Below are 135,000 nucleotides of genomic sequence, written 5' to 3'. Positions count from 1 at the left end.
CTTCATTCTCACGCCTGTGTGTCACTGAGCCGTCTCACCTTTCCGAAGTCTCTGACGTCAAACAGGTCGAAGGCCTCGAACAGCTCGCTCCTCCTCATGCAGAACACGTCGCTGCACGCCGCCAGGAACGTTCTGATGTTCTTCAGACACAGGAACTGTTAGAGGACAGAAAGGTTGGTCTGTGAGCGAGTAGCACTGATAGCATGTTATGATCTCATCATTCTGTCAGAGCTGCAGGTTACTCTGAGCGTTCAGATTCAGCAGCCGTGTGATCAGAGCGTGCAGCAGACAGGAGCACAGGTACAGGCCCCATCGTGTCATTAATATGATGCGTCTCCTGCTCAGACGGAGCCGTGGAGTGCAGCGTCATTAGAGGGAGCTGATTTCCTCCCGCTGAGACCGTCTGCTGCAAACACAACAAAATGAAAATGATGGATTTTCATACAAAACCTTCTTTTAAAGATCTGATCGTTTATCATTTTCTCCAGCTGTGATCTTCTTAGAGCAGAAACTATTAATCAGTTATTTATTAACTGTTAGATCCATCACCTACTGCTTTAGATTCATTCATCTATTTGAGTAGTTATTAACAGTTATCTTCCTCCCGTGTGTTTAACGTGACACTTTCAGGTTTCAGGAAAGATTCATCCATATTGTTCCATCATTTTCTGATATTTAATAAACCAAACAGCTTCTATGAATGTGATTAATCAAATCTAACAGTTCTTTGATGATTTCTCTCTTCTATGTTCAGCAGGACAAAGTTTCTTTGTTCTAATGAACATGAAGTCTGTGACCAAATGACAGAACGTCCTCTCTTATCTTTAACCTGATCGGTGCTGCACGGAGAAGCAGGTGATGCTCTCTCGTTACTTCATGGCTGCTTCCCAAGTCTCTTATTTGATAGCTCCTCGCTCCTCGCTCCTCGCCCGAACCGGAAATAGTTCGGGAGCAACCATATTGAGGACCGTCTCAAAGCTCTTATCGCTGCTCGGAGGAGCGAGGAACGAGGAGAGAGGAGGGAGTTCCGAGGAGCGATAAGCGAGGATACACGAGAGCAGCCTCCACGGGAGTCTTTTACTGGCCGACACGCCCCCTTATTAGAGAACAGTTAGTGATTGGACGCTGCAGCAGATCGGACTGATGAGAAACTTCACAACATCACCGGAGTTTCATATCGCAGAGAGGAAGAAGTGGACCTTAAAACAGACTTTACAGGGCGCCTTGAAACCGACTATAAACAACGTCGGTATAATGAGTTGGTATCTGACAAGCTGTGATCGTTTAGAACGAAATATTGATCATAACTTGTCGTAAAATATATAAAATGCAGTGAATAACTATAAATTATAAATAAACTGCAGATTTGATTTGTTTTCTGAGTCAACATCTGAGTAAAAATAATAAAAATCAAAAGCAGCAAAAACAGATTAATTTCTATTAAACGTAATCTAAAGAAATACCTCTCGTCATGATCAGTTATTCCCCTGCTAACTTTTATTACAGATGAATGAATGAATTCAGAGGGAGCAGGAGAGTCTCTCTGTCAGCAGGTAACACTACGTGTGAGCGTGATCATCAGTGAGGTCGGGTTTGATCAGCGTGACGTGATTTCTATTTATCCTGAAACTTTGAGCCTAATCAATAATGTTCATAGTTCATGAACAGACAGTGTTTGTTACACAGGTAACAGGATACAGAGAGGAAACACTGTTGCTGTGTGTTTTATTAGAATGAATACAGAGCACATGTGTGCAGACTGACAGCTGTTAAAGCAGACTGACAGCTGATCCAGCGGTGATCAGCTGACGCGATCATCACAAACGGACGTCGCAGCACGTGACGCTTCATCGGAAAGGACGTCTCATGTCTCTTAAAAAACATTCCCTCGTTTCCTCTCTCCTCTCCTGGTTTCCTCACGTCTCTCCATGCATCTCTGGTGGGAGGGACTAAGACGCAAGCGAACGACGCAAGTGAAGGACGCAAGTGAAGGAAACATGGATGCAATTTAAGAGACTTGGGAAGCAGCCCATTTGTTTCATTCATTCAGCTCTTCAGTCTTCATTTCCTGTTTTATTTTTGTGACTCACCTCTCGTCTCCTTTCACTTCCTGTCCCCGTGTGTTTGTTGTCTGATTGTTTGGCCGCTCTGATTGTTTTCACCTGGTTTACCTCTCAGTGTTTTTATTGAGCGTGTTTCTGTTCCTCTGTGCTGCGACTTTGTCTTCATGTCAAGTCTCCTGACTTCACTCGTGACAGCGTTCCTGCTTCATTTCTGTCTCCTGCAGGTTGTTACATTTGAGATTTCTACACTTTTAATCAACCAGCTAATTTAAGACTTTATATTTTGTATGTTCTGTTTCTGTAGGCGTGAGTCCCTTTTTGTCCTTTTTGTCACTTAAGCATGTTTTCTATTCATGTTAGCGGTTAGCTTAAAGCATCACGTGCCCAATTCCAATGTGCACCCTGAAGCCTGAGCTCTGGACCCTCACAGATATACTGACATCAGGTGTGCAGTGTGTGAGTGTGTGAGTCTGACACACGATCACGGCATCACACAGAATGCACCATTCAACACTAAGAAAACAGGCGACCTCCAGTATGTAACAGTGTCTCATAGAGTTCAAAGGTTTAATCCAAAAGAACACTGGGCTTTGGTTGAAGTACATCACAATGTTTATACGTGTGTGAGTCTGTGAGCGTGGAGATGGGGACGGGGCCATCGTGGACAAACTCACAGAGCTGTTAGCTCCAAAGTATATACAGCATACAGCACATCTCCGCAGCCCACGTTGTTGTTATCAGGACGCACTGAAAACATGTTGAATATTCAGCAGAGATTATTTTTAATGAGGGTCACTGTGTGATTAAAACAGCTCTGTTATAAAGAGCTCCGAGACGTTTGCTTGATCCCAACGACGTTCCAACAACACAACACTTTACTGTTTTTAAGGTGACATAAGATTTATGATGATCATACAATTTAAATGTGAATCATATTGAAGTGATTTTTTCCACTTTGAACATCAAGATTAAGTTTTTATTCCAAACAGACTGAGACAGAGAAACACATCACACCTGATCACATCAGGAAGAACTAATGAGAATAAATAAAAGGTAAATATTGTGACTGAATGCTTCCTGGCTGTTCAATCTGAGTCTCATGAACTCATTACCACAGTAATTAAACAGTATAATGATCTGTAAACTCTTCATCAGCTCATTTTATTCACTGTGAGTAATTAGAGCTGAGCGTGAACTCTGACCCCTGAACCCCCGATCACAATCAATGAGTCCCTCCTCTCATATATGAGGTCATAATGGTGTTTCTGCCCAACCTGCATCTAAAGTCTGTCACTAATGATGTTAATGAGGCTTCAACCACTAACGATTTATTCTAATTATACAGCAGTCAGCACAGAGAGATCTCTGAACCGCAGCCACTGTGTGTGTGTGTGTGTGTGTGTGTGTGTGTGTGTGTGTGTGTGTGTGTGTGTGTGTATGTGTGTGTGTGTGTGTGTGTGTGTGTCAGGGGGTGAAGGTGTCAACACACTGTAGTTAGCCAACATGCAGGCTGTGGCTAACATTAGCCTTCCTGTGGCTGCTGCAGGATGGAACAAAAGAGGGCGATGATGGAGGAGAAGTGCTGCTCGCGTGCACCACAGAGCTGGGATCAGATTTACCACATGGCCTCATCTCTGCAGAAACATTTTCTTGTCTTGCTGTATACATAATATTTGCAGCAGATCATCACACATGGGGAATGTGGCGCCTTGCACAGTGATGCTTGCGTGCACGAGATGCACATGGCAGCCATTTCCCTCCGACATCGCAGTCAGGGCGGGACGCTCAAAAGCTGTTCATGTAGTAATGCTGTTCAAGGTTACACATCCGGAGTGTTATCATTTCACACACACATTTCTCACATAAATCGTACATGGGACCATATTTCAGGTAAAACAACATTGAACATGAGCGACTGTATGAAAACAGGTGCTACATGTTCTTTGGGTCATGCAGTCAGTCATGAACATTTCACTGAGGCTGACAGCCGGACAGTTAGCTACATTAAGCCTGATCACATGTTTTTGTGTGGTGATATTACACTTCATTCCTTTTTAATTATATTATTTAACAGCGTGAAACCTTCATGTTAGCAAGGAAGTGGTTGAATGCTAACATTAGCATTGTTGTCTAACAGCAGCTATAGGTCGTTGTTGTTGGTTAATGTTAGTGATATTTCAGTCTCCTCCAAACTTTGTATGGAAGCCACTGCACAGCTTGGTAAACTCAGCTACTGAAAGGCAAGAGAGGCTACAGTCCTCGATGTGGCGGCCCCAGGTTCAACCCTTTGCCGCGTGTCATCACCACTCTCCTCCCATGTTTCCAACACTATCCACTGTCCTCTCAATAAAGGCATGAAAGGCCAAAAATATAACATAAAAAAAACGTAAAAATAAAAAAAACATGCAGGACACTAAGCTAACACAGGAACAAAGTGTGAATGTCAGTGAGGTGTTCGAGCTGCACCAGCATCTGAACTGAACTGCAGAACAAACAGCTGAGCGCTTCAATAAATCAAACAAGAGAAACCAGAGCTACAGTCCAGTTGGCAGCTTCACAGGGAAGTTAGCATAATATGAATGTCTGTCAGCGCTGAGTGTCAGAAACGTGTCACAATATCTGAATCATGAAAACATGTTGTTGCTTAGCAACACCGAAAGACAAATACAGCTGTTCCAAACATCATCATCATGTCCTCTTTACACCTCAAATCAATGTTCTGCATCCACAGCACCTGCTGCATGACTGTTTCTGATCCTCCAGAGATCACTTTCCACGAAACAACAAGCTTCATCATCACCATCATGTCCTTCTTCTTTTTCTTCTTGGCCAACAGCTAACAGGAAGTGAATTTCATAAGCCACTTCCTGTTTCTTAAAAGGAGCACATCCCTGTTAGAATGACCATTATCATGTTGTAGAGAATGACTCAGTTGTATTTTGAATAACAAGATTCAATGTGTGTTTTACACAGCACACCATCACCCTCTGACAAAGGGACATCGCATGTGTGTAAACAGCTCGTGTCTGTGCACTAACTATGACACGTCTCCTCTTCAGTTGAAGTCTTTACAGACGCTCTCAGAGAGTCGAGCCCTGAGCCTCGAGCTGCAGATAACAAGCAGCGAGCGAGCAGCTGCTGAATAATACTGTTTACACTTGTTCACATCACTTTGTTTTATCAGACGAGCACATCTTGTCAGCCCGGAGTCTGAGCTCAGTCCCACAGGACCTCCGAGTTTTATCAGAGGGAAGCAGAGAGTCTCTGCCACACGGAGCCGAACACTGCAGACGGGAATATTATTAACAAGAGTTACTGTTCCACTGACAGCTCCTGCTGCATGACAGAGTCTCTGAGGCACAGGAAATGTACAACACAATGTGCATGTGTGTATAAATATCTGTATCTGCATGCATGTGCTGCATGAATAACCCACTGTCATTATAATAAACTACACTGAAGTGCTTTTGCTGTTTCATTCATGCTCAGGGGTAATAAATAACAGACTGAATTTACCTCATAATCTTGGCATTTAAAGGCTTTTACAATATTAGCCTCCCAATTTACCTTCAATTATGGATGCATCATGCTAACCAAGCTAGCGTTATCGAAGGACTTAGCGTTTGCTAACCTCTCGCTCAGCTCAACCCTCTCGTCCAAATATGTGTTCGAAATCAGATATTATATACTACATACTACATACTGTATACTACATACTACATACTGTATACTGTATACTGTATACTACATACTGTATACTGCATACTGTATACTACATACTGTATACTGTATACTACATACTGTATACTGCATACTGTATACTACATACTGTATACTGCATACTGTATACTACATACTACATACTGTATACTGTATACTACATACTGTATACTACATACTGCATACTGTATACTACATACTGTATACTGTATACTACATACTGTATACTACATACTACATACTGAATACTACATACTACATACTGTATACTGTATACTGTATACTACATACTGTATACTGTATACTACATACTACATACTGTATACTGTATACTGTATACTACATACTGTATACTGCATACTGTATACTACATACTGTTTACTGCATACTGTATACTACATACTACATACTGTATACTGTATACTACATACTGTATACTACATACTGCATACTGTATACTACATGCTGTATACTACATACTACATACTGTATACTACATACTACATACTGTATACGGTATACTGTATACTACATTCTGTATACTGTATACTACATACTACATACTGTATACTGCATACTGTATACTACATACTACATACTGTATACTGTATACTACATACTGTATACTACATGCTGTATACTACATACTGTATACGGTATACTGTATACTACATTCTGTATACTGTATACTACATACTACATACTGTATACTGTATACTACATACTACATACTGTATACGGTATACTGTATACTGTATACTGTATACTACATACTGTATACTACATACTGCATACTGTATACTACATACTGTATACTACATACTACATACTGTATACTACATACTGCATACTGTATACTACATACTACATACTGTATACTGTATACTACATACTGCATACTGTATACTACATGCTGTATACTACATACTACATACTGTATACTGTATACTACATACTGTATACGGTATACTGTATACTACATTCTGTATACTGTATACTACATACTACATACTGTATACTGCATACTGTATACTACATACTGTATACTACATACTGTATACTACATACTGCATACTGTATACTACATACTGTATACTGTATACTACATACTGTATACTACATACTGCATACTGTATATTACATGCTGTATACTACATACTACATACTGTATACGGTATACTGTATACTACATTCTGTATACTGTATACTACATACTGTATACTGTATACTGTATACTACATACTGTATACGGTATACTGTATACTACATTCTGTATACTGTATACTACATACTACATACTGTATACTGTATACTACATGCTGTATACTACATACTACATACTGTATACTGTATACTGTATACTACATACTGTATACGGTATACTGTATACTACATTCTGTATACTGCATACTGTATACTGTATACTACATACTGTATACTGCATACTGTATACTGTATACTACATTCTGTATACTGCATACTGTATACTGTATACTACATACTGTATACTGTATACTACATACTGTATACTACATACTGCATACTGTATACTACATACTGTATACTGTATACGGTATACTGTATACTACATTCTGTATACTGTATACTACATACTGTATACTGCATACTGTATACTACATACTGTATACTGTATACTACATACTGTATACTACATACTGCATACTGTATACTACATACTGTATACTGTATACTACATACTGTATACTACATACTGCATACTGTATATTACATGCTGTATACTACATACTACATACTGTATACGGTATACTGTATACTACATTCTGTATACTGTATACTACATACTACATACTGTATACTGTATACTGTATACTACATACTGTATACAGTATACTGTATACTACATTCTGTATACTGTATACTACATAATACATACTGTATACTGTATACTACATACTGTATACTACATACTACATACTGTATACTGCATACTGTATACTACATAATACATACGGTATACTGTATACTACATACTGTATACTACATACTGCATACTGTATACTACATGCTGTATACTACATACTACATACTGTATACTGTATACTACATACTGCATACTGTATACTACATGCTGTATACTACATACTACATACTGTATACTGTATACTACATACTACATACTGTATACTGTATACTGTATACTACATACTGCATACTGTATACTACATACTGTATACTACGTACTACATACTGTATACTGTATACTACATACTGTATACTACATACTGCATACTGTATACTGTATACTACAAACTGCAAACTGTATACTACATACTGTATACTGTATACTAAATACTGCATACTGTATACTACATACTGCATACTACAAACTGCAAACTGTATACTGTATACTACATACTGTATACTGCATACTGTATACTACATACTACATACTGTATACTGTATAATAAATACTACATACTGTATACTGTATACTACATACGGTATACTGTATAATAAATACTGCATACTAAATACTGCATACTGTATACTACATACTGCATACTGTATACTGTATACTACATACTGTATACTGTATAATAAATACTGCATACTGTATACTACATACTGCATACTGTATACTACATAATGCATACTGCATACTGTATACTACATACTGCATACTGCATACTACATACTGCATACTGTATACTAAATACTACATACTGCATACTACATACTGCATACTGTATACTACATATTGCATACTGTATACTACATACTACATACTACATACTGCATACTGTATACTGTATACTACATACTGCATACTGTATACTGTATACTACATAATGCATACGGCATACTGTATACTACATACTGCATACTGTATACTGTATACTACATAATGCATACGGCATACTGTATACTACATACTGCATACTGTATACTGTATACTACATACTTTATACTGCATACTGCATACTGTATACTACATAATGCATACTGCATACTGTATACTACATACTGTATACTGTATACTACATACTGCATACTTCTTCTGCTTCTTTAGCTATAGCGCCCCCTTCTGCTGTTCTGCTGCTGTCCGTTATTTCCACTGCCGCCGTGACGTTCCAGCGCTTTGCATTGTGGGATACAGTAGGCGAGGTGGACTGGTCCGATGCATACTGGAGATCTTTTCCCAATCAGTACGACATCCAGGTATTACTGCACATTTTTCTTTGCATACTACATTTAGGCCACATGAGGACGTACTGCTGGTATAATGTGGCATTTCAACACAGCAATCGTCATTTCTGTACACAGAAATCCAAGATGGCGACTGCCAAAAGCCCAACTAGGAGGCTGAGAACAGTAGTCCACCAACCAATCAGAGACGTCAGGTTGGCTTAGTCCTACAGTCTATGGTCGAGAGTTAGATGAAATCATTCCTGTAGGGAAACTATAAAGCCACCGACAGCCAGTTAGCAGTTTGCTAAAAGTAAAACAATCCATCAACCAGCTTCTCTAAACCTCCTGATACTTTTGTGTTATGTGTTATTTTTTACAGACGAACTGTTTCTCTCAGATTTCACGCTCTGCTAAGCTAATGGCTGCTTGCCGTAGCTTCGTGTTTAGCTTACAACAGAATGGTAACAATTACCAGCTAAGTTTATAAACCATCCAAAAAAAAGTCCCTAATTAATTCTTGAAGGCTGAAATGAAAGTTCGTCATGTTGAGGATTAAACACGTCTGAACGGCCGGGTAAAGCTATAGTGACCTTAGTTAATGATTGCTCTTAGTTTGCTTTGCTGTGTGAAAGGTTGATGCTAGGGCTGCGCGGTATATGCGGTAGACAGTAGAAATGATATAAATTTGGCCTACGGTAGAGATTTGCGCTCTACCGTCCTATCGTCGATGACGTCATCGCACCTGCCTCAACATGACTGCAAGCACAGAGACAGCTGAGCAGGAGGAGTTGGTAAAAAAAAAACGGTGCTACGTCCGTGATTTGGACTTGGTTCGGATTTAAAAGATCGGATGTTGAAAAGAAAACAATACTTTGCAAGATGTGCCGAGTGACTGTGACGGCAAACAAAGCTAATACGAGCAATTTATTTTACCATCTGAAGACGAAGCATGTGCTCGAGTATGCAGAGAGGCAGAGGCTGCGCTCGGCTCAAACACCTGCTCCGTCAACCAACACGGGAGGAAGCAAAAAAGTTTCCCCCGTTACCCAGCAGCAGACCTCCATTGCGCAAGCTTTTTCAAAGAGTACGGCTTATGAGAGAAAGAGCAAGCGATGGAGTGACATAACAAGAGCTATCACAACGTACTTGTGCAAAGACATGGTCCCTTTCTACACAGTGGAGCGCAGCGGGTTTAAAGAGATGATTAAAACCATTGATCCACGTTACGAACCTCCGAACCGCAAGTTTTTTAACGACACAGAAATGCCCAAACTGTATGGCCAGCTCCGAGAGAAAGTTGAGAAAGACCTCCGTGAATTAAAATACTACGCAACTACTACGGACTTGTGGTCAAGTCGCACCCCGGAGCCTTATATCAGCCTCACCATTCATTACATTACTGATGAGTGGAAACTGGCCAGCAGGTGCTTGCAGACTTTGTATTTCCCTGATGACCATACGGGTGAGGCAATAGCAGAAGGATTAACTTTTGCACTATTTTGGATTACAGAACCTTTTCACTGTTTTTGCCATTTGCCTTTATAGAAAACTTCTCTTACTTGAAGTACTGTTTACAATATCCACTTTATTTTTATATTATTGAAGAATTGAGAAATTGTTTTTGTGTGTTGTTTTTTTGTTGAAACTATTTTGCGATATAGAAAACATTCTTTTGTACTTCTGTTATATGTTATTTGTGTTCGTTTGCACTATTTTGCACCATAAAGAGCTGGGTTTAATTTTGACATTATATCTTTGCTCTTTATTATAATTTTCAACCTTAAATTTATACCGCGATATACACCGTTACCGTGAAGGGATTCGATTTATACCGTGATATGAATTTTAGGTCATACCGCCCAGCCCTAGTTGATGCTATATGTGATATGTAAACACCTCTGCAGAATGAGTTCTGATATAGCAAACACTGAACTCACATGACTAATCACAGCAGTGGTCAGGTGACCCTTACTGGGTGCAGTACAATAATTACGTTAACGTATATTTGTCTGCAGACAGCATGAAACCTGACTGACAGGAAAAAAGCAACTTAAAGACGTCCTCAGGATCTCTGAGCGTTTCTCTTGTAGATGTGTTAGTCGGCCAAGGCCACAGCTTTTACTTCTTCTCCTCTGACTATGAGAATTATAAGTGAATAAGCTGTCAGCTCTGACTAAGCAGCACTTTGCAACAACCAAAGTATATTCACTGTGAACCAGCTGAAACCCTCCAGGTCACATTACTTTGTTTGATTAAGTTCCCCTGACAATCAAAAGGAAACACAACGAATGTCACCATCACCTCCTCAGTCCAGTCGTGTTTCCTGCTTGGTATCTTTATCACAGTTCTTCACCAGACAGATTCAGGTCGTCCTTATAGAACGAGCAGATTTATGTTCATGTAAAATGTTGTCAGACACCAACACTACTATCTGCTTCATAACACCGCGTTGGTTGGGCTCCAATCATAACCCTGGTATTCATCACTGTACCTTTGAAAGGGGACCACATCAAGGCAAATGTGAACCACAATGTTAGAATGACTAATTCTGAAATTCAATGAAACCTGCAAATAACCTGAGCGAGAAGAAAAAGGAATGAAAGATTACGCTGAAGGATCTCAGCAGGAAGCTGAACACATGGTTTATACACGCCGCTCATACAGACAGAGGAGGGCTTAAAATCCCACCAGAGCAGCCATGTGGAATATTCAGAGGAGAAATATTCCTGTAAGACAAACCCTCCCTCCGCCTGTGAGCCAGGTCGAGTCTGTGTCCACACTGTCTGCTTATGTATTCCTCACATTGACTCAGAGCTCCATAGCAACAAGCTGGAGCCTTTATGGCCCCCGTGTGTACAGAGGAGCGTAATGAAACCCTGTTCTGCTCCTCACAGAGACACACAGAGTGAGAACATCTTAAAGCCTGTCCAGCTGCATTAATGCCAATCACACAGTCCAGGCTCTGACAGAGATCGAACCCCTCCTGGATGACGTCGCTGAGATATCGTGTCCACAGAGAGTGACCTCATGAGCACATGATCTGCTGAAGTCACTACCAGTAAATGAAACATCACATCCAGAGATCAGGTCACTTCCATGTCACGTCGGAGCGCCTGTCAGCCGTGGAACCAGGAAATAAGAGGTGGAGCGGAGGCGGAGGTCATCACAGCAGACACCCATCAGCTCATCTATCTTACAGTCTTATACTGTCACATGTAATCCTGCAGGTTTTCATACTGCAGTTCCTCTCCGGTGTGTTGGTTCACAGACAGAGGAACACTGATGTGGCGCCCTGATGGTCTTTCCACTCACTTTTTCCTCTCACTGTCGTGACTGTGAATATCCTGCTCTAGTTAGTGACAGCGTCTTTATCACCTCTTTATCTCGTCACACTTCCTCTCAGGGACTGTGCTGTGTTTCAGGAGGCTGTGGTTCACTGCTCACCTGCCTCTGTAGGTGAGAGGAGACGGCACAAGAGGAGAGAGCTATGTGCTGCTAAAGCTAATCCTTTCGTTTAAAAAGACATGTGATCTTTGGAAGGTAAAATGTTTAAATGTTGATATGAAAAAGAATGACATGACAACCCCGCAGGTAGTCCTCAGTGAAGTCTGCAGCTCCTCTCACTCAGCTCGTTGTTACTCTGACAGACCACAGCTTCACTGGTCAGGTTTCACATCTTAAAGGAGCAGACTAAACTGTGTTTCCCTCCAGCAGCAAACAGCAGAGAAACTAGCTTGAACATGTTGTAGCATTTAGCAGCTAGCAGCTAGCAGCTAGCTTTGCTTCAGTAGTTTGTGGAAACCAAACCAGAGCTACAAGCAGAGGAGATGCTGGACCTACATCAGTCAGGTGACCAGAAACACGACTGCACACTAAAGTCAGTCACATCCATGAGGTGATGCACATGTTAAAGGCGTCCTGCATGTGTTTAAACTAAGAGAAGGTGTGTGTACATCCTGTGTTACTCACCACAACATGTGTGTGTCCTTCAGCTCTGACTAAATCATCTGCTCATTTACTCTGACTCTTGTTACCTGAGCACTGTCCATGTTCAACACTCTTCTTCTTCTCTGCCTTTTCTGGCACACTGAACACATCTCAGGACTGTTAGCGCCCCCTGTAGTCCAGACCGAGTGAAGCCACTGGCAGGTGTCTCTTTACCCACACACGACAAATAGGCGCTCCATAGTGATACTGCAGGTAGAAGAAATAATCCACAGGGAGTCTTTAATGTTGTGATGACAACCTGTTGCACTGCCTCCGAGCGACCAATAACAGCAGTTTAAATGTCTTCATTTCCTGAATGACTGCAGGTACGACTTTCTTTGTGTGTTCATCAAGACGGTAGAGTCGGCTGATCGTCTTCACAAAAGGAAAAAATCATTTCTACAACAACAACAAAAGTCACTATTACAATAATAAAAAACGGATAATAAAGGAAACTGAGACCAGTGAGCAGCCAACCAGCACAGACACAGGAAGTGACTGCTCACAGTCCAGAGACAGCCCATAGCTGTGTCTGCAGCCTTCGACGGAGGCGGTCCACGGAGGATGCTCCGGTCATCGCCTGCGTAGACGCGAAAGCCGAAGTGAAATGAGACGGTCTGGTCTACCCTTGCATCACCAAATGCCACTCCTGTCGCCTAGCAACAGGTAGTTAGCGGGCTAACTACATAGCATAACTAACATCGAGTAAGTTAACCTGTTATTTGAAAGATCATTTGTTTCATGGGCCCTTTGGTTTTCTTAAACATGTGTAACGCAGCTATTTGATTGAGTTGAAACCAAAAACATTTTAAAGTGTATTCCTCGGCCGCGTAAAAAGGCCACCATTTAGTTTGAATTGGTGCGCAATGCATCTTGGGATACGTTGGGCCGCGAAGGATGCTCCCAGTGGATCCTTCACAGCCCGGGAAACAGAGGACGCATCTGAAGGAGCCTTCGATTGGGACCGCCTTCGACGCGCCGCTGTGACACAATCGCCTTCACATACGGCCCTCTCAGGCTGCAGCCGCTGGGCTGGGACACAGCTCCTGTTAGACTGCAGCGTTCGTATGAATGAAACTGATGTGGCACCAGAGCCAGGTGAGCTGTTTCATGTCTTCATGCAAAGCTAAGCTAACCAGCTGCTAGCTGCACCTGCACTGTTACAGACATATCGACTCTCTCAGACTCAGAGTCCTGTCTTAAAGCTGAAATGAAGATAGACGTGACGCCTTCAGAATAAAGAAGAATCATGTTTCCCTGAAACTCACAGCAAATCCATTTGACTGAACCAGCTGATCACAAACATTCAAACATGTCCAGCCGCCTCCTCAACAATCACTGATATGTAACATGAAGCAGCTTCTCTAACATGTCGTCTATACTTTAAATGTAGTGTAGCCCTGGTTCTGCTGAGCAGCAAAGCTCCACTCCTCAGACAGAACATGAAGAACTGTTCTGGAGCCACGTCTGTGTTTGATACTCGTCCTGTTTGTTTCCTCACACTTGATCAGCAGCAGCAGCTGTGAACAGAAAGAGTGCCTGCTCGTGTTGTCTCGTCAGCGTGAAAACCTGCTGATTTGTGATGCAAAGAAAGTTATTTTCTCAAACGTCTTTTTAAAGTCTGCTGCAGACTCGGAGCTGCGTGCTGTGTGAGCTTATTTTAAAACATGACTGTACACGCCGACAGACACACAGGTGAACCACTAAACCGACACAGCCGGGTTACTGTAAACTCTCAAACCTCCTCTCTGTCACCTCCTCCTGCTCCTCCTGCTGCTCCTGCTGCTCCTCACTGATACTGTGTTTAAACAGAGACAAACACACCACGCAGGTGTCGTTGACGTGACTTTAATATTGACTGTGCTGCTGCTCTGAGCTGTTCTCAGTCATGTGCAGACACTACCATGAACAGTCAGGGTCAGAGGTGACGCTGACACCTGCCCTCCTGATGTTCCTGCTCCACAGATCACGAGCAGCTTCTCGTCCACACAGGAGCGTCTGCAGTCTGCACACGCACAGAGGCAGGTCCTCCCCACGCTGCTCCGCCTCCTTTATATTAATGACAATAAGGCAGTAAGGGGAACCAGCCCCCCCCTCCCCCACGTCAGCAGTAACAGTCTCTGGAGCCGTTTTCCATTAAAGCCTGGTTTTAACCCTCTGACCCCCCCACACGTACACACAGCTCCCTCCCCCACCTGATAGGGGAATTGAATCAGTGCCTGTGTGTGAGGTATGAACCCTGCAGTGGCTTCAGCTGTGTGTGTGCGTGTGTGTGTGTGTGTGTGTGTGCGTGTGTGCGCGTGTGCGTTTGTGCGTGTGTGCGTGTGTGCGTGTGTGCGTGTGTGTGTGCGTGTGTGCGTGTGTTTGTGCGTGCGTGCGTGTGTGCGTGTGTGTGTGTGTGTGTGCGTGTGTGCGTGTGTGCGTGTGTGTGTGCGTGTGTGCGTGTGTTTGTGCGTGCGTGCGTGTGTGCGTGTGTGTGTGTGTGTGTCAAAAAGGAGGTTTACACAGAGTCATGGTGGAGATGGAGAGAAAATATCATCTAAACTGTGAAACACAGTAAATGAAATGTACATGATGAACGCAGAAACACTGAGCAGACAGCAGCATCCTCCTCCTCCTCTCTGCTCCTACTCCTCCTCTCTGCTCCTCCTCCTCCTCCTCCTCCTCTCTGCTCCTACTCATCTCTGCTCCTCCTCCTCCTCCTCCTCCTCCTCCTCCTCTCTGCTCCTCCTCCTCCTGGATCTGTATCCAGGCTGATCTCTTAAAGATCTAAGCTGCTGAAATCTGTTCTTTTTTGAAGGATTGTACATCAGTCAAACTTGCACCACAGCTGTCTGTTTTAACATGTTGCATTAGTGATGTAAATATTGCTGCAGCTGCAAACAGAAATCACTGCACGTGCAACGCTGCATTTCCTAAACCCGACCTGTAACCGGATCATTCCAGATTTAAGGAGGATACAAATGTCCACTAACAGCTGCCGCCTGCTCTCCAGCCTGATCACTTGTGTCAGAGATCCTGGTGCACAGATGTTTCTCATGTCGGAGCCTATAACAGAAACTCTGTGCTGCTAATAAGAACAATAAAGACTCCGTGTGTAGAGCCCGTGTGTCATACATGTGCAGAGTCCTCCTCTGTTACTCTCCGTCCCTCTCTGTCTCCATCACACAAATAAGGACATTCTCATTTCCACAGACAGCAGTCATCCATCACCTCCACCCTGAGCCGCTCAGAGGACGCCCTGCTGGAAACACACATGGTTACAATCTGCAGCAGGAGTTTCTACTGTAAAGGTAAAACACACAGGTACATGCAGGTCTATTTATAGACTGTATAGGTTTAAGCTCGAGCTTGATGCAGCTGCATGGCTGCAGGTTTCCAGCACAGTGACCCTGACAGGAGGAGGTGGCAGACACATGCAGCAGGCTGTGAACACAGTCGGTATCTCCTGGAGATAAACCCACAATCCTTCCGTCTCACAGAACGTTACTATTTAAATGTTCATAATCACACTGTGAGCCTCAGAGAGCACTCAGTGATGATGTGTGCCAGTAAACACAAAGACAGTATTGACTTCCTGGATCTTTCCCAGCACTCGGCAGTGATTAACTGAGCCTGAGCGAGTAACATGATCAGCATTGATCGCAGGTACGCCCCCCCCCCCGCTGAATATCTGCTAATAAAATCACAATAAACATTAAACAGACTTTAATTCTAATGTGCACTAGAGCAGAGCTGCACTGGTCTGCTGCGGAGCAGGCTGGTTACCGTGGTGACGGGATAAAATGTCAGTCCACCCTGTGCACATGTGTGTGCACGTGTGAGCTGCAACATGATTCAGTCCAGAAATATGTGCGTCCATGTCAGAGCACATAGAGCAGAGCATACACGGCATGCCGCATCGCCACACGCCACATCGTGCTGCATCGCGCCGCCTCGTGCTGCATTGCGCCGCCTCACCCACATCGCGTTTCATCACGCCACATTGCGCTGCCTCGTGCTGCATCACGCCGCCTCGTGCTGCATCACCTCGTGCTGCATTGCGCCACATCACGCCGCCTCGTGCTGCATCACCTCGTGCTGCATTGCGCCACATCACGCCGCCTCGTGCTGCATCGCACCGCATCACACCGCATCGCGCTGCATTGCGCCGCCTCACGCCGCATCGCGCTGCATCACGCAGCCTTGCGCTGCATCACGCGTCATCACGCCACATTGCACTGCCTCACGCTGCCTCACGCCGCCGCGCCGCATCACTCGCATTTAGAAAGAACGCGAGCAGCAGAGCCTCAGTATCACATCAGTCCAAACACTCACTGCAGACCAATAACACACGTGCACATTAGTATGTAAATGTAGCAGGTTCATGGAGTGGCTGTGCTGATGAGATGAGAAGGTGGTCTCTGAAATTGGACCCATAACTCTTATGAAGCCTCGTTGTTCCCGTAGAAACAAGAGCGTCCTGTTCTGCACGAGATGAAGGACGTCAGAGGCACAACGCTCCAGTTCTCTTTACGAACATTTGTACTTCAGACACGCATCACGAGTACGTCTGAAATCCTCCAGGTGTGGAGAAGGTCACATCCTCGACTGCATGCAGAGAATGCTTCATGCTGCCATCACCTGATGAGCCAACAGTGTTTAGAGTGTTAGGTTCAGGGAACGCACGATGTGGTGGGTTAACACATTAAGTCAAACCTCAGTGTTCTGGGTCAAAGTCCTGACCCCTCTGACCCCTCCGTCTCCCCTGACAGCCACAAGAACACGTCATTAGAGTATGACACTGACAGCAGCTGAGTGTCTGATAGGGTCACGGGTTTATATTGTATCAGCAGGAAGTAAGTGGAAAGCCAAAAGTCTCAAGTCAGTGCGAGAGTGTTTCTGTGAGACGGTCAGAGCGTTCTACATCATCGAAAAGGACAGCATTAGAGCCACGCCCCCTTTTTCCAGGACACATGGCTGACCGTGAGCCAAGATGGAGGCTTACAGCACGATGTTATCTGTTCATCATGTAGTTAAAGGACATTATTTGAGGGCTAACTGGGATCAAATTAAATACATGATGTTGTATTACTTATAAAAACACATCGTCCGTCGCCGTAAGAAATAACGCGTTGAGTTCATGTTCTTTGTTGTGTCCTCAGAGCAGCTCCGTATGTGGCAACAGTTTGGAACCTCTTGTGTTACAGTCTGTGTTATGTAAGTGTACGTCCTAACTGCTGCTCTTTCCTCAGGTCTCCGTGTGCAGAAACAAAAAGCAGTGTTTCTGTGTGTCGCTGCGTTTCTCCCACGCTCTCTGTCTCTCTTTGTCTCTGAGAGGACTCTTTGAAGCCGCTGTACGAGGAGGGCTCAGCGTGTGGAGGCGACTTCTCTGCTCCTTGTTTCACATCACAGAAATGTAGTCACAGCTTGATGACATATACATCCATCCATTTATCATGTCTCGTAGTTTTCTCTGCTGCACGTGTTAAACATGTGCAGAGGTCTGCAGGAGTCACACTCCGGTCAGTGTCACGGCTCTGCTCTCATGTTTCACTCCTCGTTGAACATCATGTCTGATATACCATGATGAATCATGTCTGTATGCATACATGCTCTGAATATAACATCACTGTACGCTGCAGCTACTAACACAGCTGATTAAGATTTCATGGCTCTCTGCTTCAATCTGTTTTCTGTGTGAAACTCTTTGTAGTGTCGTTAAAATTAGACCCGACTCTCGCTCGCTCTCCGTCTGTCTCTCACTTTCACTTTGCAAACTGAAGACGAGGCCTTGAAGTCTTTGAACGCAGCACGATGAAGAGCAGAGTCGGAGCGAGGTATGAGGCAGCTCTTCTCCTCGCTGTGTCTGACATCTCATTTGTTCAGCGTGAGCTCAATCGAGGGCATGTTTCGTTTCACTTCCTTCCTCTATTCCTGACTTCCTGTTCATGTCTCACGGCCTGCCCGTGTGAGGCGCTCAGCTGCCTCACAGCAGCCTGTCAGTGTATAATCCTGTGTCACAGAAAACAAGACGAGTTCAGGCTGTCGGGCAGATTTATAATATCATGTTTGTGTGTTTATAATACAACCTCAGCTTTATGTAATGAAGCAGTTTGTGTGTTTGAACTGTCAGATTGTTACAGCCTGCTTCTGTTGTAGCCGCTCCTCTGCTAACAGCATCGCTCTCTGAAGGACAGCAGACTCCTGTCAGTGTCTGATTTCTGACAGTAAGTAAGACGACCTGAAGATGTCACTTTGTCACTTTGGGCTAGATATCATTGTCAGTCTCTTTGGCTCCCCCTGTGGTGATAAGCAGTAACTGCAGGGTTACAATCAGACAGAGGTTCAATCACAGTCACTGACACTTCTCACTGTTTGTCTTCGTCTGAACGGTGACTTTGTTTCTTCGTCTTTGGATTTCACTTTGTGTTTCAGTTTGATCGTCTGTCGATCTTTTCTCTGCGTCCACCACGTCTCCAAACAGAGCTTCACCAGAGGGCCACAGGCTCAAACAGCACCGTGTGAACTCACTCAGCAGAGACAGACACATTTATTGAACTTAAACTCATTCCATATTATGACTTTAACCATGCTAATAATGAAGCTAAGCTTTAGCTGCAGCCCTCCTCAGTAAAAACACGATTCAGTGAAACATGGACCCAAATGTTTGAGGGAGCACGAGGATGGAAAAGCAGCCTGCTGCATGTTTGACCACACGCTCGTTCTGTTTCCTCTTAAAGTTAGACTCTGGTTTTCACTGAGGGAGGCAGAAACAAGCAGTGATTATGATTCTCTGGTAGAGAGCAGAATGCAGCAGTGTGGTGGTGGAGCTGCGTCTAGACTGAGTAATAGGTTCATTACAGCCTGTAAAACAAGCATCAGAGAGGAGGGACCGTCCTGTTTCAGACGGTCTACAGCTCCATGCACAGAGAGCAGCACACAGACAGGGCACGGTTCCTCATGTTACACCAGGAGACGGGTCCCAGCTACGCTTCTTTAACAGCAGTTTACAGGCTCTTTGTGCCTCCCTGTGCAGCCAGATAAACACCAGAGCTGCTGAAGCATTGTGCCTTAATGACACAGCTAACACCGCAGCAGGTTAACCCTTTAGGCCCCGTTATGTCCTCAGAGAAGCGTCTGAGGAGGCCAGACAGGCTCGTTGTAGCCCCGCCCCCTCTCTCTCTTTGTCTCTCTGTCTCAGGGGTCCCGCGGGTGAGGCCACAGAGGCGTCCCGTGTGCCGTTACCGGCCAATGATAAAGTAGCTGCCACGCTGCTCATGCATTATGCAGGCTGAGGGAAGAAACACACCCTCAGTTATGTTAATGCAACTTTGAGGACGGGGGGGGAGTTCCTGGGGGGGTGTTGACATCCATTTTGAATGGAGCAGTGATGCATCACGGTGTGTGTGTGTGTGTGTGTGTGTGTGTGTGTGTGTGTGTGTGTGTCTTGATCTACTGACACACACATGAAGCAAAGTTGAACCTTTAACAGAATCCCTCTCGAACTCTTCACACATCTCAAGCAGCTCGTGTGTTCAGGCTGGAGGAGAAGTGTTTGCCACACTGTTCCTAAGATCCTCTGCTGAACAGGAAGTGATGCATTTACATCACAAGCAGCAGATGAACTACAGGCGCTGGTTTCATGAGCAGCTGGAGCCAACATGTCGCAGAGACTCAAACAGCAGCTCCACCAGGAACAAGGATCCACACAGACCCTGCGCTCCAGGACGTACACTCTTTGTTTGGCTGCAGAGTTTCAGTGATACTGAGTCGTATTGATTCTTTGGACACGATACGATATTTGTTCTGACATCACAAAACCTGCTATAATTGGTTGACCTGTGATCCATACAGGAGCATAAGGACCCGTTAAACACGATCAGTTAGATTAATATCAACTCACAAAAACACTTTGATTAACTTTTGAACATTTAAATGAAAAACAATGTGTTCTCTTTGGTCTTTGTATGTTTGTGCCTTTAAAGACGACGATACAGATTCACATTTTCACTCTGTGTTGAGGACATGTGAAGCTTGTTCATTGTACCAATGCATTGATCTGTATTGATGTATTGTCACTCCCCTCGTGTGCACTGCAGCTGCTCGAGCAAAGCACGTACTCTGCATGCAGTATCATGAGTTCAACATATTCTGTCATAACGTCATGCCTTGAACCTCGGCGCTCTTTCTTACACTTCTGTCCGTCTGCAGAGAAAAATCGGAATATTATTTGTAAAATTGTTGCATGAAGATCTAAAATGCTTTTCTCAGAGCTCGCCAGCGGCTGTGATGTTCTGGAGGATTGTGGGTCAGAATAAAGACAGCATGCTGGCTGCAGACTGCAAACTGTGACATGATGTAGGAGGACATCCTGCTATTTCGACATACATGTACTGAGACATGCTAATCATTTTCTGGCACACTACCTACTCTGTAAGGAGGTGTTTTGGAACGCAGCCTGTTTAATGTACAGATGAATTCTGGGACATGCAGTCCACAAAAAGTATTTCCTGCGTGTTCACGTCATGTTGCACCTGCGCTTTGGTTTGCACAGCTCTGTGACTAAACCTACTACCACTACTAACCCACTACTACCACGAGTTTCCTGTGAGCAGCTTCATCACAGCCCGGGTGTGAGTAAGACACTCGGCCATGCATAAAACAAACTGTGCCTATAAATAGACTCGCCCAGTCTGGACCAGGCCAGCCACTGAGCACACAGCCCCTCACACACACACGTCATTATGTCACTGACTGATCCATAGCTAATAATCAGTGAGTGTGTTTCAGCGTCTCCTCTCTCACGCACAGATCCTGCGTCGGGTTCAGTGATGACTTTATGAACCTGTAAGCCTGTAAGTTGAACAGCAGATATCAGAGTGTGAGGAACAGTAACTGCCTCATGCTGAGCGTCCTGCTGTGAGTTAGGAGAGTTTTCCTGCATGACATGAGCAGCAGGACGTCCACACACTCACACTGTGACCACCTGTGTTACAGCAGAGGAGAGCCTCATGATGGTGCCTGTTATATAGTCTGTGTTTTTACTGTGTACTCGTTCGACAGCAGGTCTGCAGGCTCGGTAGGTGAGTGTCTACCTCACTGCGTGCTGTCAGCGAGCCAGACGTCCAGATTCTCTGTTCTGAAGGAGAATATTAATCTGCTCTCCGGCTGTCTGGTTATTGAAGCAGATGGTATCTGACAAACAGGAGCCACATGGACACAGCTCTCTGTCTGTCTGTCTGTTCATCTATTTATACATATGAAAATATACATGCACTAAGTAAAACCTAAACAGTCAATCAGGACCCTGCATGTGTTTCTTATTGACAGGCAAATCAAATAAATAGCTCGCTTAAATTCTCAATAAGTGAATGATTATAATAAAAAGACTGTTATTAAAATCAGGTCATTCTCTCACTAGGATCCTCCACCACAACAAAGCCTCACCCCCCTTCACCTTTGTCCCCTGTGCACCTCCATCACCTACAGAGGGCAGACTGCGCAGCTCTGTGTACATAACGGTTCTCTGTCGGCCAACATAAAACAATCACAACGAGTCATTAATACCCCAAAGTGAAGTTAAACAATCCAAAGTTTTTGGCCACGGTATGACTTGGCACCAAGTTGGCCCCAAAATGGCCGCCAAATTCCATCCAAGTCTTCGGCGATTTAATGTTTTCTTGCTTACTGTCAAATAGACTGACATCATATATCAACAGTGAAGACATCCCCATAGTGGCATGGTTTACCTTTTATCTTCGGCCTATGTTCTACACACTAATCTAGAGCGGACTGGATAATATTCTGAGGGATAATATTTCTTTGCTTCCAAATGGTCAATTTTCCGCTTCCAGAATCAACTGTGGGGGCGGTATCGGGCGAAGTACGCAAGATTTTAAAAAGTAGAATTTTCCTTAAAACCAAGTTGCAACGTTTGCATTATATTATACCGAATTCGAAATAAAGGTATTCCCATTAAGAATAAGTCTCAATCATGTTCCGGCAGTGATTTGCTTTTTGCCAGACAGCAAGTAAAATTAAAACCAGCCATATTCTAATGAAGTCTGGTTACACTCTCACCAAGTTGTAGTTTGGCTGCGGAGCGGGGAGCAGACGTTTCTTACCTGTGACATCTGCGGTCGCAGGTTGATCTCCTTCAGGTTGATGGACTGGGGTCTCAGGTTGTTGAGCAGGTGGCAGAGGAGGACCCCATCCCGCAGCGTCTGCGCCAGGTCGAACACCTGAGCGGACTCCCATGTCACCCGGTGGTTCGCTGGAAGCACCTTGCAGTTAATCAGCCACAGCGCGCACTGCCTCCAGTACTCCATCATCATGGGGACTTCAGCCGGTCGATCTCTCAGAGAAATTATGTTACTAAGCGGGTAAAACAGCTGACGGCTCGGTGGTTCGGCTCACACCCGATCCATGTTACATCCGCGAGCTGTGAAACACGAAGAAGAGAGCGCGAGCTCAGGGGAGGAGCAGGGAGCCGCTCACAGGGTGACAGTCCGCGTACTGAGGCTGTGGATGGAGCACCCAGCGCTCTCTCGCTCTCTCTCTCTCTCTCTCTCTGTCTCATCCCTCCCCCTTGCACAGTTCCTCACCTCTTCCGCTTGCCACACACAGCTGACTGTCAGACAGTAGCGATAAAGACGCGCTTTAACCACACTGACTTTTATTACATCAGACTGACACAAACAGAAACGTCACTTTATTAAATCTTATTTATTAACTTTGACAGCTGATGTGATCACGAACACGTTCTAAAGTTTTTTATAAATGATTAATCAAAACAAATGAGTTCATCCACCTGAGACACTTCCGGCGGAGACCCTTCAGAAACACGTCTCTCATTATGACAGTATATATATATATATGACTTTCAGAACAGCGCTGAAGCCGTTACTCCTTCATGTGTGTCGTTTATGAGTTTATGTATTGAATCAAGTTAAAGTGATGCAGCAGCAATGTGAAGCCTGTTTCTAGTTAGAGGCTAAAACTTTACACCCTCTGGATGGTGAGCAGTGCTAACTTCAGTAACAATAACTTACATGTAATGTGACACAGCTTTATAGCACTTCTTGTGTCTGTATATGAGTGTATGGTCACTTGTTCTTGTGCAGCGAGGCATCTGTTGTCAGAACTCTGAACCTTCACTGAGTGACTCTTTCAGTTTGGGAGGAAACATCGAGCCTCCAGCAGAAGCAGATCTGTTATCTGCTTACTTTAAAATGTAACAGGGTGAATAAATGTTCACAGGATGAATTGTTTCTGCAGCTCAGCTCTGATGTTTAAAGGAGCAGGAGGAACTTTCTGTAGTGTTGATTTTGGCGCCCCCTGTGGACTAAAGCTGTTTGTTAACAAGAAAAACTCATTTTTAATTCGGTCTTTCTTTAGTCCACTCTGTTGTTTGCAGGATGCATGGTGATGAGGTAACGTGTCTGTTTCTGTGTTCTACGAGTTCGTGCGCCTCGTTTAGCGTCACTCTGAGCCGACGGTCTGTTAGTCCAACAAAGCGCACAGCTGACCGGGTCCACTCACACACTGAGTTCTGTCTGCCTGCTTCAGGTCACAGATACATTCAGACAAACTGCAGGTCTAACAGATTTAAAATGTTACTTATTTATGTTGTTTTGTGTTTTATGTATTTATTGTTGCACTAAAGGTGCATCTGCTGGCTGCACAGGAGTTTGCCTCTTGATAATAAAGATTTCTTCATCTGGAGCAAGACAGATTATTTGTCTGATATTTACATGAACAAATCTCCAAAAGCAGACAGCTAGCAGCTCCCAGCTGTCACTCAAAGAGGCCCCGCCCCTAATGCTGCATCACTTTAAGCCTTAATATAATGTAAACAGGTGAGCTGTATAAAGATTCTCCCCGTACAGTTGTCATGAAGAGAGAAATGAGCTATAGAGACCCAGACTGTTTTTTGTACCAGGCTGTAAACTGCTGTAAAGTTTAACATGGGGCTCTATGGGGACTGACTCACTGCTGGAGGCAGCCTCAAGTGGACACCAGAGGAACTGCAGGCTGTGGAGCTTTGTTTCTCAGAGGTTTCTGCTTCTTTATGAGTCCAAATGATTCCATGTTAACACTCGTCTGTCCAAAACTGTTGATGAGACAAAGAGTTTGTAGCTCGTCCTCTTTCTGCATCAGCTACGAGTGTTCTCACAAACACACTACATCATCTCTTTCTGCTGTCACTGACCCATCAGGTCTCTCTATATAAACACAGTTCCTGTTTCTAATCCCTGCCGCCGCCATGTCTTCCTCTGTGATGGAAACTTTAAATATGACTGCTTCTGTTTTTGTGTCACCGTGCTAACAGGCGTCACACGTGTAGCATGCTAACAGGCGTCACACGTGTAGCATGCTAACAGGCGTCACACGTGTAGCATGCTAAGTTTATTGTATGAAAAAGCTGAGTGTGTTAAAACAGACTTCTTTATTCAAAGCATTAACATTTCTTACATGTTCATCCTAAGATGTGGTGTGTCTCTCTCTCTCTCTCTCTCTCTCTCTCTCTCTCTCCCTCTCTCTCTCTCTCTCTCTCCCTCTCCCTCTCTCTCCCCCTCTCTCTCCCTCTCTCCCTCTCTCTCTCTCAGAGCCTGATTGGCGTGACTGAGCCCATAAACGTTGTGAGTGAAGCTGGTTTATCTTTTGTTGCTTCTGTGAGACTTAAATGTGGAAGCTCTTGTCTGACTCTGAAGGCTGCCGGCTCCTGTGAGCCTCACAGGCATCACATTACATCTTTAAACGACTCTAATGGGAACGAGAGGCTGCGGGGTATTACTGTGTGCAAGCTGCTCTTTCTTCATCTGTACAGGGCACTGCCATCCCTTACAGCTGGTTGACTGGATGTCTGTAACTGTCAGGTCGCTCTTGAATAAGACAATGAAACCTTGAGTGATCCAGTGAAGCTGCAAAGTGAGAGAAGGAGACTGCAGATCCTCCAGGCACGAAGGGAAGAAAGCGACTGCACCTGCAATACAAGTTTTATTGATCCCTGATGGGCTGTTAGCAGATTCCTCTGTAATAAACACTGCAGAGTAAATGGGATTAAATCAGGAGCTGAGTCGGGATGTGCAGAAAATGATGCAAGCTTCAAAGCAACAAAACATCACAGAGAGACAGAAGAAAAGCAGAGCGCTCTAAATATCAGAGAAATGTGCTGTTACATAACAAAGAGAGGAATGTAAGAGAAATCACAGGCTCTGCAGAAACGTGTCATCACTGTAACAAAGCTGCATGAGGTCGCTTTACAGAGGGAAGCTAGGACGAGAAGATCTGCACAGCATAGAGATCTCCTTTAAAGAAACAGACTCAGAGGATGAGACATTTACATACAATGACTGAACAATGAAGATTAGTCTGCAGCTTTATCAACACGCTGTGATGTACGGCTGCTCGCTCCGCGGCTCCTCTCCAGGCTTCTGCAGATTATTTAGAAGAACGTCTAAAGAGGAGAAGTGTTAACCCCTCATTGTATGTAAATGAGCTGTGCACATGCAGCTCCTCTCCTGGCTGCACGCTGCATGTCTGTCATAGCTCAGATGACAGGAGAGGTGCTGCAGGCCGGATGCTGGCGGACCGATCAGCACTCTTCTCCTGTTTCAGCGTCCTCTTAGAAAGAAGGACAGACACGATGCCAGACGATTACCAGCAGAACTCTGATTAAAGCTGCAGAGACGAGAGGATGTGCAACATAACACGACAATTACACCTTTAGAGAAACTGCGATCCACCGCCCCTTTAATCCAGCATCCCGACATATTACACTGTGGTCACATTCACATCAGCACCTGTTTTATCGCCTCGTATTTCCCACCAACACACAGATGAAATATCCGCCTGTCTGGTTAATATCACCTGGATTATGAGCAGAATTAGACGGTAATCATGAACCGCGAGAGCTTCCAGGAAACAGCATGATTAAATCTGAGCACATATGGCCGATCTGATGTGACTGCCAGGATTAGTTTCTCTGTCAGAGCTCATAATTAAAGAGCTCCATCCGTCTGATAAAGAGATGAGAGGCACTGATACATAAAGCATGAAGATGGGATGCGATAACTACATGATGTTAAATCATAATACATTTCACATAAGAGTTTATTAAACTGAAGTCTGAATGCTAACATGCTAAACACTTCAGTGCTAACGTGCAGATTTTAAGCAGATGAACCATCTTGGTTTGGTGTGTTATCATGCCTTTGCTAACAGCTCTCACACAGAGCACAGAGCATGGGGGGGGGCATTAGTTCTGCAGGTATTTGTTCATCCACTCACAAACTGTTAAACCTATGACAGCAGTGATGACAAGTTATGACAGCTCACTGTGAGGGGGAAATTAATATCTGCACCAAACATCCATCCATCCATTATCTACCGCTTATCCTGTTCAGGGTCGCGGGGGGCTGGAGCCTATCCCAGCTGTCATTGGGCGAAGGGCGGGGTTACACCCTGGACTGGTCGCCAGTCAATCACAGGGCTGCACCAAACATGTAATCAATCAAATAGCGATCAAAGAGTCATCTCTGCACCAGCTGACATGCAGACATTTTTATCTCTTTACCTTTAAGGTTAATATAAAGTTTTATAGCAGCATAAGAAGCAACAGATCAGCATCAGTGGATGAAAAAGCGCAAACACAACAAAACAAAAAGATGGATGACTACAGATACAACTTCAACAAGAAGTGAAAATCCAAAGAAGAAGAAACAAACTCGACGCTCAGATGAAGCAAACAGTCTGAAAAGGAAAGCGACCGTCAGCCAGGAAAATCAAGAGTTACAACCGGAGCCAACCGTGGACGTCTGGATATGTAGGAAGAGCACCTCTGACCTCTGCCAGAAGGAGCTGCCAAGGAGAATGAAACTGAAATCTAGGGGTCAAGGGTCAACAACTAGAATTTGATTAACTGTATTTGATATGCCCATTTTGCATGGACCACCCCAACATGTGGGGAAGGCGACACCCAGTGTGACAGCTCCTTCTGCTCCTAACAACACGAGTGTAGTGTAACCCTTGGATTGGCCCAACGGCTGAAAGGTTTAAACTTGTGCTCATGTCCGTGTGTTAGCATGATCCGTGTCCCTGTTAGAACTGTTCTCGAGTTGTCGGATGCTGTTTGACCAAGGCCCCAAAAAGAAGGGCAGCACATGAAGGGCAGATACACAGACTGTTTAAAAGAAGTGGGCGGAGCCTCTGTGTGAACACGCAAAGCAGACTGTCTTAAACCTGCATTCTCTCTAATGTCCAGCAGAGGGGCACTCCACTGGTTGATCCTATAGAAGTCTATGAGAACATGCTCCTCCTCCTCTCCTGATGTATTCCCTCAGTAAACATGTTCCTCATGACTTTATGGTCTCAGTCTCTAGTTTCTTCTTCAACACAGCATGATGTTCATTTAGTCACTGATGCTCCCATTGAGAGTCACACAGACCAGGAAGAGGGGAGAGGTTAGGGCGGGGCTACCTGTGATTGACAAGATGCTGCCATGATGACCTGTCAATCAAAATAAAGACGATGTGTAAACACTTCTTATATACAGTCTATGGAGATCCAAGTTTTACAGTGCAGGCTGAGACCCAGTGAGCTGCAGCCACACCGACATCTCTCCTTGTCACAGACTGTTACCCTGCACGTTTTGGCCTCAGCTAACAGCATCACATCCGCCTGCTCCGTGATCAAAGCCCCCAAATCTCTGCTCCCCCCCGAACATCCGCTCCCTGCCACATTGTCCGCACTCCGTCAATATCTCCTTGTAACTCTGCCGGGCTGTGATTCAGCGAGCTTCGCCCGGCTCATTCTGCTCATTGTGTCACTTGATCCGGTGACAGAGTCTGATCTATTTGTGCAGCTCTTTTATCCCCTCTGTGAAGGGCATGTCAGCTCCATGCAGGACACAGACATGCTCTACATATCCTGCTGATTAGCTGCATGAAGATTTATGTACCTGTGACTTAACACACTTATAAACTTCATGAAACATCCTCCATTCATCCCCCTTTTAGAAGGCGTTCAGTAGTTAGGTCTTGAGCAGATTTAAAGGCACACACCGGAAGTGTAAACACCCAGACATACCTTCACTGTGGTCCACAAACACAGCACAGAGCTGACACTGAAGGCATCATGGCAGCTTTTATTCACTGTGTGTTATCGACTGTCTGCTCGTCCCTCGCGCTCCATTTTGCTGGTTTAGGAGGCCAGCAGAGAAATCGATGGATCGCTGGCCTGGGAAACCCGTGAGAGGCCGGGGATAAGTGGAGGCGGGCCAGGCCGTGCAGGGTTTCATCAGAGCTGGAACAGAGCAGGGATCAGCTGTGAGGACGGAGGCGATGGAGTGGAAGAGATGCAGACAGATAGCATGATGAAAATCACAGAGAGACTCGGAGCGCTGTTTCTTTTGCTCTCGTCTTCATCAGGTGGAAATATACGGCTAAATGAAATGTTTGACCTTTAAAGAAGTAGAAGTTTAAATACAGACACACACACACACACACACACACACACACACACACTCTCCGTATGGCTGATGTTTCAGGCCCGGCAGGAGAGGAGAGTGACCCTCAGTGTCTGAAGCATCCAGCAGAGCAGAACTGTGAGCAGCTTTACTGAAGCATTTAAACTGTTCAGTCAGTAAAGATAAAACACAAGAGAACCCTGAAGCTGAGAGTTTGTTTTCTTTACTTTCAGCAGCTTCAGTTTTCTCTAATTTGATGGATAGTCATGAAATGTTGCAGATGCTCATGTTCCCCAGAGGAATGATTTTGATCACCAGCCAACAGCAGGTCAGGCTTTCTTTCTGTCACTCAGTGAAGCAACTTAAAATCTTCTGACAGATGGCAGACGTACTTTCATGTGTCTCATGATTTTAATGATCGCCTGACCTTCTTCCTAAAGAGTATTAGCTTTGTCAGTTTTAGCATGTTAGCATACTTATATGTACCTTTAAATGGTAAATGGTACTTATGTACAGTTTTCTAGTCTACACTACATGTCATATTCACTCATTCACACACTGATGGCAGAGGCCTCGTGCCGATCTCCAATCAGATCTAAGCACATACACAGTCTTACCTTTGGGCTCAATGTGTGGTTCAGTGTCATGTGACTGTAGCAGTGAGGGATCGAGCCACCAACCTTCTGATTGAGAGACGACCCACTCTACCACTGAGCCACAGCCGCCCATACAGCCTTACAGAGCTGCTCGCATGGCTGTGAATGTTAGATTCATTCTTATTGCCGCTCATATACACAACCTTATTATTGGACTGTCAGTAACTGTAGTGCAGGGCTCTCCCTCCATCTCATTGGCCTGCTCTTATCACTGTGCTGACGGTCCCCTCCCCTCCACACCGGACTGACATAAGACAGCATGTAGCCTCACTTCCAGTGAGTGTCTGTCTGAGTGACAGTGAAGAGGCTCTGGGGTGAGAATAAACTGTTTCTTATTAATTCAGTATTTCATTACGATGCACGCTGTTCTTTAGAGATACAGATAAACAGGTTAATATTCCAAACAGCAGAGTGTCAGACAGCGTGTCCGCTGTGAGGTTCATTAATGCAGGACAATAATCGCTCTCACACACGTTCTGTTATCTAATGTGTAGTTTCAGCTAACGTGTGTTTTTACATTCAAATAAATAGAGACCACAACAACACAAAAGGAACATCTGCACACTCTGAATGTTGTATTCATATATTGAACTGTACAAATGTTTAACTCACTGGATATAAAGAACATACCTGGTTGTATTGTGCGTTAGATTACAGTCATGTAAAGGTCATATTCACTGTGACTGTATTTCTTGTTGTTCTGTGTGCAATGGGAGCAGATGTCCCTGACTGTGGCAGACAGAGCCGTTGGGGCTGTTATCGGGGCAGCAGTGGCAGATGCAGCAGGTGAGATAAACTCTGTGATGATCAGGCTGAGCACAAACTGAGACAAACACACTCACTCTGCTTCCTGCAGTTTACTCCGTCAGGCCTTCTGCTGATCGTTTCATTAACAGGTTCATACGGTCTGATTCAAACATGTCACGGTTCCACTATTCACCACCCGTCTAGAGTCAGTAATGCTATGCTACATGCTAACACATGAGGTTTCAAACAGAGCTGCACAGAAGCTTTATCAGTGTCCATCAGCAACATCTGAACATGCTGATAGGTACAGGGAGGTTCCTTTAACTTGTGTAAGTCACGCCTGCTTCGTCAGCTGATCGTCCAACTGTTCATTTTAAACATGAATCCACCGTCATCACATACAGCTCTGACTTTCACTACACATCATTTATTGTTGGCCCTCCAGAGTTTGTCATCAAACATCATTGATCATGTTAGCTGCTGAAGTCAGCAAACTCGCCAAGTAACATATCATATAGTAACACTAACCAGCAGGCAAGCTATAGTTAGCCAGCTAGCTCTTACTTAGCTGTTCTGCATGGATCACTGTAGTTTGCTTCCTAACGTTAGCTGATAAGAACATTTGTAAACATCAAGCTAGCTCCAGGAGTCTGGATCAATAATCTGACTTTATCCACTCAAAACAGGATTAGCTAGCTAGTTAGCTAGTTAGCAATTTGTCTTCATTAGTGTCAAAGCTAACGTTAGCAAACCCACTAGAAAGTCCATCCATGAATGTAATAACGGCTTCACTAGCTCAAACTCTCTGTGCTTTGTGTTGGACTCTTTGTTGTGGTGGGTGTCTGTCGCTTGTTTACATAAGTGGACTCCATTTTCAGCTTTGCTCACTGCTGAAGAGAGGAGAGGCCATCAGGAGTGCACGTAGATGTCAGTGTTATATCTGACCATAAAAACCATCGTGAGTCTTTAACATAGAAATCAGGAATCAGACTGTAGACGACAAAGAAAGACGGGAAGTCTTATTTTATAAGTTGAGTTAGAATCCGTTCACACACCAGCAATACAAAGTGAATAATGTCCTGTTTGAAGAGATTTACATGGAATAAAACTCAACACACCTTTAACTGTTTTCAAACTCGTGTTTAGATTCAGAGTTCTTGCTCTCCGGTGTAACTCACGTTTACTTTCCTTTCCATCCTGTCAGCTATCAACACACTGTTTATATAGTGGCTCATGTCACACACAAAAACAAATCTACTGAATGTTCCACTGTTTTTCTCCCTCTTTCCTGTGTGTGTGTGTGTGTGTGTGTGTGTGTGTGTGTGTGTGTGTCCCACCCTCTCAGCCCAGCCCATGCACTGGATCTATAACCCTGAGCGGCTCAAAGAGGTCCTCTCTGATCTGGAGCCGTGTCCTGAGTTTCGTCCTCAGTCGGCGAATCCTTTCTACCTCAGGACGACGGGCGAGCAGACGTGTTACGGAGACCAGGCGTTCGTCCTGCTCGAGTCTCTGAGCCAGTGTGGAGGTAACAAAAACAACCATGTGTCTGCCAACAAGGAGACAGGAGCGTGGTTTAATCACTGACACCCTCATCAAAGACCACGAGCGATCAACATGGTGATTTTGTTACTGTGGTGTGTTTACAGATGTGGATGTGGAGGACTTGACCAAACGTACCTACAAGTTCTTTGGCCCGGGAACCGTGTACGAGCTGCCTATCAACGACCCGTACAGGAAGAAAGGAGGTCTGTACCTCACTGATCAGCTTTAATATCTTTAATAAAACACCAACAGGTCATATCTTTATTATGATGTCCATCAATCATAAACCAGCAGGATGAGAGAGCGCCTGTGTCTGTCTGATAGAATCACTGAACGTCATGTTTCCTACCTGCTGAGGGAGAGGCCCTCTTTGTGACTTCCTGTTCTGGTGTGGATGTGATGAACACACAGAGCTGCTGTAAATCACCTGAACAGAGCACCTCAGGGTGACATAGACTGCACACGTCTTTATGTCTTTATGAGACCGAGCAGCTCCACCTGCACAAACACTGCAGGAAGAGATGATTGTTTCTGTCCCTCAGGCGTCTCTGATTCTATCGACATCATAATTATTCTTTATTAATGAGGACGAGGCTGTGAAATAATGAGGTTTATATCTATCAGGCCCTAAAGCCGTCCTCCCCATCGGCGGCCCGTGGAGAAACGGGAGCCTGAAAGCTTTCATCAGAAACGTGGACGCAGGCAAAGAAGAAACAGGTAAAGACCACAGAGAGCATTACGACCTCCCTAGGCTGGGTCAGACTGTTTGACCTCTCTCCCTCTGTGTGCAGGCTGTGATGTGGACTGTCAGATGGACGGAGTCACTAAGCTGGCCCCGGTGGTGGCCATGTTTGCAGGCCGACCTGACATGTTGGAGAAAGTAGAGAAAGCCGTCAGAGTGACCCAGAACAACGACATGTGTGTGGCTGTGACGCTGGCTGCTGCGAGGTGGACTCTTCGGTCAATCACAGGTCATGAAGTCATTCAGAGGGAGTGAAGAGAAATATTTAATGTTTGTCTGTGTAGGTTTCTGGAGCATTTCATCCTGAACGGTGCTGATCCGGACGCTCTGGATAAAGTTCTGGCTCAGCTGAACGACCCAAAAAGGCAGAACCCCCAGGAGCTGGACCGAGCTGTCATCGGTGAGGACACACGGCTTTAAGGCTTCATTACTGTGAAGATTTAACATGTTGGTTAACGTGAAAACCGCCGTCTCACCGCGCTGAGCGACAGAGCGGCGAGAAGGGATGCTGGCTGACGATGAGGAGAGGAGACGTGTTGAACTGTTGACCTTTAAACACCACAGTTACTGTACGTTTGAGACGGTGGTGACTCTGCCAGGTGTCTGCCTGTCTGTGTTGCATCAGGCTGATTCTGTCCAGCCTGGGAGTTGCTTAGCTTAGCTTAGCATAAAGACTGGAAGCAGGGGGAACAGAAAACTCTCCTCAGGAGAATTAAGATTTTATTTCCAGAATGTTTTCGCTAACTTTCATCACAATGAGAAGTCCGAAGAATGATCCGGTGAAGCTGACTCCATGTTTAAAGAGATCGGTGTCAGTGTGATGATCTAACTAAAAGGTGAATACATGTGACTCTTATTTATTGTGGTGTCATATCTGCGAGCACAAAGTTGCTGTAATCTGCCTTCGTGCTGCCTTCACAGCGTTCCACCAAGAGGGGCTTGGTCTGAAATCTGTTCTTCTTGATGTTTCAGTTGGAGGATTTGCAGAAGTAAAGAAGGAACTGTTTTATTTTTCTCTTTTCCTTCCTCAAAACGAGCAGAGCAGGAGGGAGACAAAAACAGAACAGAAACAGGAGTGACGGGAAATCCAGACCTCAAAATCACAACATAATATGGCACCAAAGATGGATCCCACACATAGAGTGAGTTTGTGCTCTAACGGTCCCTCTGTCTTCCTGTGTCCCTGCTGCAGCTCACATCCACCAGGTGAAGGAGAACCTGACAAAGAGCAGCCCTCAGCTGATCCCTGCTGTGTTCACTAACACCTGAGGTGAGTCGCTCTGGAGCAGTGGGCTCCAGGTCTGTTCACTCGGCATGTTTCACGTGCCCTCCCCGTCCTGTAGAGGATGCTCAGTCTTTGATCTCCCGACTAATGGCCTCCCTCCTCCTTCCCTCTCATTTCCACTTCCTGCTGAGCGGAGCGTCTCAGGTTTAACGGGCTGAAAGCTTGAGATGCTTAACGTGCTCCTCAGATCTGTTCATGGCCTGCTCTAACTGTGAATTAATCTGATTGTTAAAGCAAATCAAATCATACTAAGTGAATCATACGCTGAGATTTAAACCCATCGATTCACTTGTCTCAATCTGTCTCTGTGTCTCCTGCAGCTCTGCCCGGTGCGTTCCAGGGAGCGCTGCATGCCGTCCTGACGCTGAACCAGCTGGATGAGGCCGTCAGGGACACGATGCGCTGCGGGGGATGCACCGCCAGCCGAGCCTCCTTCATAGGAGCCTGCTTCGGAGCTCAGGTATACTGCAGGATACTGCGGGATACTGCAGGAATACTGCAGGAATACTGCAGGAATACTGCTCTCAGGGATATTAAAGAATCATTTGTTCATCATTAGAATTTTGTATATGAGAAAATCAGCAGGCTGCAATCAGAAACAGTTTAACACTCGTTTTTCTTCCTAAACACTGATCGGTGGAAACTTTTTTATCAGTCTGCGAGTCACTGCAGTGTTATTTGTTATTTAGTGCATACAGGCTGTCAGTAGTATATGTATTGGGTGCTTTGAGTTCAGGGGGAAGAAGACAGAGAAGGTAAACACGTGTTTTTGAGAGGGACAGCCTCAGAAGGATGAAGGATGACTTCTTATAGCTATAATTATTAAATGAAACATTTCAGTTTCACAGTGAATGTTTGTAGTGCACAGTGCACCCCCTCTTCACTGTCATCATGGTGTTACAGTGTATTAAAGTGCTACACAAAGTAGAACCTCTGTTTACGTAGCTGTGTTTAAAGGACATCGTTCACTGTCCACTGGATCACTTAAAGAGTACTAAGTTCGTTCTAAGTCTCCCCTGAATGAGACTCCTTTCCTGTCTCACGTTCACCTGTAGTTCCTGTATGTGTCTAATCAGTATCTGAACACAGAGTGACCTCCTGCTCTGAAAGGTTAAATACTCTGCATGTTGTTGTAAACGTGCTTCCAGCTCATCATCTTGACTTTGTGTTTTCAGAGCGGCCTGCGGGGAATCCCGGAGTCGTGGACGAACAGGACGTTCAGATTTCCTCAGCTGCTGGAGCTCGCTGAAAACCTGATCCAGAAAAGTCAGAAACCATAGTTCAGCTTTTATTCTGACCTGAATATGATGTTTGATCAAGTATTCATAGAGTAAAGCTATTTATAGAAGACGTGCTCTGGCTGCAGATGCACTTTGACATGACAGCACATGACAGTCTCATTCTCAAGTCTCATGAATGAAGCTCGAATCCTTTTGTTCTGTCAAAGCTGCGTCGCGTGAGACACAGAAAGTCAAGGATTCATGTTGCGGAGGACATGAAGTCAAATAAAAACTCTCATGGCTCCAAAATGTCTGGGTTTTTTTTACACAGTTTATGTTTCTTAATCTCAGGAAACATGAAAGTCACTCTGCTGCATGAGCTTCTGCTTCCTCTTCATTCTTTAGGAAGAGAAAGAGCAGATAGACGCACAGACTGAAACCTCCTCCTCCCTCCGAGCAGCTCCTCCGTCCTCCTAAAAGTGCTGACTTTTATATTCACGTGTTTAAAGCAGCCGCCCCAACAATTCTGAGAGTGAGCCAAGCAGAAAGTGAAGCCAGAGACTTAATATCTTTGACATAGTGTGGTTTTAAAGAATGCAGCGTGTGGGCTGCTGCTGCAGGCCGCTCTCTGTTTTACAGCTTAAACTTGTTGACAAATGATAAATAGTTTGAGCTTGTTTAAATCATTTCAAGGTGAACGCTGTAAACCTAGATGTACACTGGTTTTACATGTCGTCCTGGCAGAGATATAAGACACTACTGTATGTGTGTGTGAAGGGAATAAATCCAGTTTTATCATCGTGTGGCCAACACGAGAACAAATGTGTGGATGAAGACAGGAGCTGTCTTTTAACTGTCTGTAGCTGCAGCCGGCGTTAGCCTTCAGAGGGGAAGCTGTGTGACTCCTCTCTCTTCCTGACTTCCTCCCACGCAGCAGGTAGCAGCGTCTGTCCGCCATAATTACATCCAGACCTGTTTTTGTTTTCTCAAAATCTGCCAAAGTCCAGTTCTTCAGATGTTCTCTAGGAAAGAAGAGACGCTTACATAAGATATTATGATGCAGGAATATTATCCTCATTTTGTCAGCACTCATCAGCATGTGCGTGAAGCCAGATAGAATTTATTGCAGGAGAAAGAAGTTCACATTTATTAGAAGAAAGGGTCAATCTCACACAGCCAGCAGCACACTGTTCTTTACACCTGGATATATAACACCTTATACCCCTCCCTCTAAGGACAGTGTATAGGCAATAGAAGGATTGTTGGTACTTACTCTGACCATTCCTGGGCCTTGGTGGATATTTCCACATTTTGGTTGCTCTTTACATTAAGAAATAAACTCCACTAATGCTGCCCTACATGCTACGAAACATTCTGTGCTGGTTCCCCGTACACCTGCTATAATAAAACATTATAAAGCAAAATCCTCTCAGATCGGGAACTGCTTTTATTTCAGTTCAGGGCTCCTTGACTTGAAAAAGTTTGGGACAAAAGCTCGACACCAACATAGAACTGTAAATGATTGCATGGCGTGCTTTACATGGTGCAGATGAAGCTCTTTCTTACAAACCCAGGGTGTAAACCAGCAGGACAGTCAACAGAGAGGGAGATTCAGTTTAAAACGTTTGTCTTTGTAAACATACTTTCCTATCGTTGTTAGTATGCGCATGCGCAGCAGCTGTCCGTTGTGAATCGAGTGGAGATGTGATAGCTCTTGTCTGTGTATACGATCTTTGGCAGGATCAACAGCTGGGTGGAACTCCCAGAAAAAAAGTTGCTTCAATGACATTTTCTGTAGTGATGGCAGTTTGACTGTGAGCCGAGCTAGCTGTGTAGTAACGTGTTCATCTCCCCCACTGTGCCATGGACTTTAACGTGAAGCGGTTAGCCGCAGACGCCGGTACTTTCCTGAGCCGCGCGGTGCAAGTAAGTCTGACCGTTCAGCGAGTTTGTGGAAGTTGTTGCTAATAGACGTTAGCCGTTAGCTCGCCTGCTAAACAGACACTGCTTGTTATTTTGTAGCATTAGCTGCTAAGTAGCGTCAGAGAGAAAATTCCATATCCTGGAAAGTTAGCTTTCTCATTATTAGCTATAAACAAAAAACGATACGCCTAAATCTCTAAAAAAGCCCTTTACGTTTTATACGTGTTCAGTATAAGCATCAAAGCTTATTTGAAAGCTAGCTTAGTCCGCCCAGTTTGCTAGCGTTAGTTGACACCTTGCATCAAACACGCCTTTGATGACACATCAGCTAATTTAGTCCTCTTTATACTCCTTAACTGTCCGGGCAATATGTTATGTCATCATTATTGTTAATATTTGCTTCTTTTACAGTTCACAGAAGAGAAACTGGGTCAGGCTGAGAAGACGGAGCTGGATGCTCATCTGGAAAACCTCCTGGTGAGAGCTGAGAACACGAAGCAATGGACGGAGAGGATCATGAAGCAGACAGAGGTGTTACTACAGCCCAACCCAAGTAAGACAACACATCTGACCATAATATATTATTACTCCATAGTGTCACAATTAATTATGTAGTGATACTGTATCAATGCTGACTCATTCTGGACCCTTTTCAGGACATGTACCCACCCTGTGTTTGAGCCAAACCCCACGTAAAAGTCTGTCAACTTAATGCCGCTCACCTGACTTCACTTATCAATGCTTTTTAAGGTTATAACAGATTTCTAGATTTTCAAGATGTTTATTGTCACTCCAGTTATACAAGTACACTCGTGTGAAATACTTATGCTGGGACGGTCTGTTTAGAAAGGGTAAATATGAATTACAATAGAATAAAAAAATAATTAATTCATTATAATGAAATCAGATTTCTTGTGTGTTATCAGCTCAGAGACTTCAGGCGACATGTTCGCTTCATAAGAAGGGCTGAACATAAATCTCAGAGTTGTTGTTGGACACTCGTCAGTCTGTGAAGTCTGTAAGCTCAGCTGTGTCTCAGCTCACACCATGATGCCAAACTGCTGTAACACAACAAACACACACACACACACACACACACACACACACACACACACACACACACACACACAGCTGCTGCTCACAGTGTTGGATACGGTAAACTGGATTTGTTCTACTTCATGTCTAACATGCCACAGATATGCTGCCTGTGATTTTCAGTCATGTGATGAACATGAAACAAATTAAATCAAGTCCGAGGAGTCGTTTATTCTCTTACTGTGTTATAAAAGCTTCTACTTAACAAATGTCCGCCCTAAATGTTGGGCTCCATCCCTGATGTCTTATGACTGTGTAATTGAGTTTTCTTGTTGCATTAATCTGCAGATGTCCGGCTAGAAGAGTTTGTGTACGAGAAGCTGGAGAAAAAAGCCCCCACGCGGATGAACAACCACGAGCTGCTGGGACAGTCCATGATCGAATCAGGGAATGAGTTTGGTCCTGGAACAGCGTACGGTGAGCGGCGTCTGAGCTCTCTGATATACTGACACCTTAAAGGAACATTCAACACCTGCTGGACACCAGTTAACTTTCCCTCTGGCTCCTTGTTCAGTTTATGTATCAGATCATCGGACACAGTCCTTCCTCCAACGTCCCTTTGAGTTATGACTGATTCTGATGTAACATATGGTGTTTTCAGGAACATTAAATCTTTGCTGCTCCTCCGAGAACTTCATACCTTAAGATTTGTTCTGTTTGCATTAACACCGCCTTTAGGAACATGTGTGTGGCATAAGCTGTCCCGTGGTTGTGTGTAACCACATACAACAACAACAACAAAGATGGAGGACGGCGTGTGGTGGGTTCATGATGATAACAGACATTCAGACTGCACTGTTGGTTTATTTCTCTGTGTGTTGGTCAGTGTTGTGAAACTCCTGATCACAGCCTGGATCTATAAAGTGATCTGGTTACAGCATTGGAGGCCGAGTCACATTCATTCCTGTGGTAGATCCAGCTGACTGAGTCAAACTCTATGACTTCATCAGAGGTTGAGCAGCTTTCAGATTGCTCTGCACGGTGGGGTCCACAGAGCATGCTCACCAGCATCTCCTTTAACCCTCACTTCCAGCCTCGGAGGATCTGAGGCTTCTTGGGTAGAAAATAACTCTGCATTCAGCAGTTTGTGAGTTTCACAGCTTTAGTGTTTGCATCCTGTGACTGACCTGAGAGTTGTAGTTACACAGTTTCACCTCCACGTCACACTGGCTCCTCTGGGCTTTAGAGGTGTTTTGTTTTTAAAGATGGCTGCTGCCCACTCTGCTCTAGCTCGTCTGCTCAAACAACCACCGTGCACTTAACGTCTGCATGAATCACAGTACATGAAGTCACTCGAGGCTTCGTTGGTGCTGTGAGAGAAGCTACTCTGAAGACATCTGATGGTTCCCAGTTCTTACAGTGCAAAACAAAGAAAGGGGCGGAGCCTCCTAACTGATCTTAGAACTGTGAGAAAGTTTCAGTCTCCTGTCACGGGTTGTAGTGAATCTGTTTGTGCCGTTCACAGGAAACGCTCTGATTAAATGTGGGGAGACGGAGAAGCAGATCGGGGGGGCGGAGCGAGAGTTAATCCAAAGTGCTGCCATCAACTTCCTCACACCTTTCAGGAACTTTCTAGAAGGAGACTTCAAAACCATCCTGGTGAGTTGGTCCGCTGCTTCAGTCACTTTCTCTTTCACTTTGTCACTGACCTTTGACCTTATATCTGGAGCTGACTCTCTGTGTGTGGAGAGTGAACATGAGTGAAGACCGTCACTATCATTTTACAGCCTTGATATCAGAAATAATTTTGACCTTTGACCTCAGTCCAAGTTAAGTTTGTATAAAGATATTTAATGCTAGATTAAATAAAAACCACGATGGAAGGTCCTTCAAAGGGTTACCTGCAGGGCTTAAAGGTCATCTCTGCACCTGTCATGATAATCATGTTATTGACTTATCGCACATTATAAGGGCAGACATACAGACATATTGCCTGTTGTGTTACATGGGAAGTCCCTGAAGGCTTAGCCAACATGATGCCAGAATAAACAGTAGTGAGTTCTCCCAACCATCTCTATTACTCAGTCAGTCTCTGATCCCATCGGCTACAGTCTGAGACGATACAGCCTCTGGGCACACCAGCGAACATGCCGGGCGGTAAGCGATAATCGACTTCCAGTAAAGACTTCTTTTCCGCATGCTGCATCGTTACAGACAGAGAAACCGTTCTCTTGTGATTCACTCGTTATTACGAAGTCGGGAAGTCTGAATGTTGGCTTTCGTGACACAGCGTCAGGGAATTATTCTCGAGTTAAAGTCGAGCTGAAACGGCATCTCGAGAGTATCTAGCTTCCGTATCGTGACGTATTTCTGTGTGAAACAGGACGTGCAGGCGGGACATATCATGAGAGGGATTTGATTGGATCGTTGAGAAGTGGGCGTAGACAGACGTTCTCCACAGCGCAGTAGCTAGCTAACTGACCGAGCGCTCTTGGTGCTCTGCGGCTGAATGTTGCAGATTGATTGGTTGAAATTGTTTGGTCCTAACTTACATAAGCACGCATGAAATGTAGTTTTACCAGAAGAAAAAATGATCAGATTTTGATATAAGAATACGAAGAAATGGATTTTCTGTATTTTTTTGGCCTATATTGTCAAACAGATGCACAATGTTACCGTGTGATGAGATCTAAAAGGATTAAAGTGACGTTTTTCGTTTCACCTCGACTTAAAATTTTAGATCTAGAGCAGATTGTTAGCTGTTAGCTGTTAGCATGCAGATGTCTGCTTATAGAGATTAATAAGACGCTAAAGATCGCTGTCACATGACGCTGATGGGAGCTGTGATGTCATTACGGAGGATTACGTTCCACCTGCTTTTGCTCTCCTCTTGGACTGTTTTTGCTGCATATGCCGCAGCCTGCTGATACGTGATTGGTCGATATTACTTGGTCTACAAGCGTAGTTCAAACAGAACACGTTCCTGCCTACAGATTCTACATTTCTATGTAGAATCTGTAAATAGAGATTATTACTCGGTTTAAGCACCTGAGCCAACTGAACAGAAAGAAACTGCTATTAAGTTATTTTAACGTTTTTAACATTGTTATGTCTGAATATTCTTAGGAATTAAAAGTTCATTAGTTCTTGAACAGGTGTGCTTGCATATATTTTCTCTTATATCATCATTGCGTCAGTGGCATGAGAGGGTGACAGAGAATCACATCGTTCAGCAGAATGAGCTCCTTTATCATCACTTCATTTTACTTTGATGGATCTCCGTCTCATTTGAAGGTTCAGCTAAGTTTAGTCAAAGCATTAATAGAACTTCCTGTTGCTCCTTCACAATAAGAGCTCTTCTCCAGCTGATAGTTGCAGAGCTGTTACAGGACATCAGCTACAGCTACACGTGCATTCAGTAGGTGAAAATGTCCCACATTAAGAAGAGAAGAAGAAGAGACAGAAACAGGGACGCGGTGAGATAAAGAAGTTCACGTCACACGTTCTTATTGTAAGAAAAAAACGATTTCACATTTTTCCCACAGAATCTGAAGTGCAGCATTAAACAGTTGTTACTCCTCCTGACCTCCTGACCTCCTGACCTCCTGCATGTTGATCACCTGATGCTCAGAATCCAAACTTCTCAGGTTGTCCTCCATCGGCTGACTTCTGAGTGTTTTCTGTGTCTGTGTTCAGAAAGAACGGAAGCTGCTGCAGGTCAAACGTTTGGATCTGGATGCAGCCAAAACTCGGCTAAAGAAAGCGAGGATGACTGATGCTCGAGCTGCAGTAAGTAGGCACACGCACACACACACACATTCATATGTTGTTTTAATGTGTGTGTGTGTCACTGGGTCACATTAATGCTGATTAATCGACAGTGTCTGTCTCTGAAATCATGCTACCTTCCTGTCAGGCTGTCAGGGCGTTTCCTCTCGTCCCTCCGTCACACCATGACTGACACACAGTTACACAACGTGAAGCTGACCGTTTATCTGCTGCGACTCGCTCACAGTCACATGACGAGCCGCTGTGGGAAGTTTACACTTCCCTTTTCTGGAAACTTCTTCTCTTGCTGTGGTGGCTTTATTTTACTTTGACATCTGGATCAGTTTTCTTCCTCTTCTGGTTTCAGGCTCCACGCTTAGAACAGCTGTTTGTATTAAGAAGTAACAGAGGAAAATAACTGAGAACATCCAGTGTGTGTAAGACCTCAGGACAAACAGGAGAGAACTGAAGACGCATGAAACCAACAGTGATACAAACATCAGTGTTATTGATGTCTTTAGTATTCTGACTCATGCTGACCTGCAGGTTTGATTCATTGTTATCTGTTCACATGTCTACTCACAACAACACCTACAGGTGGAGTTTCATGTGTTTGCAGGTATAAGATGAGTAGATGTCACGTCTGTCCTCTCTGCAGTCCTCAGGCTATTTACAGTAAAGTTGTGTCTTTGATGTTTTCACAAAATCAGGAGTTAAAAAAACCTGAACTTAATTTCTATTATCGTTTATTTCATCATCTTTCTTCTGTCGTCTTCAAACACCAGTGACCCCCCTGGTTTGTTCAGGGACCGGACATATCTCTGAGGCCCCACGGCAGCTTATCGACAGGCTGAGGTTAATCTGCACAAACAAACATGGAGAGCAGACTGTTGGCTAAATACAGGAGGGCTAAACGTTAGTTTGTGCTGCAGAACAGCAGCAGCAGCTTTACTTTAACCTCAGTGTCACACACACATCCTATGGAGGCTGAGGCTGCGTCCACTCTGCTGTTTACACACCATCATGTGCACAGAGATGTTCTGACCTGCTGCTGCGTGCTCGGGTCATGTCTGTGTTAAGATGCAGATGAATCACTCAACACAAATCATTAAACAGTGAATGTTACAACGAGCTCGACTGCAGATCGTTTATATGAGTTAGTGTGCACGTCGCCTGACGTTGTTCTGTCATGTGTGCAATATTAACTCCTGTGTGATGATATTCTGTAATGTTTTTGACTGTGATAACAAAAGGCCTCAGACCATGCATGTTATTAAGTCATTAAGAGTTCAGTCTGTGTGACTGCTTAAGATTTCTTCTTTTATCAAACCAACCAAAACATCAAAAGACTGTCGATCATCTGTCAGAGCAGCAGCACGTCTCACAGGCTGAACCGTGCTCGACTGAGAAACGACAAGCGATGAATCCATCAACGATAAACATACAGGACTTTATTCATTTACTCTAAAGCAACCTGCTGCCTGTCTCTCTCTCTGTCTGTCTGTCTCTCTCACTCACACACACACACACACACACACACACACACACACACACACAGTGTAAGTATATGATGTGTTGCTGTGGTTGCTGCAGCAGCTGTGGCTCTAACTTCTGTGTCACTGTTTTTAAAACACAAAGCAGCAGATGTGAGCGGAGGAAGTGACAGAGGTGAGTGGAATGTTGGAGCGGCCATCTTTGAATCGCACACACACACACACACACACACACACACACACACACACACACACACCCCAACCCCCTGGTGGTGGGCTCGGCAGCTGCTGTGGTACCTCATGGAAACCTTGAAGACGAGTCGGAGAAGCAGACAAAGTCGTCTCTGAGTTCGAGGACAGCCTGGTCTCGGCTCCGCTCAGCTCCACCGCCTGTTTATGAAACTTAAAACACGTCTGCAGCAGCCTTTGTTCCAGCCGCGCACACACCGGATCTGAATGAGAGGAAGGGGAAACATTCCCCTCAGGTCACATGTTCACATGTCCTGTCCTCTGCCTGCTCTCCACACACTCAACTCTGTCATGTCACATACACACTCTTATTGTTCATCCCTTCATCCCTTCATCTTTAGTTCTGAGTTCGTCTTGTGGACCAACTGGTGGTGGGTTGATGTGCAGTATAAACTTTGATTTAATTATTAAAGTCAGACTGGCTCTCTGACGATGAAGAAGATGATGATGATGATGAGTGTCTCTGTCTTGTCCTCAGGCGGAGCAGGAGTTGAGGATGACCCAGAGTGAGTTTGACCGTCAGGCAGAGATCACCAGGCTGCTGCTGGAGGGCGTCAGCAGCACACACGTATGTAGACGGCACGGCCCGACTCACACCATCATCCTGTTGTTACGGTTTAGAAGTGCGCCTCCGTAAAGACATGCATTTAAAGACATCCTGACACACTCCCAAGAATGCTGCATCCTACACTTCCCATGATGCAACACGACAGCATCTTTTGGAGTCTGTTGCCAGACCTCTGCAACATAGTCAGTCTGCCCGTGCATACATTGTTAGTAGTGATGTCATTTTTCAAATGCTTCATATCCCTAAACTCTGACCAACACACGTGAGATGATGTGACGGTGTGAGGCGACTGTTACCGACTGCATGCCCCGTGTGTGTCGGGCAGCTTTCTGTCGCTCCACATGTGAAGCTTTGGTGCACAAAGATGTCAGTAAATCAAACCTTTAAACGTCAGATCCTTTCAGGTGAAGATGTGTAGAATGATCTCAGACTCGTGATAGAAACCATAAAACCTTGTATCTCTCTCTCTCTCGTCTCTCTGTGTATGTTTCCAGGCTCACCACCTTCGCTGTTTGAACGACTTCGTGGAGGCTCAGACGACGTACTACGCCCAGTGTTACCAGTACATGGTGGATCTGCAGAAGCAGCTTGGCAGGTGAGACACCTGTCTGCTTCGTCCTCTAGTTATAAACAGCTGGTAGTTTACAGAGCAGGTAGACGACTGCTCGTCTCAAGCAGAACGTGCAGGAGGTTTTAATATGTTGTTTGTACAGGACGAGTCGCTGTTCTGTGTTCTGACTGATAGAATCAGAGCAGTAAAGGCTCATGGAGGGTTGAGTAAAGGTTTCACCTTTCAGCAGGAAGAGGAAAATGACTCCCTCTGTGGAGAGGTCACAGAGAGGTCACAGAGAGGTCATCTTAATCTGATGAGATGACTCAGTAATTAGACTGAACCCGCTCTGCTTCAGCGCTCTCTCTCCTCCTGTCCCTCCTCCAGTTTCCCCTCCTCCTTCTCCAACAACAACCAGTCGTCCGTGTTGGGCGGAGCCAGCATCTCCGTGCCCACCATCCCGGTGTCGGCCTCCCTGCCCAGCGTGTCCGGAGGCCGCAGCAGCTCGTCGGGAACATCAGGAGGATTCAACGAGCTGAGGAGCTCCAACGGCAGCCGCAAAGCTCGAGTGCTGTACGACTACGACGCGGCCAGCAGCAGCGAGCTCTCCCTGCTGGCTGACGAGGTCAGAAACTTTATCCCTCTCTGCTCCTTCATGTCCTGCCTTTATTCAGTCTGTTCTCCAGTTTATATGAACCCAGGTCTCAATTTAGAAATCAGGAAGTCCCGTCACAGAGCACTTCCTGTACAGCATCCTATGTTCAGTGCAACATCACCTCTGAAGTGTTACAGGCCTGTGGTGGATTAACAATGAACCGTCCTTACAGCGTCAGTCTTACTCTCACACTCAGAGACGTGTGCAGCAGATCCGCTGCCTGTTTCTTAAACCTCCCTGACGAACCGGGCTGATCGATTCATGATGTCCACATCACGTCAGGATCAGACGTCCTCCTGTACTGGAGACAAACTCTGGACATGTTCTACTTGATGTGACGGATCAGTCACACTGCAGAGCTCGATAAGAGAGCAGTCAGTCTGCAGCTCTCACACTCACACACTGATGTGGGGTTCGGTGTCCACGGACACTTAGACATGTGACCGTAGCAGTCAGGGATCGAACCACCAACCTTCTGATTGAGAGACGACCCACTCTACCACTGAACTACAGCCGGCCCAGTGAAGGAGAAAGGCACATCATTTTTTACTGCCTTTAATTATATTAACCAAAACATGCATTCTTATAATTGTGACTAACAAAGTAAGTACCTGTTTAACATGTGATGTCCTGATGCCTCCATCGTTACCGAGATTATCTTCCAGCTGGCAGCTTAATCAAAGGACCGATGATGATTCATATTTATTTCTCATGTTGTCACGTGTCCCAGCTTTACTGTCAAACCCAAAGCGTGTGTGTTTTAATATGAAACGAGGCTTTAACTGACCGACACTGCGTCCGTCCTGCAGGTGATCACAGTGAGCAGCGTCCCCGGCATGGACTCAGACTGGCTGATGGGAGAGAGAGGAAGCCAGAGAGGGAAGGTGCCCATCACTTACCTGGAGCTGCTTAACTGAGGCCCCCCCTGTAAGCCCCCTGTGCCCCGCTGAGATCTCATATTTATATTGTGCTGCAGGGACAGGCCTTATCTCTCCTCCTTCAGTCTTTTAGGACGAGTTTTATTTTGTCAGTTTGAGCAGACTGAAGAGGACGCTCGAGGACTGAGGGGACGCCCCCCCCACCTTATGTGTACCTGCAGAACATTTGTAAACCTGCTTGTTCTCTGCCTCTGTGTTTGATGCCATGTAATCTGCCTTATGTGCCAGAACATCTCCCAACCTGTAGCTTTGATGTGATCGATGTGTTTACAGCGTGTGTGTCTGCCTCGCTCTGACCAACAGACTCGTGTTTTTAAAGTCTGATGTTTTATAACCCGTGATCTTACGATGCAGCAGCTGTTTTTAACAGTCGTTTGTGCTCAGCTTCATTCAGCCGGACGGTTTTCAGGTTGTTTATAATGAATTATAACATCTCAAAGTGCCTCTCGCGTCTCCAGCAGTATTGAGCCTCATATTTCTATTTAATTCATCAGCAGCTGTCGGAGACCAGCAGAAGATACACACCAGTTTAATCTCTGGGTACATCATTGATTAGTATTAAAGATTATTGTCTCTGGATTTTAAGGAGAGAAAAAGTAAATATATTTACTTTCAGTCATCACAAACACGTCTCATCAGGTTCCCCCTGAACCTGCATTTCAACTCATTCATGGAAAACAAGTTTTGTTACATTCTGGGAGACGAAAGTTCATTATTTCAGGCTGCTTTCTGTGTAACTGATGAGCATACTGTTGTAAAATAAATATACAATATGATGCATTAAAATATGAAAGCATAACTCGTCTTTGGACTTCATTTTAAATGTTTCTTTATTGTAGATGTATGATGATTCCTGGTGTGACCACTAGAGGGCAGAGCAGACAATCAGTGTGTTCATCTGTTGGTTCACACACCTGAAGAGATGAGACTCCTGAGATACACGAGTGTAACCTGTTCAAAAGAATTCGTTTTAAAGCACAAAGCTGCAGATTTTAACTTATTTTTGCTCTCTTTTGTCAAAATATAAAAACTTAAGAAAAGTGTGGAAACAAAAACTGTCAGAAGTAGAAAATTCTTACTTGAAAAGAGACGTTTGAGACTCCAGGTGTAAAACTATGTTTCTTTAGTTACTCATTTTAAAACCTTTGAATTTTAATCAGTTTGGTAAATTAAGATTAAAAAATCAGACGGTGGGATTTTTGGGACCTAAAAAAACAATCGATACAGTCATTCACACTGTCCTCCTCCCGACGCTGTCCCATTTGAAATGATCTGGGGATGCAATCATGAGCATGCAGTCTCATCTCACTATGAGAACACAGTGTACCACAGCTGGATACCTGTCTTCATTGGTTGTTGATTGCTCTGTTGATGTGCCACAGGGCTCGGTGTTAGGACCTCTTGTATTAGTTTATACGTGACGATCCCTGAAGTCGAATGCAGACGCCACCGTCTTCTTTGATCACGGCAAAGACAGACATGACGCGGCAGACACGTTAACATCAGTAAGTCTTGGCTGACACTTAACGTGAGTAACTGTTCGTTTGTTTGAGGAGAACTGGAAGCAGCCAGATATGAGTGTAGAGGGGTTCAGACTGTTTCACATTTTAAACACCTGTTATCATACTGACTCACAGCTGTCCTTTAACAAACGTGACGCAGGTGTGCAACACTGTAAGATTACATCTGAGGAGCTTTAGGTTCATATGAAACCAGCTGCCCCTTAATGCAGCAACACTGCACATGCTCTCAGTGACCACACACACACACACACACACGCACTGCATCACTAGCTGCTCACAAGCACACTCCACACACACACACACACACACACACACACACACACACGCACTGCATCACTAGCTGCTCACAAGCACACTCCACACACACACACACACACACGCACTGCATCACTAGCTGCTCACAAGCACACTCCACACACACACACACACACACACTGCATCACTAGCTGCTCACAAGCACACTCCACACACACACACACACACACACACGCACTGCATCACTAGCTGCTCACAAGCACACTCCACACACACACACACACACACACACACTGCATCACTAGCTGCTCACAAGCACACTCCACACACACACACACACACACACACACACACACACACTGCATCACTAGCTGCTCACAAGCGGGAAAAACGTCAAATAAACTAATAATAAGGAATAAATAAATGTGTCCTTGTTACTGAGGTTTGAGCTGAGTAACGTGTTAACTATTCTAATGTAACTTAAAGATATGAACACAAATAATTGTGAAATCAATGTTTACATGTTAAATAAGAAAATGGGATGTTTTTTATTTACAACTACTGAAAAGTAAAGAGCAGTGAGAGCGTCAGTCAAACAGTAAACTCGTCCAGTCAGTGCATGAAGGGTTAACTCTGGTTTGTTCTAACAGATTTATATGTAACAGGAAAAACTAAACGCGTACATGTTGATCGTATTTGGTAAGAGAACGAGACGGATCTTTAAACATCAAACAGACATGTTTTATGATGAACCACAATTTCCTTGAAGCGTACAGATACATGTGAGCAGCTGGGACACGAGAAGAACTTCTTACACATAGAAACACTGACACTAATGAAGACTGACGGGGGAGAGGAACATGAGCATCAGCATCATCAGACGGATTCTGACATACAGCAGCAGGCTGTGTGTTTCACTGCATCACTCAGCAGGTTCGTTCTTCTTCACCCAACAGCAACTTTATTTAAACAATCCTATAAAATAAAACAAGTTACAGGTAAAGTCTTTTTTCTTTAACAGCGATGCTGAAAGTTTGACTTGATTCATGAGAGAGTTGTCCTCCTCTCATGTGACCTCTCTGTACACGCACCATATTCAGATCCTTCTGTGAGCGCAGGCAAAGAGCAGCTGTGTGTCATTAGGGCTCCTCTCTGATCACAGCTTCATGAAGAGCTTTGTCCTTCTGTTATTAGTCACCTCATGCAGACCTGATACAGTCACACATTAACGTCTGATATGAAGCACTTCCTGTCCAAACAATGCGTCCGGTGCAGAGCGCCACGTCCGCGCTGTCATGAGAGCAGGAAGGCTAAAGAGGAAGTGGAGTGTTGCAAACGGCCCGTTGACTTGCTGAGAAGCTTCCTGTATGTCAGCCAACATGTTTCCATGTTTCAGCACACGCCCAGTAAAAACACTTCAGCATGTTAACCTTTGACCCCTGTAGCCTGTTTCCATGTACCAAAGGGGTGTCATGTGTAAAATGTGAACGAAAGCAAAGCGGGAGGAAAATGTGTCTTAGCACAAATGTGTTATTTTAAAGAAATGGACCTTAAACTGAAGCATCCTCACAGAGCAGCTGATACGACTTCTTCATCTCTCTATAAATAACCCCCCCGCCCCCCCCCTTGGATAAAGTCAGCCTCTTCTGATGAGCGACAACACGCTGAGGAAATGCACTTCCTCTTTCAACTGTCCTTATTTCTTTCATATGGAGCCACATGTTAACATGTAGGCCTGATTTCAGTTCACCACATGTCTCTGCTACAGAGGACGCAGACACAATACGTGACATGACCCTCGGGTGTTAACTATCTCCAACTCCACCATCTCTTTACAGCTAACGACAGCGTGGCGAGGTTCAGTGGTTGACATGAGAGTCATAGCAGGAACAAGCAAGATAAACTGCTGCTTATCTGATCAGTTAGCTGAAGACGCTGCTTCACATGAATTATCAGTTTGTCCCTGCTAAGAAAGCTGTGTCTGTGTTAGCCATGCTAACAGCTAGCATTGGTTGTTTGGTGGCCATAATACAAAATGTACAGTGGCCTGCAAGGACAAACACGCTGCAACAGCCCAAACGATTTTGATTAGAAGAAACGAGCTGCAAGGTCAGAAACGATGTAAATTAAAAAACACAAGCAAAAGTCCAAAACAAATTCAACGACGGAAAAGCGCTGCAAATACAGAAACGATGCAAAGTCTAAAAGAGCCGCTAGTTGTGCGGCTAACGGAAGCTATAATTAGCAGCGGTTACTTTAGCAAAGCTATCAGTTGATCAGGAGCCGAGTCTCATCAGAAGTTGTGAATTCTTCTCTCATGTTTTGAAGTTGTCAGTTGTACATGACCAACAGAGACGCTCCGCTCCAGCAGCGTCTAACATGAGAAAGTCTGAGAAGTAATTCATTCACTGTCTCGTCTCCCTCTCTCTCCCGTTAATTATGAACCTGTCACACCGAGCGCCCCCTACAGGCCTGGAGCACTTCCGTTGTGAGGGCTGTATTTGCAGCGTTTTTCTTTTCGTGTGTTTTCTGGGTTTGTGTGTTTTTGACTTTGCATCGTTTCTGTATTTGCAACTTGTTTCTTCTAATTGAAATCGTTTGGGCTGTTGCAGCGCTTCGCCCTTGCTGGCCACTGTACAAATGATATACCAATACTTGTGTGAATTAGCTAGCAAATGTTAGCTTGCTAAAAAGCTACACTTAGATGATAAAAACACAAGAAAAGGCTGAGGTATCTAAAAGCTGCAGTTCCTCTGGTGTCCACTTGAGGCTGTCTCCAGCAGTGAGTCAGTCCCCATAGAGCCCCATGTTAAACTTTACAGCGGAAATAAACATGTTTACAGCCTGGTACAAAAAACAGTTTGGGTCTCTATAGCTCATTTCTCTCTTCATGACAACTGTACGGGGAGAATCTTTATACAGCTCACCTGTTTACATTATATTAAGGCTTAAAGTGATGCAGCATTAGAGGCGGGGCCTCTTTGAGTGACAGCTGGGAGCTGCTAGCTGTCTGCTAGGTGTCCCCTCAGCTAACTCAGTCACTGAACGTAACCTCTGGGCCGTGTTTGTGCTGTTCGAGCCTTTTGGAGATTTGTTCATGTAAATATCAGACAGATAATCTGTGTGTGCGCTTTATTGGACGAACAGACCGTCCAACACGTCTCACACACTGTTTCTACACTCGGTCACATGATGCTGTGATTGTATTTATACGTTAGAACAGGACTGTTGTTGGCATTTCCAGGTGAAATGTTGCCTCGGGCACCAAGTTGGTCAGGGCCTGCTCTGACTTCACTACACTGACAGTTAGACAGCAGAACAACATGTCTCATGCTCGGATGTTGTTGTGTTGCATTCGCACATCCATATGCATGTGCGCTCTCTCTCTCTCTCTCTCTCTCTCTCTCTCTCTCTCTGTCTCTCTCTCTCTCTCACTCTGGGCGAGTGCAGTTCTTTTAGATATTACAGAAATGAATGTTAACATCTGTGGTTACAGTAGGCTGTTTGTACTGAAAACACCTCATCATGAAATGGTGTATCAGAAGTTACCACCTGCCCCGCCTCACCTGTCAGGTTCCGTCAGAGACCAAACATATTCATGAACAGTGGATAAAAACAAACACCAGTCACTGAGGTGTAGACACACACACAGAGATTACAGATCATATACTAAAGTAACTTTCCAGTTTCAAGCGGCGATTAAACGATAATCATCAGCTCCTTCAAAAGGTAGAGAGCACAGGTGATCAGAGAAACAGTTTGTCCTCTCTCTGTCAGCTGAACTGCTCTGAGATAAAACGACATGAATAATCACGTTAAATCTTTTTTAAATGATTTATTTTCATATTTTAGTTTACACCAGGATGTAGCAAATAAAGCTTTAGGTATTCAGTATACTAATCCAGTCTGCAGATGTAAAGGTGGTTATATTACCAGGTGTTGTCCAGGTGCTCTCAATCAAAGCTTTCAATCACAGGACAAGCGATCAAAGATGCTCTGATATCCAGCATCAGGTTTATTATTGATCAATACAGACATGACTTTGTGTTTCAGTCCCTACAGCTGCATGTGGTTATGGAAGAGACCGGCCTGCTGTGAGCGAGTTCAGAGAGCCACTGTCGTCTCAACAACTGGTTCAACAGTAGAATGATCTGTCTCAGCACCTGTTCAGGACGATCAGGCACATCTTTACATCCACATGTAGAGCACATGTGAGCCTGACCATTGCTGTAGATATGCTTTATGTAGATGTGACGTACACACCTGCTGTCAGAATGAATGAATGAATGTCCTTTAACCACTTCAGGGAAAAGTTCACTTCTCACTTCTCGTGTGCATTTATCTGTGAGACCACTTCTTAAAGACACAGCGCACATTAAGAGGGGTGTATTTTTGGTAACTCACCTCTAGTTCTGACCCCGTTACCACAGTTTATTTCACAAAGAGAAATCAGCTTCACAGACGTGTCTTTGGAAAGTTTGTGAAGCTCGAAACAAACTGGACTGTTCTTTTACTTCTTACAGTGTAAGTTATGTGGTCACAAGGTTTAAAGGGCATTCCTGTTTTTAAACCTGGAGCTTTTTTAAAACTTATCTTGTGGTCTCAATAACAGGTAAAAAAAAAAGTCTGTGAATGTCTCCAGTAGATGTGTTCCTCCTGCAGCAGTGAAACAGGCTGTAATGGCTGCAACATGATCCTTGATGGGTCAAAGGTCGTCCACTAAAAGTTCTTGTTGTTTCCACTGACAGGCTCAGATTGTTATTCTAAGTGTGTGACAACATGACAGAAAGGATCCCTACAGAGATAGACCTTTTTGTTACGGAGGAAGATGATTGTTTTAACCACACACAGACGTTACATCGCTCTCTGCAGACACACCAGACTCCATTCAGAAAAACAGTGATTTAACCTCGCAGTACACTGGAGTTGTTGCTCTGCCTCTGCCTCAAGTTAGTTTGTGTTCTTGGGCGACTTTGCAGTTTTAAACGGTTAGTTTGGAACAACACAGCCAACACATTATTTGTGTATCACATAATTACATAAAAGATGTAACAGATCAAGGCAAAATAAAAAACAGCTCCTGTGTTCTGTGAGCTTAAATCCCTGTTTTTGTCAATGGAGTCTGGTGTGCTTGCAGAGAGCGATGTAACGTCTGTTGGTCTCTCTGTCGGGATCCTTTCTGTAATGTTGTCACATTGCCTTGCCTTCATCAGAGCCCCATGGCTGCCGGAGGAAGCGATCTACTGGAAACTTTTTGTACCTTTTAGTCATTTAGACCACAAAACATGTTAAATTATGGCCCCGCTTTAGAAATACCAGAATTACCCTTTATGTTGGCTTTCAGCTGAGTAATCAAAATAAATTCCTCTTGGTCAACAATCTGCGATCAGGGGCAAAGTGTGTTCCGCAAATTAAAATTTCTTTCCGGTCAAGTGTTTCACGGCTCTTGCACAACGTGCTCAGGCTCTTTTTGTCAGCAGCAGCACTTTATATCTGCAGGCACGCCTTTCTTCCAATAATCATCTGAATAAAGACTCATCTGATACGTCTTTATTTTTATCACTAACCGTTCATTTCCTGATTGAAACTGTCCTCGTGTTGCTCCTCTAAACACAGTGTCGGCTGGTAGTTTTGCTTTAAGGTTTCAAGCAGCAAATCAAAGTGAATCAGCACGTGCAGTCTTTGTTATTTATAATGTAACGGTGGTCAAAGGTCTTTAAACCAGAAACCTTCATCCACGAGCCTTTAACCTCTGCCTCCAGTCTGCTGCCCTGAGTTTACACGACACGTCTTTATTATTTGGAACCACTTGCATGCTCAGAAGTCATCATTATGAAGTGTAAACGTGGTGTTTGAAGGCTTTGAAACGGCTTCACTCCGGTTTCTCTTCTTCTGTTCCAACCACCATGACCCTGAGCATCACCACAGCGGTATTTTGGTTACATTCTGGTTAGGCCTCCAGCGCTCTGCACAGCTGCACACTGATCTACCAGCTCCACCACTGCTGAGCATCGACACACACAAAGGTAGAGACATGCATTCACCTCCGTGCTGTAATATGCTGATGCTTATCCTTGTTTCATAACGATATCTGTGCAAGTTTGCTTCAACTCAGAGGCCTGTCGCTGCCGTGCTGCACGATACGCAGCGGAGTAGATACAAAGGGATCAATATAATGGTCTTCAACGACTCATCCTGAGGTCTGATACGCTGGACTTTCATGTCAAAGTTTCATCTGAGCTTCAGTCATGGGAAGGAAACCTCAAACCCCTCCTCCCTCACATACAGAACTGGGCAGTTGCTGCACATCTTCGCAAAACAGGAAATTTCATGTTTCCTCTGCTGCTTATAGCAACAGCTTGCATCACACAACTTCTGCATATGTGCACACACACACACACACACGCACGCACGCACACACAAACACACTAACACACACCCACACACTCGCTCACACACACACACACCAAGTCCCACAAGAGCGCAGCCACATTTTTACATGAGGGAGTCAGGATGATGGTCTGGTGTTGAACCGCACTCAGCACTGCAGCAACGTAACAAACCCTGATGTTTAATACTCTTCACACAATCGTTCCTTCATCATCATTTATTACCACAAACATTCAGTTACACTCTGTACAAACACGTTTCTGTAAAGCTTCAGTACGACGTCGGCTTCAAACACTTCTTCTTGATGGATTTGTGGAGGATTTCAGGCCTGAAGGTGAGGAGGAAGATGATCGAAACACAGACAAAAAACAGACACGCAGGCACAATGAGCAGAATGAACCATAACTTAGATTCTCCGCCTTCCTCCAAACAAAGAAAAGAGTTGAAGTGCTCGACTCTGTGTGTCCTTTGGAGGAGATCCTCACACTCGATGTCTGACTGTCCGACCATGTGGATGGCCTCAAACGTCCTGAACCACTCTGTTTGGCAGCAGTTGAACGGATTTCCTGTGAGGAACACAGTGTGCAGTTTAGGGGCTAATGTGTTAGCCTGAGCTAAGGGGATTGTGGACAGTTTGTTGTCCCTCAGATCGAGGACTTTAAGGTCCAGATTTAGGAGCGAGGGGGGAAGATAGCTGAGAGAGTTCCTTGAGATGTTTAAGAACTTCAGACTTTGGAAATGGGAGAAGTCAAAGTCTTGTATGTGAGTGTTTCCTAAACCCAGATGCTGTAACGTTCTGCTCAGACTTTGTATTGATTCATGGGCGGTGAGTCCAGGGTTGTCGGACAGATCCAGGTGTGTTAAAGACAACCCTTTGAACCCAGACGGAGGAATCCTTTCCAGGTTGCATCCTTTCAGGTAAAGCTGTCGTAGAGATTCAACGTCTCTCCAGTCCACACAAACTGAGATATTGTGGCTGCTGGCGTCCTCAGAACGGCAAGCGTCAATGTTGTTATAGCTGAGATCCACTGAGTGGAGGCTCGACAACGAGGAGAATAACCCTGACGGTAACCGCGTAAGATCATTCAGGCTCAGGTTCAGGTACGTCAGATTCCCAAACGCAGTCAGCGTTCCTTCATCTGCTACAAACTGGTTCAGCCTGTTGTTGCTAACATCCAGCTCATACAAGCTAGCAGAGAAGTGTTCTGACGTGAGATTTAAGGCTTCCAGACAGTTCATGCACATTCGGAGTCTGGACAGGGAAGGCATCTTCTGGATGAAGCCTCGAGGGAAATACTCCACCTGGTTCCCCCTCATGTCTAAAGTCTCCACAGAGGAGATGTCCCCGTGAAGGCTCTCGTCCCACAGCTGAGCCGTCACGTTGCTCTTTGTGTATTTCTTCAAGTTGTAGAACTCGACAGTCGAAGATGAGTTCAGGACTGTGTCATTCTCTGCCAAGTGTTCGTAAAACCTGATGCTGTTGTGGGACAGGTACAGATTCTGTAAGCGGCTCTGGTTGGGAAGGAAAGGAAAGAAGAGCAGTTTGTTGTCTGACAGATCGAGCGTCTCCAGCTGGAAGGTGTCGTTCATGTCTTGTATGGCGATGAACCACTCGATGAAGTTGTGGCTGACGTTGAGGACGACCAGCTGCGTCATGTGGAAGTCGATCAGGCACGGCAGGTAGTTGAAGGCCAGGTTGAGCCGCTGGAGTTTGGGATTGCTGTCAAAGGCTTTGACGATCTCAAACATGATGTTTCTCTGCAGGTCCAGCTCTCTGAGTTGGTGTAGATCTCTGAAGGAGGTCTCATCCAGCCTCTGCAGGAGATTTCCAGAGAGATTGAGATACTCCAGAGACGTCAGGTTCTGGAGGAGAGTGGCGACCATTTCATCATCGAGCCCATTCACAGAGAGATCCAGAACTCTGAGTCTGGGTAGAGTCTTTAATGCCTGGCTGGTTTCTTGGTAGCCAACATGAAGGCTGTTATTTGCCAAATAGATGTTTTCTAACAGTTTTGAGTCCTGAAAAGTGTTTGATTGTAACCTCTCCAAACTGTTACAAGCTAAGCTCAGAGTGTTTAATGAGGGGTAGAAGAGGAGCGAGTCGTCGTGTAGTGTTTGGATGTGGTTGTAGTCCAGCTGAAGCTCCTCTACGTTGTCTGGGAGTCCTGCAGGCATCGAGGAGAGCTGTTTGTTCTTGCACAGAGCCGTTCTTTGGACCTGCAGAGAAAGAGAAAGAGCACAAAGATTTAGGTCTGTGTGTTCGTGTCTCCTGATTTATTCCCTCAGTAAACATGTTCCTAATGAGTTTATGGTCTCAATCTCTAGTTTCAAGTCACACAGACCAGGAAGAGGGGAGGGGTTAGGGCATGAAAATGTCTTGTCCAAAAACAAAGAGGTCGTTAGTTAAAATACAAAACTGGAGACTTCAGAAAGGTCCTGTCTCTGTATGTAGCATCAGAACTGTTTTCAGACACACAGCTGCACATGTTTTAATGATCTGTTAGTCGGATGATCCTGGAGGAAGACTTCTGGTGATCAGGAAATGTTTCCTGTAGAACAACCATGAGGTCAAGTTTGTCCAATACTTTGGTTATTGGCCAAAGACCTGCAGGACAGACCACATTTTGGATTAGCATTCATAGTCCAGTGTTCCGGTGTTTAAGTCACTTGCTAAATTAAACAGGAGCTAAATCGGCTCCTACATCATTGTAATAGTAATCACTGGGAGGACCCGTGACCCTGCTGCATAGCTCTGTTGCTCTTGCCCCATCTTCCTCACATCATCTAATTCAACGTGATAGTTCAACTTTAAAACGCAAACATTCAACAACGCAGTCACAGAGAGTCACACAGCAGCGGACAAACAAGCAGGCCGACGGTAATTCTGGTTAAACGCCAAGCGAGCCGACCGGCGGTATCGAGGATAAGCTAGATAACACGATCAAGCTAGCCATGGCCGACCAACGCCAATTCGTGGAATCCAAGTTTACAGAACACACGCGACAACGCGGCGCCACGACATCTCCACCTGCACGAAGGATGTGTCTAAACTACGATTGGACACTTCTTTCTTTCTTATACTGACGATGTAAAGTTATCTATTGATGCAACGCGTTCTGGACTGTTCAGACAGAGAGCAGAATTTTTAACATTAAGGACGAGCAGGAATTACTTTTTCAATGGCCCAAGGCCGAGCCACCTTCTCGCTTTGAGGCTAAGACAAATGAAAAATGTTCAGACATCACATCGATCAGTTCTGCACGCGGTCTACAAGCCCAAAGGAAACACAGAATTTAGACCTTTTTTCTGTAAGCTATATTCCTCAGAAGAAACTCTACATATTGAAAAGTGTAAAGACTAAACCTGCCGTCTCTATCTCGGGAGGAGGCCGACCACCTGGGGGCTCCTATGACATTAAATGAACTCAAAGAAGCCATCCGTGGTCTGAACAGAGGTAAATCTCCGGGTGAGAGTTTTAACTTTCTGGGAGGAACTTGGACAGTACACGTAAGAAATGATTCTATCTGCTGAGAAAACGGTTCCTTTCTTGGCGATGTCAACATGGCTTTACTTGCTGTTTTACCTGAACCAAAAAGGACCCCACCTTATGTAATGGTGACAGGCCCTTAAGCATTTGATGTGCCGGAGTAAAGGTGTACGCCAAAGTCTTGGCCTCAAGGATTGAGACGCATATAAACGTGTGCACCATGACCAAACTGGTTTTATAAAGTCCCGTCTGGCAGGAGACAACATTCGCAGATTACTCCATGTTTAACACTTTCCGAGAGACATCAAGACACCCTGTGCTGTGTTGTCTCTCGATGCTTTGACCGACTCGAAGGGCAATATCTATGGGAGGTGCTTGAGAGGCTGGGCTTCAGTCAGGGCTTCATTCAGCTGGTTAAGGTGCTTCATACTAATCCTTCTGCCATGGTGACAGACAACAACATCTTGTCCCCACTGGGCTGTCCTCTTTCTCCCCGTCTATTTCCTCTTTCTCTAGAACCTCTAGCCCAAAAGATAAGAAAACATCCCCGTATTGTACCCATCTCTTTTTGTAATACACACCATTTTCTGTCCTTATTTGCAGATGATATACTACTTTATGCAAAATGTAGCCGGCTCTCTGGATATAAGATCAGTTGGTCCAAGTCCCAACTAATGCCTCTTAATCCGTCCTTAAACCCGGCTACACTCCCACCTCATATTCCATTGGTTCAATCTGTCAAGTATCTAGGTATTGATATCCATTCTTCTTTACAATCTATGTTCATAAAGAACTTCCAAAACATCCTAAGACGAGTAGAGGAAGTCTTGGACCGATGGACAAAATTTCCCAACTCCTTAGCAGCTCGAATCTCCATAATCAAAACGGATATTCTACACAGGGTAAACTTTTTGTGATACCCCTTCCTCGCCCTGTTGGGACGAATCAAACACAGTCATTTCTCAGTGTGTGTGTGTGTAGGGTGGTAAACGACCACGTGTTGGCCACAATGCAAAGAAGTAAAAGTGATGGTGGCTTCGACGTACAGTCCCCTGTCCCCTCTGTCCCCTCAGACTCTCTTTATGTCTTTCCTTCTTTATCTCCTTCTTCATGTTTAAGGCTGCTTGTGATGTAGTTTGGGACGCTGCCGGGGTGTGGGGTAATTGTTGTGTATTTCATTGTTTATGTCGTTTGTTGTCTATGTTGAACACCAATAAACAGAATAGTCATCATTGGATTGCTTTGTTTTGATTGCTAATTAAGAAATGTTAGCATGCTAACAGGCTAAACTGTGACTGTCAACCTGGAACATATTACCTGCTTAACATCATCAGTTATCAGTGAGTGTTGTGGCATGGTTTGGTTGGTTGATTGACATTTTTCATGTGTAATAAAAAGTCATCAATAAACTTAATAAGAATAACTATAAAAGAATGAACAATGCTAAGGAACGCATGAACACATGAACACACTGAAGCATCTGGTGAATGAATGAACTGTCTTTGTGTAACCCAACCGTCCTCCAAAGGAAACGCAAACAGCTGTGACAGTTTGTCTCCACATGGAGGTGTTAGCATTTAGCTTAAAGCCTGAGCAGCTAGCATGGCTGTAGACTGTCAGGCCTGTTGACCTCATGATCATGTAATGTGTTTAAAACATCCCGTTCAGGACGTTACGCTCACGTTTTAACACACCTGCTGAGGTGTTCCCTCTGCTGCCAGGTCTCACGTTAGACCAGAGCTTTTATTTCTTCATCTCTGAGAGTGAACCTCCTCCAGCCTCCTGCGTCAAGGGTTCATGAGTGTCTGTACAACAGTGTGTGTGTGTGTGTGTGTGTGTGTGTGTGTGTGTGTGTGTTTGGTAAATGAGTCATTACGGCCTCAAACGTCAGTTACGAGCCTTAATTACTCAGGAAGACCACCTACTTATTTAACCACCTGAGGTAAACGGCCTCAGAGCTGCAGGACAGACTCATGTTAATGACTTCACACATGCAGACCTCATGTTGTCATGAGCTAAGGGCGCCTGCTCTGCACCAGTCTGTAAGTGTTGATGTGAAATCTTGGATCCTCCAGATGAAACTTTAAAATAACAGCTGGAGTTTTTCTGATATTTACTTCAGAATGAGTCACTTCTCCTTTTCCTTCCTGCTGAGGCAAAGTGGGAAACATCGGACTCAGTGAACGTGTTATTTCCTGCACCATGTTCACATGTTCACATGTTCACAGCAGCAGAGTGTGTGAGACTCACGATGTCGACAAACCTACTCAAATGTCGAAGCATTCATAAAGAACGCTCTTCCTCCAGATGAACCTTGTTTGTGGATGTGCTTCAGAATAAGCTGAGGAACAGAGAGGGGTCTCACCAGCTGACATGGTCCGTGCTGCGGATGAGCCGAGGCAGGTCGCAGGAGTCTCCACAGGTGTACCAGGCAGAGCAGGAGGGGGGTGAGCCTGTGGAGCTGCATCTTAACATCCTCACTGATGACAGGGTGACAGACGGAGAGGAGGAGGAGGAGGAGGAGGAGGAGATGGCTGATTAATGTCAGTGTCTAAAGCATCTCTGCATGTGATTAAACACCTGGCACCAACAGTTTACTATGACCTTCAGAAAGTGGGAGGACGAGGCGAGATCTATTTTCAACCCTACTTCCACTAACTTATGAACTTAATGTCAATGTTTCAGCCATTACAGTCGAGCAAAAACAAACAATAACTGAACTTAGAGAAAGCAGACGGCTCGTCCGGTTCCTGTACGATGTATTAAAAACTGTAGATCTGTGAAAACATGCAGAAGAAGCACAGACTGACACGTGTTCGTGATCTGAAACAGCAGAAGAAGAGTTCGCTCAGAGATCTGCTGTTTGGACTTTCATCATGACAGACTTGATAACATCCGTCTTTTCGTTCAGAACTTTCAGAAGATTTTATTTTGATGTGTAACCTTGAATACCTTTAATATTCTAAATAAGACTCTGTCTGTGTCACAGTGTGTCTTGATCTCTGCTGCCTGTTTTTGACCCTTCACAATAAAAGAAGCTACAGTTAAATATGATCAAACATTTATCTCGTGAATGTCCTCGTTATTATTTTTACTTGTGTACCTGAGTTTTATGGTTCTTGAAGTCCCACCCAGAGACATACAAATAAACATTGAATAAATCCATGGCATCACTGCATGTTGGTAACTTGTTCTTCGTCTTTAATGCGTCTGTGATGCAAACTTAAAACAGGCTCTGTTCTTCCTTTGTCTTTGCATTTGAGCGGCCGTCAGAGGAGTTTAACTTTCTTCATGTTTTATGAGCTGAAATGTTTGTTTGACAGCAGTCGACCAGCAAAGCGACAAGTTTCAGAGTGTAACGTGCAACAGCCGACAAAACCACACAGCGTTTAATGACAACATGCAGCTGAGGATGACATGAACCTGATTAATACAAGGATCACACAGATTACAGCACAAGGTCACAACCATCAGAACACAACATGTGATCTATGAAACATGAAGAAACTCTGCAGACTCCATAGAAGTGTCTGTCATGTTCAGAGGAGAATGTTCACATGCAGTAATGTGCAGTTAATTCACCTGTATCGTGACTTTAAATCAAACAGGTGACAGTCTGTGTTGCTCACTCCAGATTCACTTCTTCTACATGCAGAAATCTCTGACAGTCTCTGTACGAGCAGCATGGCAGGTTACAGTGTCCGATCAGTGCAGGCGATCACACAGTGTCTCAAACACACCAAACATTAAATATGTTTGAATGTCACTTTATTAAAGACACAGCCTGCAGCTCTCTCCTGTCAGAGTGTCAGTGCTCTCTGCAGTACTCCTTCAGTGCTCGGTGTGTGTACTTACTCTGGTGGTTAGGTGTGGATTTCCAAAGCCACTGACGGTTGATCCTCTGACCATATCGCTGGTTTGACTCTGCAGCAGAGCGCCTTTCTCTGTGATGTTCAGCTCTCACTGAAGCTCTGACACCCGTCTTACTACTCACGGAAGCAGCAGCAGCAGCGGAAACCGAGTCACATGGACACGCTGCAATCAGAAAGAGGTTCTCAAGCCCGGGGCCACAGGAAGGAGGGCAGGATCTCAGCCAGCAGCAGCAGCAGCACATGAGAGAGACGCTGTTTACAGGCAGAGAGGGATGGTAACACAAGAGACACCACAAAAACCCAGCGAGAACACACCCTCTGCTTGCATCAGAAGACCTGCTGCAGAGGAAACCACTGACACACACACCCTTCCTGCCGATCGCCTGTCACTGAAACTCACACACTCGAGGGTGTGAAAGTGGATAAATGTACCAAAGTGTCGCCCTGTTATTAGAGCAGATATCACATCACGCACCTCAGAGACACAGAGACACGCAGCACACTCACAAGACACAGCGTCTAATGCTTTAAGTGATGATAAGTTTACAACATGGCTGCTTCAGGTAACAACAATCCTTACTCTGCAGCTGCATTCAGATGCCTCCTCTCTTTCACAGTTTAAAACCTCTTGTTAACTTGCTCCCCCCCCCCCCCCCCCCCCGGGCTGCAGGAATAAGGAATTAGGATTCAGGAAGTGATGTGCCTTCTTTGAAATCTGTCAGTGATTCCTTCCTGTTTTCACACAGATCATCTCCAGCTCTCACTTCACACTCTTAAACGTTTTGTGCCAATAAGTAAATTATTGAAGACTCCGTGCTGAGGTGGACGACGCTGAGGTGGATGAGGTGCACTCTCATGAAGCAGAGATGCCATTAAAGAACCCTCCTGTAGAGGCCTGAGTCCTGCTCTTTGGCCGTCACCATCTTGTTTTTTGCAGCCAGAAGTGACCATATTAGGATGAGAGGGTGGATACGCATTGCTACGCCTCTAAAGGGCGTGGTAGTAACCTGTCAATCACAGGTAGCCCCGCCCTAAACCTTCCCCTCTTCCTGGTCTGTGTGACTCTCAATGGGAGCATCAGAGACTAAATGAACATCATGCTGTGTTGAAGAAGAAACTAGAGACTGAGACCAAAAAGTCATTAGGAACATGTTTACTGAGGGAATACATCAGGAGAGGAGGAGGAACATGTTCTCATAGACTTCTATAGAATCACACTTCTTTGTCGCCCCCTGCTGGAGGATACGTCCACTTCTTATGTACAGTCTGTGGAGTCTTTATCTGTTTCCTGTGTAACTTTGTTATTAACAGTGTTTAAATAAAGTTTCAGATACAAACACAATAAGCCTGATCTAACAGCCGACCTGTCCTCCAGTGAAACACCAGCAGGTCACCTTCAGTGGAAGCTACCTGTGTTTAAATCAGTATGTTCATCAGGTGCAGGTGTCACAGGTGTTATTATTTTGACACACTTAAGATGATGGGGGGGGGATGGTGCTTGTGGCAGTTGGGGTGCAACGTCCCCTGGGTGAGGGGGGATGTGGGCAACACTGTACACAACCAGGACTCTGTGGTGTTACATTTGCATGCAGAGGAGGATTTCTGCCCCCTCCTGGTCACAGGACGTACTGCATCTTTACAGACAGTAACCTTAGTTTTCTTCTTTTGCTGTTTTACATTATCAAGACTTCCTGCTCGCTACGATAACATTTAACATCACGTGACAAACATTTAACCTTTGGCATAAAACCCTGCAAAAAAGGAAGACTACATTATTCTAGTCTCTGTAGAAACAGTTTAAGTGTGCACATTTCATCACAAGCCATGAGCTTATTCTCTTTCCTGTCAAGAGTCAGAGCTAGCTAAAAGCTAAAGCAAGCACCAGCAGGCAGTTAGCTTAGCTTAGCACAAAGACTGGAAACAGCCAGCTCTGTCAAAAGGTCACAAATCTGTTGCTACTCTTTGTTGTTTAACGGATGAAACAAACAAGGTGAAATGTGTTGTTTCTTACAGATGCAGATTTGATTACCTGTGGCTCCTCTGAGTTTAAACACATCCAGTTGTTTATAACTAACTTCACTATTATCTTAACTTATAGAACAGCACACAGGTCTGATTCATCATGACACACAGACACTGTGGCTAACACAGATGCATTGTTTACACACTAACATAAAGACTAAAGAGAAACAGTGATCGTGGGGTTCAACCTAAAAAACAAAAGAGAAGAGTTTAGAGACGGTTCGGTCTGACGTATAAGAAAGATGCATTCAAGTGTTTGTTTAAACCCCAGGAAATAATAAAACATCTCTGTGAAAGCAGGATGGTAGTTATTGTGTGCCTCTACATGTGTCCACTAAACTATCACAGCATGCTGCTGCAGTGTGACAGAGTTTGGATCAAAGTGTGTATTAGTGCTGTGCTCGATAAACTCATGAACAACAACCACAACTCACGTTGATCGGTGACAACATGTCACTTTAAAGAAATGAATGTGGTTCCTTAAAATGCTCCGTGTAAGGACACGTACACAAAGCTAGTGAAGGCAGCTGAGCACCCTGTGTGCAGGTGAACAGTGATGTGAAGCTGACACTGTAGTCACTACATGAAGCAGCTCGAGCAGGTTCAATGGCCTTCTGAGGTACGTGCTGTGACAGAGAGTGACAGACAGGAAGTCAGGATGATCAAGGATGCAGAGACTGAGACAGGCAGGCAGACAGGCAGACAGACAGGCAGACAGGCAGGCAGGCAGACAGGCAGACAGGCAGACAGGCAGGCAGGCAGGCAGACAGGCAGGCAGGCAGGCAGGCAGACAGACAGGCAGAAAGACAGGCAGGCAGGCAGACAGACGTTCAGGGTCAGAACAGGACGAACTGGCAGGAAACCAGAGACATTCATCAGACAGAAGAAGACGTCTGACCTCTCAGCCTCGGCAGCACACGCTCAATCAGTCATTAATGGAAGTGATAGTCTGACGGGGTCGAGGACTGTGATGTGTTTTTATACTTCCTGTTGCTGAAGGAGGAGCTCCGGAGGTGTGCATGTTGTATAGAAATATAAAGACTCGGATCGCTGTGACCCGTTGGTACAAACTGGACTTTTTCTGACACAGACACTGAGAGGCATCATGTATACAGCTTTACATTGTACTGTTAGCTTCGTCATGAAAGGTTGGCTAATATTAATGCTGTTTGTCATCATACATTAGTTAGCATCATAAATCACATTAGCTGGTGTAGTCATATACCAAGCTAGCCAGCTAACATATCCACATTAGGGAGCTAAAGTTAGCTAAAGTTATCCTGCTAGCTTTCACACATTAGTCCGGCCCTCGTGTGAGTCATCAGGCATGGGGCCACACGGGGGCCACTCGCACCTCTGACTGTGTACTGATTGATGTAATGAATTATCTCTGGTGCTCTCCTGATGCTGCTGCTGTGAATGTGTACGGTCTGGCTGCACTGTAGAAAATGGGATAAATAAAGTTGTCTGAATGTGAATAGCTGTGACTTCACTGCATCTGGAGCTGCTGCTGGTTGCTTCGTAACGTTAGCTGATGAAGTCATTTATAAGCAGAACTAATTTACCAACAAGATCAGCTGACGATTTACACTTAGGACACAAATATGCAAAGTAAGCTAGCTATGAATTTGTCTGTGCTAGCACGCTAACGTTAGCTAACAAAATCAAACCAGGTTCTTGCAGATGTTTCCCAGTTTCCCCCTGATGTCACTTTAAACCCTTTTTGTTTTGTGACTGTGTCGCGGTGGGGACGTTAGCGACTCCATTTCTAAGCTAACACGAGCTAACGAGTAATTTAAACTACAGGACAGAAGGAGCCCGTTTCCAGCTTAAGGAACAATTAATGTGACACTAACCACAAACAAATTCATGATAAATTATGAATCAGAATATTTGGAAATATGTTTTCACTGGACGGCAGCGAGCAGCGTCTCCAGTGTTAAGAGCACCTGTGTGATGAAGCACTTCCTGTAGACGTCCAGGTTCTTATGAAGCCTTTTTTATTGTCAGTGGTTCATTTAACACGAGCTGGAGTGTGAGGTGTGTGAGGTGTGTGACTAAAGCACAAGCAGAGAAACACGCATCGCAGCATCTGTACTCTAAGAGTGGCACCATGTAGACTTTATTTTCAGGCCTTATAACCACACAGTTTCTATAGTACCATCGTTAAAACAAGAAATAAATAGTGTGTAATACTACGGCAGCACATTAAAAAGGACACACATGAACATGGTACAGGTATACTCTCCACCAGTACTGGACAGGTGTTTCAAAATGGCAGCTGTTACAGTTCATACGCCAGGTTTCATGCACATACAGGACTGTTGGTCCGCATGTCCTCGAATATAATCTAATATCAGGTCACATAGATTTGGCATACAACCATTATAATCATGTGTTATAGTTTTACATTAACTCATACAACAGAGAGCTATTAATAACAGCTGCTGTTTCACTGGTTAAAATGATGTCTCAGTGTAGTTTGGCCTGATTGAAGCAGACATTAACCCTCCGGTCAACGTGTTCGCCTCAGCCTGATGTGTTTAAATAATGTGCTGTGGATAAAACAGTCCAGCAGCTGAACTGTGAAAGTGGATCTTCCCTTGTTTATGTCACAGTCCACAAACCCTCCTGTCCCCTGTGGTCTGTCCAGTCCAGAACCTGACGCCTCATGCCGAGCTGCAGGAGAAACAGTTTCTGTGTGTGTGTGAGTTCTTCTGACAACATGGCCTCAAAAACCTTCGAAACAGGGCTGTTAGTCACCTGACAGAACAGGTCCTGCACTCGCCATAGGCCTGTTTGTTTTGTGTTCCTGTGCTTCTATCCATCCAGAGGTTTCCCCAGGTACACCATGGTGACTTCAGTGTTTCCGTACACTGCAGAGACAGCAGGGAACAGGCAGGCTTTGGGCAGTCCACGAAACGCTATGCCCAGGAACTCAAAGCCTCTCTCGAAGGCTAACGTCTTGTCGTCCATGTCGAGAATCACTCGTATTCTCTCTCCGATCTGTAAATAAACACGTCACTAGATTAAAAAATACCTATTAATCAATAAAGTAAGGCTGTTGTCCTGAACATCAGCACGCTGTGATTACCCTCTTAAGACCGATCACAGCGTACTGATATGACAGCACGACCTGGAGTGTGATATTGCTTTAACATATCATACAGGTGTCACCAGCTCCTACCTGATATTTTGGTGCGTTGTTGCACTGAGGGAAGTTCCCGTTGACCTCCCCGTTATGGAGCAGGTTGTTGTCGACCAGGTTCCAGCCCCAGCTCTGATCGTCGCTGCCCAGCAGAGCCACGTAGCCCTGGCACTGCATGGACGCCCGCTTCGTGGCGATGCCTATCACTGCCACCGTACCCAGAGGCCCCTCCCACCAGATCTCCCAGGCGTGCCGCCCTTCCGAGAAGCCGATCTTTCCTCGTGCTCCGTCCGTGCTCTGGGCGATGGGGTTACGGTGCAGCGTGAAGCCGTTCTTCTTGACGTAAACATTTCGGGAGCAGTCGTGGGAGCTCAGAGCGTGCTGGAAGGCCTTCAGCTGGAGAGAAATAAAAGGACATGCTTTAGGGCGGGGCTACCTGTGATTGACAAGTCACTGCAGGAGCAACCTGAAAAATATCTTGTTCAGCCATTTGTTTTTCTTAAAGACACTCTGTCGGCTGTTTTGAAGTCAATTTTGTTCAACGCCAGTTTATTGCTAACCAAAATAAGCATCCAAAGTAATATCACGGTTACTGCTAATTAGGAATGCACCACAAGCTAATGCTAGCAGCTTGTAACTAGTATATGCTAGCAAATCACTCCACCCTCTCGTCCAAATGTGGTGAAGTCTGGGTTCAAGAAAACAAGATGGTGAAAGGTCATGGACTACTTTTTCATTACCTGGAGCCCTGCGAGGTTGGTTAATGAGTTCAGTTCATGATTATTAACTATTGTCATTAGAGATTAATATATTCAATATATTATGATGAAAGAGTCTCTCTATATGGCCGGAACATTTTATCCCAAATTTAGATTCTGGCATGTTCAGGTGTAGTCTGTGAGCGCTCAGTGGGTCTCAATGAGGTCAGAGGACCTTTGAGGTCCATTAAAGAAGTTCTTCAGGGTCCAATGGAAAATTAAGAGTGGATTCATGACACCAGTTTTCCCCTCACCTGCAAATCAGACAATCACTAGCTGTCACTTTTAGAGGGTCTATTATTTACGTGGCTGTGGTGCAGTTAACCCATCAACAACAGAAACTTCGCCATTGGTCAGTGACATAACACAAGGGGCCAGGATCTAATATGGGCTCATGACAACAAAACACCTGGTTTAGCCTGATACCAACACTTCTACACCAAACCCCATTATAGAATCCGCCAATCTTACTCGGGTTTCAACGAACACACGCATATGTGTAGTACACTACTGTGACTTTGACTTGAAAGACTGGGTATGGTTCATTAAAGTCTTCTGTCATACAAAATTGTCGCTCTGGGATTCACCCTAAAGACAGTGTGCAGTTTACCACCTCACCTGTGACGCTCCCTGACGGTGTGTGCAGAGCAAAGGTAACACTAAGCAGGCAGGTTTCTGACTGGAGTTTGTCATTAATCACAGCGGTGTCATGGTGAACCTACCTTCCCCTTGTAGGTGGGCAGGTTGCACAGGATGTCAGACCGCATAGCTTCATCGCTCAGAGACCGTGCGGCGAGGCTGCGCCACACCTCGCTGTTTTCATCCGCCAGGATGTTGTTCCAGTGCCAGCAGACCAGCGAGCACCGCATCAGGTCGGACAGCTCCAGGTAAGAGAAGACATGCTCCAGGACCCGAGCTGGCAGTCTCCCGGCCACCCCTGCGCCTCCTCCGGCTGCAGCAGCGTAGGGAGAGCCGGCGGAGCTGCAACTGGCTGCCGCTGCTGCGCCCATACAGGCGGAGCCTCCTCCTCCGGCGGCCGCTGCAGACATTATGCCCCCGCTGTTTACCGAGCACACAGGCCGACCGGGTAGTTTCACCGAACACCGAACAATAAGTCCTAATATACGTTCAACACCCCCATTTTACCTATAAAATCACATACAGGACGCCGTGAAATCACAACAGTATGGACCCTACTCTTCCCACCTCAATGGCTGAATGGAAGCGATGCGTCAAGGTCCTGGAAGATCAAACACAATTAATGTCACGCTGCCAAACAAACAAGGACATTTACATACACAGGTATTGGTAAGATACGTTAGTTAATATCATAAGCCTTATCAATGTGTTGACAAGTTGTCAGGTAAAGGGAATCTCCTCTCACAGTTAAATATATTTTACAACCTTCCAGGATCTGAGCGCATACATCATGATGAGCTCACAGTTACTGTGTGTTGCAGTGTTAGCGGGACATCAGACGGTACACTGTTGCAATGGTTAAGTGTGGAAACTGTGTGGCAAAATATACAGTGAAATAAAAAACAATGAATTTGTATTAATATGAAAATGTATCTGCTCTGTTCGGAGATTTTACTGATACGCTTTCGTGTCGTAAAAACATTGCTTAATTAATAAATGAATAAAAATATAACAAATTATTTTTAAAATGCACATAAAACAAAACTAGTGTACAAAACAGTACAATGAAAATAAATTGAAGAAAATGTATGACCTGATTAAGAACTGTGTAGTAGCTTGTATGTGTAGACCACGTGAGACTACCCGGAAGTGACGCGAAGTGCTCAAAAGAGTTCAGTGAAGCATCTGGGAGCAAAACACCAGCTAGCTTAATTTCATTTTACGGCAGAGACAGAGGAAGCTAACAGACGGAGGAGACAGTTACAGTAAGTGTTTGTTTGTTATAGAGGAGGAGATATGTTTGTTATCTGTAGTGCTGTCGGGACAGGCTGTGCTGTAGCAGCCTGTCTCTCTCTCTATCTCTGTCCGACTGTCTGTCTGCCTGCCGTGCTGTGCGGCCTGTTGACAGACTGTCCCCCGGCTGGCTGCGGTCTGTCCGGGGACAGTCCAGCGGTGCAGCGCGGTCAGACAGGTGAGCAGCAGGTCAGTCTGGACATCAGGAACCTGCTCAGCTAACGGCGGGACGTGATGCTAATGAGGCCATAGCTAGCTGATGATAACAAAGCTCCGCTGCGCTCATCTTTCTAAATTATTTTACTTAAAGGTTGCCATCTTTAAATTTTGCAGGCAACATGTCACCTTTAAAAAAAACGAACATCTTGTTATCACCAGCACGAGCTGGAAACAATTTGTACTCTGTTACATTGTGATTTATTGAACAACTGCTCGACACTGTCAGCTCATCCGTAGCAACATCTCTGATCCAGCTGCTCCTATTTTTAATGTTCTTTAAATTTGGAAATGAGATGATGTCAGGTAATATTCTTTTAAAGTCAGATCTTTAAAAAGGTTAGAGTTCTTAGTACTCGCTTCATTACTGCACACGATGCTAATATTCTCACAGTACATCACGTATAGATCCAATGGTTTCATACTTTTAGCTCACCTCGACATAAAGTAGTGCCCTGGATAAGCAGACTCGTAAAGTGATGTAACATTGATGTGTGTCGATCACCGCTAGAGGGCAGCAGCGCAGAGACATGCAGTATGACTACAGTATGACGTGCTCCTCCATACTGAAACATTGTGCTCTTTTATTGTGTCCTGATAAAACTCTGCACAGGTTGTTTATGCAAATCTTTATACACCTATCTGCATCATTGTGTATATATTTTATATCTATACAGTATTATGTGTTATATTTACAGATATTCCATAGATATTGACCGTTCACAGAGAATGCTATGGCATAATTTTAAAATGGTTTGAGTGTAATGTTCTCTTTTCTGGTGTTAATGTATATTTACTATTTAACATCCAGCCATAAATAACATGAGACAATCAAAAATGTTCCAGTTCAGAGTACGATGAACTAGTAAGGTCGTCTCATGTTTCAGTCCTCACTGTCGGTTGTACCCTGACCGGTGGGCTCCTTGTCCACATGTCAAAAGGTCGTTAGGCAAGACATTGAACCCCAAATCGCTCCTGAGAGGAGGACAGGCATCGGGCTGTGACTGTTTGTGGAACAGTGTGGTCGACAGACAGCTGTTAGTTGGCATATTACTCTGTGTGCTAACTTCACCTAAATGATCTTTGCATTTAACAAGTTCTATGTTTCTGTCACGTCAGTATCTGTGACCACCATGAATCCAGTGTACAGCCCTGCACCAACAGGGGTCCCCTTCACCAACACCAAGGGCCTGGGCTACCCAGGTAAGTGTGTGTGCTAGATTTAATAAATGTAATTAATGAACAGTAAATAAAAGTAAAGATTTTTTTATTGTTCTCTTTGTCATGTAGCTGGATTTCCTGTCGGCTATGCAGCAGCAGCTCCTGCTTACAATCCAAACGTCTATGCAGGAGCAAACCCCGCCTTCCCCAGCGGTGAGACTCGCGTCCTGTTGGACACATTAAAGACCCGCTGTGGTCAGGAGTCATTAGGATTCAAATATCACACATAATTCAGTCCTTGTTAAAGGGGCAGTCTGCTACTTTTTAAACCTGGGCTGTATTTTTTTTTTTTTTTTTTTACATATTTTGGGCTTTAAATGAATCAGAGGTGGACATAGTTTTAGCTATTAGCTTCAGATGGCTGCCTCCTAATCCTATGTTATGCTAACATAAAGATATAAGACTGACTGTACATAAATCACCATCGTCATGAACATGTGCTCCTCTCCTCCTGCAGGTTATGCTCCAGGCACTCCTTTCAAAATGTCCTGCTCCCCCAACACAGGGACCGTCCCCCCCTACTCCTCCTCCCCCAGCCCTTACCCTGCTGCTGTGTACCCGGTCAGGAGCACCTACCCCCAACAGAACCCCTATGCACAGGTGTGTACAGGTGAACTTTATTTATATACTCATGCTGTATAATGCTTTACAGTGTAACATGATTGCTCCGCTGTGATTCAGGCTCTAATACCTTCACAACAACAAGGCACCTACTACACGCAGCCTCTGTACGCTGCCCCGCCTCATGTGATCCACCACACAACCGTGGTGCAGCCCAATGGGATGCCTGCAGCCATGTATGCCCCGCCCATCCCTCAGGCCCGCGCCAGCGGTGTCGCCATGGGGATGGTGGCCGGGACCACCATGGCCATGTCAGCTGGTGAGTTTACTAAATATCAGCCCTGTGCTCTGCTGTTCACCGGTCTGCTGTGTCACACTGTTAAACACGGTGTCTGTGGTCACTCTGCTTCTCAGGGACTTTGTTGACAACTCCTTCACCAGCACCTGTTGCCCCCCACCAAGTCACGATGCCCACATATCGGCCTCCTGGCACCCCCAGCTACAGCTACGTGCCCCCCCAGTGGTGAACAGAGGGAGGCGTGAGTGAGATGATTTGCTGTTTATCAGTCTGATTAGAGTTGCTTTGAACGCCCACGCTGATTTAAAGCTCCTGTCTCTCCCTGTCGCCGTGTCTGCAGGCTCGATGGTAGATATGCATTCACTCCAGTGTTTGTTGCTCTCGGCGAGGACGGCCCTGCCAGCGTCCACACCAGTTACTCTTCTTCCAGCATAATGTGAATCTAAACCCAACTACATTCAGACAGGAGGGGGTGAAGAATAGGCCCATCCCCATGACCCCCCCTCCTGATGGAATAAGGCTGCATTCCATGCCCCCCCCCCCCCCCCCCCTCCCCCCCCAGCGCCAGCACCTCCTCCACCTGCTGCATCTCTCACATCCAACAGCAACGCCATGTGACTGTCTGCAGGTTTTTATAGCTTCAACTCTTCATCTGAGAAAAGGGAGTTAGACATGTTCTTTTTTATGTTTTTTATTTTGGGGGACTTAAGATACGTTGAATGCATGTGTATATATCGATATATGAAGTAATGCTAGCTCAACCTACCTGCTGTGACAGATGCAAACTAAAGGCACACATCCAAAGGAACTAAAAGTAATAATCTGCAAAGCTGAGTCACCGTGAGCGTGTCGACAAACGTTTGTTCATGCAAAAACACGCCTGCACACACACGTGCAGAACAAACTGTGCTACATTCACTGCTCTGTGTTTTAGTGATGCTCGGTTTTATTATTTCTCTCAGTGACGCCGTGTTTGCATTTCGTCTTACCATGTTTTAGGAAAAGGACTCATTCCAGCTCTTTATCATTGTCGGTGTTTTGTTCTCCTGCCTGTCAGACGTTTTAGGAAAGAATGTTTTAAGCAGCTTTTGTTTCCAGCTTGAAACGTTTCGGGTGATATCAGTCATAAAACTTATTTTAGCTCAAAGTATTTTTGGTGGAGAACGAGGCGAGGAATGTGCACCCAATTAAGTGTGTGTGTGTGTGTGTGTGTGTGTGTGTGTGTGTGTGTGTGTGTGTGTGTGTGTGTGTGTGTGTGTGTGTGTGTGTGTGTGTGTGTGTGTGTGTGTGTGTGTGTGTGTGTGTGTGTGTGTAAGATTAAAATAGAAACCATTAAAAATGGTGCCATAAAGAGCAACGTGCCGAGAATATCTGACCTGAATCTCCCAATAATAATCTGTTCTTAGACAGGTCTGAAGCACTACATCGTTAAATCTCTGCTCGCTGTGGAAACATGTTAGAAACATGAAACTCTATTTGTGAATAGCACTACTGAAGCAGACACTAATTCAAACAGACTGTCATCGCTGGCTGTTTTACCTCGAGACTCCAGGCGAACCATCGTTAGGTCACATCTTCAGACATGCTCATCATTGTTGCCTCGGTCACCTCGGTTCAATAATCTGTTTTGTAAATGTTATTTTTGTGATTTTGGTTCTTGTTTTGTATTCTTAAGAAAGACCAAAAATAAAAACAAATATAAGAAGAATCTGAATGTTCGCATTGTTTCATTTTGTTCTTCTTGACCCAGAGTACACTGCCTCACAGATCAGTGGGATGTGCACACACAACCAGGGGAACAGATACTAGAAGAACAAATGCAGAGAGCATAAAGACAACCCACTGATATTATCTCATTAAAGCCAGTGTCCTCAGGTAATTATTCTGCTATCTTGTAAAAACGGACATGTTTTTCTCTTTATACTCATCATGCTAGTTAGAGATCAGGAATGCCGTACCAACACGAGATATGGCGTCTGGACAACTGTAGCACTTAATTTATGATAGAAATGTCAGACCAAGGAGTACCCATTATTGATCAACGTATCAGGCAATCCGGTTCAGTTACAAATTGTCCTCTACAGTAATGAATGTGATCTTGAAGGCTGAAATAAGAAAAAAAACCCAGACACTTTTTTTTTTTAGATCTTCATAATTATCCCCGGACAACAAAAGTCGTTTTATCGGGATAAGTTGTCTCGTTATCTCGTTTTATTTTCGTCAGGTAACAACAAAACAAGCTGTTAGCTGTGGCTATCGAGCTATCAGCTCTCAGTAGCGTATAGATGTTAGTAGGCCACATTTCTTTGTTATTATTTATAGTTGTTCTAATTGGTTTGAACGGTGTGAACGTGAGAAGGTTCCTGAGCAGGAGCGGAAGAGGACGACTTGATCCTAAACGTCTCCCCTTTCTGTCCTGTATGTAAGAGAATAGAATAATGTCCTCTGTAGAGGGCAGTGTTACGCTCTCTAGTCTTAGCCTGCCGGAAAATCATCATCAGAAGAAGAATACTTCCCAGCATGCAAGTCGGCGCGCGAAGTTGGATTTTGTTGTGGAGTAGTAGCTAGCTATCAACAAGACAATCCTATTATTATAAATAAAACTACATACATAGTACATTTCTTTACAGTAACAAGTTCAGCGGACAGTTTGATTGTATTTCAGACTTCTCCGTGTTTCTGGACTCGTGTTTGTAAGTCTGGTTCATTTAGAAACTCTGTCGGGTAATTTATCAACATTAACTGTTGCTGTCATGCGATTCCGTTTACAGCTAGGCTAAGTTAAACAATGCTAACATTAAAGACGGACAATAGCACCTTTATGTTCGATTAGAAGAGAAATGTAAATAATTCAATGTTTTTAAATATGCAGAAAACTTCACTGTCCAGTGTTTTCTGTTATGTAGAATATGTATGCTAGTATGACCATGGTGTTGTATATCTATGGTATAAACATGTTTCAATTTAAAATGAGCTAGTTAGCTTTATTTTGACTACTTTTATATATTACATCATCTTAGGTCTCAAGTACATGTCAGGCAGGTACTGTGGTCACCTTAAACAAAAACTACATTAAATAAAAGAAACGATTTCACAGCTGTAACAAAGGAAAGTCAGAGTTCAACACACAAGGACAGTAAAGGATGGTACTGAAATAATCCTGAGTTAGCATTTAGTAAGAGTTATTATCTCAAAGTAGGAGAGCAATGTGTCCATGCATTAACCTTTATACAGATATGCGTTATAAACATTTATCCTGTTTTCTCTAACAGGTAGTGTGTCATGTATTAGGAGGTCTGTGTGTGTGGATGGAGGATGAGCAGCCCCAGCCTGAGCAGTGGGACCCCCAGACCTGCTGACCTGTTTGAGGACTTATGGAGGCAGTTGAGAGAGACCCACCAGAATGCACTGCTGGGTAACAGAGCTCTAATGTACTGTGTGTAGATGTATGGTGACTATCCCCAGTGCCTCCTGTAGATTACACTGAAGTCGGATACGTCGTCTTACTTTGGTTACACTCGTCAACATCACACTTGTTGCTGTTTTTTTTAGAACTGGAGGAAAAAGTGAACAAGCTGAAAAAGGAGCGCTGTTTGTGAGTACAGTATATATCTTTAGATATTATTAATAGACAAATTATATCGTATTCATTGATATTCATTTCATTTTGAATATTTGTTTTAACCTTTAAAATTTGGACCGAACTTTAAGCTTGCCTTTTTACTGCCTCTGAAACATCGACACAACTGACTGCTCTCTTGCAGCCTAATACACCCTGACTCTTGACTCCTTTACAGAAAGATAAAAACAGCTTCTGTCTCTGTAAACTGCCTGTTTTTTTTAACAGAGATGCTCAGAAACTTGAAGTGTTTTATAATCGCAACCAGCAGCTGAAGGAGCAAAACAAAACTCTGCAGGACGCCGTCAGTCTCCTGGAGGAAAGGTAACTTCCTACACTGCCCGTCAACCTTATTCAGGATGTGTTTTACAAAAACCAACAACTACATGATGTCTGCTGTTTCCAGGCCCCAAGCAGGGGAGTGTGAGCAATGTGCAATCTTAAGAGAGAATCTGAGAAATAACCAGGTGGAGAATTTGCACCTCATCGCCAAACTGAGTGAGTTTTCTGATTTTTCTTATCAATCAAACTTCATATAAGGCTGTGAGTAAAGACAGCATGCTTTTATATTCTGCTTACACACCATCCTGTAGCTCTTCAAGAATAATGGGGTTATAAGAACATAGTGTCAAAAGGGTTCCAAACTACTGTTTGAGGTGACCTGCATTAGGACCGTGTCAGCATGCAAGAGGTACCAGTTAGCTTAAAGCTACTCTGTGTCTGAACACAGCCTCACCGAGCACATGCTCCAGAACATGACATGAAAACCTATGAAATGTAATAATACTACGTGTTACGGGTTCATATTGACTGATGAACAGATATTTATATATATTGATTGAGCTATTTTACCACAAGATATTTCTTCTGTATGATAGAACTGATAATGATGTTTTGGTGCATAACAATAAGATAGAATAAAACGGAGAATATACAGATACAGAATATTGCTGTCCAGTTTTTCCAGGTGTGTGAAAGATGTGCAAAGTTTACAGTTTGAAATACAGAGCGACAGAGAAGATCTCACTGAGCCGTTTGTTCCTCAGAGAACGACAGAATCAGTCTGGAGGATCAAAACAGAAAACTACAAACTGAACTGCAGAAATTAAAGACGTCACAGTAAGTTCTTTATTGTGTCACAGACACGATACACACACACAAACACACAACACTGTAAAATGTTGAAAGTCATGGATTTTTCTGTCCTTTATTGTAAGTGACAGAACTCAGTCAGACTGAAGGGCAAAGCACACTGTGCTGTTTCACTTCTGCTTTCTTTGGAAACGTCTGTGTGCACCTGTTCAGGAGGAAATGTTTCTCTATTATTATCAGAATATTAAAAGTGTCTTCAGTAAAGTTTCAGTTCCCATGAACACTGCTGGTGTTGTTGTTTTCAGCTCAGAGCAGCCGCAGACCTCGTCCCCGGAACAAGAAGAAGGAATCATCCCGGACTCGCCCATCCTGCCGAGCTCGCTGCCCGCCGCCAACAAACTGAGGAAGCGCAGAAATGTGGACAAAATAAAACACGTTCGATATGCAGAGATTCCTCTACCTCAGTCTAACAGCTCGCTCTTCAACGGTCAGTCTGTCGATAATGAGCATGTCTGATTTCTGAATCACATCTGGGAAGTTTGCTGACGTGTGTTCTTCTGTTTTAAGAAGTGAAGAAGGAGCCTGGAAGAGTAGAGGTGCTCGTCCCCAACACGTGTGAACTGGACTCATCCCAGACCTCAAGTATGAATTCATCCACTGCACTCCCTCTGTCCCTTCATCAGAACTAAGACATGTGAAAAACAGACAAAATACTTCTGGTTTCTAACTCAATATTAATATCCTCTCATCATAACCTGCCTGCTGGTTGAGAACCTTACATGAGGCACCGTTAATCTGCAGACACACCCATGCTATCAGCCTGACTCACACGCAGAGCTTCACAGAGAGGGGCGTTTCTGTAGAGTCACCCTGTGACCTCAGATTCACCCTGTGACCTCAGATTAACCTCTGCCGTTAGTTAAAGCCTCCTCTCTGCTCAGAGGAATCATGAATAACATCTATAAAGTGCCTGAAAAGTTCGATCATGGTCAGATGTGATCATCTGGTGTTCCTCGTGTGGTCATGTTTAATGTGACTGTTGGGCCTCGTTTCAGATTACGTGAATCAAGATGTGGAACTGGAGGTAGCTGAAACCTGCGCACTTGAGCTTCTCGACAGACCTCACATGGTAGGTCTGCTTCATATGAGTGTTTGTTTTTTTACACACATACACACACAACCAGACACATGAGGAAAATATGAGAGCACGTGTGATGCTGTAGAAACCTGTAAATGGCTTCCATGAAAACCTCACACAAGACGTACAGAGGATAATTCAGGAGTAATTCACCTGTTTTCAGTTTGACCACCATAGTGTTCATTATTGTTTAAACTAAAATGTTTAAAACGTTATTAAGTTTTGCAGAAACTTACCGGTTCTTTCTTTTCCATCTTTCATTAGAAAACTGAGAAGACGACAGGCCAGCAAAGCAGCTCCAAGTCTTCCTGGAAGTTTGTTCATCTGAAGTAAGTGACAGGAGACGTATTTATCTGCTGCCTGTGCTGGCAGGATCATCGTCATGAGTCATGATGCATTATTTAAACATTATAATCCATTTAGTGTAGAATTTGTTAACTTCAGTCTGTGCAGTCTTTGGCTTCTCAGACACACAGACAGCCTCCGTCCCATCATACTGTATTGATTCAGGCCCCATAACATAACCACGCTGATCCACAGCCCAGACTCGACCTCGGACAGATCCCCGTCTCTTCTCCCACGAGTCAAACGGTTTTCAGAGGACGACTTCGTTAACAAAGCAAAGAGGAAGAAGGAGGAAAGTGAGCCGGAGGACAAACAAGGAAAAAACACTGAACCTGAAGTGATCAAAGGAAGCGCTTCACCTCTCAGCAGTCAGAGCTTCAAGGAGACTTTGGACAGTAAGGTCAGAGACACTGTGTGGAGTTCGTGTTTAGGGTTGGGACCACATACTGTGTCCCATTGATCCTCTACTTTTCTTATTTGAATCTGTTTCTGCTTTTATCTTCATCAAGTGATGTGTCAGCTGTTAAAGGAAGCAGCAGTGTCAGTAGGAGAGAATCAGTCCTCCTGTGCTTTTAACATTGCATGTTCTTCCTTTAACAGGTTCAGTCAGCACATCGTGGGACTTCCAGCCAAAGGCAGAGTGTTTCCTGTGTCAGTCCTGCGTTCAAGAAGCCTCATGTTAGAGGAGAGGCCAGAGAGGACGCTGTTGGGAAGAAAGAAAACTCTGAGCAGCACCTGAACGCCTCACAGGAGCATCATGGAGGAGGTGATGGTGAGCGCTCTGTCCACACTGTCAGACTCAGGTCGGTGTTGTACCATCATACTGTCCCTGCTCTCTCTCTCTCAGCTCCCAGGAAGCACAGAGTGGAGCCATCATGGAGCATCGACCCCGCGCTCGCCCTCTCCATGTACGACAGCGAGGTGAAGTGTCTTTGTTCACTCTGCAGTTTTATTTAGCAGAAGGAGAGAGATGGAGACTGTGTCCTTTTTAAAATAATATGTAATAACTTGTTTTGCCTGTGATAAGACACGAGAAGGTGTTTCTGATGTTTATCTTGATTCTGTTCCAGCAGAAGGACGAGGAGTGTGACGGCGAGCTGGTGGACACAGACTGCACCTGGGTCAGTCACAGTCTACTGCAGCGACGGGACAGAACAGACAGCGTGTCGGGTGACTAAAGACCACAACTCGTCCAGTAGTTTCTCACTAAAATGTTACGTTTGATAACATGATTCAATATAACAGTTTTATCTGTCTGCTCTGACAGGGCTGGGTGAGAAGGCCAATGACAGCCTGGACATGATGTTTGACACGACAGCTTACGGAGAGTTCCAGTCTTACAACAGTCCACACTTAGGCCAGAGCCAGCCCTGTGAGGAGGAGGAGGAAGGAGATGATGATGATGATGATGGTAGGCTCTCAGGTGTTTGTCATCATGTTTTTCTGTATTCGACATCAAACTTAAGTTCATGTTCTTGTTTTTATTCTCCTCATCAGAGCACGATCCTGATGACACCACTCTGAGTCAGATCAAAGGGAACAAAGCGGGGTAAGAAACACTCTGACTGTGCATCGACTTCTGGGGTTTTTTATGCAGAAAAATGAGATGTGTTGGATGATCCTATTAATTTCCCACAATCCACCTGCTCTTCTGGATCAGACGCCCGGCGTTTGCTCATGTGGCTGTGATCCGAAAGAAGGAGGAGAGGAGGAAACTGAAGGGCACGACCTGCAAGGAGTGTGAAGTTGTAAGTACTTTAGAGCCCAGAAACAATGACAGGTTTTATCACTGGTCATATATTAATGATTTTTCCTACAGTACTACGCTCACCTCCCAGAGGAGGAGAAACAGAAGAAGCTGTCCTCCTGTTCGAGGCACAGGTTTCTGTATATTCCTCCTTGTACTCCTGAAAACTTCTGGGAGGTTGGATTTCCTTCGACTCAAACATGCATCGAGAGAGGTAATGATTGGAACCAGGATATTTAAACCTGGGCCCTACTTTTACATATTTCTGGGTTTAAATGACCAAAGATACGTAACATGTCTGAGAGTCTGCAGCAGTGAAACAGGCTGTGATCTAACGTTTAGTGGATCCTTTTTTTTAACCACAAACATGTTGCGTCGCTCTCTTCACAGACACCAGACTCCATTCACAAAACCAGTAATTTAACCTCCCAGGACACACAGGAGCTGCAGGTCCACTGCTGCTTCAACCTGTTGGCCTGATTGTGTTACTGTGTGACTCTGGTGTTTTACATAGGTAGTTAGGAACCAACAATTTGTCGAATACACAAGAACACAAACCAGTCCAGGCAGCAGCTCCTGTGTGCACTGAGGTTAAATCACTGCTTTTATGAATAGAGTCTGGTGTGTTTGTAGAGAGCGATCTAACGTCATCATCTTCCTCTGTAACAAAAAGGTCTATATCTGTAGGGATCCTTTCTGTCATGTTGTCACACACTTAGAATAACAATCTGAGCCTGTCAGTGGAAACAACGAGAACTTTTAGTGGCTATAAGTCATTTAGATTTCTTAAAACAAAGTGAGGGCTGAATACTGTCCCTTTAAACCATGTTGGTAAAGCATTAATATTATGTCATCCTAACACGTCTTCAGTGTTACAGAACTTCATCTATAGACAGAAGCTGCAGCACTCTAATGAACACTGGTATAATGTTGCCTGCAGGTTACATCCGGGAGGAGAAGAACCCTGAGGCTCGAACTCGGAGAAGACAACCGTTCAACGCTTTGTTCTCCCCGAAGAGGAACAAGCAGGAGAGCAACGACAGCTTCTCTCTGTAGGACTGTTTAAGGACACTGAGTGATGAGCAGGCTGCGCAGGACAAAGACGCTGCTTCATGCAGTGACCTTCTGAAGAATGTTTTTAACCGTGTCATTTCAGTGTGCTTCTTCATGTACAGAATGTTTGGCTGCTTTGTGTTCAGCCTGGTTTTAGAGGCAGTCAGTATAACTGAGATATTTGTGGTTAATAAAACTGGTCATGTCTGAGGAGGAGTGACGTAAATGAGCCGGAACGTCTCTGTGGTTTTATTACAGAGAGACACGAGACATACAGAGATCAGTTTATTTGGTCGGCAGATTATCAGAGCGCAAGTTACAAAAATAATGTGGAAATAAAACATTTAATAGAAACAATAATGTCTTCAGAAGGCAGTGAAGGTGGTGAGTTAGACTGGAGCGGTCATGACTGAGACTCTCTGTCAGAATAAACCAGCAGAGCCTCTCCGACATGACTGAGGAGCACACTGTGAATGAAGACAAGTTACAGGGATCAGCAAAGGTTTGATCACCTGAATCATTTCTATGTTTCTATCTAAACCAGGCAGGTGATACTGACCAGGTAAGAGAGGGAGCATTGATGTCCATGTAGAAGATGAGCGGAGAGAGGCACATGGCTGTAACCTGAGAGTAAGCAGCAGGTCACACCAACAATCATTTCACTGATTAGTCATTTCATTGTGTAAATTATAATGTGGAACATTAATCAATCAATACTTCATCAATACAAAATAATATAAAATCTGATCGACAGTCACCTTGGACAGAAAGATCCAGACCCTGAAGTGCTCCAGGGACAGTCCGCTCTTCAGTCTGACTGTGGCCAACAGCAGGAGGAACCCCAGCAGGCCACTGAGAAGGGACACGTGATGAACTACAAGACTGATATACAAGACTGCTGCAGACTAGTAAACATGTTACTTTAAACAGACTAGTAAACATGTTACTTTAAACAGACTAGTAAACATGTTACTTTAAACAGACTAGTAAACTTTAACACGTTACTTTAAACACTTTATTTAAAACATAAAAAGTCGATCTAGCAGGAAAAATGTTTTGTGCCTGGTTGACACTGAAACATGTGACTGTGTGGGACTCAGCTGAATCTGTGTCCTTGTCTGTTCGTCGTCTTGTACAGACTGATATAACTCTGACTTGATTCAGGTCGGGCCAATCACAACTGTTTATTTAATATAGGGCCGGTTTAAGAGTAAAAAGATGGCTGCAGCTGATGTGGAACGCTCTATCATGTCACATGATGTGCTCATGGTAAGTGTTGGCTACTAAATCATGTTGTCTTAAACGTCTGTGTATGATGATGATGATGATGATGATGATGATGACGACAGATGAACTGGATGTTGCAGCTAGCTATGTAGCCTTGCAGCCTACTGCTGCATCAAACGTTGCTCTGATTGGTTGTAGTTTTATCCAGCTGCATCCAAACATAGAAACATTTTGGTGTTTCTGTGAAGATGTTAACTCGAGTTATTTTTGTGAAACTTTCACACGTGAAACTGTTTAGTAACCCACGAAGCCGCTGTTCATGTCCACTGTGAAACCAAAACCTGCATGACTTTAGCCCTCACCACAATCTCTTACTTCACTTACCAACGAGTTGTGCTGCCTCGCACGTCTTGGGAAACAGTCAACGTTTGGTTTCTTAAACTTTGGCTGACTAAGGTTTCAGCTTCGTTTATTGTTTTGCCTTTATTCATATGTCAACATTGAGTTTCACACAAGTGTTGTGTTTAACCCATTGATCCACCCTGCTCACCGTGACGACCGAGCCCTGCTCACCGTGACGACCGAGCCCTGCTCACCATGACGACCGAGCCCTGCTCACCGTGACGACTGTTTGCTCTCCTACGGGACGCAGAACGTAGACAAAGGATGCCTAAAAGTTTCAGATATCTAAGATAACCATCAGGACACCACCTGTCCCGAGCGCCTCGTGGAAATCAAACATGAATGACTGGTTCATATTAAAATGCCACTACATTACTAAACTTCATAACTTTTAACCATGTAACAGGTTGTGCTGTATCTGCAGGCCTCAACGTGATATAAATAAACATGTCCTAAGGTCACATGGACAGTCTGCACATGAAGCTCCACTACAGCTGCTTCTAACAGGGACAAACAAACGTATAACCCCTGAGCCTTTGTTTAAATGACTCTTTATGAATGTCTTTCTCACACCGTTGCTCCTGAGCTTTACCTGGCACAGCAGCCACAGTGGAATGTGTGAGACTGCAGAGAGGGGAACTCCAGAGCTCCCAGGAGGTCACCTGCAGAGACAAACACCTGTCTGACAACGCAGACACTCGATGGAAGGACATCAGATTTACGACACAGGCCCACTACAGTGAGTAATACACTGATGACATGAAAATAGTGATTCATACCTGTCGGGTGGGCAGCGATGGCCAGCAGCAGCACGCTGCAGGAGACAGGAAGACATAAAGTTAGTCTGACAGGTGAGATGCTGCGTGTGCTCAAATCGTCCAATGATGTCAATAATTAACTTCATTCTATTTGTGTTTAAAAGATTTCACAAGTCTCACCTCAGATCCGGAGATGGGCTAACTTAACTTCATTGAAAGAGGTTTTTATAGGTGTTTAAGGGATCTGAATTTTCTTTAGCTGTGACTCACTGAGCAGCTTTACAGGCTCCATGTTTTAAACATGTACAGTGTCTGCATGTTAAAGGAACTTCCTTTATCATATAAAACAGTGAAATGAGTTCTGTAGGTCAGCAGGTAAAACCAGCTGTGTTTAATCATATTTGACGCTTAAATTTGCTCTTTATAAATCAGACTCTGTACCTCACAAAGATGTATCCTCACCTGAACAGGTAGTTGATGCACTGCTGCTCAAGGTCACTACATTTAAAAAAAGAAAGGTTGTGTTAGATAAAAACATCTCTGATCAACAGAGCACTGTTGTGCTCAGACTTACCTCAAAGTGCTGGGTTGGTAGTGAACCTGAAACACTCTGTATGCACCTGAAAATCAAACAACAGTCTTAATGCAAGAACATCCAATCACGCAGTGTTTTATTCACCAGTAAGACACGGACCAACGGGGCGCTGGGTGAGCTCAGTTGGTCGAGCAGCACCTGGTGCATGTCACCCCCCACTCTCTTCTCCCCACATGTCCTGTCTCTCTGCTGATCAACAGAGGGAAGGACATGTAGTTCGTCTTTATTGTCAGTTCATCGTCTTCAGGGTGGGACTGATTCTGATGACGGCTGGCTAATGCAAACGTTCCTGGAGTATCATCTGAAACAGGTTCTTTGTCACTGCTGATCCTTCTTATCCGGATTGTTCTGGTCAGATCTCACCTGACGCTCTCATCCTCTTTCAATCACCTGTGGTGTCCCTCAGGGCTCAATCCTGGGGACACTGTTCCTCTCATTATGTAACTCCTTTTACAGGTAAGTGTAACATCTCTGCATAATGTTAGACTTACCAACACAGAACAGGTGAGCGACAGCCCACAGGTAACCACCGTAGTCAAACTGCAGAACAGGCAAACGTGAAAACTGGGATTTATCAAAGTTTAATAGTCAAACAATAAAAGTGAAATTATAACATTATAATAAAAACCAACAGTTAAAGATAATGAGTTGTTACCTGAGGATCCCAGCGAGGCAGGTTGATGGCTGACAGCAGCATGAGGCACATGCTACAAGAAGGAGGATATTTAAAGATTCATACAAAGGAAATATTTCACCTTTGTTTTGTTTAATAAACACTTTATTTTTCAACAGACAAACATGTTGCAGGTTTATTAACTTAAAGATACTGAACATACCCACATATATTTAGCCGTGTGTTACAGTCTGGAAGAACTAGCTGTTGTTATCCACTCGAGCTAGCACTGTGCTTCACAAGCTAGCTAGCGATTAGTCACTTGAAGCATGCAAGCTAACTTTAGCTACCTAGAGGTTGGCGACCTGGCAATACAAAGTAATGAATGTTACTATGAGTGGCACTTTACTTGTATTAAAACTCTACACTGCACCTTGAAGTTCGGACGCTCATGGGAGAATAGAAATGTAGTGTTTTTGTCTCACAGTGTCAACACATTTACAGCTTTAAAACAAAGGAGAATTTCACAGACCTGACCAGTTTCAGTCTTTGCACCTTCTGTTGATGAAAGAGAGGTCAGAGCACACGTTAGAGTGATATATATCAGACGTACAAGATAAGAGAACGTGGCTGTAAGAGCACAAAGCAGAGGTGAGTCTGCCTCCTCTGTGCTTCATTGTCTCCATTTACCTCCAGTGAATACGATGTGTACTGAACATAGTGTACTCTCTCTCATACAGCACACACTCACCTCTCTGTGGACGACCTTCATGATTATAAAACTGACGACATGAGAGGAATTCTGCAGAGTGAAGAAAAAGGGAATGTCCTGCAAGGAGAAAAATAACTGATTCAACCACGTTTACATCAGCAGACATCTCTACTTTATCATTTACAGTTTGAAAAGATCCAACATCTAAAGGTGGAAGGAAATACGACATACTATGCGTGATAAGGCCCTGGAACCAGCATAAATGTTTCCTACAAACAGGAGGGAGCCTGGCAGCCACGACAGAGCTGCTGATCTGAAACACAATAAAAACACATTAAATAACATTTTTAATAATCATGCACTAAACGTCAGCTGATGAAAACAGTCAAATATGAGTCCTACGGCAGTGTACAAACAGCACCTGGTGATGCGGCTCATTTCCACCCATCCCAGTTTCCCAGAGAGCAGAAGCAGGACGGCCCCGATGAACGTCTGCCATCTGGAAAGAAACGTCATGTTCATGTTAGAGAAAAAAGTAGTTATTGTTCAAAGTTCAAGTTTTGGACACATTTTAAACATGTATGATGATTTATGTATGTCCGTTTGTTTCAAGAGCAACCCTTGACCTTTACGTTCATCATCAGGTGTTTAATTTACATGATTTGTTGGCCCTCTCAGGGCCTCCACAAACCCTGTAGTGGTCATGTAAAGATCAAACACATACAATCTTCAGATACTCACCCCTGAAATAAAGTTGGATATGTGAAGTTTAACACCGAGAGGACAAACTGAAAAGAGAGACAAAAAAACAGAATTTAGGTCGAGAAAACCAGCTGTGTAACTTTATTATTCTGGAAGGCAGGAGATGTTTCACTACTTGCACCAAGCCTCTTTTAATATTCAGCCAATGCTAGCTTTATGTCCTCAACCTGTTAAAATAACACAATTCTGAATTTGTTATGAAGATGGGAATTTCTTCTTCTATTCGGCAGACTTGTTCTCATTTTCATAACTTGTTTCTGTTCATTTCCTGCAGCGCTTTACCACCAAAATAAGAGTTGAGGTTTTCCTGTTCGCGCTGTTTTGATGGTGGGTCACGCCGGATTAGTGAGAGCAATTCGTAAAGGGTCGTAATCAGGTTCATATAATGGTTTCTACTGATGATGAGGGTTACATTACAATTTTACAGTCATTTCAAAGGAATCAGTCACACTTTCTTTGACTAGATCTGATGATGAAGACTCAGTGAGCTGGTTATACAGTTAAATGCTGGATACAAGTCACAGTTTATTCTTTATAACACGGTCTGTGTAGTTTTTATTGCAGTTAACACAAAAGCAGCTCTTCAGAGTTCTTCTGACACCCAACACTCACCTTATTGGTGAAATATGAAACCACGAACACGCAGCTGAAAGCGAGTCCGGCCGAGTGTCTCCTCCACTGCATGATGAGCCGCACACTCTCCGCAGCTCGGACATGATTCCTTCACAAAACTAAACTACATTTAATACATGTTTTCTGTTTCAAACTACAGACTCCTCAACATCGGAAACTTCCCTCACTGGTGACACGTCAAGACGCTGGGAAACAAAGATCGTCTACGTGAGCGAGGAGCGTTCACTGGCGTCTTTTCTCATTTTCTACATTCACGTAAGGTGATTGTTGTGGGGCAAGTTTATTTTCTCATGAGCACTAGATTATTTACTGCTAATTAACAATGAAGGACTTCAGATGGAGCTCATCCAGCTTTATTTTCACTTTTAAATGAACGTGTTGCTGATCTTGCAGTGGATTGTCATCAGAGGCTGTTTTTGGAAAAAGAGAAATTTTACTTTATTCAACAATCAAACCGAATCAGCCCAAAGTATTTCTATCAGCCCTTCCTTTGCCTGGAGTTGCATCCTTCATTAATGAGAATAATACAATATGTTGTTCAATAGTTACACTATATATTGTATAAAGAAGTAGTGAAACCGTTAAAGTTAAACAAATTATCTTTCTGTCCTCCAGATGTTTGGATTTTTTCTTTGAAAAGTTTTATTACAGAAAGTTCATGAAATCTTTGACAAAGCTATTTACACATTCTTAGATTGTAGTTCTAGTGGATTTATAGTGAAACTAATTCATTTGGACTCAATAATAATAATAATAACACATTTTATTTACATAGTGCTTTTCATGATACTCAAACTTACTTTACATGATTAAAAACAGCTAAAGACCCCTGGCATGAAGCAGAGGGCCATGATGAGTTCATCAGAGACTAAGAGAAGAAGATAAATCATCTTACAGGTCTTTAGAGGCTCTGTACATACTGATATTTATTATGATGATTATCATGTTTATTTAGAAAGTATTAAAAACATACATATGACAAACAGAGCTAGTCTAATAATATCAAATATTTCAGTGGACTTCATGTACCCAAAGAACTGAGTCTCAAACTGTAAAATGAATAGTTGATTAATTAAAAAGATTGATGGAAACTTTGTTGCCAGCTTTTTCAAAAAACGCAAAAATACAAAACAGAAAAACAGAAAAACAAAACAAAATAGAACAAAAATAATAATAATAATAATAATGAATTAAACATTACAAAAAGGTACATTTAAAAACAATCATATTCCACTTTCATATTCGGATACCAAAGACAAAAACTGTACAATATGTTAAACTTTTCCAAAACAAAATGTTTGTTGCGTAATTTTGGTATTCTATAATCTAGTCAGAGTGAGACCTCTGTTCTTTCTTTAATTGGTGGATCGGTAGTCACGTGGTGTCCAGCAGGTTTCCGTGTTGACAGAGATGTGATCAGTGTCTGCTCGGTGCTGTGAGGAGGATGTAGTTCGGTCATGGCCTTTTTAAAGACGAGAGAGCGAACCAAAGAGAGGTGAGCGCTGCTGCACGTGCTGCTAACGTGTTACCGGAGCGCGGGGTCACTGAGGGGGGTCGGGCCGACCTCTGAGGCGCCCACAGCGGCTGTTTTTGTACCGTGTGTCCGCTGGGCCGGTCAGCTAATGAGAGCTGCGCTGTCAGCTGAGAGCTGAACTCTTATTAGACAGAGTGGCCTCCGAGCAGCACAGGGACAGTGTGTGTGACTGGGGGCTGTAATAATGTGTGTGTTACAGTGTGTGACTGTGTGTTATATATAACTACAGTCTGTTTGAGGTTATTTAATGTCCTCTCTGTTTAAAGAATCACACCTGGAAGCTGTTCAAACCTGGCAGACTGTAACAGCTTGAAGAACAGGAGCAGTCACTTCGTTGTGACTAACAGGAGCTTTATAAACCAAAGTACACGAGTTATGGACCATACACCGCCCACTGTGAGCTAATGGATAAAGTAGACTCTTATTTAATCAGCGCTTTATGATGTATATTCTGTAATGTTCCAGTTTCCTGGCAGAGCATCTCTCAACGCTTTTAAATGATTATCAGTGAGGTATTACATTTCCACACTGCTCAGCTGTGCACAGAGAAAGATGAACTATCTGAGCATCAGCTGTGAAGTGCTGCTAACAGACCGATGGTTAAACTGTCAGTGCTGCGTGCATATTAGAATAGATTGATGCATTAATGCTCTTCTGTCAGGCTGCAACTAAAGATGCCAGTCTATGGAGCAGTGTCTCCTCTGATCTCATTCCCTTGAATAGATCATAATGAGCAGTGAGTGTATTTAAAGGTGTTTAAACCTGTTTTGTTTCTGAACCAAAATCAGTGACGTAAACAAACCTTTAAACGTGTCTCACACATCCACAGAGTTAGCTCTCTGCTTTCACACTCCGTCAGACTCATGAAGGACAGTTTCACACGGGAAAGCTCAAACAGTTGCAGCAGAAGCAGACATGTTAACTTAGCGCCTACGTTACCCATAATGCAAACCTAAGCAAATTATCTCATCCTGGTGACATCAGCTGAGGCAGTGACTCAGGTTTTATCCAGCTCTGTTTGAAGCCTGTCTATGTTCACGTAAACATGCTGTCAGAGGTCTTTAATCACGTGAACTCTTTCACGCTCTGACGTTGAGCCCTCTGCAGCAGTCTGACCTGTTTCATCTCCTCTGTTGTTCTTCCTGCAGGTTTTCCCTCCTGCTGTTGGACCTGGAGGAATATTATTTTGAGCAGCACACAGCGTACCATGTGACCACCTGTTCAAAGAAGGACAGGTAACTATAACTAATGACTGTCATCTATCACTTCACTATAACATCAGACTCCGTTTCTCTGTGCGTCCTCCTCAGCAGAGCTACCTGAGTATTTCTGGGTCCACCTTCCTGTTTCTAATGTGATCATCATCTTGTGACCTCATATTACAGTGTAAAACCAGAGTCACCTGGTAGCTGTATTTTAGCCCTTCTCTCGTACCCGTCAGGTGTTCTCAGGTGATGTTTGGTGAAAGGTTTAAGGCTCGTAGCAGTTTGTGTTCTCCTGTCACACGCAGCTGTTCAAACAGCGTCTCATCCTGTTGTGCAGCCGGAGCAAATCAAACATGAAGAAGGAGATGGAGATCTCTCTTTGGTTTTATTGTCTCCATGTTAAAACAGGAGGGACGTGTGTGCAGTCAGGAGGAGGGAAATGATTTGATTCAATGTTTTTTATTAAAAAAAAAATGTTTACAAGCATTTACAGCCCTGTGATTGACAGGTGCTCTATCCAGGTGTAACCCCGCCTCTCATCCAGTAACAGCTGGGATAGGCTGCAGCCCCCTGCGACCCTGAGCAGGATAAGCAGCAGAGATGGTGACTTGAGACTTGGACTTGAGTCGACTCAAGTCACTGTTTTGATGACTTGTGACTTGACTTGACAAAGAATAAACAACGTGAGACTCGACTGGACTTGAGGCCTGATGACTCCGATGACCTGCGTGTGTTCGTTTGAATGTTAGCTGTTCAATATAAAATGATCAAATTCAGTGTTGTCAAGTTTCTGTCTAACTATCAAGGATGTACGCAGCACAAACTGGGAGTCATGATTGGACGACTCAAAAAGCTCCCCGGTATGCAATTGTCATTGGCTGTCAGTCAAACTCCTCGCTATGGCAACGCGAACATCAAAGCCCCCGAAGAGAAGCCTCATCAGTCGTACTCGTTACTCCTCAACACGGTCTCAGAGCAGACCATCATCACGGCTGCGTCTGTGCCAAGATAACACAGATACAATTCACTGTCATGGTTTGTGAACAGGTTATATAAACTGGCCAATAATATCATTATTAGACGGGCTGCTAACACCTTGTGTTTCCTCTTTATAAAGACCGGATACTACAGGTAAGAGTGCTGGATCTGGGGTGGAAAAAAAGACTTGAGACTTGAGCAAAGATGACTTGGTCACAACACTGATAAGCAGTATCGATAATAGATGGATGGACACGTTTACTTTCCTGTGAGGCGGATCATTTTGCAATATTTACTCTCCTTCTTGTTTAACCTTAAAATCAGCTGGTTTGTTTTGAGCCACACAATTCTGAATGAGCGTCTCTCTGTGCACGATGTCACCAACCAAGTGAGCGTTTGTAAAACACTGTTTCACTGTTTCAGAAAATAACATGTAAAAGGTCATGTTTGTGTTCTTCTGTATTGTAATAGTATCAATCTGGTTATTATACTGATTGATTTATTGATTGATTTAACTACTTTGTAACGTTGCTAACCATGCTAACAAGCTAACATCAGCTGTGGTCCTTGCAGAAAAGTGCGAGGCTCCTTCAAAGTCTGCTCCAGGTCAGTCATCTTTGATCCAGATGATCTCACAGAGCCCATCGTAAAGGTTAGTTCTTATAACATTATTATTATTATATCGCATAGTCTGATATTTGTACCAGGTGAGCTGTTCTTCTGTCAAAATAAAAACAAACAGGAAGTGATTTATAAAACTTCATAAACAGATATTTTTTAGGTATTTTTATTTTGTTATATATTTTGCATGTTCTGTTTCATAAATATGGCTCTTTTGTTAATATTAATGTGTGTGTGTGCGTGTGTGTGTGCGTGCATGCGTGTGTGTGTGTGTGTGTGTGTGTGCAGATTCCTCTGCGTGACTGTAGGCACATTGAGTTTGTGGAGAGGGAGAGCAACCCGTTCAATGAGTGAGTGTCTGCAGGAACACTTCCCTGTTTATTCAGTCAGACTGGTTCAGTCACTTCAGTCGAACATAAACAGCCTGTCTCTGATGTTGACACATTCATTATTAATAACTCTTTGTAAAGTAAAAGTCTGCTGTGATACTCTGTCTGCTGTGTCTCCTCTCAGTCCTCGGCCGTCTGCCATCTTTATCTCCTGTGTGCAGGTGAGTCATCACCATGGCGATATCACCTTTCTCTAAAGTAAAGTTGCATCACTCCTGCAGACTGAACTCATCAGTGCTGATGGTTTGTAGTTTGATTTGATCTCCTCTGCTTTCAGGTGATTTACATCAAAGACAGTAACGTGATCGCTCCGTACAGGAATGAGCGGGTGAGTCTGATGACACTCAGTTATGGTTTGCTCTGACTCGACTCTTCATGTCTGATTGGGATGATTTTCTGTGAGTCTCTCTTGAGTGAATCACAGCTTCAGAGCCGTTTGGAGACTCTGCTGCAGCCGCTTCAAACGGATCAAATTCTGTCAGCAGAAGGTTTCAGAGACTTTCTGACGCTGAGGTGTCTGATCACTTGGCTGGTGTGCAGAACTGAGTCTCCTCTCTTCACTCTTTCAGGGGGAACACAGAACCTGTTTTCAGCTGGAGGTCTGGAGTAAAACAGAAGACGTCGTTCAGACGTTACTGCAGGTACGAAGCAGCTCAGAAACGACAGATTAATGTATGTGCGTGACTACCTCAGAGGGATGTGGGTTTGGATCAAGCGCTCTGCTGTGTGTTTGTTCATTTTGTCTCCTCAGCTCCACAGAGCTTCACGTCTGGACAAGCTGGGAGACCAGACGGCCATGGTGAGTTCATTTATACTGACACGTCCACGTTATTCTTCTTCAAATGCACAGTGATGTTTGTTTATTGTTGTTATCAACATAAAATCACACGTGATATTTCTCTGGTGTTGTTCTAGATAGCAGCTAACCTACAGTCCCGCCTGGCCAGGGCGTCCTTTGATAAGAACAGGTATGTTGACGTGCTTTGATTCTGTGTCTCCCCACAAACAACATGTTACTGAAGTGTGTGTGTGTGTGTGTGTGTGTGTGTGTGTGTGTGTGTGTGTGTGTGTATCTGTGTGTGTGTATATGTGTGTCTGTATATGTGTGTCTGTATATATGTGTGTCTGTGTGTGTCTGTGTGTGTGTGTGTGTGTGTTGAAGTTTCCACAGTGTAGCAGAGAAGCCTCACATGGAGTGTGAGGTGGAGATGGTCACTCCTCTGGTGTCTAACCCCGGTCACGTCTGCATCACCGATGAAAACCTGTACTTCCAGCCGCTCAGCGGATACCCGGTGAGCTCTGAGCTGAGAGGACGCCTTACGTCACCTCACTGAACATTAATTATTCAAAGAGCTCGTCCATTCAGCCGAGGTCATCATCTTTTCTGTGACTTTCAGGAGCAGGTGATTCGAATCAAACTGCACAGAGTGAGGAGAATCTACAAGCGCCGGCACGGACTCAGACCTCTGGTGAGAAAACAAACGTCAGCTGCTTTCACCCGCTCTGCCCATGCTCCCTGTGCTGCTGTGACCACGTAGAACATGATGTGTGTACTTTATTACTCACAGCGTCTAAACAACATGTTGAAAGCTGTTTCTAGTATCTGTCCTGGACTCTTTGTGCCGTCCTGTGTGAGGGAGAGGAGAAGTGTTTCCTACACTGAGCCCGACAGTTCCCTTCTCTCACTGTGTCTCTGAGTCAGTTCCATCGGCTCAGCTCGTCTTTAACCAGAGTTTATCTGAGTTTGGACAACTTCAGGGGGCGTTCATGTCAGGACTATTTCTTCTAAATATTCCGACACCACATAAATGAAGGAAAACTGTGTAAGGAGGATAACAGCTTGTGTGTGTGTCCTCTGTCAGGGTCTGGAGGTGTTCTGCACTGAGAATGATTTCTGCTCCGACATCTACCTGAAGTTTTACAACACGGCTGACAGAGACGAGATCTACTACTACATCGCCACCTTCCTGGGTGAGAGCACCAACCTTTCACTCAGCTCGTGTCCTGAAAACAAGAAGGGGGTCTTTGGTGTGGTCATATTTATACTGTGACAGAGTTTGAGTTTTCACCCTGCTGGCCTTCAAAAGGTCAATCACACATCTCAAACATGATGTCAGCTGCAAGTAGACACTTTGAGACTGATGTTATTTCAACAGTGAAAATCAGGAGTCAAACTTTCACATTTTACGATCATTTGGAGAAACCTGACAGATCAATGCAGAGTGTCAGCGGTCAGCATTGATGTGTGTCGGCCGTGTGTGTCCCTCAGAGAACCACGTGACGGAGCACACAGCAGAGAGCTACATGCTGCAGTGGCAGCGCGGCCACCTGAGTAACTATCAGTACCTGCTGCATCTGAACAACCTGGCCGACCGCAGCTGCAACGACCTGTCGCAGTACCCCGTCTTCCCCTGGGTCCTCGCCGACTACAGCAGCACGCGGCTGGGTGAGTGACAGACCTGACACACATCTACACGTCGTGTTACTGTAGTTATAACCAGCTGTCTACACGTCATGTTACTGTAGTTATAACCAGCTGTCTACACATCATGTTACTGTAGTTATAACAGCTGTCTACACATTATGTTACTGTAGTTATAACAGCTGTCCACACGTCATGTTACTGTAGTTATAACCAGCTGTCTACACGTCATGTTACTGTAGTTATAACAGCTGTCTACACATCATGTTACTGTAGTTATAACAGCTGTCTACACGTCATGTTACTGTAGTTATAACAGCTGTCTACACATCATGTTACTGTAGTTATAACAGCTGTCTACACGTCATGTTACTGTAGTTATAACCAGCTGTCTACACGTCATGTTACTGTAGTTATAACAGCTGTCTACATGTCATGTTACTGTAGTTATAACAGCTGTCTACACATCATGTTACTGTAGTTATAACAGCTGTCTACACGTCATGTTACTGTAGTTATAACCAGCTGTCTACACGTCATGTTACTGTAGTTATAACAGCTGTCTACACATTATGTTACTGTAGTTATAACAGCTGTCTACACGTCATGTTACTGTAGTTATAACAGCTGTCTACATGTCATGTTACTGTAGTTATAACAGCTGTCTACACGTCATGTTACTGTAGTTATAACAGCTGTCTACACATCATGTTACTGTAGTTATAACAGCTGTCTACACATTGTTACTGTAGTTATAACAGCTGTCTACACATTGTTACTGTAGTTATAACAGCTGTCTACACGTCATGTTACTGTAGTTATAACCAGCTGTCTACACGTCATGTTACTGTAGTTATAACAGCTGTCTACACATCATGTTACTGTAGTTATAACAGCTGTCTACACGTCATGTTACTGTAGTTATAACAGCTGTCTACACATCATGTTACTGTAGTTATAACAGCTGTCTACACGTCATGTTACTGTAGTTATAACCAGCTGTCTACACGTCATGTTACTGTAGTTATAACAGCTGTCTACATGTCATGTTACTGTAGTTATAACAGCTGTCTACACGTCATGTTACTGTAGTTATAACAGCTGTCTACACGTCATGTTACTGTAGTTAGTTATAACAGCTGTCTACACATCATGTTACTGTAGTTATAACAGCTGTCTACACGTCATGTTACTGTAGTTATAACCAGCTGTCTACACGTCATGTTACTGTAGTTATAACAGCTGTCTACACATTATGTTACTGTAGTTATAACAGCTGTCTACACGTCATGTTACTGTAGTTATAACAGCTGTCTACATGTCATGTTACTGTAGTTATAACAGCTGTCTACACGTCATGTTACTGTAGTTATAACAGCTGTCTACACATCATGTTACTGTAGTTATAACAGCTGTCTACACGTCATGTTACTGTAGTTATAACAGCTGTCTACACGTCATGTTACTGTAGTTATAACAGCTGTCTACACGTCATGTTACTGTAGTTATAACCAGCTGTCTACACGTCATGTTACTGTAGTTATAACAGCTGTCTACACATTATGTTACTGTAGTTATAACAGCTGTCTACACGTCATGTTACTGTAGTTATAACAGCTGTCTACACATCATGTTACTGTAGTTATAACAGCTGTCTACACGTCATGTTACTGTAGTTATAACAGCTGTCTACACGTCATGTTACTGTAGTTAGTTATAACCAGCTGTCTACACGTCATGTTACTGTAGTTAGTTATAACCAGCTGTCTACACGTCATGTTACTGTAGTTATAACAGCTGTCTACACATCATGTTACTGTAGTTATAACAGCTGTCTACACGTCATGTTACTGTAGTTATAACAGCTGTCTACACGTCATGTTACTGTAGTTATAACAGCTGTCTACACATCATGTTACTGTAGTTAGTTATAACCAGCTGTCTACACGTCATGTTACTGTAGTTATAACAGCTGTCTACACGTCATGTTACTGTAGTTATAACAGCTGTCTACATGTCATGTTACTGTAGTTATAACAGCTGTCTACATGTCATGTTACTGTAGTTATAACAGCTGTCTACACGTCATGTTACTGTAGTTATAACAGCTGTCTACATGTCATGTTACTGTAGTTATAACAGCTGTCTACACGTCATGTTACTGTAGTTATAACAGCTGTCTACACGTCATGTTACTGTAGTTATAACAGCTGTCTACACATTATGTTACTGTAGTTATAACAGCTGTCTACACATTATGTTACTGTAGTTATAACAGCTGTCTACACGTCATGTTACTGTAGTTATAACAGCTGTCTACACGTCATGTTACTGTAGTTATAACCAGCTGTCTACACGTCATGTTACTGTAGTTATAACAGCTGTCTACACGTCATGTTACTGTAGTTATAACAGCTGTCTACACGTCATGTTACTGTAGTTATAACAGCTGTCTACACGTCATGTTACTGTAGTTATAACAGCTGTCTACACATTGTTACTGTAGTTATAACAGCTGTCCACACGTCATGTTACTGTAGTTATAACAGCTGTCTACACGTCATGTTACTGTAGTTATAACAGCTGTCTACACGTCATGTTACTGTAGTTATAACAGCTGTCTACATGTCATGTTACTGTAGTTATAACAGCTGTCTACACGTCATGTTACTGTAGTTATAACAGCTGTCTACACATCATGTTACTGTAGTTATAACAGCTGTCTACACGTCATGTTACTGTAGTTATAACAGCTGTCTACACGTCGTGTTACTGTAGTTATAACAGCTGTCTACACATCATGTTACTGTAGTTATAACAGCTGTCTACACGTCATGTTACTGTAGTTATAACAGCTTTCCACACGTCATGTTACTGTAGTTATAACAGCTGTCTACACGTCATGTTACTGTAGTTATAACCAGCTGTCTACACGTCATGTTACTGTAGTTATAACAGCTGTCTACACGTCATGTTACTGTAGTTATAACAGCTGTCTACACGTCATGTTACTGTAGTTATAACAGCTGTCTACTCGTCATGTTACTGTAGTTATAACAGCTGTCTACACATCATGTTACTGTAGTTATAACAGCTGTCTACACATTATGTTACTGTAGTTATAACAGCTGTCTACACATCATGTTACTGTAGTTATAACAGCTGTCTACTCGTCATGTTACTGTAGTTAGTTATAACCAGCTGTCTACACGTCATGTTACTGTAGTTATAACAGCTGTCTACATGTCATGTTACTGTAGTTATAACAGCTGTCTACACGTCATGTTACTGTAGTTATAACAGCTGTCTACACATCATGTTACTGTAGTTATAACAGCTGTCTACTCGTCATGTTACTGTAGTTATAACAGCTGTCTACACATCATGTTACTGTAGTTATAACAGCTGTCTACACATTATGTTACTGTAGTTATAACAGCTGTCTACACGTCATGTTACTGTAGTTATAACCAGCTGTCTACACGTCATGTTACTGTAGTTATAACAGCTGTCTACACGTCATGTTACTGTAGTTATAACCAGCTGTCTACACGTCATGTTACTGTAGTTATAACAGCTGTCTACACATTATGTTACTGTAGTTATAACAGCTGTCTACACGTCATGTTACTGTAGTTATAACAGCTGTCTACACGTCATGTTACTGTAGTTATAACAGCTGTCTACACGTCATGTTACTGTAGTTATAACAGCTGTCTACACGTCATGTTACTGTAGTTATAACAGCTGTCTACATGTCATGTTACTGTAGTTATAACAGCTGTCTACACATTATGTTACTGTAGTTATAACAGCTGTCTACACATCATGTTACTGTAGTTATAACAGCTGTCTACACATTATGTTACTGTAGTTATAACAGCTGTCAGTGTGTGAAGCTTTAAACATGTCAGAGGTTCATGTGAGGACGTCTCTCTCTCTCTCAGACCTGACAAACACTGACACCTTCAGAGACCTGAGTAAACCTGTGGGAGCTCTGAACACAGAGCGACTCGACAGGCTGCTGGTGAGTCTGAGGTTACACTCATACACAGAGCTGCTGTTCTTTAGATGAAACACACGAATACTGTTCGAGTCCTCTGTAACCACAGCGTTCTCCTGTCTGTCCACAGGCTCGCTACAGAGGCATGCCTGACCCCCCCTTCATGTACGGCAGTCACTACTCGTCTCCAGGATACGTCCTGTTTTACCTGGTCAGAGTCGGTAGGTCGCTCATCATCTCTCAGTAAAAAGTGTGACTTACAAAGGCAACATTAACCAAAAATACCAACTAGTCCTCTGACCCAAAGGACCTCCACCGTGCTCTGACCGCCTGTGGGGGTGTCACCCTCTGTGTCTCCTCTGCAGCTCCTGAACACATGCTGTGTCTGCAGAACGGACGCTACGACCACGCAGACCGCATGTTCAACAGGTCTATAACCAGGATCATTAATCCATCACAGATCAATGATGGAGCATTCACTCCTCAGTTATACAGCATTAAAAGTTCTACCATGCATCAGTGTTGTATTGTTGTTGTTTACTGACCTGCTGATTTCTTACAGTGTCGGAGAAACCTGGAAAAACTGCTTAGAGGGGGCCACCGACTTTAAAGAGGTACAATCACAATCTGCTGTTTATTGTGTTTTTTTTACTGACGGTTTGTGTTTGTGGTGGATGTGAGCATTCTTCTTCTTCTTCTTCCTGTTGATGAAGTGTTCATGCTTCTTGTTGAGGTGCAGAAACACTTCCTGTCTCTCCCAGGTGAAGCGCTGTCTGTGATCATGTGCTTTCTGTGCAGCTGATTCCAGAGTTTTACGGGGACGACTCGAGCTTCCTGGAAAACAAACTGAGTCTGGATTTGGGCAGAAGACAGAACGGACGCTCAGTCGGCGACGTCGTTCTCCCCCCGTGGGCCTCAGGTAACTTCCTGTTCGCCACCTGATTATTGGCCGCATGTTAAACTACATACAGGTGAACCTGACAACTCCGTGTCAGGTGATTCATATTAATGCACAGGATCACATGTTTATGATGTTTGTCAGATGCCATCGGTAGCAGAGTTAGCAAAGAAAGTAAACCTCCTGACACGAGCATGAGGGCGACGGTCTCGGGGGCTCACTGTTATAATAATAAGATGAAGATAAGATGAAGGCTTCAGAGTCTGGAAGTCTTTGGTGGAGGGGACTTTACCCTTAAACAGTTTGAACTGAACCCTCTCTCTCTCTCTCTGTGTGTGTGTGCAGACAGCAGTGACTTCCTGCAGAAGCACAGGACGGCTCTGGAGAGTCAGTTTGTGTCTGAACACCTTCACGAGTGGATCGACCTCGTGTTCGGCTTCAAGCAGAGAGGAAGTGAAGCGGTCGCTGCTCACAACGGTGACCTGCCTCACCTGCAGCTGTTACGTACATCACAGCCTGCAGAGCTGTACTTACATCGTGTTGTCTCTGTGTTTCAGTGTTTCACCCGCTGACGTACGAGGGAGGCATCGACTGTGACAGGTACAAACACACCTCATCCTTAAACACGTGTTAGAGTCATGTTATTAACTGTGTGTGTGTGTGTGTGTGTGTGTGTGTGTGTGTGTGTGTGTGTGTGTGTGTGTGAGCAGCATCAAGGACCCCGATCAGAGGATCGCCATGCTGACACAGATCCTGGAGTTCGGTCAGACGCCCAAACAGCTGTTCAGCAGCCCCCACCCTCAGAGGATCACACCCCGCCTCCACAACATGACCCGCAGCCCCAGCACCACCTCCCCGCTCAGTGAGCTGTCTCCAGGTACACACACACACACACACACACACACACACACAAACACACACTGCTGCTGTAGTCTCCCCATCATGACCATGCTGTGGTTGTGTTGCAGCGTCTCACAGCGAGGACTCGTCCTTCGAGGACCTGACGGAGGAGAGCAGGAAGCTGGCCTGGACCAACATGGGAAACCTGAAACTGGTTTGCAGCCACAGGATCCATAAAGAGTGAGTCCGCAGCTGCTGCAGGAACGGAGGAGAGCAGAGAGAACGTTCACACTGTGATTTCAGGATGAGGAGCTGCAGGAAGAGCAGCAGGCAGAGCTGGAGGCAGAGCAGGAGGCAGAGCAGGAGGCAGAGCTGCAGGCAGAGCAGCAGGCAGAGCAGCAGGCAGAGCAGGAGGCAGAGCAGCAGGCAGAGCTGCAGGAAGAGCAGCAGGCAGAGCTGGAGGCAGAGCAGGAGGCAGAGCAGGAGGCAGAGCAGGAGGCAGAGCAGCAGGCAGAGCAGGAGGCAGAGCAGGAGGCAGAGCAGGAGGCAGAGCAGCAGGCAGAGCAGGAGGCAGAGCTGCGGGCAGAGCAGCAGGCAGAGGAGGAGGCAGAGCAGCAGGCAGAGCAGCAGGCAGAGCAGGAGGCAGAGCAGGAGGCAGAGCAGGAGGCAGAGCTGCAGGCAGAGCAGCAGGCAGAGCAGGAGGCAGAGCTGCAGGCAGAGCAGCAGGCAGAGCAGGAGGCAGAGCAGCAGGCAGAGCAGGAGGCAGAGCAGGAGGCAGAGCAGCAGGCAGAGCTGCAGGCAGAGCTGCAGGCAGAGCAGCAGGCAGAGCTGCAGGCAGAGCAGGAGGCAGAGCTGCAGGCAGAGCAGGAGGCAGAGCAGCAGGCAGAGCAGCAGGCAGAGCAGGAGGCAGAGCAGGAGGCAGAGCAGCAGGCAGAGCAGCAGGCAGAGCAGGAGGCAGAGCTGCAGGCAGAGCAGCAGGCAGAGCAGCAGGCAGAGCAGCAGCAGCAGCTTCACACACACAAGAGATGTGAAAATACTGTAAAACAGCTCCTCCAGTTTAAAAACAAGCATCTGTAGAGCAGCAGTTAGAAGTCAGAATGCCTCTAAGCCTCTCAGTGTTCTCTCTGCTCATTGTAACAGTGTGAGCTGTTTCTGCATGTGTAATATGTGTGAATCACTGAGTGTGTGTCAACGTGCAGGGCGGTGACGGGGATCGCTGTGAGTCGAGATGGATCAGCTGTGTTCTCCACATCACAAGGTCTGAAAGTCTCTCTAAGTCTCTGCCTAACCATTTAATGTAAACACACGAGTAAAGTATAAAGGGTTAAAGGTGAGTTAAGGTGGTCTGTCTGTGTCACAGTAACAAGCTGTCCTCATTAAGCAGTGAACTCTCTGACAGACATCTTTTTAAAGCTGTGATTGTCACATGACCTACAGCTGGTCTCCGGTCTCCTGAGGCCCTCTGAGGTTCCTCTCTCACACGGCGAGTTACTGCAGGTCCTCAAAGTTACTGCAGGTCCTTCAAGTTACTGCAGGTCCTCAAAGTTACTGCAGGTCCTTCAAGTTACTGCAGGTCCTCAAAGTTACTGCAGGTCCCTAAAGTTACTGCAGGTCCTCAAAGTTACTGCAGGTCCTTGAATTACTGCAGGTCCCTAAAGTTACTACAGGTCCTCAAAGTTACTGCAGGTCCCTAAAGTTACTGCAGGTCCTTAAAGTTACCGCTGGTCCCTAAAGTTACTCCAGGTCTTTAAATTACTGCAGGTCCTTAAAGAGTCCTAAATCCCATAAGCTACATTTCAGAGCGTAACAACAACATCAGTTTAATTGTATTGTTTTATTAATGTTTCTTTATCAAGTCGCTGTACCTTCAGTCTCCCTTGAAATCTGTTTTGGGGCAAAGGTTTGACTGATGAAACTTGAACAAATGTTCAGAACCAGAACATTAGGAACAAAAAACTATCACTGCTAATAATCCTGGTCAGACAGGCGACTGGGATGTGTGGGCTAACGAGTCCTCCCTCCACATTCAGCTTGTTAAAGTTCTGTGATAAAGTAGTTTAACTTTCTGCTGCATTTTAGTTCAAGAACAGTTTAAAAGAATTTAAAGTCAGCTGACTCACACTGAAACAGGAACCTTTAGGCATTAAAGCAGTTTAAGCAGATGAACCTTTATTGACACAAAGGTGTTAACAGCAGCAAAGGAACAACACAAAAACACACGTTGCACAAATAATCAAACAGTTACAAGAGCTGGAAAAACACAGTGCACAAGATAGTTATTGTGAAATGTGATGTACCTTCATACCCATTCTGTGTGTTCTGCCAGCATGAGACAGGGTGTAACTGCACCAACGATCTTTAAAACACCTGAACGTGTTGAAACCTGCAGAAACGCTGACGCAGGAATGAAGCAGTCACACAGCTCAGAGAGAGCGCGCTCTCTTCTGACTGTCGTGTTCTTATCAGGAGCAGGAAGCTGTCTGCACACATCTCTGATCACAGATCAGTGTTACATTAGGACTGTTGTTGGAGAGAAGCTGTAAGAAGTCCAGCTGTTCTCTGTGTTGCTCACCTGTGTTGCTCACCTGTGTGTCTCTGGGTTTCAGACTCAACACTAAAGATGTTTTCCAGAGAGCTGAAGGACTTCCAGAGAAGCGTCTCCTTCTCTAACATGGTACACAGCTTCACACCTGTGTACCTCTGCTTCATCATGTCTGTGCTCACACCTGTGTACCTTAGCTTCATCATGTCTGTGCTCACACCTGTGTACCTCTGCTTCATCATGTCTGTCTGTGTTCACACCTGTGTACCTCTGCTTCATCATGTCTGTCTGTGCTCACACCTGTGTACCTCTGCTTCATCATGTCTGTGTTCACACCTGTGTACCTCTGCTTCATCATGTCTGTCTGTGCTCACACCTGTGTACCTCTGCTTCATCATGTCTGTCTGTGTTCACACCTGTGTACCTCTGCTTCATCATGTCTGTCTGTGCTCACACCTGTGTACCTCTGCTTCATCATGTCTGTGTTCACACCTGTGTACCTCTGCTTCATCATGTCTGTGTTCACACCTGTGTACCTCTGCTTCATCATGTCTGTGCTCACACCTGTGTACCTCTGCTTCATCATGTCTGTCTGTGCTCACACCTGTGTACCTCAGCTTCATCATGTCTGTGCTCACACCTGTGTACCTCAGCTTCATCATGTCTGTGCTCACACCTGTGTACCTCTGCTTCATCATGTCTGTGTTCACACCTGTGTACCTCTGTAGGCTCTGTCCTCCTGTCTGATGCTGGCAGACGGTAAAACTGTGGTGTGTTCCTCCTGGGACAACAACGTGTACGTATACGTCTGTATATACAGGTATGTAACTTACACACCAGGTGTTCACTTCCTGTCTCTGACCTCCATGTTCCTGTAACTCAGGTATTTCTACTCCATCCCGTTCGGTCGTCGTCAGGACACTCTGATGGGTCACGACGATGCCGTCAGTCAGGTGTGCTGGTCTGATGATCGTCTCTACACGGCGTCCTGGGACTCTACGGTCAAGGTGTCTATGATGTCATCACTCTGTCTTTAACAGGGTGTTGTTGTCACAGCCAGGTGTGGTGCTGGTGTGTCAGGCTGTGTTTAAACTGCAGCTGATGTATGTTTCACAGGTGTGGCAGTGTGCTGCTGACAGCTCGTCCAATCACAAGAGGTCCCAGTTTAACCTACTGGCTGAGCTGGAGCACGATGCTGGGGTGAGTGGGGAGGGTGTGACTGACCTCATACAGGGGGTGGTGCATGTCGGGCTCTCTGACACGACTCAAGCCAAATATGTCTTTAGTATCAGGTGGAAAATGTTTGTTGGAAATAAATGAATGATTTCTACGTCTGTGATACCCTCTCTGTATCACTCCTCTGTATCTACCCTCTGTATCACTCCTCTGTAACACCCCCTCTTTAACACCCCCTCTGTATCACTCCTCTGAATCACCCCTCTGAATCACCCCTCTGTATCACTCCTCTGTATCACTCCTCTGAATCACCCCTCTGTATCACTCCTCTGAATCACCCCTCTGAATCACTCCTCTGTATCACTCCTCTGAATCACCCCTCGGTATCACTCCTCTGTAACACCCCCTCTTTAACACCCCCTCTGTATCACCCCTCTGAATCACCCCTCTGTATCACTCCTCTGAATCACCCCTCTGTATCACTCCTCTGAATCACCCCTCTGTATCACTCCTCTGTATCACTCCTCTGTATCTACCCTCTGTATCACCCCTCTGTATCACTCCTCTGAAACACCCCCTCTGAATCACCCCTCTGAATCACCCCTCTGTATCACCCCCTGTGTAACACCCCCTTTGTGTCACCCCCTCTGTATCACCCCTCAGTATCACTCCTCTGAATCACCCCTCTGTATCACTCCTCTGAATCACCCCTCGGTATCACTCCTCTGAATCACCCCTCTGTATCACTCCTCTGAAACACCCCCTCTGAATCACCCCTCTGTATCACTCCTCTGTATCACCCCCTGTGTAACACCCCCTTTGTGTCACCCCCTCTGTATCACCCCTCAGTATCACTCCTCTGAATCACCCCTCTGTATCACTCCTCTGAATCACCCCTCGGTATCACTCCTCTGTAACACCCCCTCTGTATCACTCCTCTGAATCACCCCTCTGTATCACTCCTCTGAAACACCCCCTCTGAATCACCCCTCTGTATCACCCCTCTGTATCACCCTTTGTGTAACACCCCCTGTGTATCACCCCTCTGTATCACCCCTCTGTATCACCCCTCTGTATCACTCCTCTGTATCACTCCTCTGTATCACCCCTCTGAATCACCCCTCTGTATCACCCCTCTGAATCACCCCTCTGTATCACCTGCCTCCAGGTGAACACCATCGCTCTGAGCTCAGCGGGGACTCTGCTGGTCTCTGGCTGTAAAGACGGGACCGTCTCCATGTGGGACACCAGCAGCTACAGCGTCCTGCAGCAGGTCCACTGTCACACAGGAACCATCCACCACATGGCCTTCAGCCCTGGTAGGTCACATGTACACACTCTGTTTACCTTTATACACTTGACAGAATCCAACCTGACATCAAACTGTTGTTCTGTCATGAAGGTAATCTGCAGGATACAGTCTGCCTCAAGGTTGACCTTGTGACCTTTAGTGGATCAGGTTCATGGTTCTGGCTTTGTCCTTTGCTGCAAACGTTCTGTCGGTCTTTACTGTAGAGGAGAGGTCGTCTCTGCCAGAGAGCACAGAAGCAGCTGTTTGATAGAACATTGTTAGCCACCATCTGCTGGTGTTTTAGGACTTTCCATCCTTCAGCAGTATGTGTGTGTTTACCATGTGACAGTGAAACAAGGGCCGCCCAAAGGTCATGCGAGGATATTAAAGGAACCTTGCATGCTTGTGGGGTTCCTGGAGGAACCTTTCACAGCTCACAAGGTCGTAGAAGAACCTTTCAAAGGGTTCCTGGAGGAACCTTTTTAAATGAATGAATGATGCTAAAGAGAGGTTCTATGAAAATAGTGATTATTATACATTTTATGTAACTATATATGGAAATATGAAGTCACACTATATTCAAACTTATCATATTCAAGTGTCTCAGTGAAACAAAGTGTAGTGATAGGAGTCATTCATGCTGCCCACCACCAGAGGTCAGTAACAGCTACCTTCTTACCTGTGAGCTACACTGTGTTACCTTGGTCAGTAGGTTTAGGAGGAAGAAGACTCCCAGTGATGGATGCACACATACTTTAACTTGTTCATGATGACCTCCAGCTGACAGAAAGAACAACACAACTCTAAATGTAAAAGATGACATCACCTCGATGATGACAACAACCTGCTGTAACAGAACAACCTGAAACATGAAGCTTCCAGTCGGCTGACTGACGTCTTTAAAACAGTGACTCTGTGTTTCTCGTCCTCAGACAGCAGACATGTCCTGAGCGTGGGAGCAGACTGCTGCATGAAGGTGATGGACGTGCAGACGGGGATGGTGATGTCATCAGTGAGGGCCGAGGAGGAGCAGAGGTGAGAACATCGAGCATCACAGTGTGAAGCTGCTAGCAGAGCCTGAACGTCACACAGCATGTGTCTGAACGCCACATGTACAGGATCAGTGTGTGTGTGTGTGTGTGTGTGTGTGTGTGTGTGTGTGTGTGTTAGCTTCCACCTGTTCCATGCAGCAGTTGAAACATCACCTGTGTTTGTGTCTCAGGTGTTTCTGCTGGGACGGCAGCTCGGTGCTGGGTGGGGGTCAGTCTGGAGACCTGCTGCTGTGGGATCTGCTCAGTAACACGGTCACTAAGAGGATCCCTGCTCACTCAGGTACACGTCACACACGTCACACGCGTCACACACGTCACACAGGACCGTCCGGGTTTATGTGGAGAACAATATTACGGCTTCAACAGTTTCAGACGTTGAATGTGAAATGAATCACCAGCTGATCAGAGAAATGATGACTTGTTGTCGTTGATCCACATCTTGTGCCTTTCTCTGACGTGTGACAGGACACGCAGAGTCTTTTGTTCTGTTGGACTGAACAAAGAAGCAAATCTTCACTTCACTAAAACGTGTTAATTATAAAGGTGTGTGTGTTTACAGGTGCGGTGACGGCCATGTGGATGAACGAGCTGTGCAGCTCAGTGATCACAGGAGGAGACGACAGACAGATGCTCTTCTGGAAGATCCACAGCTAAAGACTGTTCCTGCAGGGAGAGACGGACTTCAACATACTGGACCTTATTACACTGGTTCATACTGACCAAGTATCCTGCAGACTGCTCTGTGGCTGTGGACATGTTAACCTGTACCTGCACCTGTACCTGTGCAGTATCACGGAGCAGCTGCAGGCCATGAAGACTTTGATCTCAGCTGTGAAGGTCTCGTTCAGCTCCGTACGCTCGGCTCTCTGCAGACTGAGAGGAACGGTCCAGCTGCAGTCAGAGCCTGATGGGAGCAGGACGCTCTACAGCGTTCAGTCTCTGTCTGCAGCCTGTGTGTGCATTATTATGTTATGTATCATGTTACTGCTTTTTTAATTAGCATCATGTTAGCGTCATGTTAAAGCCTTATGTGCATTTTATCCTGTCAGCTGTTATCAGTACATAATAACACTGCTCTAAAGTTACCTGCCTCCTCTCTGCTGCTTTCTCTTTACATGTTTAAACGCTCGTCATGCTGAGCTGCAAACAGGAAGTGACGAATAACTTTCAGAATAAAGATGCTGTTTTAATGTGTGGCAGCAGATCAGAGCTGTCAGGTGTCTGCAGAACATCAAACCAGAGACTTTACCTCACTCAGAATTAAATTAACCAGCATTTATGGTTAAGTGCATTTAAAATGTCCTTAAACTGAAGAAGAGGATCAAGAACAGGGCAGAGCAGCAGCTCCTGTGTCCTGTGAGGTAAAATCAGTTTTTCTGAATGGAGTCTGGTGTGTGTGCAGAGAGCGATGTAACGTCTGTGTGTGGTTAAAACAATCATCTTCCTCTGTAACAAAAAGGTCTATCTCTGTAGGGATCCTTTCTGTCATGTTGTCACACACTTAGAATAACAATCTGAGCCTTTACAGCCAAGCTTTATGGAGACGACTGAGGTGATCATTTCTTTATGATGTCTGCTGAACAGTGGACACCTTAATTTTCTGTTCCTTGTGTCTTAAAGTCGAGGTGAAATGAAAAATGTCATTTTAATCCTTTTAGATCTCATCACACGGTAACATTGTGCATCTGTTTGACAATATAGGCCAAAAAAACACAGAAAATCCATTTCTTCGTATTCTTATATCAAAATCTGATCATTTTTTCTTCTGGTAAAACTACATTTCACGCGTGCTTACGTAAGTTAGCACCAAACAATTGCAACCAATCAATCTGCAACATTTAGCCGCAGAGCACCAAGAACGCTCTGTCAGTTAGCTAGCTGCTGCGCTGTGGAGAACGTCTGTCTACGCCCACTTCTCAACGATCCAATCAAATCCCTGTAATGATATGTCCCGCCTGCACGTCCTGTTTCACTCTGACATACGTCACGATACGGAAGCTAGATACTCTCGAGATGCCGTTTCAGCTCCACTTTAAAGAGGGAGTATCAAACTGTTTCACAGTTAACATATATAATGTCACCATGTTGGATGTCCCGACTAAACATGGGGGGAGTTTCAGATCTGTAGGTGGAAGTATGTTGCAGTAATCCTCAGGCTCCTCTGCTCAGTCCGCAGGCTGCTGTGAACGCCAGCTTTCACACTGTTTTTTCTACACGCTGCACTTTGTGACGTCACAAAGTGCAGCCTCAGCAGGCTTCGGAGAGCTGGCCAATCAGAAGAAAGCGGGCTTGTAGGGGCGGGGTTTCTTAAAGGGACAGAGCTGACTGAGTCGTTTCAGGCAGAGGCTGTATGAGCGCCTGCACAGAGCAGCAGGGTGAGAGACGTGTTGTTTTAACTGTAAGTAATGCTAAGCTATTACACAGGTATCACAGAGTGAGAGATGCCCCCTCTTAAAGACAGTACTCCAGTACGGAGCCAGTTTTTCGTGATGAACCTGAGGACACATTTAGTAGTTAACATAACAACTTTGTTTTATATGAAACGTTTTGACAGTTTATGATCCACAGACTTTAAACATCACGTTCACCTTCAGGTCTCTCTACTGGCACTGATCAGGTTAAAGGTCACAGACAAACGTGTGTCTAAGAATCTACTGAAGGTGAGTAGTATCAGATTATAGTGACAGAGGCCAGCTTCAGTTAAACATGTGATCATCTGAGTCCTCATGTCTCTGCTGCTCCTGTCAGTCTGTCCGTACAGTCACACATCAGCTCTTCTGCGCCGCTGCATTTTGCTGTAAACAGAAAACAAAAGACACATTTTCTTTGGTGCTGCACAAACCAAACACACTCTCCCAGTGCTCTGTGTGTGCAGGAGGATCCATACCCTCAGTTTCTCCATGAGGGATCCTCTCCGGAAGTTTCCAAACGTTCTGAGCATCTTTGGAGTCGGAGGTTTGGTTCCAAACAGAGTCAGACCTTTGGGTTTCTCCTCAGCTTTAGCTGTTGCAGGGCCTTTGGCTTTGGTCAGTTTCCTTCACACACACACACACACGCACACACACACACACACACACACACACACACACACACACAGTCGTTGATGTGCTGCACTGTAATATTTAATTAGCAGCTTTTGTTGTTCTCATTTCAGGTGTAACAGACTCACCTGCCCTTCCTGGCCAGCACCTTCTGGGACTCGGGGTAGTGGATGAGGATGTCAAACAGGTCCTTCTTCTCCAGGACGAAGAGGTTAGCGAAGCCGTGTGCCTTCACGTTAGCCGTGCGCCTGTTCCCTCCATCTTTGGCAGACTGCAGCAAACTGTGACGGTGACGAAGGCAACAGATTTATCAGACAGTCCACACTGTTCACATCTTTAGAGAGGCTGAATTTAAGTCATGCAGAGTGAGAACAATTTGCCTCCTGATCACATTCTGTATCACTCTGTTATTTAATCCTCCGTCAGACTCACCTGATCTCTCCAAACACACAGCCGGCCTTCAGAGTGACAAACACGATGCTGTTGTCAGGTCCTCCCACCACCTGCACCGCTCCGCTCTTAATGATGTACATCTCTTTACCAATGTCTCCCTGCACACAGGCATCAGACACGCGCGTTCAGAGAGCACATACATCACACAGATTCAAATATAAAGACCATCATCTGATCATGGCTCACTTTCTTCACCACAAAGTCTCCAGGTAGATAGATGATGGATTTGAGCCTCAGCAACATGTCCACCAACATCTGCTGGTCACAGCCCTGCAGGAGGAACAGGCAGGTGAACAGGTGAGTGTCAGATGGATGTATGTGACTGCAGATACATGATGGGGGAAACCGTCTTTATAGTGCCATGGTCCTGAGCAGCAGTGAAGAAGGTGAATGCCGACTCACCTGGAACAGAGCGATCTTCTGGAAGGTGGCCAGGTTGATGTCCACAGCGATGGCGGTCCTCATCACCAGAGGCATCTTGTCCAGCAGCTCTGACTCATCTGAAGGTCACATAAAGATACAAGCTGTTAAAATCTCTGAACAGCCTCTTTGTTATTTAAGCAATCAGATCAGTCTGGAGGAGTTTTACCCAGCATGCCCTGGGCTGCCCAGGTGTAGTTGTACCAGGTCCGGACTCTGTTCTGGACATGCTTGGGGATCGTGTAGGTGTTCATGTAGGAAACACAGCCGTCCATCGATGCCCGGAAATAAGCCTGACCTGCTGTGGCTGCTCCGATGACGTCTCTCATCTGACGGACAGAAAGCGGCACAGGGAGAAAGGTTGACATATGATAACACTGAAGAGGATACACCTGATGAAGAACCTACTGGTGTCAGACAGATGTCACATCACTTACCTGTCCGATCAAACTGGAGAACACAAAGACACCTATGAAGAAGTTTAACATCTGGAAGGTGATCTCGAAGGTGGTCACAGGCTCAGGTAGACCCCCGATGTTGATCAGACTGCGGACTGCGTAGTAATAACAGCGTATGTACCTGAGGGAGGACAGACAGCTGTCATGTTCAGGTCTTCATACTGTTTAACGACACTGTTCCAGCTCGCTGTCTCAGTGCATTCACAAAAACATCAGACTGAGGAAGACAAAGAAAACGACATCACTTCACTCTTTCATTGTTTCATGTTCAGGCCGCTCAGTCACTCAGGACACACGGCGTCTCCTTCTTTTCAAAGCTTTGCAGGGCTGCTGCAGAATGGTTGGTATGTTGTTGCTACAGAGATCTTTGGCTGTTAATAAAATAATAATAATTAATAATAATAATAAGAGCCTGAATCACGTGTTTGCATCATGGTGGTCATTAACATGTTCAGTGCACTAAGTGTAGAAAGTGATGTACTGTATAGAAATAATGCAGACGATTTTAAGCACCAAGGACAGAGACACTGCTTTCATTATCTTTCAGGACTATGAAGAGAGACGGACAGAGAGCTGCCCTGATTTTTCAGCCCCACGGAGAGCTCCACAATGATAACATCTAAAATCACAAACATCACAAACAACAGGACATGGTAAAAACGTCCTCCTAACAGAACCATGAATAAAGTCACTCAGGTGCTGAGGTAGAGTCATGAGGCGCTGAGGGCAGGTGGACGGACAGAACAGACTTACACATGTTAGTATCATGTGTTTGAGATTGTAAGCAAATATACTCTGTGATTACATAATAATGAACATTAAAAACGAAGCCGTACATACGCTGAGCCCTCTCCGTTATACACCCAGGTGGTGGTTGCCAGACCCTGGTTCACGGAGGCCACGAAGTAGATACAGGCGTTCAGGTGCAGCATGAAGAGCAGGTAACCTGTGGTGCGAGCCACTCTGCAAACAGAACAACAGAATTCGATGAACGATCTGTGTGGCCTGCAGACTAAATGAGACATACGGAAGCCCAGAGAGGGACAGTTGAATAAAACACCTGTGATATATTTTTTTTATCTCCTGTGTTTATCACTCAAGGACAGGTGGAGACAAATGTTCCTGTCTGCATCATTTGAAATCTTGCGTTCCAGCGGTTTCAGAATATAGAAATAATCCATGTTGTCTCTGATGGTCTGTTTGCTTCTGTAGCTCATACAGAGTCATCACGGTTCATTTCAGTGTGTTTCATGAGCAGGTAAAAACTCCTCACAGGAGCTTTGATGTCCCCGTCTCTGCCTCAGCAGTGTTTACCTCCAGATGTAGGCCTTGGCCATGACGCTCTCGAGGCGATCGCTGAACTCAAAGAAGGAGTCGATCTAAAGCACAGAGGAGACAAAGAGCTGCTGAGGAGCTGAACAGGACACATACCTGTCTACCTCTTTCTAGAACCATCTGCTGCCTACCCTGATGAAGCGGTTCAGTCTGTACACGGAGGAGAACTCAAAGTAAATACAGAGGAGGTCGAACGGGCAGATGCTGAAAATATCCGTCTGTAAAGAGAGGAAGAAAAAGAAGTTACAACTAGTTACACAGCTAGTTACACAGCTAGTTACACAGCTAGTTAAACAGCTAGTTATACAGCTTGTTATACAGCTTGTTATACAGCTAGTTAAACAGCTAGTTATACAGCTTGTTATACAGCTTGTTATACAGCTTGTTATACAGCTAGTTAAACAGCTAGTTATACAGCTAGTTATACAGCTTGTTATACAGCTAGTTAAACAGCTAGTTATACAGCTTGTTACACAGCTAGTTACACAGCTAGTTAAACAGCTAGTTAAACAGCTAGTTACACAGCTAGTTATACAGCTTGTTATACAGCTAGTTAAACAGCTAGTTATACAGCTTGTAATACAGCTAGTTACACAGCTATTTACACAGCTAGTTATACAGCTAGTTATACAGCTTGTTATACAGCTAGTTATACAGCTAGTTATACAGTTTGTTATACAGCTAGTTATACAGTTTGTTATACAGTTTGTTATACAGCTAGTTATACAGCTAGTTATACAGTTTGTTATACAGCTAGTTATACAACTAGTTAAACAGCTAGTTATACAGCTAGTTTAACAGCTAGTTATACCGCTAGTTATACAGCTAGTTTAACAGCTTGTTATACAACTAGTTATACAGCTAGTTATACAGTTTGTTATACAGCTAGTTATACAACTAGTTAAACAGCTTGTTATACAGCTAGTTATACAACTAGTTATACAGCTTGTTATACAACTAGTTAAACAGCTAGTTATACAGCTAGTTATACAGCTTGTTATACAACTAGTTAAACAGCTAGTTATACAGCTTGTTATACAGCTAGTTAAACAGCTAGTTATACAGCTTGTACAGCTAGTTAAACAGCTAGTTATACAGCTGGTTATACAGTTTGTACAGCTAGTTAAACAGCTAGTTATACAGCTTGTTATACAGCTAGTTAAACAGCTAGTTATACAGCTTGTTATACAGCTTGTACAGCTAGTTATACAGCTAGTTATACAGCTTGTTATACAGCTAGTTATACAGCTTGTTATACAGCTAGTTAAACAGCTAGTTATACAGCTGGTTATACAGCTTGTACAGCTAGTTATACAGCTAGTTATACAGCTTGTTATACAGCTTGTTATACAGCTAGTTAAACAGCTAGTTATACAGCTAGTTAAACAGCTAGTTATGTGCTGATTCAGTTTGCTCAGATGTTCTGAAAGATCTGAAGCTACAGTATCAGCTCAACAGTGTAGGCTAAATGCTACTTGACTTAAAGTAAACAAGAACTACTTTTCTAACCCATTATTATTAAAGACACGATTAATCTTCATCACTGGTTAGCTAATTGAATCCAGTGGTTCCTAACCTAGGGAGAAAGCTGAGGGGTCGTAAGAATTAAAGGAACAGTAGTTTGAATTCCTGTAAACTGCTTAACATAGTGACTGTAATCAGTGTGTGAATGGATTATAATGCCATGACTCACTTTAACTCCCCTATAGCAACAATGTAATGTTAGCTTAGAAATGGAGTCCGCTAACATCACAAAGTTTTATGGAGTCAGGCCAAACAGGAATGTGACCGTGAGGGGAAAACAGCGCTGACATCAGCAGGACATCTGGTTCAAGGAAGGTCCTTCGCTTGGTTAGCTAACTTTAGCTTGCTCGATGAGAGGTAGAGCAGCTGACAAGATAAAGTATTAAATCCCTGTTTAGATATCATCCACAGCTGCTGGTAGCTGATGAACTGGCTACTTTAGTTTATTTGCAACCAACACCAGATTCATGAAGCATAGCTCAGTGACAGCTAGCGGGCTGACCTTAGCTAGTGGATTTGCTAGTTGGCTGGAAATGACGTCATATACTTCACGTTAGTTTTTAAACAGAGACAAAACATGAACACATCAGTCAGAGCTTGGGGTCCACTGGTTTCATGTGAAACACTGATGCATGTTGGGGCTGTAGAAAGATGAACATGTGTGTTTATATTCTCACCTTAAAGCGCTGTGACTTCCTGTAATGGACTTTGGTCACAGCTCTGTCTTTCTGCAGGGACACACGGTCAGAGTTAATATCACACAGGCTGACAGTCAGAAGGTGCTTCAGGTGATGCTTTGTGACTCACAACAATGTCTCCGGCTCTGACGAACTGTAGCCGCGGCTGCCACACCATGATGTCGATTACGTTCACCATGTCACTGAGGACGTCACACAGCAGCCAGTAACAGTTCACACTCGCACTGTGGTACGGGAAGGCCAGCCGGGCCGAGCAGAACCACACGTTGTAGTTGTACGCACACGCCACCACTGTCAGCCAGGCGATGTAGCGACGGTCTGCAGATAGAGACAGTGATTTAAAGTATCCAGGTGTTTCTATGTGTCTGTGTGATCTCACCTGTCCTGTCCCACCTGTGAAAGGGTCGATGGTGGTTCCCAGCACGCTGTCCATCTTCTCCTCAACTGGGCGGAAGAGGATGTCAAAGCAGGAGCAGCTGATGTCGGGGAGGATCCTTGCCTTCTTCTTGGCCTCCTCTGCCAGCCGCTCCTCCTCCGCCTTCTGCTCCGCCTCCAGCCTCTTCTCCTCGTCCTTCTTCTTCTTCTCCTCCGCCTTCTTCGCTGCCTCTTCTGCCTTCTTTTTATCCGCTTCTTCTTTAGCTATCCTCTCCTCCTCCTTCTTCCTGATATAGTCGTCCTTCCTCAGAATAGGAGCTGAACAGACACAGTCAGTGACAGTGAGTTAAACAGCCTTATCGACTGTCTACCTGTTGGAGTGTACCTGTCCATACTTACTGACAGGTGGGCTGATCTCTGGGGAGGTGGCATACGGGTCGATTGCTTTCTCTCGGAGCAACTCCGTCCGCTCTCTTAACTTAGTGATCAAACCTCTGAGGGTGTCATCAGTGTAGCGGAAGTAGACCACAGGAGGGGGCGGAGCTTCCTCACTGAATATAAAGGAAAACCATAGAAGTCAATGAGAAAATGCTCCTCCTCCTCTCCTGATTTATTCCCTCAGTAAACATGTTCCTGATGAGTTTATGGTCTCAGTCTCTAGTTTCTTCTTCAACACAGCATGATGTTCATTTTGTCACTGATGCTCCCATTGAGAGTCACACACACCAGACAGAGGGGAGGGGTTAGGGCGGGGCTACCTGTGAGTGACAGGTCACTACCATAGCAACCTGAAAAATGTCCTGTTCAGTGTTGGGCTGCACTAAAAGTCACTCTGATGAGTTGCTGTTCATTCTGTTTAAAGCCTGTTATCTGGTAGCCACATTTTCATGCCAGTTATTATCACAGCTACTATCACCAATGCACTTGCTAACTAAGCTAGCACTAGCGTTAGCTGATGTTTGAAGTCCCTCTGCCTCCAGCTCCCCCGTCCTCCACAGATGGTCTCTTCTGATAAGCAAGAAGACGCAGTGACCGTCTTATATTCAGTCTGTGGTGGGCAGTAGGGGAGGAAGAGTCAGTGTACTTCCTGTTCTGAACAGGGGACCTCTAACAGACCTGTCAATCACACGTGTTATTAACACACATGAAGATAATTCATGTTGTTTTCTTACTAACTCAGCTGCTGTGTATTTGCACTAGAAAACAATCTAAATATAGCAGCGTATAAATATATCGTGCATGCATGTGAGCAGCTTCCCTGATCGTTCAGTCACAAATACCACTAAGCTGCTAATCTGCTTTCCTTCTTTAGGAGTCACAGGCTGCAGGCTCACTCAGGTCATGGCTGCTGTCCCTGCAGATAACACACAGTGTGAACAGACTGTGTGCTCACTGAGCTGACATCACAGTGCTGACAGTTCACGTTCTATCACACTGAGTATATTTAGATCACGGCTGCAGAGTTTAGTGACAGCTGCGTCTAATGATCTGTAATTATTAAAATGTTGAATGTTACTAAAATAACTCACTGATTGGCTCTTACTCTCCAGTGTGCTGTGTGACGCTGATCACTGATACATGATACGTTGCCATTACCTTGCATAAGCTGACAGATATCATTTCTAACCTGCGTCAGTCTCACTGACATTTTACCTGCCAGCCATCAGCCCTGCTCGACTCAGAGTCATAAAGCAACCAGACTCTTAACTGGGACAAATTGCAGATCCCACATTACACCTGTTTTAGCCTCACTGCTCTGGCTGACAATGAAATTCAGAATCGATTTTAAGATCCTTTTAATTAAAGCACCAGATTTTAAGCACTAGCTTTTAACCCCTTACATCACAGAACGACCTCTTAGATCTTCAAACAGTCTCCTGGTGAAGAAACGCACAAAACTTCAAACGAAGGGCGACGGCTCGTTTGCGGTTTCAGACGCCTGAACTCACGTCTGCCTTCCATTAAATCTGCTGAATCTGTCGACTGCTTCAAAAAACCCTCCTTTAACCTGGCTTTGAGATAACCTTTGACCTTTGTATGTTTAATGTAGACATGTGACGCTTTGTAATGTATTGGACCATCTTTGGAGTATATCTCTCCTGTTTGACTCTGACTGCTTTTCTTGTGTTTTATTCTGCTGATCTGTTTTCATGTGGTTGTTGTTGTAAAGCACTTTGTAACCTGGGTTTGGAAAGGTGTTATATAAATAAAGGTTTATTAATATTATTATTATTATTATTATTAATATTATTATTATGAGACAAGCTACACAAGGAACTCCTGAAAGAGTTCAGGCTCCAGGGTCGACATCAGGTCAGGTTGATTCTATAGAGTACCTGTAGAGTCTGCACTAGCTGAACATGCAGAGATCAATAAACAAACATTGATTTTTGAAATGTCCCAATAATTCTCTCCTCTTTTCACCACAAATGTAACCTCAGCCCGGAGCCGACGCCGCAGACTGCAGGTTCACCATCAGTGTTTCATCTGACGCATGACGACATCCAACACCTGCAGGTCCAAGTGTCGCCAGATGTTCTCCTGTGTTAATGTTGGGGTGTTGGAGGTGAGCACATACAGCTTAGTGTCCTGATATACGCTTTATATATAATGTTTTGTGTGCTGTTTGTGGCAGTAGTTCACTTATGTAAACCCCCAAACACTAGATGGCAGTGTTGTAATCTATATGCAAATGTTTGACAACGTAACGACGTAAACTGAAGAACAAAGACGTTCAGACAAAGAACAACAGGTGTCGTCGTTGGACTGTCATACTGCTTTACTTATTGATCCTGATGTCGTGACTCCTGTATCGTGATAAATATCGTATTACCTGCTTCTTGCCGATACACAACCCGATAAATGTACCGTATGTTACGACACTATCCTATCAAAACCGATCCTTTACGCCTTTCTGTCATCTCAAATGGAAATGGCTGACAGTCTGCCATCTCGTCTCCACAACAGTTCAGATACAGTGATTTCCCACACGGAGTCGAACCAGAGAAAGAACAGATCCAGGCCACAAGAGCCTCAACACAGGTCGTCTCATGAAACTCCACTGTCAGATTAAATCAGATACGATCATCCTAAAATCCTTCTGCAGGAACCTCTGTGTAGGAACCTCTGCAGGAACCTCTGCAGGAACCTCTGTGCAGGAACCTCTGTAGGAACCTCTGCAGGAACCTCTACAGGAACCTCTGAAAGAACTTCTGTGCAGGAACCTCTGCAAGAACCTCTGCAGGAACCTCTACAGGAACCTCTGTGTAGGAACCTCTGCAGGAACCTCTGCAGGAACCTCTACAGGAACCTCTGTGTAGGAACCTCTGCAGGAACCTCTGCAGGAACCTCTGTGCAGGAACCTCTGCAAGAACCTCTGCAGGAACCTCTACAGGAACCTCTGCAAGAACTTCTGTGCAGGAACCTCTGCAGGAACCTCTGCAAGAACCTCTGCAGGAACCTCTGCAGGAACCTCTACAGGAACCTCTGCAGGAACCTCTGCAAGAACTTCTGTGCAGGAACCTCTGCAGGAACCTCTGTGCAGGAACCTCTGCAAGAACCTCTGCAGGAACCTCTGCAAGAATTTCTGTGCAGGAACCTCTGCAGGAACTTCTGTGTAGGAACCTATGCAAGAACTTCTATGCAGGAACCTCTGCAAGAACCTCTGCAGGAACTTCTGTGCAGGAACCTCTGGAAGAAGACACTGAGTATTTTGTGCTGGCTAAAATCAGCTTCCAGATTAATATCAAAGTTACTGTGAATCATGGACGGACTTTGGTGAACATGCGCGAGTTAACTTTAACTTGTTTGCTAACTTGTTGCTTCTCTCCAGCTCCATCCTCTCTTCTATCTATGGACTCTTCTTGTTTCAAAAGAAAACAAGATGGCGACGGCCAAACTGCCAAACTCAAAGCTTCAAAACAGAAGTCCAGAAACCAGCGAGTGACGTCACCGTGACGTCAACTTCTTATAGACATGGAATACAAATCTGTATAAGGTGCAGTCTTACCCCTCAGCCTCCTCTGGGATGGCAGGAGCAGCAGCAGGAGCTGGAGCAGGAGCTGGAGCAGGAGCTGGTGCAGGAGCAGGAGCAGGAGCAGCAGCTGGTGCAGGAGCAGGAGCAGCAGCTGGTGCAGGAGCTGGAGCTGGTAGAAAACACAGCAGCACTCTTTCTTAAACACAGACAGTGATTTCAAAGGGTGATCAGCCCCGGACAACAAGGAGCACCTCTGAATCCTTTGCAGAACTCTCTTCGACTTCTTTAACATGAAACAAAAACTCAGAGATCGCTCGGCTCCAGAATCTGTATGACGTGTGTAACAAGTGTAACAGCTGCGATGTAACCGTGTCAACACTGAACACTGAACATGGAGTCTGGACGTCTCACCTGGTTTTGGCTCCTCTTTCTTCGGCTCTTCCTCCTTCTTCTCTTCTTCCTTCTTTTCCTCCTCTTTTTTCTCCTCCTCTTTCTTTTCCTCCTCTTTCGTTGGCTGCTCTTTTTCATCCTTCTTCTCAGGGGGCTTTTCCTCCTGTAAATACATGAGACCGGTACCAGTGACACAGAACCACCCCTTACAACCTCTAGGTCCAACACAGTCGCTGTTTTTCTGCTAACCCAACAGTCCCCTCTTTTTCTTCTTCCTTTTCTTCTATCCTTGTAGTTTTTCACAGTCTTCAGTCTTGTTTCACATCGCAGCAGCCATTGTTAAAGTCACTAATAATGGAGATAATGGATAATGGAGATGGAGATAAAGGGCTCCAGTCTTAGCATAATATGTTCCTACCTTTCCAACAGACTGTGATGTCGCTCTGGGTAACACTTCTTCCTCAACTGCTCAGTTGAGTCGTGGTGTCCCTCAAGGCTCGCTTCTTCAACCACTTTAGTTTTCCATAAACATGCTGCCTCAGGTTTTTCGGATCATGAAGTGTTTGACAATCTTTACGCTGATGACGTTCTCTCATATCCCATTAAAACCCTCCGATCTTAGAGGCTGAGCGAAACGTTTCCATAAACTCAACGATGATAAGTCTGAGGTTATTCTGTTTAAAGTCCAATGATATGAAGATCAAATCTAGGTGGAAAATCTGATGCTAAATTCTGTTCGATGATCAGGTCAAGTTTCTCCTCATGCCTCCACATGTGCCTCCACATGATCACACTCTGAACATACCGAACAGTCTATGAGCTTCATTTAAATCTCATCATGAAACTTTTTCTTTGTGAAAGATTTTGTAAATGTTTGAAATATATTTTCTTATTCTTGATCCTTTCTCTTCACTGATCGTGTCGTCTTTATTTCCTCTTTTCTTTTGATTTGTCACGTCTGCTTTTAAAGGACTCTTTAACCCTGACCCCTAACCCTGACCCCTAACCCTAACCCTAACACTGGTTATTGTTAAAAAAGGGATTATTAAAAAGCATCAGTTGCAACAGTCATCTGTTTAAATGTTACAGTATCTGACATAGGGGGCTAGCTAGGGAGCTGCCTCCTTCGTTCATCCTGAGCTGAATTCACTTCATAACTTTTATCATCATTATTTCAGACCCAGCAGCAGTGAACGCACCATGCAGGCTCACCTGCCCTGTTCAGGTGCAGTGATCAGTGCCAAGCTGCTTCAGAGGCTTTCACTGATCTCAGTCACCTGCCGAGTTCACCTGAAACCACTTGTGTGTGTTCAGCCTGATGAGCACAGTAACGTTTGAATGGTTCACATGAGAACACGACTGTTTTAAAATACTCTGCTGCTCCACATCTGTAATATCTAACATCTTACAAGGAGGTGGTCTTACCTTAGCAGGTGGAGCCGGGGCGGCAGCAGGTGGGGGAGCCTCCTGGGCAGGGGGAGGCTCAGGAGCCCCAATCAACTTCTTCAACCTGCTGAACATGACTGGGCTGGGAGGGGGCTACAGCCCACGTCTCCTCCTGCAGACCGGGTCCTGTGTGGATGTCGGAGTCTGTGGATCCTCTGCAGTCCTAGTCTCTGATCCAAACACCGACTGAGGCAATTAAATGTCTTAGAGCCATTAATACCCTGAGGACACGCCCCTTTGTGCTGGAGTCAACACCAGATCAGCTGCCAGTCACTGGCAGGCAGAGAGACAGGACGCTAACCCTAACCCAGGGCTGACTCCAGGTCAGACCTCAGGACAGTCAGAGGTACACATCACTTTACCATTGCGTCTTTAATAAGCAGCGGGTTGTTCTTTTATGAAGATCATTCCCAGCCTTCCTCCACGTTTCACAGCTCTGAGAGCATGTTTCAGTATGAGTAATAATGGGACAACATGTAAATGACGTGGTGCTAACTTGTGATATAAGTTGGGGTTAGCTCAGGCTGCAGAGACCTCACATGTCTCTGTGTGGCTAACAGGATTAGCACCTCTCTCTGGGTCTGTAAAACACAGACACAACAAACTCACTGTGTTCAGGGAGTCATTTATTTCAACACGTATCACATCAGTCACACGTAACACTGTCAGCATTATTTACATGACTGAGAATCTGTGTGTGCTTTAGCACTGCAGAGCGTCAGCACACAGACAGACAGACAGCAGACAAACACGTTGTCTTCAGGATGCAGCACACAAAGAGCAGCATGTACTCGTTAAGCTCACAGACATCAGATCAGTTTGTAAAGACGTGTTTAAATCAGCTGTTTGTTAGCTCGAGCTTAAAGTGACTGTTAGTGCAGCTAACAGCAGCTGTGGACTCTGATGACATGCACTTTGTAACCCTGTTAAATATAAATATATTATCATTATCTTTATTGTGTTTAAAGCAGCTAATGTTCCACATGTTCCATCATCAGTACAAAATATTAATAAACTGTACATTCACTCCCAAAAAGGAGTCGTAATAAATAAGTTCAGTCCCCAGCGTCCTCAGCGTCCTGCAGCAGCACTCTGAGGGGAGCAAACAGACGGTGTGTGTATCAGTCAGAATGACAGTGAAGACTTTAACATATTTAAATGTAAATGTGAGAGCTGTTACCTTCATCTTGTCAACAACTGTTTTGTTTAGCGTTCCTCCGAACGCTCGCAGCAGTTTGGGTGTGGCCGGTTTGGGTCCGAACAGAGCGAGTCCTTTCTTCTTCTCCTCTTCTGCTTTAGCTGCTGCCGGACCCTTCGCCTTCATCAGTTTCCTGCACACCGACACAAGTATTATCAGCCAGCGCCCACTGATACTGTGAATACTGCAACGCTAGCTCAGGAGAGAAAGTATATCTCTTCTCAGAGTGGAGGATCGGCCGAGTTAAAGGTTTCAACAACACAACACAAACGCAGGTCAGAAAGTTTAAGTAAAGAAATCATGAGAAATAAACCTGCACTCAGAGAGCACCTGTTCACTTCTGCAGACAGACATTGATCAAATCACTTATTTCTTAAGACAAACAACAAAAATAACAAACAATGTAAACAAGTCCGTGTCTTTAGGACTGACTCACCTGCCCTTCTGGGCCAGCACCTTCTGGGACTCGGGGTAGTGGACCAGGATGTCAAACAGGTCCTTCTTCTCCAGGACGAAGAGGTTAGCGAAGCCGTAAGCTTTGACATTAGCTGTCCGCCTGTTGCCTCCATCTTTGGACGACTGTAACAGGCTGAGACAAACAAACATGAACGACACCAGAACTCTCTGACGGTGATTATTTTCTGATAGTTTCAGTTTTGGAAAAAGGTCAGTCAGCTGTGTAAACGGACTCGTACATATTTTGCTACAGGTCCTCATGAAAGACTGTCAGTGTTAAAATCCTCCTTCATAAACCGAACAGCTACAGGCGGACGGCAGGAAACAGCAGGTGACCTCTGGAATTCCACAGGGACCTGTGCTGGTTCCTCTCTGTTTGAATAACTGAACTGTGATCAGATGTGATGCAAATCTTTTTGCACACATCACAAACACATGAACAATAACTAATAATAAGACACACAGCTCATCTTCATAAGGATCTGCACAGAGCATCGATGAGTGAACTGAAACAGGTACTCTGTAGTCCTACCTGTGACACATCACCAAGTCAGACTCACCTGATCTCTCCAAACACACAGCCGGCCTTCAGAGTGACAAACACGATGCTGTTGTCAGGTCCTCCCACCACCTGCACCGCTCCGCTCTTAATGACGTACATCTCTTTACCAATGTCTCCCTGCACACAGGCATCAGACACGCGCGTTCAGAGAGCACATACATCACACAGATTCAAATATAAAGACCATCATCTGATCATGGCTCACTTTCTTCACCACAAAGTCTCCAGGCAGATAGATGATGGATTTGAGCCTCAGCAACATGTCCACCAACATCTGCTGGTCACAGCCCTGCAGGAGGAACAACATGGTGATCACTTCACGCTCACACTGCAGGACGCATCGTTTACTGTGTTTTCATGTCTTTTAGAGGAACCTTGAAGAGGTCGATCTTCTGGAAGGTGGCCAGGTTGATGTCCACAGCGATGGCGGTCCTCATCACCAGAGGCATCTTGTCCAGCAGCTCTGACTCATCTGGAAACATCCAGAGACAACAGAAGCAGTTTGGTGTCAGGCCCAACGTTGAACACGTCTGGAGCTGCAGGAGGAAGAGTTACCATCCAGCGTTACTGACCCAGCATGCCCTGGGCGTCCCAGGTGTAGGTGTACCAGGTGCGGACTCGGTTCTGCACCAGAGAGGGGATGCGGTTGTTCACCATGTAGGACACAGTGTTGTCCATGGAGGATCTGAAGTAGGTCTGACCTGCTGTGGCTGCACCGATGACGTCTCTCATCTGAGGCAGAGTGAGAAGACTTGAACGTCTGATGACTTTTCATGTTTAAATCAACATTCAGCACATTTAACACGTTTTTCTACAGTCAAGACTTCACAGGGAACCAGTGAGACAGCTGGAGCGATGGATCAAGGTGTTACTGAGACTAAGACGAGTGTCAGTACCATCCTTCATCTATCTCTACATCACTATGTGAACAAGACACGTGATGACACGCTGACTTGGAGACGCTAGTTTCTATCCATGCTGGGACTGGGACTGACGCTACGGGAGGACTCCGTGTTACCTGTCCGATCAAACTGGAGAACACAAAGACGCCCGTGAAAAAGTTAGTCATCTGAAAGGTAATCTCAAAGACGGTGTGGGGTTCGTTAAGACCCCCGATGTTGATCAGACTGCGGACAGCAAAGTAGTAACTGCGCAGGTACCTGTGGAGAGGGGGCGGGGCGTTAGAGGGGCTGTCACAGACTAATCTACCTGTCAGTGACTCGTTTCTGGACCGATAGGTTGAACGTGTGTGTGTGTGTGTGTGTGTGTGTGTGTGTGTGATTCCACAAAAATATCACATGAAGCCAAAAACGTCGACCAAATCAACAACAACAAAAACAGATAAGACAACGAGCTACCTGTCCCAGAATGATGGACATAAAGAAAGCTCCGTACAGGTAGTTAGTCATCTGAAAGATCTGTCCGAACATGGAGTCAGGCACCGGCAGCTCAGCGATCATCAGCAGGGATTTCTCCGCATAGAAGAAGCAGCTGAGGTAACTGCAGCAGCAGCACAGACAGTACGGCTGTGATCGACTTTGGACATTTCATGGAGACAGCTGTATCTGTGTGTGTGCAGAGAGCGATGTAACGTCTGTGTGTGGTTAAAACAATCATCTTCCTCTGTAACAAAAAGGTCTATCTCTGTAGGGATCCTTTCTGTCATGTTGTCACACACTTAGAATAACAATCTGAGCCTGTCAGTGGAAACAACAAGAACTTTTAGTGGATGACCTTTGACCCATCAAGGATTATGTTGCAGCCATTACAGCCTGTTTCACTGCTGCAGGATGAACACATCCACTGGAGACGTTCCAATAGGGCCTGAGACTAACTTCAGATTCTAGGTGTCCAATACAATAAAACACATCTTTCAGAACTTTAAGGATCTGTACTCACGCGCTGCCCAGACCGGAGTAGACCCATTTGGTCTTCCCGATGCCCTGATAGTCTGAGGCCACGTAGTAGAAGCAGGCGTTGATGTGCAGCATGAAGAGAAGATAGCCGATGGTCCGAATCACTCTGACAGGAGAGTAAAAGCAGAAGCTGATCTGAGCGTCTCAGAGAACCTACAGTGGCTGCAACCAAACATTCAAAGCCCTCTACAAGGGCGCTGGTTCAGCTCAGCGGTTAAATTGGCGACCATGTACGGAGGCTACAGTCGTCGATGTGGCGTCCCCGGGTTCGACTCTCGCCCTCGGCCCTCTGCCGCGTGTCATCCCCACTCTCTCTTCCTGTTTCTAACACTATGCACCGTCCTCTCGATCAATAAAGGCACAACAAGCCAACAACCTTTAAAGCCCTCTACAAAGCCAGTATATGGTTTGACCCTTTTGGGCTACCGTAGAAAATGAGTTGACTCTTTCAACAGACCACACGGTTCAGGATCACAGACTGTCTATAAGAGGTGGAGTGAAGTCAGAGTAGAGTGTCTTAAACCTGCGTTCTGTCTAATGTCTAGCAGGGGGCGCCACCACTGGTTGTACAAGAAGTGTGATCCTATAGAAGTCTATGAGAACATGCTCCTCCTCCTCTCCTGATGTATTCCCTCAGTAAACATGTTCCTAATGACTTTATGGTCTCAGTCTCTAGTTTCAAGTCTTCTTCAACACAGCATGATGTTCATTTAGTCACTGATGCTCCCATTGAGAGTCACACAGACCAGGAAGAGGGGAGGGCTTAGGGCGGGGCTACCTGTGATTGACAGGTCACTACCATGGCAAAAATGTCTGACACTCTCACATTTTGGTTATGGCCTGTTTTTAGCTATCCAAAATTAGCATCTGCATTAACATCACAGTAAACATGAAGGATGGATGCTCCTTGCTAACCTTTCAGGTGTTTTAAAACTGCGTAATGACAACAAAGATGGCGTCATAGGTTTAATGTGTCTCACCTCCAGATGTAAGCTTTGGCCATGATGCTCTCCAGACGGTCGCTGAACTCAAAGAAGGTGTCTGCCTGAAGAAGAGGCAAAAACGTGTCAGAGAGGCTCCAACAGGAAGTGAACAGATTACCTCACACCTGGGGAGACTCACCTTCAGCAGGCGATTGGCTCTGAAGATGGATTTAAATCCAAACTGGAGGTACAGCAGGTCGAAGGGGATGAGGGCCACCATGTCCAGCTGTGAGGAGAGGCATGGTGAGATCTGAGCTGACTGTATTCTCACGTTTAAAGAGTTAAAGGTACAAACCGTGAATCTGTCAGACTCTCTGTAGTTCTTCTTCGTCATCACTCGGTCTTTCTGTCAGAACAGAGAACACGTGTCATGTTGCTGTCTCTTTATATACCCTCAGTAACACTGACTATCTGAGCCTTACTATGATGTCTCCTGCTTTGACGAACTGCTTGCGGGCCTGGAAGATGATGGAGTCTGTGAGGTAGATCAGGTCAGCCAGGAGGTCCAGGGCGAACCAGAGCGGGATGGCGGCGTCGGTGTGGTAGGGGAAGCAGAGGCGGGCCGTGATGAACCAGGTGTTGTAGTTGAAGGCGAGCGTGACCAGGCTGAGCCAGGCGATGTAGTGTCGGTCTCCGAACGGATCTATGGTGTTCCCCAGCACCGAGTCCATCAGGTCCTCCACTGGCTTCAGGACCAGGTCCACCGTGGACCAGGCCGCCTCTGTGAGCCGGGTCTTTATGTCCTTCTTCTCCTTCTTCTCCTCTTTACTCTCTGCTTTCTTCTTCTCCTCCTCCTCCTTCTTCTTCTCCTCCGCCTCCTTCTTCTTCTTCTCCTGCTCCTCTTTCTTCTTCTTGTCAGCCTCCTCCTTCTTTATCCGCTCCTCCTCCGCCTGCCTCTTCCTCTCCTCCATCACTTTGAAGTAGTGGTCTTTGCGGAGCAGAGGGGCTGGAAGGAGGATATCAAAACTGAGCGATATTCTCGTAAACTGCACACCAACATTCAGCAGATATCACAGACCTGAAATATGTGATCAAACATCAGCTGATGACATGAAGCTGTTTCTTGAAGCACACTACGGACTCATCCTAAAGGTCAGAGGTCACAGAACAGCCTCTCTGCAGGGTTATATCTGCCCCGTCGGGGTTATTGGTTTGTACTCACTGACAGGAGGGGTGATCTCTGGAGATGAAGCGTATTTATCCACCACCTTGTCCCTGTACAGCTGCAGCCTCTCCCTCATACGAGTGACGATCGCCCTCAGCTGCTCGTCTGAGTACTTGTTGATGACGATGGGAGGAGGAGGAGGAGGAGGAGCATCCTGTCTGAAGGCGGAAAAAACAGAAGACGAATTAGAAAAAAAGAAGAAACTTTAATATTACAATTCCATGAGCCCCCATGACAGTGAGGGCGACCTCTAGTGGGGTGGGGACCCCTAGGTTGGGAACCAGTGCTTTAGTCTGGATCAAAAGCTAATAATGTTGCTAATGCATTAGCTGTGTGATTATTACCATAATGACACATATCAGCTGCCATGTCTCTGCTGTGCCTTTAAGGGGTTACATTATACTCTTTCTGCAGGAGCTGCTCTTCAGCATGACAGCAGAGACACTGCGATCCTCAGGTCTAACACGCATTCAGCCTCATGTTCATACGTCGCCTCCTGCTGGACACATTCGGTCATGTCCAATCTGTGCAAATAAATCACTGCACAATAACTCCCTTAAACCTGTTACAACATTTACATCAAACATAAATGATTCAGGAGTCGATCAGATCAATAACACATTCTTCTTCAACAAACAGGGACCTCTCTGCATGAAGAGCACGTCCTCCTCAGAGCTCCTCATCACTTCAGACACAAAGTGAAACACAGCGTGTTGTCGCTCAGCTCACAGGTGAGACTTCAGCTGATGCTGCCCTCTGGTGGCAGAGTGACAGTACTGACAGGACGCACACTGAGCACCGCATGTTTTCAGCTCTCTTTTCAAATAGAGTTAATTCACCTTCTGATGATGACTGATTATTTCTTATTAACAAATTAATTTAATTATTTTATCTGATAGGGACGATGCAATTCAACATCGACCCAGGACAGAGCACGAAACGGCGAGTCGCAGTTTAAAGCTTTCACTCGTTTTCTGTCTTGTCTCTCATTGGGCCTTTACACGCACACACACACACACACACACACACACACACACACACACACACACACACACACATATTTACACACATCTATACATGGAATACAAAATAAATGTTTGTACAAAGTAAATGTTTGTGGACCAACATCCCAAACTGGTTACTGCATTCACATCTTCAAACATCATGTTGGCTGTCAGGATAGAAAAGGTCCAAAGGTACAAAATATTAATTATTCTTTTAAAATAAAAATAAATAAATAAACTGGAAGCAGAGACCACTCTGATTCGTAAAGGTGAGCTGTGTTTACACCTGAGGATCAGCAGGATGGGTCGCCCTCAGTCTCTCTTCAGGTGCTCCAGAAGCAGCCTCAGCGAGCCGCTTTAAGCTGCAGAGCTCTTAATCCACTTTCAGTGGTCCCTGTTAGTGTGCATGTAACAGCAGAGGATCAGATCGCACATGCTGCGTTCATCTCTCAGGCGTCTCTCTTCGTCTCTGCAGCCTGCAGGGAATCTGATTAATGAGTCTCCACTGATTAATGTGAGACTGTTGGTGGTTGGCTGTCGTGGCAGCAGAGTGTTTCGGTAAGCTAAAGTCTGCAGGCAGAGCAGATACTGCAGAGATAAACACATTAAGTCTACTCTCTTTAATTATACGTGCTCACTGAAATTAACCATCTGAGAAGTAATCAGGAGAGAAACACTCTGTGATGATGAAGGTGTTCATTACCCCTCCGGTCCTGCTTGACCAGGGTCAGCAGGAGCCGCTGGAGGAGCTGCTGCTGCAGCAGGGGCAGGAGCAGGGGCAGGAGCAGGAGCAGGGGCAGGAGCAGGGGCTGCTGCTGGGGCAGGTGATGGAGCGGGGGCCGGAGCTGACTCTGTGGAAGGAGAACAATCAAAGTTATTTTAATCTCTTTTTTTGTTCCTCTTTTTATTGTGGCATGAAGGACATCCAAAGACTACACCGCAGGACACGCTGCTGCTGCTGCTGCTGCTGCTGCTGCTGCACGTGGCTCAGAGACAGTATGACACTTAGTGCTATAAAACTTTTATATTTGTTGAGTTTCAAAGTCATTCACAACTTAAAAAAGATCATCAATAATTCACAATTATAGGAATATATAACACCTCTGTGGACAGCCTTTAAAAACAGATCTTTAATGTGAAACTGGTTCAGTGTTTGTGCTGCTCTTCATTCATCAGTCTGTTTGCTATGAAGAGCAGGACACCTCTGTGATTCAGCTCCTTGTAACAACCGGCCTTTGAGAGGAACGCTGTCTGAGAGGGAGACACTGAGACCTCACTGACGTTCGCTCTCGTCTCACTGCTGCTGTTTGCTGTCGTCACTGTTGATATTCTACAATCAGCTCAGACTTTTTGCAGGCTAATTGGCGGCCATTTTTCTTTCTTCCTGCTCAGGAGGGACGCTCAAATGAAACTGAAACGTTTATAAACATCAAGAATCTTACAAATATTGATTATTTCCTGATAATTAACCGAAGACAATGGATCATAAACATGAGGGGACATTTGAACATGTTTAAGTTAGAACAACACCTGTTAGCCACCATTAGCCACCAGCTAACAGGCTAGCTAATACTGCTGTTTGAGTGTGTTACACCATTCATTAGTAAAGAAGTCATTCTTACTAATGGAGATGGTAACGAGGTAATGCTTGTGTTAGCATGTGGTGAATGCTAATGTTAGCTTTGTGAATCATCTGTTGATAACAACCTTGAAATGTGGCCTGAAGCAGTGACGCCCTGTTTTTAAACCTTAATACATCAGCACGACGACCTTCAACCCCGAGAGTGACGTCAGAGGAAGATGGCCGCCATGTTGACATGGTGCATAAATGATGGTGTCTGTTCACAGACGGCCTAGTCTTCATTTTATCTCATGTATGAGTTATCATTTGGAATCTTTTCGTTCTTGTTTCTTTAAACACTCACCTGTTCTGAGTCGCAGGGCTGTGATGACCCACCTGTTCTACAGGACCATCCTCAGTCGATACTGACACGTTCAAACAGAAAATCAGAAGCCCAAAGAAAGCAGGTGTCGAGCTCATGTTAGTGCCATAAACCTGGGCGTGCTATAAAAGAGCTGTAACCGATCACGTAACAAGAGAAGTGATATTTGTGCATCTTTGTAATAAAACTTTGAAACGTATTTAAAGAGGAACGTTTATTCCTGACATTTCCGGCCTGTTTTAACCACAGGCTGTGAGACCACAAACACACGGGACAGTAAATGAGTCTGTAATGAACTCACCCTGTGGTTTGTCCTCTTTCTTCTCCTCATGCTCCTTATCGGCTGGTTTCTCCTCCTGAACCACAAACACACATTTACCACAGAGTCAGAATCAGTCACAGCTCATCAGAGAGAAGAACCGCCTGCTTCTTACACACACGCTGTGTTTGGGATGAACACATACTAAGGGCCTGTTTCTTTATTGGCTGAAGTTCAGAGACTCTGGATGGATGGAGGAGCAGAGAAGAGGCCTCTGCTGTGATCCAAATCTTAACCCGACTCGCTGTCCTGCAGGACGGATGCAATATTTATCTTTCAGTGGTCACGCTTTATCTCTTGGCTTCTTGTGCTGTTACTGACACAAAGAAGAGTGTGAGAGCTACTGAAGTGTTGTGTGAGCATCACAGAGGAATTGAACACCCTTTGACACATGAGATAAGAAATTACAGCTTTCAAAGAACATCTTAATTCACTCATTGAAGATGATATGACCTAACAGGAAGTATCTTGTGTTGTCTGCTCAGATATCTTCAAACATTAAAACAAGGCCCTCTGAGATGCTAAAGCTGCCATCTTTAAGGATTAAAAAAATCAGATACAAAATGTGTAACCTCCTGGGGGTACAGATCAACCTTCAAACAATAGTCTTTTAAACTAGCTGGAATGATTCAGGCACCTGTGCTTCCTACAGACCTTCAGTATATCTAACCTTCATAGCAAAGATCCTGGAGACAGCAGGACCCTAACCCTAACTACAGTTAGTCATGGAGTTCCACAAGGTTCTGTGCTGGGACCGATTCTTTTCCCTTTCTATGCTTCCTCTGGGTAATATCATGAGGAAACACTCCATTAATGTTCATCGTTACGCAGATGATACTCAATTATACTTATCAATGAAGCCAGACGAAACCAATCAGCTATCTAAACTAGAAGCATGCCTTAAGGACATAAACTCTACTGCTACTCCATTCAGACAAACTGAAGTTATTGTGCTCCAGCACCACTCTTAGGAATCTGTTTGTGTATATTTAGAGTGTGTTCATTTTTCCTGTCATATGTTTTTCACTTGGATAACCTGCTGCTGCTGTAACACCACATTCTCCCCGCCTGGGATCGATAAAGGACTAAACACCACGCTGTTAAAGTCTTACCTTGGCTGGAGTCGGAGCTGGAGCCGGAGCTGGAGTCGGGTTAGGGGTTGCACTGGTGGTCCCTGAAGCTTGTGGCACCTGCGGGCCGCTGAGGAGACCCTTAAACTTTCCAAACATGTTGAGAACTTAAAGGTGCATCTGTTTCTGTCTGCAGGTGACTGGAGAGACTGAAGTGACTGAGTGGTTTTCCTGCTTTTAGCTCCACTAATACTCTTGCACGGAGAAAAGCCCCCCTCACCAGTGACATGTAAGCCCATCACCACCTCATATAAGATCCCAAGAGGCTTACAGGTGAGCACTAAAGCAGGCTGAGACACAGAGGACAGAACGCATGTTGTGCAGAACACACTACATTAACCACTGCACTGCATAACAGCTGATTGAGAGGTACATGTTGTTGAACGCACACACTTTATTTGATCCTCAGTGTGTACGATCCACATCATGACCACACTGAGCTGATGTCATTAAGTGCGTGGTGCATGTAGGAGGAAACTATAAGCCTGTTTCTGCTCATCCCTCTGCTTTGTCATCTTCATTATCTGTGCACACTTTCCTGTTTCCACTGAGCTCTTATCTCAGTGAGACACTCCAACGCTCGCCTGTCATTAACAATAACATTGCACCATATCTCCCGCCCACTCAGCCAGTACTCTGCTGTAACGCTCCTCTCTTCACGCTACGAAGCGACCATGGAAATGACACGGTGATGCAGACGGGGCCTGACTCAGCCGTGGGATCGTGTAATGTATCTGTGAGCACTCGAGGGTCTTTGACTCGTACAGGGCAGAGGAGAGGGGAGGATGAGAGGAGCAAACGAGCACTCTTTAACTCTCTGCCTTCCTCTGTCCAGTGATGCAGGGAGTCAGGTCATTAGATCCTCTCTGTCTGCTCCATTCATCTAATTAAGCCTGGGGGGGGGGGCTGTGATGGAGCCCATACATTCAGAGCTAACAGTTTGTCTTGTTCCTACTCACTGTGCACTCAGGGGCATCTGAACAATGTTCTCCAGTGACTTTAAGGTACATCATCCTGAGACGTCCATCACAGCAGCAGATCAATAAGAGTGATTCACCTGTTCAGAGGCTCAGGCTGCAGATCATTTCATGGTTTCTCGATTGATCAACAACATCTGGTGATCGGTCATATTTCAAGCTACAATATATTTAGTTAATGATTCAACCACTAACCAGCTAACATGACCTCTTCGTACATGGTGTCCAGACTCACTCACCACCCCCTCTCAGTCCTCTCTATAGGGAGTTCACCCTTTTGTAGCGGTGTCCGAATGTTTAGTGCGAATTATTATATTTGACTCAAAGTTTCCCACAATGCACTGTGAAAAGCAACAAACAACCAAAGGCACATACAGTGAGCAGAAGCTGTTTCTGCTGTGATCTCAGACTGAACATCACAGTGACCTCCTCGACTGTCTCCATGTCTGTTGTTTACATCCAGCACATATGGTTGTTGTATACGGCCTGAGCTCTCTGCGCCCTCTAGAGGTATCCTCCAGTAACACGCGTAGTGCAGAGTATGTGAACAGTTACGTTCATGACGCTGCCGGTTGTGTACGTGAACACAAAGTGTTTATGAGCGTAACACGATATGAAAGGAGAGGTGTAAATTATGAGCTAACAGAAATGCTAAATTACGGCAATGCTAACATTAAACAGCTAACCTTAGCTTTCTACCACATCCTAGCTAGCATTAAAGTAATTTAGCCCTTCTCTATGTTATACAGCAACAGGACAGGGAGTGACTGAATGCTAATGTTAGCTGTCGTCTGACGGTAGCTTAGAGTGGATCAAATATGTTGTTTTAACTTGAGTCAGAACCTTATTGTCCATCGGGCCCGATGATTGTCACTGTGAACGGTCTTTTCACTTGTTGATCGATCAACACGCTGTGACAGATGCTGAACGTTTATGACTCATAACTTGGAACACAGCTGGACATGACAACAACAGCTTCCTGCCCTGAGAGTGACGACAGAGGAACATGGCCGCCGTGTGAACATGTGAAATTACAGTCTGATATTGACTGAACGTTAAACATTCACCTGCTCACACACTGACAGGAACACGTCAGCTCCACCTGTCAGCCAGCAGCTCTTCAACAAAGACCTTGACTCAGGTGAATTTAAGCACAGAGGGTAGGAGGCCGAGTCCTCTGCTGACATGTGACTCAGCTCTGTAATTGGTGTAACACAGAGCTGCTCTCCGCAGGGCTCTGACATTATATGCACTCTGATGGAGGGAGGCCGATTCATGGAGTAATCACAGAGCCAGATGCCACCATGATTACCCCTTTAGCAATGCCATAAGAGCCTGCTCTGTTCAGTCACAGTGTGAGGGCCTCCCTGCAGAGGAGAGGAGGACTGTGGGAGGAAGGAGGCCGAGGTTTGTTCTGAGAGGAAGGAATGGTTCAGTTAACTATGAAAGAAGTCTCTGTTGGAGCTCAACGGGCCTGAGCAGGCTCACACAGAGAACAGGACACAATTACACTCTTCACTTTAACCGTTTTTATTTTTGACTGAGACATGTGGCTGTGGGGCGGCACCGTGGTGCAGTGGTTCGCACTGACCCCTCACACGTCGGAGCCCTTTCTGTGTGGAGTCTGCACGTTCTCCCCGTGCACGCGTGGGTTCCCTCCGGGGACTCCTTAAGATAAACCTTTATGGATCCCCAGAGGGGACGTTCTGGAGTTCTCAGGGTTTTTATAATAACATATCAGATACATTCCTTTAATGTTACTGAGTGTTTCTGCAGAAGTCCTGCAGCATTTTCTCTGTAATCTACAAAGTGTTTGATCAGCCTGCTCTCACTGATGACATGTCAGAGTTCAGCTTGTTAGCTTCAAAGGGAATCTGTGAGGACTTTCAGGGCTCAGTGTTATTTGAGGTCTCAGTCCTGAGAGTTGAACCCTGCAGTTCTCTCTGCAGCCAAATGGGGGCAGAGCGTCCTTTCACATCTCCTCCTCTCCAACACGTAAAGCCCAGAATGAACCAGATGTTGCTCGAATCACTCTGAGAAAGAGGAAAGCAAAGACAGCAGAGTGACTGATGAGCTTTTTAAAGACACAAACATCTGCTGCGTCTGCACAGCCCGTCCAAAGACAATAACACAAACATCCAACATCTGATCCTGTGGATGAGACACTTTGTGGGGCTGCTGATACTCCGGGTGTCACACGGCTGCTTTTCAACCATCCGTCTGTGAGCACATTATTCCTTTCTTTGTATCCTTGGACGACTTCTTCCTCTTTCATATGTCATTAATACTTCTTAAACAAACCCGATTTCTGTCAGATATTCTCTCTGCTCATGTCACTCTTCATTGACAGGTTATTAGAAAGGAAACTGATATTAATGATGAAATGGTTTTAAACTGTGAGCTGAGTCCGAGCCGCTGACAGAGGTCTGACGGAGGTGAGCTGAGGGAACAGACGAGGCCACGTTGTGTTTGTGTTGGAGAAGTCAGCAGCTGACACACATTCGATTTCCTCACATCCTCACTGTTTCCCTGTTTCTGTCTCATCTCTGCCAAAAGCTGTTTGTGCTTCTTAGAGAGTCTCAGTGTGCGTTTTTAGTGTGTATTTTAATGTGTGTTTCCAGAGCTACAGGTGGCTGATGAGATAACGGTTAGCAGGTCACTGCAGGGCTGCAGCTTCAGGACGCTCTCCACCGCGAGCTGACGGACAAACGGTTACAAGAAGAAACTAAACCTGCACTAGAGAGGAAGGAGAGAAGGAAGGGAGGACAGTCAGGGAGAGAGGAAAGGAGAAAAGGAAAGATGTGAGGGAACAGAATGAAGGAGTGAAGGTAGGAAGAAGAAGGAGGAAGTGTAAAGTTAGAAAGGAAGGGAGGACTTTGGTGAAGCAAAGACAGAAGAAGGAATGAAAGAGAAGGAGAGAAGGAAGTGTTAAGAGGGAGGATAGATGGAAGAACAGAGTTAAGGGAAAGAAGGAAGGAGGAGAGGAAGGCAAGAAAAGATGGGAAATGGATGGAGAGAGATGAGGAAGTGAAGAGAGTAGGAAAGGAAGTAAAAGAGGAAGGAAGAACGAGGGAGGGAAACAGGGAGTGAAGGAAAACAAGAAGAAGGAAGTTAAAAGAGGAAGTAACTAGAAAGCAAA

General features: G+C 44.8%; 9 protein-coding genes and 1 pseudogene across 13 annotated transcripts in view; 4 read left to right on the top strand and 6 right to left on the bottom strand.

Moving 5' to 3' along the window:
* The window catches only part of LOC138595789 (guanine nucleotide exchange factor VAV3), a 101,699-nt gene extending 78,339 nt beyond the window's left edge, over positions 1–23,360 (bottom strand). For all 3 annotated transcript variants that reach the window (XR_011308559.1, XM_069667213.1, XM_069667214.1), the window contains exons 1-2: positions 23,048–23,360; positions 39–155 (exon numbers count right to left, since the gene is read on the bottom strand). Coding sequence is in view for 2 of the 3 variants with exons in the window: in XM_069667213.1 (XP_069523314.1) it covers positions 39–155; positions 23,048–23,257 (327 nt within the window). In the remaining variant the exon portion in view is untranslated. The remainder of the gene's footprint in view (positions 1–38; positions 156–23,047) is intronic.
* Positions 23,361–30,333: 6,973 nt separating this feature from the next.
* LOC138596070 (crystallin J1B-like) lies at positions 30,334–35,892 on the top strand (annotated as a pseudogene).
* A 1,348-nt stretch (positions 35,893–37,240) lies between these two features.
* Positions 37,241–47,550, top strand: sh3glb1a (SH3-domain GRB2-like endophilin B1a). Its single transcript, XM_069667468.1, has 9 exons — positions 37,241–37,509; positions 37,918–38,059; positions 38,890–39,018; positions 40,067–40,200; positions 42,238–42,330; positions 44,530–44,619; positions 45,114–45,214; positions 45,557–45,794; positions 46,634–47,550. The coding sequence occupies exons 1-9, from the start codon at positions 37,447–37,449 to the stop codon at positions 46,739–46,741; spliced, it is 1,098 nt and encodes a 365-aa protein (XP_069523569.1). The 5' UTR covers positions 37,241–37,446; the 3' UTR covers positions 46,742–47,550.
* A 7,590-nt stretch (positions 47,551–55,140) lies between these two features.
* nrros (negative regulator of reactive oxygen species) lies at positions 55,141–62,334 on the bottom strand. The gene is made up of 3 exons (XM_069667618.1): positions 62,273–62,334; positions 60,783–60,897; positions 55,141–57,147 (listed from the first exon to the last, which is right to left on the bottom strand). Exons 2-3 carry the CDS (start codon positions 60,882–60,884, stop codon positions 55,201–55,203), a joined length of 2,049 nt encoding a protein of 682 aa, XP_069523719.1. The 5' UTR covers positions 60,885–60,897; positions 62,273–62,334; the 3' UTR covers positions 55,141–55,200.
* A 4,072-nt stretch (positions 62,335–66,406) lies between these two features.
* fbxo45 (F-box protein 45) lies at positions 66,407–70,853 on the bottom strand. The gene is made up of 4 exons (XM_069667666.1): positions 70,802–70,853; positions 68,940–69,363; positions 67,499–67,855; positions 66,407–67,317 (listed from the first exon to the last, which is right to left on the bottom strand). Exons 2-4 carry the CDS (start codon positions 69,264–69,266, stop codon positions 67,132–67,134), a joined length of 870 nt encoding a protein of 289 aa, XP_069523767.1. The 5' UTR covers positions 69,267–69,363; positions 70,802–70,853; the 3' UTR covers positions 66,407–67,131.
* On the top strand, positions 70,007–74,153 carry fam168b (family with sequence similarity 168 member B). 2 transcript variants are annotated; one of them, XM_069667667.1, is made up of 7 exons: positions 70,007–70,121; positions 71,485–71,568; positions 71,656–71,739; positions 72,044–72,186; positions 72,268–72,466; positions 72,562–72,686; positions 72,786–74,153. In XM_069667667.1, exons 2-6 carry the CDS (start codon positions 71,499–71,501, stop codon positions 72,672–72,674), a joined length of 609 nt encoding a protein of 202 aa, XP_069523768.1. In that variant the 5' UTR covers positions 70,007–70,121; positions 71,485–71,498; the 3' UTR covers positions 72,675–72,686; positions 72,786–74,153. The 2 variants fall into 2 exon arrangements, with proteins under 2 accessions (XP_069523768.1, XP_069523769.1); XM_069667668.1 differs by having other exon boundaries at positions 72,562–72,690.
* Positions 74,154–75,067: 914 nt separating this feature from the next.
* nsmaf (neutral sphingomyelinase (N-SMase) activation associated factor) lies at positions 75,068–107,776 on the top strand. 2 transcript variants are annotated; one of them, XM_069667099.1, is made up of 46 exons: positions 75,068–75,138; positions 75,718–75,860; positions 75,998–76,040; positions 76,293–76,388; positions 76,471–76,562; positions 77,111–77,183; positions 77,462–77,643; positions 77,724–77,798; positions 78,212–78,285; positions 78,559–78,623; positions 78,835–79,039; positions 79,240–79,560; positions 79,710–79,809; positions 79,907–80,050; positions 80,137–80,188; positions 80,300–80,377; positions 89,824–89,910; positions 91,432–91,510; positions 91,768–91,829; positions 91,993–92,029; positions 92,146–92,196; positions 92,438–92,509; positions 92,620–92,667; positions 92,784–92,836; positions 93,031–93,160; positions 93,266–93,337; positions 93,731–93,839; positions 94,138–94,314; positions 98,238–98,317; positions 98,424–98,514; positions 98,659–98,722; positions 98,856–98,907; positions 99,092–99,212; positions 99,537–99,668; positions 99,749–99,791; positions 99,902–100,068; positions 100,160–100,271; positions 101,231–101,289; positions 102,638–102,705; positions 103,302–103,369; positions 103,457–103,580; positions 103,690–103,773; positions 104,918–105,068; positions 105,973–106,075; positions 106,263–106,372; positions 106,652–107,776. In XM_069667099.1, the coding sequence occupies exons 2-46, from the start codon at positions 75,761–75,763 to the stop codon at positions 106,744–106,746; spliced, it is 4,401 nt and encodes a 1,466-aa protein (XP_069523200.1). In that variant the 5' UTR covers positions 75,068–75,138; positions 75,718–75,760; the 3' UTR covers positions 106,747–107,776. The 2 variants fall into 2 exon arrangements, with proteins under 2 accessions (XP_069523200.1, XP_069523199.1); XM_069667098.1 differs by lacking the exons at positions 75,068–75,138; positions 75,718–75,860; positions 75,998–76,040; ... (11 more) ...; positions 80,137–80,188; positions 80,300–80,377 and adding an exon at positions 88,553–88,636 and having other exon boundaries at positions 106,652–107,764.
* Positions 81,712–87,303, bottom strand: LOC138596012 (UDP-N-acetylglucosamine transporter TMEM241 homolog). Its single transcript, XM_069667570.1, has 15 exons — positions 87,121–87,303; positions 86,488–86,534; positions 86,168–86,245; positions 85,978–86,059; positions 85,786–85,863; positions 85,567–85,592; positions 85,077–85,128; positions 84,913–84,961; positions 84,401–84,446; positions 84,289–84,324; positions 83,848–83,882; positions 83,661–83,730; positions 82,198–82,291; positions 81,999–82,063; positions 81,712–81,906 (listed from the first exon to the last, which is right to left on the bottom strand). Exons 1-15 carry the CDS (start codon positions 87,190–87,192, stop codon positions 81,843–81,845), a joined length of 894 nt encoding a protein of 297 aa, XP_069523671.1. The 5' UTR covers positions 87,193–87,303; the 3' UTR covers positions 81,712–81,842.
* Positions 107,777–108,860: 1,084 nt separating the features above from the next.
* LOC138596195 (cyclic nucleotide-gated channel beta-3-like) lies at positions 108,861–120,283 on the bottom strand. Its single transcript, XM_069667810.1, has 18 exons — positions 120,188–120,283; positions 118,784–118,925; positions 118,406–118,499; positions 114,796–114,947; positions 114,415–114,714; positions 114,131–114,339; positions 114,001–114,051; positions 111,931–112,017; positions 111,779–111,843; positions 111,305–111,427; positions 110,444–110,585; positions 110,176–110,335; positions 109,989–110,086; positions 109,773–109,856; positions 109,566–109,684; positions 109,262–109,414; positions 108,980–109,127; positions 108,861–108,887 (listed from the first exon to the last, which is right to left on the bottom strand). The coding sequence occupies exons 1-18, from the start codon at positions 120,281–120,283 to the stop codon at positions 108,861–108,863; spliced, it is 2,250 nt and encodes a 749-aa protein (XP_069523911.1).
* Positions 120,284–121,279: 996 nt separating this feature from the next.
* LOC138596193 (cyclic nucleotide-gated channel beta-3-like) lies at positions 121,280–130,983 on the bottom strand. Its single transcript, XM_069667809.1, has 17 exons — positions 130,867–130,983; positions 129,737–129,791; positions 128,196–128,307; positions 126,486–126,646; positions 125,746–126,269; positions 125,619–125,669; positions 125,463–125,549; positions 125,321–125,385; positions 124,324–124,446; positions 123,443–123,584; positions 122,997–123,156; positions 122,799–122,896; positions 122,630–122,713; positions 122,423–122,541; positions 121,843–121,995; positions 121,383–121,539; positions 121,280–121,300 (listed from the first exon to the last, which is right to left on the bottom strand). Exons 1-17 carry the CDS (start codon positions 130,981–130,983, stop codon positions 121,280–121,282), a joined length of 2,229 nt encoding a protein of 742 aa, XP_069523910.1.
* Positions 130,984–135,000: the final 4,017 nt, after the last annotated feature.

This window comes from Semicossyphus pulcher, unplaced genomic scaffold, assembly GCF_022749685.1.
Source record: "Semicossyphus pulcher isolate SPU_LCO1_2020_fin unplaced genomic scaffold, fSemPul1.0.p SCAF_18, whole genome shotgun sequence".
NCBI classification, from domain to species: Eukaryota; Metazoa; Chordata; class Actinopteri; order Labriformes; family Labridae; genus Semicossyphus; species Semicossyphus pulcher.
This window is presented reverse-complemented; position numbering and strand designations above follow the sequence as displayed.

Coding starts and splice junctions, on each gene's coding strand:
- fam168b (XM_069667667.1), top strand. CDS start 71,499: ATGAATCCAGTGTACAGCCCTGCACCAACAGGGGTCCCCTTCACCAAC. Junction 71,740..72,043: donor AAACCCCGCCTTCCCCAGCG/GTGAGACTCGCG, acceptor CTCCTCCTGCAG/GTTATGCTCCAGGCACTCCT. Junction 72,187..72,267: donor AACAGAACCCCTATGCACAG/GTGTGTACAGGT, acceptor GCTGTGATTCAG/GCTCTAATACCTTCACAACA.
- fbxo45 (XM_069667666.1), bottom strand. CDS start 69,266: ATGTCTGCAGCGGCCGCCGGAGGAGGAGGCTCCGCCTGTATGGGCGCA. Junction 67,856..68,939: donor TGCCCACCTACAAGGGGAAG/GTAGGTTCACCA, acceptor ATTTCTCTCCAG/CTGAAGGCCTTCCAGCACGC. Junction 67,318..67,498: donor ACAACGCACCAAAATATCAG/GTAGGAGCTGGT, acceptor GTTTATTTACAG/ATCGGAGAGAGAATACGAGT.
- sh3glb1a (XM_069667468.1), top strand. CDS start 37,447: ATGGACTTTAACGTGAAGCGGTTAGCCGCAGACGCCGGTACTTTCCTG. Junction 37,510..37,917: donor TCCTGAGCCGCGCGGTGCAA/GTAAGTCTGACC, acceptor CTTCTTTTACAG/TTCACAGAAGAGAAACTGGG. Junction 42,331..44,529: donor TGACTGATGCTCGAGCTGCA/GTAAGTAGGCAC, acceptor TCTTGTCCTCAG/GCGGAGCAGGAGTTGAGGAT.
- LOC138596012 (XM_069667570.1), bottom strand. CDS start 87,192: ATGCAGTGGAGGAGACACTCGGCCGGACTCGCTTTCAGCTGCGTGTTC. Junction 85,864..85,977: donor CCAGGGCCTTATCACGCATA/GTATGTCGTATT, acceptor TTCTCCTTGCAG/GACATTCCCTTTTTCTTCAC. Junction 84,962..85,076: donor TGCCTCGCTGGGATCCTCAG/GTAACAACTCAT, acceptor CCTGTTCTGCAG/TTTGACTACGGTGGTTACCT.
- nsmaf (XM_069667099.1), top strand. CDS start 75,761: ATGAGCAGCCCCAGCCTGAGCAGTGGGACCCCCAGACCTGCTGACCTG. Junction 76,041..76,292: donor CTGAAAAAGGAGCGCTGTTT/GTGAGTACAGTA, acceptor TTTTTTTAACAG/AGATGCTCAGAAACTTGAAG. Junction 98,515..98,658: donor GTTTTACCTGGTCAGAGTCG/GTAGGTCGCTCA, acceptor TCTCCTCTGCAG/CTCCTGAACACATGCTGTGT.
- LOC138596195 (XM_069667810.1), bottom strand. CDS start 120,283: ATGTTCAGCAGGTTGAAGAAGTTGATTGGGGCTCCTGAGCCTCCCCCT. Junction 110,336..110,443: donor TCTCCAGTTTGATCGGACAG/GTAAGTGATGTG, acceptor TCTGTCCGTCAG/ATGAGAGACGTCATCGGAGC. Junction 109,128..109,261: donor GTGCTGGCCAGGAAGGGCAG/GTGAGTCTGTTA, acceptor GTGTGTGTGAAG/GAAACTGACCAAAGCCAAAG.
- LOC138596193 (XM_069667809.1), bottom strand. CDS start 130,983: ATGTTTGGAAAGTTTAAGGGTCTCCTCAGCGGCCCGCAGGTGCCACAA. Junction 122,714..122,798: donor AGAAGATCGACCTCTTCAAG/GTTCCTCTAAAA, acceptor TTCCTCCTGCAG/GGCTGTGACCAGCAGATGTT. Junction 122,542..122,629: donor GAGACTTTGTGGTGAAGAAA/GTGAGCCATGAT, acceptor GCCTGTGTGCAG/GGAGACATTGGTAAAGAGAT.
- nrros (XM_069667618.1), bottom strand. CDS start 60,884: ATGCAGCTCCACAGGCTCACCCCCCTCCTGCTCTGCCTGGTACACCTG. Junction 57,148..60,782: donor AGCACGGACCATGTCAGCTG/GTGAGACCCCTC, acceptor CTTTCTCTGCAG/GTCCAAAGAACGGCTCTGTG.